General features: G+C 39.8%; 1 protein-coding gene and 1 pseudogene across 3 annotated transcripts; both read left to right on the plus strand.

The window, feature by feature from the left end:
• The first annotated feature begins 59,623 nt into the window (after positions 1-59,623).
• LOC140577460 (perforin-1-like) lies at positions 59,624-99,861 on the plus strand (annotated as a pseudogene).
• On the plus strand, positions 71,527-120,261 carry slco4a1 (solute carrier organic anion transporter family, member 4A1). Of its 3 annotated transcripts, none has more exons than XM_072697213.1 (14): positions 71,527-71,689; positions 92,459-92,586; positions 99,694-100,292; positions 102,164-102,539; positions 106,113-106,203; positions 108,595-108,716; positions 109,861-109,972; positions 110,910-111,064; positions 113,038-113,287; positions 115,200-115,362; positions 115,853-116,028; positions 116,145-116,209; positions 116,354-116,502; positions 117,365-120,261. In XM_072697213.1, exons 3-14 carry the CDS (start codon positions 99,879-99,881, stop codon positions 117,542-117,544), a joined length of 2,253 nt encoding a protein of 750 aa, XP_072553314.1. In that variant the 5' UTR covers positions 71,527-71,689; positions 92,459-92,586; positions 99,694-99,878; the 3' UTR covers positions 117,545-120,261. The 3 variants fall into 3 exon arrangements, with proteins under 3 accessions (XP_072553314.1, XP_072553312.1, XP_072553313.1); XM_072697212.1 differs by lacking the exons at positions 71,527-71,689; positions 92,459-92,586 and adding exons at positions 82,638-82,656; positions 82,776-82,863; XM_072697211.1 differs by lacking the exon at positions 92,459-92,586.
• The last annotated feature ends 21,975 nt before the right edge of the window (positions 120,262-142,236 follow it).

Here is a 142,236-nt window from a genome sequence, read left to right on the forward strand (position 1 = left end):
GTGAGTATTTGAAGTTACAGCAGTGAGAATAATGAACCAATTCTAGGCCTCCAAAAAGATCAGCAAAGTCAAAGGTCAAAGATCAAGCTTCTAACGTGACAGCAAATGTCAACCTGGGGTGGAGGCCTGATGTTCCACTCCTCCCGGGCCCACTGTTACTCACTATCCCCCTGTCAAACTGTCAGCCTGTCATTCAGCCTGCTTCAGCATCAGCGTCCCTTGTTAAAAGCTTAGGCTTACGGGCTCAGCTAATGTCTCCGCTGGGTGTGCAAAGATGAGACAGCAGTGCATAAATTAACAAGACCCTTGACGCCGTAAAGGTGGTTATTCAAAAGTGGTTGTGACACAGAGTTGATCTCTTACAAACACAAAGAAAGGACAACTCACACCTTTAACCTGTGGAGATGATATCTGTAAAAAAAGGGTTGTTGTAAGCTTGAAAAATCTTAAATATTATAAAACAAGATTTCATCAGTTTCAAACGAAAAAATGGACTTTGTGTGGCTTTGTAGTTTAACCAGTTAAACTGGTGCATTATTCAATTTTAAGACTTACTGTTCAGGAACTACTATGAATTATTCCATAACAGTTATGAATGATTTAGGAATCACTATGAATGATTCAGTAACTCATAAAAAATATTCATAAACTGATATAAATGATTCAGTAACTACTATGAATGATTCAGTTACGGCTATGAATCAGTAACTTCTATGAATGATTCAGTTACTGCTGTGTATGAATCAGTAACAGCTATGAATGATTCAGTAACTGTTAAGAATGATTCCGTTATGGCTATGAATCTGTAACTGCTATTCAGTTACAGTGCTATTCTGCTGATTCAGTTACTGCTATCAATAATTCAGTTACTGCTGTGTAAGAATCAGCAACTACTTACATTTATTCAGTAACCATTAACAATTATTCAGTATTGCAATGACTGATTCAGTAACTACTAAAACTATTCAGTAACTGCAATTCATTCACTATTATGAACAACTTGGTACATGCAATTAATTATTCAGTATCCATTAAAAATGATTCAGTAACAACTAAGAAATATACAGTAACTGCTAAAGTAAAGTTACTACTAAGATCTATTATAAACCAGTATTATAAATCAGTAACTACTAAGTCTTAGCTACTAATTACTCAAGTTTAGTCTGTAACTGCTATGGATGATTAAATAACTACTAATCATTTAGAGACTATTATGAATTATTCAGTAATTACTCGTTTATTCTGTAACTGCTACGGGTGATTAAGTGACTACAAATAAGTAGTAGTAGTTCCGGTCTCAGCCTTTTTCTACAGGCTGATCATCTTGGAGCACTATATGCTTTGGTTCATATTGAAATATTTTGGTTAAGCTGGACTTAAGGGCCACATATAGGACTTGTGTCCATGATCTGGAACAATCCAATCAACAGACAGCAACACACACACACACACACACACAGACAGACACAGACACAGACACAAGAAGGATCAATTTCTTGGTAATTTGTTTCAATCAATTAAAGAGACATCTGCTAGCATTTAACCACCATAACGACCAATCCCATATACTCCATGAGGGAGAGAGAGAGAGAGAGAGAGAAATGTATGGATAATTACAGAGAATCAAAGCATAGCGGAGTGTCACAGATGAACTTATTATTACTGACTATAATTTTTCTTTTAGCTGAGCTGAGGACATTGCAGCAGGCGAGAGAGAGCTGCCGCTTATTGACATCGTAACTTTTTACTGCTTATTTTCTTTCACCTGGTGTTTGCCGGACGCTTTTTACAGTCTGCATTCAGGGCTCGTCCAAGCCTAGCGTGAAGCATGCCTCTTTGCGGTGCCGCTCCTGTCGAGCTTATTCCGCAGAACCCTGCTACGAAACACGCATGCTTCCCCGACATTAGCATGTAGGATAATTAAAATTCACTGGAGCTGTAAACCAGGAGGAAGTAATTAAAAGAACAAGGGCACTCCAGTGGAGGCCTCCGCCTGTCAATGACAAGGAAAACGCTTCTCTCTCACCGTTCTAACAGCCAGCAGGATATGATGCTGCAGCCCTACACACTGCATCAGTGCTCCCCGAGTGCCTGAGACAGCCCAGCAGTAACAGGAAGGCTCATTACACATTTACAACAATGTTATAATGTAATTATTAAATGAACTCATAGTAGGTTTAAATAGTAGGGCAAAGGCTAAATGCCCCACTTTACTGTATGCATATGTGCATAAAGGCTCTATTTTTATGAATTGTTTAATTTTTGCTAGTGCTCAAGTTTAAAGGCTTCTCTCTTTGAAAATGTGTTAATGCATTAATAATTTAAGGAATGTTATTATCCAAGCTCAAAGGAGTACTTCTGTTTTTGTATTCCCATCTCTCATCTCATAATAATACATACATTTTCTTACATATACATTCATAGCAGAAACCAATGGACAGATGCTTTATAAGCATTAGCCCATATTTAGTTCAGACCTCGTGGCATGATTAGCGAAAGGCATTCTATCTCTAAGCACTCGAAACTCGAAAAGTATATACAGTCTCTAACTTATGTAAAATTCCTCCTCAACAAAAACACTGGGATGAAGATAGCTGTATTTCTTCAAAACATGGAACTAATCAAAAACTGATGGAAAGTAATTCATGACCCTTCCTCAGCATTTAAAGCAACATTATGTAGGAATTTTACCATAAAATAACAGCTTCACAATCATGTAAATGTGAATTACACAGTTATACTCCCCATCTGTTAGGGAAACATTCTCGAAAAATTCCATACTGCTGCTTTAAAGTCAGCAGCACTTGTTTACAGATCAGATCTGTTTTGCTTATAACATTTGTTATCATTTTTTATATTATGATAAGGGTCAGCAAACTGCCGGACTCTCAAAGCAAAACTCCCTTTCTGGTGTTTTTTCTTTTTGCGTTGTTCTTTTACCAAGCACATGGAAATGCCTCGGATTTACTGTCTGTAGTAATCGTCCATATGCTACAGATGCAGCGGGCAGAGATTAGCATGAAAAACACTGCAGTATTCCTTTAAAGGCTCATCTTTCCATACATGCAAGTGACAATTCCCTGCGCTCATCTAATGCTTGTATTCCCAGGCACCTGCAAAGGAAGCTTTGCAGTCGGACTAAATGCACATTCAGCTGGTTTTCCTTCAATGAAAGAAAAAAAAAACTCATTCCATAAGGTTATTATTGAAGCGGCGAGGGACGAGGTCCTTACAGTGGGAATAAAAGTGAAGAGCAGAATGGAAAACATCATGGATAGAATAAAGGATAACAAATAGCATGTCCACATGCATTTTGCTGACGTTTGTGAAAAGGGTACGCGGGTTACATTTGCGTGTTTCCATGGGCTAAACGAGTCAGCCTTGCAAAACCTCTTATAGCGTGTAGATGATGTGTGTACTTGTAGAGCACAGATATGAGTGGGTGTGTGTGCAGAAGTCTTTTGCTCTGTGTGCGTGGGGCAGGTGGCAAGGTGTGTATGTGGGGGCGGGGGGGTGATAATTGGGGGCAGCAGCTGTGTGATCTGATGTCAGAGAAACTGTACAGGTGTAATACACATGTGCACACACACTCACAGTGTTTTACGCAGAAATGTATTTTTCAGTAGTGCATAATCAGGCAGAGTCTAGTTAGCATTCCAGCACAGCCACATGGGGTTTAAGCCAAGAGCTGAGAGCATTAGAGAGAGAGAGACAGGGAGAGAGAAAGAGAGAGAGAGAGATGAGGTGATGAGAGGCAAAGAAGCAGGACAGAAGAAATGAAAGGAGCCAAGCGTGAGAGATAGAGTACAGGGCAATGGGAAAGGACATCATAGTGAGAGAGAGAGAGAGAGAGAGAGAGGGAGGGTGAAGCAGAGAGAATGAGAAAGCCAGAAGAAAGAAAGTGAGGAAGGGAAAAAAAGAGAAAGGCTTGAGCATACAAGGCTAGAGCAAAAAGGAACAGACAAGTATTAAAGACAGATATTTAATATCCGAACATGATGGGTCCATTCATCCTATACATACTATAGAGGGGGCTACACCACCCTCTATTGCACTGCTTATGGTAAAATGTCATTCATAAAAGCGACTTCGGTTCTAAAATCTTTAGAAAAAGACTTTACGGGACTTACAGAAGTTTAAATGGAAGTCAATGTAAAAATATTTTATTGCATGTCATTGTGAATCACTTCTTTTGGTCCATTCAGCATGCAAAAAACACTTGGCGTTTTCAAATTATGTGAAAAAATAAGAAAAAAGGACTGTCAAGAAATGTCAATCATTTCTCTGGCTGAAAAAACTGATAATAACGACTTACTTCCAAGTCCAAACTGCACTCTGAATGAGTTTGCTCTTAGTGTATGAAAACATAGTGTATCCAACAAGCTTTGTACATCTTTTATACAGCAATAAGAAAGGGCAGAACACAGAACAAAAAAAAAGTGACCTGTAGACTTCTATTCTGCCAGCGTAGTGTAGTGCAAATTTGGAAACCTTTTTCTTACACTGCACGTCTGAATCGTTCATCGGGTGTGGACAAAAGCCTGCGATTTATATGCTCACACTGTATGAAAGTAGATGGTATGATTGACATGCTGCGACGTGGGTGCTCACACTGCACATGAAGCGCTAGGCTGCCCCTAGGCAGAGTTTTGTCCACATACAAGCGCTGAATTCAGCAGCATATGGTGTCCTGTATATCAAAAACCTGTGTGCTAAAATTCCACAAAACAAAGGAGTTGTACATGGACAATGTTCATTTTACACTGTTTTACTCTGTTTTACTCTGCGTATTCTGTGATTCGCCTGTTCAGGAAAACAGGTCACGGCACTGAACAGTCGGCTCATGAGACTGCTCAACCTGTGAGAAGAATGGCCAAAATTTCTGACGGCAGAAATTGATCTGGTCTTATGACTGCTAACTCAGAGCTTGCTTGGGCAGTTAATAGGGCATGACCTCCCCTCTCCCACTGCACCAAATCATGATTTTATGCCCAGCTTAAGGGGCTTGCAGAAAGAGTTTAACCACCCTTAACCCTTTTAGCAGTGGAGCGCTAATAGTGCTGCTATACTATTCAAACACAATTTCATAACATTACTAATGTCTAATTACGTGACAACTTTTTCGAATTAAACTTTTCTGTAAAATCGCAATAATGCATGTGATATCAGTTAAAAGTTTAGCATCAACAGCTTGACCAATGTCTTGTCTCAGTAGGCTATGAGAAGGATAATTAACCACATGTAGCTCTTGTATTTAAACCTAGACTAGACTTCATAGTATAGGCCAGAATACATAATGCATAGAATGCAAGCACAAGCGCACAGCAAACCTGCATGATACAAATATGTCGCAATGACTGTAGAGTGTGGTGTAATGTCTGCAGTGCTGGAGGCCTCTGTAGTGAGTGAAGCTCCAGGGCGATCACTGCTGAGAGTAAAGTGCTCACACCAGCTGATCTCCACACCAACTGCTTAAGGAATAAAACATTAATGTGGTGGCCAAGACTGGACTGAATGAGAGAGAGACACAGAGAGAGAGAGAGAAACAGAGAGAGAGAGAGAGAGAGAGAGAGAGAGAGAGAGATGTATCTTGGGCAGTCACTTCAGTGCAGTATTTCTGACAGTCCTCTGAAGGAGAGAGAGGTGAGTCACATCCAAACGTGTTGTTTGCAGGGAAACAAGCAAGAGAAAGAAAAACGATGGGATAGAAAACTTGAAATGGTTAATGTTAAGGCTTATCGTGTGCAATGATGTCACTAAGTATAGTTGGATGTGTGTGCATGTGTGTGAGAAAGAGGCTACTGCATCTCTTGGTGTAGCGTTGTGGAAAAGGCAAGTTTTTTAGAAATACCAATACAGAGAAACCTGAAGAGGAATAAAGGTAAAAGAACATATCTGCAGGTGTAAATAGTATATTCTAATATACTACAGTATGGTATAGTACAGTAAAGTATTGTATCTTATAGTGGAATTTCTTTCAGAAATCCAATACAAGCGGAAGGAGGGAAATCTCCATATAAAAAATATATGATCACAGATATGTGTGGACGGGGCCTTCAATCAATATTTTAAACTAGTATAGTATAGTATGACAGTTTTTACTCTAATATACACTCTGAGCAGCCATATCATTAAAACCACTCGCCTAAAGTGAATAGCATTGATTATCTGGTTACAATGGGACCTATGCAGCAAAGTGTACAGTCGGTACTTGATGATCATGTGTTGGTAGCAGGAAAATGGTAAGGACCATATTGCGATTGCTAGACGACTAGGAGTGTAGTGTTCCCGCTATGCATTGGTCAATACTTGTAAGGTCAGATGACAGAACAGGTCAGAGGTGTTTTGGGTGGCACAAGAAGGATCTATACCATATTAGGCTGGTGGTTTTAAATGTTATGGCTGATTGGTGTATATATGTGTAGTACAGACAAGCCATCACTGCAGTATCTGCAGAATCACTCACATACACACACACACACACACACACACACACACACACACACACACACACACCATATTCCCTTCAGGGCTTAGGCCATTGTTTCAGAATGACACGCAGTTAAACACAGTTTGGTTGATACTGAGAGAGAGAGAGAGAGAGAGAGAGAGAGAGAGTCAGTCTGCTGGGGTTGTACAAAGTAGAGCTACAATAGAAAACGTGTCAGCCAGAGCTTTTTTCCGCTTCACTACCTCCTTTTCTCTTTCCCCCCCCCCCTTCACCTCACTGTCTCTCACTGCACTGGACTTCATGTGTGTATGTGAATGTGTGCCTCTATGCACTGTGGGTAATGAATATGTGATTTGAATAAATAAATAGTCAGGGTGAGGATACACTGTACAGTAGCTATACTTTTTTTTATTTTAGCATACGAGAGAGATAGAGAGTACGAGAGAGAGAACGAGAGAGATGGAGTAAAAGTACAGCAGAGTTTTGCAGCTGGAGACGTGCGTTCATGACATCATCCTTGACTCAGTTTGATGAATCATCCTGCTTCAGTTGAGAGAGTGTGAGACGAGCTGTCAGTGAGTTTGAGTTTCAGTCAAGCAGATACTGCACTGAACCCTTCATCTAAACTGCTGCTCTCAACCTGATCTCACTGCAAAATGTGAGATACTTCCACAGCGCTGGTACTATACAGTATACAGTACTCTACTGTACCACAATACAATATACTGTGCTATGGTATAGTATACTATCCTTATTGTCCTATATTAAGGAAACTATAATACACTTCATATTCAGTAAATACTACTCTTATTGTTCACTAATAACTATAACAGCTGTAATTTACTGATTATTACTATATTCTATACCACTGTTTCAATTAAAATTCTATAACTATTGTTCCATAACTACTACATACCAGCTATGATACTACACTATACTGCAATTAAGATACTATTGCACTATTATTAGTAAGATACTAAGATACCTATTATTACTATGTATACATCATACTACACTACTGTAATCTTCAGTCATTATTCAGGAACTACCAAACAGTATTCTGCATTCCTGAAACTACTGCTGTCTGAGACGTCTGACCTCCAGATTGTGTTCGAAGACATAAAAGCTAAAGTCGCTCCGTGACTTTCAACCAATGAAAGTGTGTGTATGTGTGTGTGTGTGTGCGTACATGTGTATGCAAGAGATCCACCGGTAACGTCTAGACAATTCAATTTTAACAGCCCACTGTTTTTGTTGGGTTTTTTTTTTCTACGGCTTGAAGGATTTTTACAGCACCTCGTTCCGTACACACGGCCCACCACAGTAAAAGTGAAGGGATAAAAAAAATATAATAAATAAATAAAAGAATAAAAGAACGCTGTCACAGCGGACGGAGGGAAGCAGCTCTCCCACAAACGCATTTCAGACCGCCACTGTGCGCAAGACCAGCGACGCAGTGTGGAGTAAAGCGCTTTTAAGCAAGGCCGCAATGAGCTGGGCGCAATGAGAGTGCTTTCCCGCACCGGGGCATGCGCGATATCTGCACAATCCAATTCCAGTACTTGCAGAGAGAGGAAAAAAGGAGGGGGGAGATGAATGAATAAATAAATAAATAAATAATCTAAATTGCTATTGATTTCCTTAAAGAGTGTTACCTTCAGATTAAAAGCTTAAGAAAATAAAACTGCTTTTGGGGATTAAATCATTCCGAAGCAAAATCAAAGATTGGCGAAACAGGGATGCCAATAATCAGGGAGTAACCCTCACAGGATAAAATGATGTTTAATTATGCAGCCTAGGCTCTTCCGATTAACTTCCTCAATAAAATGCCGGCCAGCAGGCACAGCGCGAAAAGTCTCAGAACGGGGAGAAAAAAAAAAAGAACAAAAAAGTATGTAAAACAAAACGAGACAAACCCAAGTCTTTTCTACCTTTTTTTTCTTTCCTGACAATCTATTTTTAGAGCTCTTTCTTCACTGTAAAGGAGAGACACATGGGTGCACATAAAGGCTTCTGTTACCGTAGCGCTTTGCCTGGATCAGCCGATCAGAGGCTGAAAGAGTGCTGAGTAAGGGCCGGGGCCAGCGCTCACGTCCGAATGCAGGGGGGAAGAGGGGAGGAGTGGAGCCAGCGCTGCAAACGCACTGCAGCACGCTTAGCACGCTCTCCCAAACGCCCTCAATTCCAGCATGGGCCGTCCCACAGCTTCAAGCCCCAGGATGTAGCACGGGGGGCCTGGTTTGCCTTGAAAGGGCCGTTAAACACCCTGAGTGTGAGATCTTGAGCGTAGGACAAATTTCCGTTAGGAAAACTGGAGCTCCGGGAGAATTCTTAGAGTTATATTTCTGTGACGTCACCTTCAAACCGTTTCCTCATGAACAAGTCAGAAATTGGAAGGAAAAGTCATGTGAATTGTCCTCGGACTCATAGTCCCCTTTCGGAAAGTCAACTTGGAGAGAGAGAGAAAGAAAAAAGGAGGACAAAGACAAAGCCATGCAGCATTTTACCACTTATATGCAATATGTGTCTTAACAGGAAGTTAAATATCCCAGATGTAGCCAGGTTTTCCTCGTAAAATTGTGTTTTGGAATCAAACCAGTTATAAAGATCCTTCTCTTTTGGAAGTTCAGCTCAGCAGCAGAATCATCTCTTTGTGTCTAATCACCTCGAGTCAAATGCATCAGAATTCAATTCGGTTACATACTGAAGTATCAGAACTTTACATTAGCTCAGAAAAGTGGAGAAAAGTGCAAACAGTAAGGAAAAGTGACATCTGCTACAATTTCTGTCAGGACTTAGTTTCATCTGAAAGGTATGAAGAACTTGTGGGAAGTCCTGTAATTCTTTGAACGTGTGAATATACTGTTGTAAGTTTCAGTTGAAGAAATTACCGTCAACATCTAATCAAATCAAATCAAATTTGTTTGTATAGTGCTTTTTACAACTGTGAAAAATCTAAGACCCCCAATGACCAAGCCAACAGCGACATGGTAGTGCATTCATGGCTACGACAAAACTAGGAAAATTCCAGCATCTGAGTAGGAATAATAAACTGTATGCCTGCCTAACTTCCCAATTAGAAAGTCGGAACTTCTCATGAGCTCAAACATGATCGAACAGCAAATTTCTGTATCATTTGTGGTGCTACTACTACGAATTAGCCTCGCCTAAATTCACGTTCAGATGAAATGACGCACTAACCGAACACACTACAAATGTAACCCACAGAAGCCAATCTGGCACTACCATACTGCAAGGTACGTAGTGTGCTCACGTGAATGTTTTGGATGGTGAACTGCCTCAGAAAATGCAGACTTCCTAGTTGTCATTAGCAGAGTGTAATTCCAACCCTTCACGACTTCTGAAGGGGTCGAAACTGTAAGAAAGAATACAGAGTGAATAAATACGGGGGGAGCTGATAGCAGGCACTTATTAATGTTTACGAGCAGGCCAGAAGTCAGCTTGATAAATAGCCGGGAGTGAATTATCCCAATTAGCTGGCTGGCTGACTGAAGGATGGCTTTGTGTTGCTGGACTTCCTGTTAGCCTGAAATGACCAGACTCCCGACAGGGGTCAGGCCTGCTAAATCGCTATTAGCTCAGACAGCAGGGCTAGCTAAGCAAGAGCTGTTATCAAGTTATCAGGGTGGCTCCTCACTGCAGAAGCGAGAGAGCTTCTCCTGATCTGTTCTTCTGGAGGTTTATCCTGGTGTGCTGTATGAATGTATCCTATCTTTACATATAGAGATCAATCATGACTGTCTATAATTTCCTTTTTTACATTATTTACATCAGGAAAACCTTTCAAATTACACTCTTAAAATATCTGTCATATGATGCTCCTGAAGAACCACATTTGGATTTCAATAGATGGTTCAAATATGGAAAGCCATATTTGTAAATGAGATATGTGAGTGTTTGAAGTAGACGTTCAGGCAGACCATTCTGTGGACATTCTGTGAAGGTCCTTTAAACTTTTTAAAGGTTCTTCACAAATATTTTGTAAGTGGTTGTTCATGGCATCATTTTTTTAAAGAGTGTGAATTAAGTTCATTCAAAGCTGATTTATACTCCACAACTGTAGAGGGAGCCCATGGTCAAAAATACTAATTCTACCATAATGCTGCTTTAAAACATATTTTTTACGTAATTTACGTTATAACTATGAAAAAAGTGCCACAATAGGAAGAATCAGTTTTGGGTTCCCTAAAAGGTTCCCTGTGCTAGGAAACAAATCTCTGAATATGAAGAACTTTTAAAAGATTCCCATAAGCTTCACACAATTTAGAGCATCAACACAAATTTAAGGGTCTTCTTCTTAAAACCTTTGCATTATGTAGGTACTCCTTTACAAAATTAGTTTTCTGAAGAACCACTGAAAAATTTTAGGGAACCAAAAGTCATTCTTCTATAGCATCACATCAAGAAGTGTTGTAGAACAATCACATTTTATCCCTTGCTTCAACTGAGGTCTTTGAAGATGCCTACAAAGCTTCTTGAGGTATCAAAAAGCTGTTCTTCTATGCCAGTGGTTCTCCAATGTGGCCTTTTACTCTTAACACACCAGCTCAACCTCAGGGAGGGTTTGTTTGTTAATGAGTTCATTAGTTCCATCAGTTGGGATAAGGAGAAACTCCAAATTGTGCAGACCACTGGTTGGAAGAACCCTTTAAACCCTTTAAAGAGTATGAACACCCCGAACACTTCAGGCTCCTTTATGCTCGACATTAAATATAGATAGGGATACAGATGAACCTTCTGTCCGTACTCTGTGTTAATTTCTTCCTTATTTCTGCACGTTTTCTGAAAGCTTATGGATACGGACGGAACAGAGCAGTGCCAATAGTTCAAGCCAAACATGAGCAATGTCATATGGACATGACGAGGAAGAAACTCTGGCTTTTTTGTAGTGAGTACATTATTGAAACCTCCTCCGTTGTAGCCATTGTTTGTTGTTGTGAAAGACCTTTGACTCTGAATTGTTCTCTAGTGGATGTATTGCTTAAGATCCAAGCCAGCGTAAAGAAGGCATAGAAGTATGCGGGCAGTGGTGGTTACTTTAGAACGTAATAGGAGTTTAAATGAGCCTTTAGGCCTTATCTCCTCTAGCGTTACTGTTTCAGAGATACGGTTCTCACTGAGGAGATGATATCTGGCTATGGCTCTAATGTAATCTGGCTCTAAATCATGAATGAATTGATCTGAAACCTGTGAATGAAGTTCTGCTTCTTCGTCTGAAATCTCAGTCAGTGCTGGTTAAGGATGGGTTGGGGTTGGAGGGTCAGTTCCATGGCGTCAGGGGTGCAGAGAAATGAGCCAGAGGCTAAAAACGGTGACGGGACATGGCTGACATGGTCGAGCAGGTGTCGCTCTTTACCATTCCCCTGAGTGTGTGAGTGAGTGTATGTGTGTGCGAGTGTGTGTAGAGAAGGGGGGGGGCGCAGAGAGGGGTGTCAGTCATAAGCACCCACTGAAGCGCACTGAGGAGAGAGTTGTCCAGATAAGGAGTGAGAGAGAGCGAGCGAGACGGGGAGACATGAGAGAATGGATATAAATAATGGAGAGAGAGAGAGAATAGATGAAGAGAAAGCAACTGAAGAGATAAGTAAAGCTCTGATGAGGAAGCAGGAACGTGTAAAATAACGAGCGCGGGCAGGAGAACAGTACCCATGCCTTTAAAAGCCAAATGACGTCCCTGAATAGTTTGCAGCCTGATCATGTAGTCATTCACAGGAAGCCATTCTCAGCTGTCTGCTCCCATTCACCACCTGAACATGCAGGCCTAGGACAAGCACACACATCCACAGGCTCGGCTACACTCACATACGCAGGCTTTTAGGGCTTCAGCTGTCCTGGAACCTGACTGACGAGATAAAGAACGGAATGAGACAGAGGGACACACTGGCTCAGAATAGACCAGAGCATGCCGTCTCTCTAATACCAGACAGAAGAGACACAGGCTAAACTTTCCCACACACACTGTCTTTCATAACAACAAAATGTAAAACCTCATATCTCTAAAAGGGCAACTTTACAGGAGCAGTGTAAGTGTCAGTGTAAAAGGTTTTCTATTGGAGCATTTTTATTGGTCGAATCATCATGAACCTTTGTAAAGAACAACTGCCAGATTCACATTATGTCAAAAAGTGAACATGGAGATACAGGCTGTTGTGGGACAGTAGCAATATGTAGTCCAAGTAGAGTGAAGTATATTAAAATTTTGAGAACAGCTAAAATTATAACTTTTGGGGCTCAGGATAGATGGCGCTCACTCCCCGTATCACTCTTGAAACAGTGTTTTACGGCACAGGTGTTTTTTGGCTGGGACGGCAGAGTTGGGGACCTGGTGCTTTCCTCCAAGAGTGCCGGATGCCCGGCGATATCACACTGGCACCAGTCTGATCAGAGGCAGTGGCTGGCTTTGTATGTATTGGAGGAGGTATATTAGGTCCTTACCCTCCTAGTGTCTACAAAAGGGTGGGTTAAGTGGCATCATCAAATTGGGAGTAAACAAATGTTGACAAAATATTACAGAAATTGGCTGAAATTGCTACTTTTTCACCATAATATTATAGTTAGTCATCCCATTGTAAAAGCTCATGACAAAATACATAAATAAATCTATTGATGTAAGAAATGATACTTTAGCTTTAATGGCCCATTCATCATAATTGACATACAATATAAAGGGCTTTTTAATTTTAGGTTTATTCCTTCTCATTTATCATATCTTCAAAATGGCAACTTTACAGGAGAAGGAAAAACACACTATAACTTTCAATGATTTAAATGAAATTTCAAGATTTTATTCCAGTCATATTCCAGTACTGATCCATTCAACATGAATTTTTGACACAATATAAAGAACAACTGCCAGCTCCAGATTTGGTCAAAAAGTGAAAAACTGCAAAATGGAAACTGCAAGATTTTTGAGCGACAGCAACAATTTATTTGACATTTTATTAAGTTTGGAGTGACTTTCAAACTGTGCAAAGGTACAAGCTAAATAAATGATACAAGTCTTACACAAGCAAGATGTTATACAGATTATGCAGTGGTGTAAAAGCTGATTGGACAAAAAGCAGGGGCTCATATAGGTGCTATATCCACAACAGATTGTGTTGCTCCTGCATCTGCAGTGAACTACATAGTACTACATAGTGTATTCCTTTTCACTAAAATAATCATTACAGAAATACATACATTTAATTCCATCCAGTGCGCAACCCTATGCCGATGTTGACTCCGCTCTTTACATACGGAGAGATGCAAGGAGGCCTCCAGGGTACGGTGGCTTTTTTAATGCGGCTGTTGGAGAGCAGGGTGTGATTCAGCGCTCTGTAATCACTCCTGCTCTCTGCAGTGCTTGGTCCCCTACATTGCACCACACCGGCACTCACTTATTAATGCCAAGTGCACACACACATCCTTCCTGTACCCTGATTAACTCACTGCGAGTTAACAAACGACTGCTTATATAGATGGCTTACTTCTATATAATAATCATCACGAGATGATCTGCTGGATTCCCAACTGCCACACAGCCCTGCAGAGAAAGACGTCAAGGCCAAGGACATCTGAGCTGCTACATGACTGACTAGAAGAACAGACTAAACTTATCAGTAATGTAGAAAAAGAGAAAAAAGTACATTTCATTTCCATCCTTCCTCAATGCTTCTTCTATAATCTCAGTGCTTCTATTTTGTAGACTTTATGAAGTCTCAGAAGTCGCAGTTAATGCTGGAGATAACAAAAGCGCTGTCATTTTATACAAATTATTGCTCTAAGCTTATTTAACCTTCTCAAACTGAAGGTGTCGTTGGTGATACATTCAGAGACTGATCTTTATCTATCTTATCTCCTTTAAATCTTCCACTCGAGGGGTGCAGTGTGTGCACGGTCAGGTCGGCCATAGCAAAATGTATCAGCATGTTGATATGAAAACAGTGTTTTACCCTGTTTTCTGGGACTGTATTAAAGAAGCACCAGGATTCCAATATTGAAATACGCTCTTTGTGATATGAACTGTGATCTAAAAAAAGAGACTGCATGCCCACCCAACATTAATTAATTATTTAATAAATAATCAAAGAAAATATAATACAATATATGCATATTATTTATTTATTTATTTATTTTTGGGTGTGCATGCAATCACACTTCACATCACAAACAAACAAAAAAATGAATTTTTGGCTTTATATTAAATGTAACAGCAGCATTTAGGCTTTAACATTAACATTTATTATTATTAATTGTTCTATATATAGTCTTGTTTTGCAGAGAGAGAGAACAGTACTTTTGGGGGGCATTTCTGGCCTTTAAAACAGACAGAAGAGTTCAAATCCAGGGTAAATGTAATGGAAAAATGCATGTAATTACATGTGAATAGCACAGCAGAGCAGCAGTAGTATCTCTTGCCCTCTCTAATTGTAATAGTGTACATTTAATACATGTAAGACTGTGACTCTTAAAATGCACAGAGTCACACTCTTTTGTCTGACGTGTGTAGCATGTGTCATGGAAGTACAATCTAGCAAGTCCGGAGACACTTGGCAGAAGGCCGCGTATGGACACACATGCTCGCGAAGGAGGAATCAGGGTTAGCCGTTTCGGAGGTGTCAGCGTTGTCTGTGAGCATACGTTCATTCCGTCCCCATTGCCGTGTTTATTTTTAAAAGCAGCAGTGAGCCGAGCCGCTGTAACGGGAGGAGGTCAGCAATGAGGTCACAGCCACTCAAGAATTTTAAGAGCGCTGGAAGACGCAGGGCTGTGTCTATGCGTGAGTGTGTGTGTGTGTGTTGTAGCACAGAGAGAAGCAACATAGGAAGCAAATTGCTACTGTTTTCAGTAAGGCTTGTATGCAGGGTAAGCTGACTTTGTAGGAGAAATAATAAAAAGCACGTTTTTATTTTCGTCAAAACCACTTATGATTTGAATGCCAACAGCAGCTGTAATTCATGTTTACATATTTAACCCTTAAATTAAATGGTTTTGGTTACTGTTTGAATCAGTTGTTCTTTACATTGGGTACAAAGTTCATGAGGAATAAAAAGCTACATTGACTTCCGCTGAAAATTAAGATTGCCTTCTTCTCTTGTAAAGTTGCAATTTTGGAGACCCAGGGTGGCGTTTGCATGGCGACACTATATGAAGTTATGAAATTACGGAATTGTATTAAAAGTAATATGCCTGAGGCTCCTCCTCCTCCTCCAATAGAACTTCCTAATAATTTCCATCGCTACCTTGTTATATGTTCACAACATAGTTTTCGCAACCCAGCACCACCCCACCACCCATCCCCTTCCTTTGACTCTGCTGTATCTTTCTACAACAAAGCAAAGCAGAAGCCAAACAAACTCCAGCCCAAAGTTCTATGAGTTTGCACTCTTCTCGCAAGCCCCTTTCAGACGTTTACGGTAAACCCAGAACTTCTGGACATTACCTGGAGGAGCTGTATGTGTTGAAGCAAATGTCCGAATCATTTGTACCGGACATTACCCATACTTCATTCTGTCAGCCCCTTTTTACAAAGTCCGGGTAATGTTCGAGTGAGCCCTTGCGTGAACAGAGCAGGTCATTTTCCAGAGAATACACAGTGTGTCATGCCGCACCTCATGCACATGCTACACAGGTGTCGACCTTCGCCTAAACCGAGCAGTGCATTTCCTGCATTGAGAACATGTCGAACATGGATGTCGGACATCCGGCTGTACACTAAATGTGTGAGCGGGCAACTGCGTTAAATGTCCGGACCTGATTGACCCATATTATTGCTAAAGACATGGTCCAAACTCGCAAAAGGGACAGTCCGGACTGGGAAGAGAATGGTGTTTTGGGATTTACCAGTGCTTATGTACTACATCAAACTCTTTTATTTAAAAAAATTATAAATCTGTCATATTGGCCCTTTAATTTAATGTTCGTTAATATAATAAAAACAATACAACTGAACTGTTGAACAAAAAAAATGGAAAAGCAACAAAGTGCAATGCTGCGTTGTACGCCGTATATGTGTGTGTGTGTGTGTGTGTGTGTGTGTGAGTACGGTAGTGGCACTGGGTCTGTACTGCATGCTATTTAGTAAATGCCTCACTTCCTCCACCTCAGTAGCTAATGCAGACAGCCAGAGCAGCTTTAAACTCGCCAAAAGACACTCTCTTTCTCTCTCTCTCTTTCACACACACACACACACACATACAGAGTCAGCAGGCAACTCAGGGAGAACAGTGACCGGCTTCCCTTACGGCGAAATGATTAGCTAATGCTAATTTAAAAGCGATTTGAGTGGGGGCCCTCAAGGGCAAAGCTAACATGTAGAGCTAAATAAAATGAGCTCAGCGCAGCGCTTGCAGCTCGCTTGTAAAAGCAAAGAAAAGCAGGCTGAGCAGAAAAAAGACAAAGGGAGGTGGGAAAAAAAAAGACAAAGATAAAAACGACAAGAGGAGCGAAGGGGGGGGGGGGGGGGCTAGCGGGAGGAGAGTCAGGGAGGTCAGGGGGAGTTAATTCTGCCAGTGTTGTTTCCTCTGGCTTCATTAGCAGTATTGACAGGCCTGTGATAAATTCATTGTTTTCTCAACTTCGTCTTCAGCTATGCTTTTTTTCAAAGGCCTTTCTGCTGGAAAATGTTCCCGTTGCTGAAAGGCTCGGAAGACACTCTCAAACTCATACTTTACAGCCTGCTCAGGTTCACTCACTCTCAGCTGAGTGGATCTTACAGGTGATCATAGAGAACCTATACCTTTTATCCCATCGCTCTCCTTGCTTCCACACATATTTGAGAACACACTTTAACAATGAGGACATAGGAGTTGATGAATTCCTGTTGAAGTCTTCCATATCTAAATGATTACATCACTATATCACAATTTCTCACCACTCATTCTCCATATTTGTCCTCCTTACTGACACTTTCTTCGTCTTCTGCCTTATTGTTAGTGTTTTTGTGGTGTAATCAGAATCTTATGAGCCCCTATGTCTGAACCAGCTTGACTGAAGAATATTTGATTATCATAGCTATTTATGATGCATGAAGGTGTAACACTGCCTAGGTAGGAATATAGGGGGTCCAGGAGAGCTGTTAGGCCTACCTTTGCCACAGTATGAGTCCAATCCAGCAGTGAAGTGTATATTCAAGAATTCAGTGCAAACTGATCAATGATCATATACCCTTTTACAAATAAGGAGACACATTCACTTCTGAATTTCGTGGTTAAATTTGACATGACTTTTGATCACAGATAGGAACAACTTGCTCGTCCAATCACAACTTGTGCAACTAGTGTAAAACCCTTACATCTTGCAGTGTTTTCTGCTGCCATTTTTTGTCCCTGCTGTGAGTCAGTGATAAAACTTCATGATGCTAAAAATCATGCTAGCTAGTTATGTAGCAACTAGCTAATTTAGGACAGTAGCATATAAATGAAGTGAGGGCATTAAAACGAACTGTTGTTTGATTGAATCCCGGGCCATTCTGCCTCGCCATCAGCAGCCGGAGCCTGAGAGGGCACAATTGGCCATGTTCTCATTGCTCCCATTGTGATGCTGGCCAGCACAGGCCTCTGTTGTATAATGTAGCAGAGCTGGGCATCTGCATTAGCGGCAGTTTAAAAAAAAGAGACAGTGGATGACTTCAGAAGTCCTAGTGAATGGGTGGGTTAATTGGCTAAGCTAAATTAGGGATAAAATTGGGTGAAAATGTATAAATATTTGAACATCAAAAACATAATAATTAGCAAGGACTCCCCTATTGTATGCTCCCACCCGTGCTAGGTGAGGGAAGGCTAGAGGCTGGTTACATGAAACCAGCCATCTACATCTTTTTGTACTACTGCTAATGCAGCATCACATGACTCAACACGCTGGGAGGAGAATCACAATGCACCACTCTATGGCTCTTACACCTACCACATACTACTACTGGTTACAGCACTGCTGCAAGCTACTACTGAAGTCTAACTGAAGTCAGAACTGCTCTAACACTAAACCTACAGCCTTTTGGTTAACCATCTGATCTTCTGTGTTGTTCTTCGCAGGTGGGCTGTAAAGAACCTCCCTGCTACTGCACCACCCATGCTAGAATGCTTTGCTAAAGCTGGTAAAATGGAACCAAATCAACTGTTCTATGGATTTGGTCCCCTTCAACCAGCTGTAGCTGTGCATTGATCACCTCAAAGGACAGTGACATGGACAGAGAAGCGCTGCGATCCTACCCTCTCGCACACACACACTAACACACATGTGAAGGTATCTCCGACAACCCGTCGATCGGACAGGATTTGGCTGTCCGGGGAGCGGGCCTGTATGGATTTGCTGATCCAGCCACAACAGCGGTCTGATACTTTTCAAGCCATTCTTTATGATGCCTAATAACATGATTAAACACTCTGCGGGTTATTAAAACCTGGGTGAGTATTACCCATGTCATGCCTTCTGCTATTTATGAGGTGTAATCTCTGATTATGTGTTCAAGCCAAATCACTGTCACCACGATATGGGGCGGCTGGGCTTTATGGGTGCCCATTGATTTCTTGTCTCTCCGGTGAAAGAGAGAGAGATGGGGAGGGATGAGCCGAGAGGGATGGAGGTAGGGCTGGACGTCAGGGATGTTGAATAAGTAAAGCAATCGTTCCTTTTCTCCTCTTCCCCCACCTCTCTTGTCGCAATCCTTAATGCATGCGTCTGATCAATAAAAGCTCATCCTGAGGTCCATAAAGTGCTGAAGTGGTTTTTGCTTTGAAGTGTGGGCTTCCTGATGGAAGAAGGTGGTAAAGAGTTGGGGGGGTTGGGAGGCGGGGAGGAAGGGAAGCAGGGAAGATGGACGGATGCATGGAAGACAGGCGCAGGGTAGATGACATGATGGAGCGGAAGAGCGGAGAGGAGAAGAAGCGAATGGAAGTGTCAGGGCTGGAACCAGATACTATAGAAGATGCTGATGCAGGTTAGCTTTAGGAAGTGAGTAGTAAATGTAGGCCATTGTGATCCAGATCACAAAGAGCAACGCTTTCACATCCACATGACGGCCCTTCTGCTGTTATGCTTCTGTTTTGTCAATTCTTCTTCTAGTACATGGCAGACTAACTGTGTGTATTTGGCAAAACAGCACCACCAGTAGACAGGAGCTCCTTGTGAGCTGTAAAATGTGTACAAATATCTTGGGGTATACTTTAGTCATCTATGTATGAATTGTATCTCACTGCCTGCTAGGCTTGTTTTGTTTATTGTTGTATTTATTGTGTTTTCATTTTGTTTTTTTTGTTTGATTTTACAGAATATGAAAATGCTACTCTTTAAATTGTGAGAACATTTGATGATTGAACTAATAAAATGATCCAAAATGAGCTGAAATTGAATTTGGTTGCATTCATTTCCATTTTTCCTTCCATGTCTTTCATTCTATGTCTTATTATGACTGCAGCAAATAAACTACTCAAGCAGTAATGCTATAAATACACTAAGACCTAAGAGATGCACGCCATTCAATGGTTAACCCATGCAGGCTTAGAGGTATCATTATCATTTTGCTAAATCACTTAAAATAAAGTCAAATATTATTACATAATTAATTACAATATGAATAGCATTTATATGTGAGTAACATTTAGTATCAGCTGGTTAGTCTGCGGTTTTCTTAATGTGACAAATAATTAAATATTTATATGGATATTTCTGCAAAACAAGACTGTATACACAAGCACATTACAATTATAATACAATATCTCTCCTCTTCTTACTAACTCAAATGCGGTGTCCATTGAAAATTCAAATTTGAGAAACATCAATTAATTCCTAGCTGTGCGTCCATTAATTTTACTGCTTGCACAGCTTCATGACACATACTCTTATGCCATTTCACAATGGGCTGGTGAGACGGTTGCATCAGGTGTTAGACTCAATCACAAAAGAATAGAAATAAAAATTAAACAAAAAATAACTGAAATGTCATGACTGAACAGTAAACTATTTAGAAATCTGAGGATGCACAGTAAATTTCATATGAACACATATATAGACAACCGGTTGGTTCCTGCTGTGAAACTGCTGGTAAATGTCCAAAGTATGTATCTTGAATTATTTTTGACTGATTCTGTTTTTAGTGTAAATAGGTCCAATTCGATCTGGGCCGATTCCAAATTGCGCACCCCTAACTTTTACTTAGAATGCAACTCCTAAAGACCCACAGCTAGGGTTGTTATAGTGTTGTGATTTCTCTGTAGGTCAGGGTGTAAATACAGTCATTTCAGCTTTTTCCCCACTACGATTTTTTTCAAAATATCAACTTAAATGACCATTTGACATTTACAAGATAAAAGTTGTTTTTTTGTTTATGGTGGGGGGTTTCTGAAATGAATCATATTATACATTAAGGGTCCAAAATATACATACAGCACACCTAATGTTCGGTTTAACATCCCTAAGCAAGTTTCACCTTGATCAGTTTTTGACAGAATTCTGGTTAGATATTTTGACCACTGTTCAATTAAATGTTGGTTTTCTGGTACGAACCCAAATTTAAAGCACAGTCCACATATTTGAGGTCAGGACCTTGCAATGGCCTTCTCAAAAGTGTTTGCCTGCTTTTCCTTTTGCAAACACACCTTTTATGTGTTTATGTGTCCTTTTCTGTTGTTTTTTGTTTTTATAAAAGTTTCCCTTTTTTTTCATAATTTGTTACTGCCAATGGACCCACCCATTTGTAACTACCCTTAGCATTACCAATGCTCCCAACACAAAGAGAGAAAGAACTTCAAATGTCTACTCAGATACCAGTGAAACCCGACACTGCATCTTTTTTCGAACCGCCACCAATGCAGCATTGTAGACCATGTAGCTGAGACACTCAAATTAAAGTGCCGGGTCCCCAGCTCCTCCGCAGCAGGTAACAGACACCTGTGCTGGCCAACATTGCTTGAGTGATGAGGGGAGATCCATCTACCATCTACCTGGAGAGAGAATAGCCAGGTTTTAAAAGGTTAACCCCATGCCACCTTCAAAACATCACACATTAGATGCAGGTTAAAACCCCTTAGACTCTGTAGCCAATACGTCTTCACTTTCATAACTACATTACTTTCTTAATAAACATCAGTTTTAAATGCCCTAAAATAGAACCCAGTGGGACACCACAAGATATGCTAAATCAAATGGTTACCAAAAAAAAAAATAAATAAATAAAATCACAATATTTTCTGCCTGATAATAATCCAGGGTTCAAAGGGTTAAACACTATTAAAAGACGACATCCTTTGCTATCCTTTGGTCTTTTACTAACCCCTTCTGTCAGCCTTTTGTCAGCAAGTGGTGTGGTGACGGTGACTGATGTTTCAATGTAGACAAGATGTCTTATCACCCGCCGTACCCTGTAGGTGCTCCATCAGCTGTGTGCTCAGCGCCTCTGGTTAGAGAGTGGAACAGCAGCACCGTTTTGTCAGGATAAAAGATTTCATGCACTTATTGGTCTTTCACTGCATGGCAAAAGATCCCATTATTAAATTATAGTGTCATAGAGATGAAAGGGAAGGTTATTCTTCTCACTTCTAACTTCATGCTCACAGACATGAGCTGATGTAAGTGTGGGCATCCTTTGCAGGAGTTGCTATCAATTAAACATGCACTGTCTGCAGGAATGCATCGGTTATTCCTATCACAACTACTCTCACACATACTTCTGCCTCTTTCTCGCTCTCTCTCTCTCACCTACACATATACATGGGCATGTGTACAGTATTCCTAGGGTCAGGGCCTTGACCTGAGCTGAAATAGCCCCTGACTACACAGCATCGCATTGTAAAAAATGCTCAGTCATTTGTTAGGAAGGCCTGTACACCACCTCAGTCATGCAATTATCTAATCTACCAATCACGTGGCAGTCGTGCAGTGTATAAAATCATGCAGCTATGGACATACATCAACCATCAGAATGTGATTGTTGGTTGTCAGTGGAGTAAATGGGTGCGTTTCCCAAAAGCATAGTTGCTAATTACGATTGCATAGCGGCTTGCATAGTTGGAACTATGGAGTCAACCATGTTGGTAACCTATGTAGTCTGAAACATCGTTAAGCATTAAGCGATTGGGGCAATGGATGCTTCCCAAAACCTTAGTTTCACCAAGCGCCAAATCTTTAAGTTGTGTAGTTCGAACTACAGCTGTAGACCTGTGTTAGAAGCTTAGTTCCTGGTGACCATGTAATCGATGATGAAACATGCAGTCAAAAGAAGATTTTTTTCTTTTTTTTTTTTTTTTTAATATATTTGGTTTATAGGCAGTAGTAATAAATATATATAAATATAAAATATATTAATAAAAATACATGTACATATATTTTTCCATATGGGTTTCTAGGCCTAGGAAAAATACATGTTACATCAAGTTTGTCTTCATTACGAACATATCAGAAAATGTGGGAAACACTGAAAAGAGAGACTCATCAGCATTGCAGTTTTGAACACAGGTCTGTGTATTCAAGAAAAACTGTTAATTGGCTTTGGCGTAGGCCCCGCCATCAGCCCAGGTCATGCAACATCGGACAAATGTTCTAAATCCACATTTTTTTCGGAGGCATTCTCTTCTGATTTTACTTCAAGCTTGCAGACTTTGAAAATGACTTTCTCTCCACTGACACTCCCCAGAGCACAGAGGCAATGACTCTTGTCCATGTTTTCTGTTTGTTGTACACTTTCCTTTTCTCGACAAATAACAGCAAACACAATTTTTCACTATGGACAGCTGTGTCTCTCTTTCTTTCCCACTCCCCTAAGTGTCTGCAGTCAAACAAAACAAATCGGACAAACAGACAACTATAAGACAGACGCAGACAGTCGTCCTTGCCTCAGACAGGCAGGCTGGTCCAAACGTCACTAGCAGGGCTTAAGTATTTGTTGGCATCGACAGATGTGTACTTGAATAGTCCATCACAAAAATATCCCGGATTATCCCAGATTCCCAGTGGACTGAGGCCCTGCCACTAGGAGCCAAGGATCGTTGGTTAGACTGCAAGCAAGACAGGGTGGCCAGACTGAACAGAGCCCATTTTCTTATTCAGCACTGGTGGTCAGGCACAATTACATTTACATTTATGGCATTTGGCTGACGCTCTTCTATAGAGCGACTTACATGGTTACTCGTATTACAGAGTTAGGCCAATGGAGTGTTCGGAGTCTTGCCCAAGGACTCTTATTGAGCGTAGTCACCCAGACCAGAAATCGAACCCCAGTCTCCAGCATGGTGTGGCAGCTAAGTGGCAGGTAGTGGTGTTATCTGTTGCGCCACACCAACCACAATAACACCCTGCTTCATTCTAAGGGATTGAGTTATGTTGATGAAATTAGAAAATGTACATGTAAAAATGTAAGATGACTGTATAAATGTAGCATATGGGTCCTTTAATTAAATGTTACCCAGTGTGAATGAAAAATGGCTTCTTTTATTCAGTTTTAAATGAATTGTTCCTTATGTTTTCTTTTTGTTTACATTATTCAGAATGCCTTTTTTTTAGTGTTTTAACATTCAGTGCCACTTCATTCCGCTGAAATCTCTGACTGTAGCTATATAGACATTAAGCTGTTCCTCTTATGCTGGACATTTGTAAATCAAGTCTGCTTTTCCCTGAGTCAGCTTTTTTCCAAAATATAGGTGAAGTTCTGCTGGAAGAGCTCAATGGAGAAGACATACTGCACACGTTTCACCTTAACCCCAGAATGCACACATGCACACACACACACACTCACACACACAGCACTGCAACTCAGCCATAATATAATATGATAAGGCTGTCCTTTGCTGAACATGGATTTATGCTGCAGGTGACATTGGGGAAAAAGGAAGCAGCGTGCCAAGCCACATAAAACAATAGCCGACATTTTAATATTGAGATTGAGAGAGAGAGAGGCAGGGTGCTATGGTGTCCTGTGGTGAGGGGGTGGGGGGGTCAAAAACACAGTCTACATGCCGACAGAGTGGAGAGTCTAGCGTCGCTACTCAATGTATTGACGTTCAGCCACATTTATCACCTATGGCCTGACATCGGCCAATAAGCTTGTGAGGATACACACCTACACACGCTGACCCACTTACACAGGCATTGGGCATTTGCACAAACAGTCTTTCACCTTTATTCTTATGTAACCAATTCCATTTACCCCCTTTAAATTCATGGCGTTTGGCAGATTATTATGGAGATGGGAGCCTGGTCTAGTGACACTTGAGATAACTAGCCAGTAGTGCTGCAAAGTTGGCTGCTGAGTGAACAGACTTGCCCGAAAGAACTTTGGTTGAACTTTGCTCCCGGTTGTCAAGCTGCGCTAAAACAGACTTAATCTATTTGATGTATTTGACTCAGAGGGAGAGAAGCTTAAATGAGCAGATCCATATTCTGGCAATTTGCCAAAGTGACTTATTTTTATTTTGTCATGTGTGTTCATCAAGAAGTATTCTGATATTTCGTTTTGTGCCATTTTGGCTGCCCGGTGCTGTTTGTTCTTGCTTTCGTGGCCAGGTCTACATCCTGCAGTTAAGGTCAATATAAGACACATCATAAATTTGGACTGGAAAAACTGATTATTATCAATAACAAGAATTATTAACATGAATACTGTCATATTTTGTTTGATCTTTTATTATTTTAATCTTGTGGGCTTTTTTGTGGGGGTGTCAACAGGGTGTGGTGCAGCCCCCCAGCCACCCAGCACCCCAGCATCCCTATTTCCAACAGTTATTGGCAGAGGTTCCCAAACATTTTCATGACAAGACCCACCTGTATGCACTTTCATGCAGAATACTACTGCCTTATAAAACCATAAAATTCCACCCATCATCTTTTCCACTTCTTTCTAGTCAGGATCTCGGTGGGTTTGGATCCCACCTGGATTCACAGGGTGCCAGTCCATCGCAGGGTGCCACACACAAGCATTCACTCACACCTGGGGGCAATTTAGCACAGCCAGTTTACCTACCATGTGCATGTTTGGGAGGTAGGAGAGAATATCTGTAGGAAACCTGCGTGGTCACAGGGTTTACACACCAAACTTCTCACAGACAGCGGCCAGACTGGGGATCGAACCCACAACCTCGAAACCATGGAGCTGTGCGACACGTGCAATACCTGTAGCGTCACCGCACCACCCAATCATACCTGACCACTATTATAAGCTATGTGGCTGGGTTTCCTTTTTATCACAAATTAATGATCGGTTGTTAAATGGTAGAGCATGCATCAGATAAAGTACTCTCTCTACTATTTAAAAGTATTAATACTATTAAGCTGTTGAGAAACTGAGCTGAGGTCAGTCAGCTGCTCTGTATCCAATCAGCCTTTCTATCAGCATTAGTTTCACTGGTGTGTTAGTAGAAAATAACCAGTCACTGCAGACACAGAGCATAATTTCTGACCTGATTCTAGTGGCAGGGAGTTCACGGCACACAGCAGAAGTACAAGGCATGCGCTTTGAATCACCGAATCGGGATGTCTGTACCCTGACGATTCAGTAGGAATACACAGAACATTACAGCCTAGAAGCTAATAGAAAGTATTTTCTGGACAGTAGAGACAGTTATACTTACAAAAACAGGATACCGTGTATCTTTCGTATGGCTCCATATGGCTGTTTGCACCAAATCAGGATGTCTACCCTGTACAGTTACACTCCTATCACGTGTCATTTTTACCTCTATATAAATAGCACATCTTGATGACAGAAATAGGCCTTTCTATTACCGTTCATTTTAGCATTTATTCATCCTCCCTTCTACTATTTTAACATGGATTATTGAGAGGCATGTACATAGGTTGATTGATAGGGGTGAAAGTGAACAAGTCTTCTCAATAGCAGGAGAGTCTTGACACTGGCCTGTCTTTGCCCCCCAACACTTTGAGTCTCTTATTCATTTAAATAGACGATATAGACAAAAGTATTGGGACACACCTCTTAAGCATTGAATTCAGGTGTTTTTAATTCAGTCCCATTGCCCAGGTATTGAGTCGCACAGTGCATAAAAATCGCCAACCTAATAAGTGCAGGGCTTCAAACCTGCTGTTGTAGATGCAAATAAGGGGGCAACTCCATAATATACCACTCCTACAACCTAGCAATGATACCAGCGCTTACAAGACAGACAACATGAATTATAATGAATTCTTATATAATCTTATATAATAATAAATTATAATATAAGTTCATAAAATTCTCTGGCTTTGAAAAAAATGTGGAAGATGATGCTATTAACTTCCAGCCTGATACTTCCATGTGAAACACTAAAACCAAGCAAAAGCTAAAAGCTGGAGATTTAACGCTACTCAGCCTGCCGCCTCGTGCCCACAACCGGCTCACACCAGTGCCAATATCTTACGTTGCAGCACTCCCTCGCATGTATTATTGCTTAATTTGATGCCTTTACATTGAGAATGGGATGTCATGAAAGCTTCTGTAGGTGTCCCAATACTTTTGTCAATATAGTGTACAAGACTGCGCAGTTAGAAATGCGATTCTGTCAGCATATTCAAGGATACGAAACAGACACATTGCAGCACTGCTTTTGCAGCCTGATATTCCAAGCCTGAAAAATTATTTGTAAACAGATCAAAATGAATTAGTGAAATCCAATGTCTTGTGGGTAATTATGGGTGATTAAGCCTATAAACGAAGGCAGTATTTGGTCTGATCCAATAAGGCTTTCCTCATTAACACTGGATTGATGGATTGGCAGCTCTAAGCTATTTGTAGAGAAGAGAACATACTGAGTTTTCTGATTTACATGAATACACACACTGCTGCATGTTAGACTGTTAGACCAGCGCAATAATAACAGGCCACATTTTTGGAAAGATTGGAAGCAGAAAATGGAATCTGATATTGGGCATTTTCAAATAAGGTGTGTGGCTGGTGAATTTGAAGAAACTACTAGGGCTGTCTACTTCGTTCAGAAATGCAGTTCAAATTTCCCCTTGTTCCTTTGTCTAGCTTTTTAATATATTCATCCCTGAAATTGCATGGTGTCATAATTCAGTTGTTCATACCAGTTTTTGGGTGGGAGGTCTAAAAAAAAACCTATATAGGCTCACTTTTGAAAATTATTTTTATTATATAGCTCTCACTGGCCCTCGGCCAGTGATATAACATCCCAGTGATATAACAACTCAGTGATATAACAATTCAGTGAAAGGAGTTAAGGAAAGACAGTCTCTAAGTAGCCCAGATGGCATAGTTGAGTAATGAGAGTTTGTTTCATGGAAGTTACATGATGGACGTGTTGTCTTTTAATTGAAAAGAAAATCAGCAAACCCAAAAAAGCTGTAAAACAGGTAGAGTCCAAGGGCCCAAAACTGTGACACAACAGTCTTGGCTTATTTTCTTTACATGGGTGGTTGGTGGCTGCTAGGCTGAAAGGTAACCCAGCTGGCTGGCTTTAATCTCTTCAGCTAGCACACCATTCTAACAGGCCATCAAGAGGACACAGCCAACACTATTCGGTAAGACTCAGAACTGATTATGAAAAATAAATATGATGATAAATGCATGATTTATAAAATATGATATGCAATGAGGTAAACCAGCCAATCAGCAGAGTTAATTTTGAGGGAAAACAAAAGGGTAGCAAATAAGCTTAAAAACTGCATCAGGGCATTTTTTTCAACCTAACCAAAGTTGCATAAGCTATTTAATATTTATACATTAAAAACTTGTTAAAATACTGAATGCAGACAAAAATAAGGGCACTATCAGTTATGTTCAAATGGCTGCCATGAAATGTATACCCTGGACACAGGCCTCCAGGGAGGGATTGGTCCTATTGTTATTGTATTGTATTGTATACTAAAGTTATTGAACCTAGGCTCAAAGTTAACGCAATTAATTCTTTCCACATGTGGACAAGAGTGAGTTTGTTTGTTTTTTAAATAAAGGGGAAAAAACACTACATAATTACTCTCACAATGCTCTGAGGTGATTAGACAAATCAATTAGCGTGGCTTGTAGTATGGAAAACATTCTCTCAAAAGGTTAAGAACACAAACTTAAGCTCAGGCTAAGCAGCTGACTCCTGCACAGCTAGCTCAGGCCTACTGGTTCTGACAGTATCTGGTGTTCAGATCCAAATAATTCATGTCGTATATCCTCAAAAGTGCGAGTTTAATAAAGGCCACGATTTTATACCAGATTGAATGAGCCTGCAATCATATCTAGTCAGCCCAAACCCGTTGATGAAATCACCCCCAATCGAATGAATGACAATAGATGACCATGGCTGAAAATAAATAAATAAATAAATAAATAAAGAGTCAAAGTCAACCGATGTGCTATGGAGAATGTGCTGAATGAGCTCTTTGGATAACGGTCAAGTTTTTTAGCCACCAGCACAGAGAAGGTTATTATACAATAAGATTAAATTAGGCCTTTCTCGAATCGGCATTTCACCATGGCAACTTCATAACTCAGCCCAGAAAACAATCAGTAACGGAGGCGACGGTTTCAGAATATATTTTCTAATCTTCATACAATTCTGCGGAAAGATTACAGCAATATTGCCACAGATGGAAGAGTCAATGGCAATGATACGTTATTGAACTGATGTGTCAGCACCTCCATTTCCATTTCTCTTAGTAAATGTAAGAGGTTTTCACTGTCCATTTTTTTCCCTATGGAAATTGTGCTTGTGCATGCCTTCGTTGAGTACACACAGATGGACAAGAACACACACTCACAACAACCATGGCAAAGGTACAGTATGTTGACAAAGGCAGGTCATAGCTCAGTTTGGTGGCTGTCATTTAACTCACCAATGCCAGTAAACACACATACACTCACACTAGGGAACAGAGCCACCACCCCAGTGTCTTGGGAGCAATTGTGGGTTATGTGCCTTGCTGAAGGCACTTCAGTCATGAATGTTGAGGAAGCTGTTTCTTTACTCCCCCATCTCCGCTTCCTGTCGGTCTAGGGGATTAAACCGGCATCCTGGGCTCAGAGTGGCTCAGTGGTCAATGGACAATTGGCCATGCTCTCTGCCCTCACAACTTTTAATCCTTCCAATACTTTTAGGATGAGTTGGGGAGTTGGGGGATGAGGTGGGCTGGTGATCAGGACAGTCTCATACAGACTCACAGGATCTAGTCTGGGTCTTGCTTTTCTGTAGAATTAATACATGTGCTGACGCCATTGCTAAAATAATTATTATTTTATTTTATTCTACATATTCTACAGTTTTAAATTTCAAAAAACAAAAAAGGAGAGAAAATTAACTGTTGCTCTTTTAATTCATTTAATAATAACTAAATAACACCAATGCACAGACACATGCATCACAGCCAGCAGCTTACAGTCCTCATCCTTTTCCCAAGAAACAAGGAGGAGGCGGTACGTGTGTCTGAAACCGTGTGAAACACCGGAGTAAACAGCAGGCCAGGCTTGCATTTGCCTCGGTTTTAATCACTGTCGTTAATGCTTCCTTTAACTTGCTGGTTATATTACTGTAATTAACCTCACTTAGAATGTGGCCCTGCATGGTTGTGAGGGTAATTTATTAGGCTGGGTGTGAGTGTGCTGTGGTAACGGAGTGTTAATTGGAGTCCATATGAATTAATTAGGCGTTGGCTTAAAGTAAAAATTAACAAGGAGATGGAGGGGATGCAGCTTGAGTGTCAGCATCAACGTGCCGGCCATACCAAGGCCCTCACAATGCCCATCTTTCTCATATTAAAAAAAGGTAACATAATAAATTGTGTGGTAATCATTATGGTAATATTGGGATTTGCTAGATCAATACAGAGGCTTAAAATATGCCAATGAGCTCTCTAACAAAAACACTGATCCTGATACTCAAACATTTATAATAAAGTCCCATGTTTGTGATAAAGATGTGAGAGTGTGAAGAACTGCAATTGGCTTGTGTTTAGTAGTGTCTAAGCCTAGAGGTATCTTTGATTCTTTGGTATCATTTTATTGTTAGTCTATTCAAACTAGCTGAAGTTATAGCGAAGAGTAAATAGCGAAGCACTTTTGTTAGTCACTCTGGATAAGAGCATCTGCTAAATGGTAAAGAACCATTAAATCAAGTGAAAGTTCTTTAGACGTTTAATCTTCCTGTTGTGTTCATTTAATGTTTACTAGTTTTGTGTTCACAGACAAAAATGGCCGCTCCATTCTAGTGGATTGAAAATCCATAATACTACATATAGTATCACATAATGTTGTCTTTACTCAACTTAAGCTCTTGTGAACTATTTGCTATGTATGTCCTGTAGGCCTCACTGACCTGAGAACATTCTACTATTTTTTTTTTTGAACAATATTTGATATGAAACCTATAGTATTTTTAGTAGTGGCACAAAATAACATTGTGTATTACTGGTCAAATATAGTGGCTCACAGTCTAATGCGCTATCAAGACCCCACAGTGTTTGAATCCTGAGCCACACCACTTTGCCATCAGCAACCGGAGTCCAAAATAGCACAATTGGACGTGTTCTCTCCCCTCATTACTCATAGAGTGTTGTCTCAGAGTGTGTCGGCTGCCTGGCGATGCCACATTAGCCACAGACAAGAATACACAATAACAAACTACAAATGGAGAAGAAAATGCTATTTGTTGTTCTTAAGAAGCTGGAGAAGGAACTGCAGGCTGTGCCGTGAGCAAGTGGAACCTTCCAGCCTAGATTAATCTCTATCCACACCAACACAACCACACAAACGTGCTGTTCACATGCATGTGAGGGTGTGTGGGAAAGGAAGGGTGTCCATCAGATCTCTGATAATGTACATAAATAAAAATCACTAATGATGACAAAATTAAATTGACACTTAAATCATTAAATAATTAAATATTGTGGGGTTTAGAAGCCTGGTGTGGATAAAGCCATGAAAGTTTGTGTGAATCAGATTAAATACAATTTAAATTTAATTAAAATAAATGTATTAAAAAAAATAATTAAAATATGCTATTTTTTTTTTTTTTCTGAGAGCTGACTGCAACACAATAAAAGGGATCATATAAAGCACCTTTATTTTTAACAGCATGGATGGGATGAGCTGGAGTAGCTCTAATCACCCAAATATAGTACTTGACTTCACTAATGCTCTTGAGGCTGAATGCAATCCCCACAGCAATGTTCCAACATCTAGGGTAACGTCTTTACAGAAGAGTACAGTTTTATTTCGAGGATTTCTGGCGGAAACCACTGGATCAGCAGATGTTCACAAACCTGTGGACATATTTTAATACATACTGGATTAAATATCAGGATTACGTCTAATAAAGTCTAAGAGAAAGTGGCTATGCCAGGAGGCTGGCATGACACATGGGAAGTGTTATATATAGGATGTCCCTGTGCCCTCTGTTAGAGACGGCCTTGAACTCCCAGCGGAGAGACTCGGATAATGAGCGTCAGCTATATCAGAGAGTACAGTACAGTATTCAGCCATTCACACTCCTACATACACACTTACTGAGCTGTGTAACACATGACATTACCATGCAATCCTCCTCCTGCTGCTCTTCCTTCCTGCACATGGATTACTCCTTATCCTGCTAACAAAATGAATACACTTTCTTTGTTAGAACCAACCGTCTGCTGCGTTCAACAGTACAATAGACACAACTGAGATTGAGAACAGTGTCTGGCAGAGTGCCATGTAAAATTCATTATAATTCCCTATTCATATCATATACCATTCAAATCATGATTTATTACACTTTCTGAGACTGGTTTGAAAATAAAATATGGTGGGAATTTTAACCTGTGAGGCTCACACTTGACCGCTAGTTCCATTTTAATTTATTATGCCTGCCAAAGAGCCTGAGTTTCCCCCCAGTCTCATCCTCAGACTCATCCTCGGACTCTCCACAGAAGTACACTGGTGATCTGACATCGATTGCACGATGAGCTGGCCAAAACTAGCTTTGGCAGTTCCATTCCATTGTCTGTCTGCATGTCTGTGTGTACTCACGTCTATGTGCCAGCTATACACATCTTTACCAGAATATTCTCCACAAGAGGGCACTATTGGTACTAGAGGAGTACACGTGTTTACGTCACAGTTTGGTGCATGGAGAATACAGTACCCGGTTATGCGCCAACAGGCTACATATGGTAATTTCACAAGCGAGTGTTCCACTCAGAAATCGTAAGCAGTGAAGCTGCGTTCCATTCAAACTGGGATGTCAGATTTCGATTTCCATGTAGGAGATTTCCACTGGAACGCCTCCACCAATTGTATTTCCTTCTCAGAAAGTCAGGAAAGCCTCACCAACCCAGAGTTCAACCATCCACGATGGTCGCACCATACATTAACAGTAATAAAAGCAGTAGTATAACACAGTTTATTAGCACTTCTATCTGTTTGTATCTCATTAAATCAGTCATACACACAGTACTGTCCAACGTCTGTCGACATGTTTTCATGGTGTTAGGATGCACAAAACTCTTTACTGCATAAAAACTCAATACTGCATAATGCACAATTAACTGGCATCCCTAATAATGCTAACCTGTGACGTAAAAAGTGCATATTGTGGTTAGATTAGCCATAAAACACTGGTAAAAGATTGTCAAAACAGTCGTGGTAAACTCGACATGGTAAAGTTTTCAGCTAACTGGGTTTTTTGGAAAAGTTTACAATGTGTACAAATGCAGTCAACTCTGCTTTGATGTCACTCCTGGCTCCGGCAGTACACTTCCGGGGTAAATGGAATGCAGCATAAGACCTTGGATTTGCATAGCATTGTGTGAACTGTAGTGCTTTGGGAGTACTGCTATGGTAACTGTTATGTAGTTTTGTTTGTCCCAACCCCTGAAGTGATGAAAATCTTTATTTTTTATCTCTCACTGTTCTAATCTTTAGATTTGAAATGACTTAAAATAAACAAGTATTTCACTGAAACTCTGGCTTTTAACTTCTTATTTCAACTCACTGGACATGCTAACTGATTGGAAACACATTGACCATGCCAACGTTTACACTTTACTGCCTAATGATCACCCTGCAGGCTGTATTAACTACCTCAGAGGGACGCTACAGGGCACTAAATGGAACAAACTGTAACTTGCATGACTGTCTGCTCAGATGGAATGAATAGAAACCTGGCTTAACCATATAGTTTTGGTTTGTTCCCCCCCTCCCGGTAATTTGTACTTCAATACCGTTTGGTGCTTTGCATCAGTGACACTGTGTGTTCTTGTTTAAACAGTTGCTCACTCTGTGTTGTGATGGCAATTACTTTTATTTTAGAAAAACCTTTGTGAATTTCACAGCATCACATCTTTAAAAGTTATTCAAAATGTTTCTTTAAAGCATTGAATAGCTTTAAAAACATTTGCAAGGAAGTTCTGGTCTGCTCAGAATGAACTTTTTTCAGCATGTGTGCAGCTCCAGCTCTAAAATCTGATCGTTACAAAGCTTTGGCTCAACCTCATCTCCGGAAGGGTAATCAGCAAGTTCTACATGCAGACAAGATACATTTGTTGCATGTTTTGCATTTTTTGAAATCATTGTTTCTTGTTGTTTATTTCATTACAATGTCATAAATGCCATGTTTTGAATTTGATGGAAGAATTGGCTATATACTGAGCTAATGGGTCAAGACGGTTAAATTACCAGAAGCAAGACAGCAAGACAGAGCTGCTGTACATTCCTGGAACTGCTGGACTTCACAATGATCTTGCTGGTCTCCCTTTGCGCACCATCCAGAATGCAGCGACACGGGTCGTCTTCAACGTCTCCAAGTTTAGCCATGTCACTCCACTGCTTCGTTCACTTCACTGGCTTCCTGTAGCTGCTGCCCACATCAGATTCAAAACCCTGCCACTGGCCTACAAAGCCAAGAATGGACCAGCCCCTCCATACTGGAAACAATGGTCAAAAGCCGATCAGGACCAAGAACTCTTCGAGCTTCAAGTATGGCTCAGACTATCCCTCCATTGCTTAAGATCCATGGAAGACAAGCATCCGGGCTTTTTTCTGTCCTGGCTCCGAAGTGATGGAACGAACTTCCCCTGGATGTCCAAATGACGAGTTGCTCGCTGTCTTTAAACGCCGACTAAAGACCCAAGGGTACTTCCAAGAGTAAGTGTAGTGTTGAGTATTGTGGTCTCCTCACTGGCTTTTGTATTTACTAGTATCTGAGCTTAGAGCTTTTGGATCCTAGCCTATACAAACTAGCTAAGGATATTTTCTGAGTAAACAGTGAAGCATGTTTGTAAGTCGCTCTGAATAAGAGTGTCTGCTAAATGCCTTAAATGTAAGTGTAAATGAGTACGGCTGAAAATGTTTTTAGTGACAAACTCAAACATAACAGTCTTGGCTCATTTACACCCCCAAATTGCACATAAACCCAGCCCACTAGCGTACAGCAACACTAAGTAAAATGGCATAGAATTACAAATAATCACCAAAAAAATGTGTTTTTGTTAAAGCTAAGTTGTGCGATGGTACATGGCTTCTATGTAAGCTATTGCAGTGACGTAAACCAGCCTTTTCATGTCTGAACAAGCAAAGATGCTACTTACAGACTCTCCACTGCTTTATGCTTTAACACTATTCGAAAGCAGTCTGTGCTTCAGCTGCACTTTAAGCAATCATAAAGCTCCATCACAGAGATCAGAGTGTCTCTCTCTCCCTCTCTCACATTTACACACACTTACACACACATAGCACCTACAGACTCCTGAAAGAGCAAAGCGCCACACCACGTCCTTCAGCTGACCGCCGCCGACATACAGCCTCCCCTGAGACCCAGGAGGACAGAGAGAGAGAGAGAGAGAGAGAGAGAGAGAGAGAGAGAGAGAGAGAGAGAGACTAAGACCCCGTTTACACCAGGTCACATCATGTGACTAGTATCTGTCCTGTTAAGATTTCAGCCACATGCATTTATACTTGGTAGTCAGTAGGACTGCCTCCTGCCTCCAGTTAGAATGTGGGACAGAATATGCAAATTCGGTCATTGCACAGCAATTATTACTGGTGGTTTTGGTTGTACTGGGAGGAGTTACGTTCGCCTAATGTGCCTTGGAGAGACAGATGCGTTTACACTATAACATGGGAGAGAGAGAACTAGTTAAAGGACTGAACAGACTAGCAGCCCGACAGAGAGAGAGAGAGAGAGAGAGAGAGAGAGAGAGAGAGAGAGAGAGAGAGAGAGAGAGAGAGAGAGATTGAGAGAGAGAGATAGAGTAACTGACTAAAAGACAAGAGAAACAGAAGAAAGCAGGATGGAAAAATGAGGATGGTAAAGGAGGGAGGAGGCGGAGCTACAGGGTGAACTCTGCAGCATCAAGCCCACTGCACCATCCCCAGCCTGACTGAGATAGAGAGAGGGGACAGAGTAATAGATGGGGAGAAAATGAAGCAGGAAGAGCAAGGAGGCTGAGAGTGTGTAGGAATCCCCTGCAGAGATGCACACACACCTCCGCAGCATGAGCCTGCAGCGATTGACAGCTGGCAGATATCAGCCTTACGCTGCCACAAACCAATATAAACCCATCCACTGCTATTCACTCTGAGCAGCCCAGCCTGGTACAGGCAGCAGGACAGGCACTTCTGTACTGTGGTAAAATCAGCAGCTTCTTATGACTTTCAGCCTTCTGAAGAGCAGCAGAGCTACCAGCAAGTGAAAAGTGACTCTGTCATTTATGGAGGGGGGGGGGGGGGGGGGGGGGGCAGGGCACAAGCAAAATCACTCTTAATCACGCTTAATACTAAGTATGTCCCCCTCCTGCCACCACAACAGATCTGACCATTCAAGACACACAAGACCTCTGTGGGATCTGTGGGACCTGGCACCAAGATGTTTGCAGCGGATCCTATTGTGAGGTGGGGCCTTAGGTGCCCCTTTGCTGGTGTGCTGTGTGTCCTTTCTTAAACCACATTTGGTAGGTACTGACCACTGCATACTAGAATACCCTTACAAGACCTGCCTGCTTTGTGGAGATGTTCTGTCTAACACTCATGATATGGCTCTTAGTGAGAAGTGACTCAGATTCTTATGCGTGTCCATTTTACCTGCTTTTAACACATCGCCTATATGAACTGGTTGTTCACTTACTGCCTAATATACCCACCCCTGGGTGTGTGTATATATATATATATATATATATATATATATATATATATATATATATATATATACACACACACATATATACACACACACACACACACACACACACACACTGTATATAATCATGTTCATTACCATCATCAGATGACTAGCAGCCCCTAGCAGTCACAGCTTAGTAGCTCAGTTGTTGAATAATATTTCAATTAAATAGAAATAAAATCAAATAAAAATAAATTAAATATTTATTTATATTTAAATAAATATATATATTTATAATTAAATATTTTTTTAAATAATAAATAAATGGTTTTGAATTCAAGGAGATATGCACCGCTTTAATTGTTTACTTTGAGAGGCTTTATTGTAAGTGTGTAGAAGCTGCCAGGTCAGCTCTGAAACTGATAAAATGCTTGTTTTTAAAAATACCCTGATTTTATAGTTAGGTTTTATAGTTTGGGATGGAAATTAAAGTGTTAACATGAAATGGCTAATGGAAATTAGCCTAGTCAGCATCCTCTCCTGGTATCTAGGTAGATTCAGCCAAGAGAGCTTTCCCGTTGGTTAGACATCCAAAAGCTGGATGGAAAGCCTAACATAATTCGAAAGTGACTCGAATGCCTTCTGGAAGTCCTAGATATGTCACTGGCTGTGAATACAAGCATTAGTCTAACCAGCTTTCAGTCAGTTGTTAGGACTAGAAAGCAGCTACAGCAGCTCTATGCCAGAACCCTTTACTGTTAAATTGCTACATAAAACGTACTGTTCTGTATACAGTGAGTTAATAACAATTAATATAACAGGCTTTAAATAAAACATTTTTTTGTTTGTTTGTTTCATCTAGAACACCTACAAAATGTTAGTGTGTACCACCATTAGCTTAGCACTAACATATTAAAAATCATAGCTGGAGCAGAACAAAAATCAGCATGGTCATATTTTATCATACTAATCTCAAAATTATAATTTGTTATAAATAATTCATAAAGCCTGAGTAATAATAACAACAACAACAATAATAATAATAAGTTTATGTGACTCTATAATCAGTCATTTTATTTGAATAGTCCAAAAAAATGGATGATATGTAGATGCTCACTAAATATCTCCTACATTCAGCCTGGCCTAATGTTATTGAGAAAAATGGAAAAAGTGGAACCAGGAATATATTTGTATGTATGTATATGTGTGGGTGGGAGTAGTGGCACAGTGGTCAGAGTACTGGGTTACTGATGACAGGGTTGTGGGTTTGATACCTGGGTTCTTTAAGCTGCAACTGTTGGGCCACTGAGGAAGACCCTTAACTCTCTCTTCTCTTTGGGCACCATAGCAAAGACTACCCAATGCTCTGAGCAAGTGTGCTCAGAAGTGTGTAGGTCAAAGGTGGAGAACCAATTCCATCTGTCAATGAAGAATGCTGGTTGTTTTGTCTTTGAGTAATAAGCTTAAACAAAACAATGGCAACAACTAACAAAGAAATAAAGAAAATTTACATATATAAAAGTAAACAGAAGGACCACGCTCCAAACTCCTCCTCCTACCGGCCCTCAAGCCACTTATATAAACCTGCTTCTCAGTTTTACTCCCTCCACCCCGTCTCCTCCCTTTCTTCCATCACTCACCACACCAACATGGGTGTTATGAGGAAAAATGATGAGGTTCAACATGAGTGCAGGGCAGAATTCCAACTTTAGAGTGGATTAAGAGATCACATGACATCAGCATTATCCAATATATCTCTGTTCAAATCAAACAAACATTTTAAATAAATATCTAAATAAATATCTAAAATCAAATAACCAACTACTGCCTGACCATTTCAGAATTTATACAATGTGTAATTAATACGGTTCGAACCTCATACATGTGCACAAATTACTGACGCAACCTTAACCTAAACCTTAACCTAAACTGAATCCAATGCCTTTCCTAACCCTGAACTTACACTTAGGTGAATGTAAAACTTTCAGTTTCAGTCCATAACAGAGAAAGGCAGCATGAATGTAGCTGTAGTGACAGAGGCCGATTCCCAATCTGCGGTCTTGTCAGTGCTTGAGTTCCTGTGGACTTGTGAAACGTCACCAGTTGCCGACCAAGTGCTGCTCCATTCAAAAATTCCCATCTGGCCAAGTACAGTCTAAACGCCCGGATGTGTTCTTGCTCCGCCCATGTTATCGAGGATGCACCAGGATGTGCTTTGTGTGCATCAAGCACCACGCTGCTGTTCCAATTGCAGAATTACTGTGCAGCGTCCTCCCGTCCTCTGGAGTTTGCTCTTGCGAGTTGAACTTGCTAAGTCAGTACTACCAACTACACCAGTCCCGACTTGCCGTACTTTGTATTGAGAACCCCCCCACAGTGTTTTATTCTCAGTTCTTCTTCTAGTGCACCGCTGACAGGTTGGGTGTATTTGGCAAAACAGCGGCAGCAGTGGATGGGAGCTGTAGTGTCAAATAAATAGCATTCTAAAGTATTATTTTTGTCCAAATGTCTGCACTTTGAGTTCTCTATGTAGGACGTTTATGAGATCCTGCTGAACATTGGCCTTTATTTGACAGTCAATAGCACAGTCTTGCAAAAGCCTGTAACAAGTAGAGTGCTGCAAAACTGTAGCCCTTCAGTCCCCTTTGAGTCGTTGGAGAACATTGTGTAAATCTGATATTGCAGTAGAGCTGGAGCAGCACGCGACTACCCGAGTGCTAAGGGTTAGCGTGTTCAGATCCACAGCACAGTGTGTTCAGCACCCCATACACTATCCCGATTGTTATGTAAATGTTGAATGTCCTTCGGGGAGCGTCTCGTTCACGGATAAGCAAACTTAATATTCTCAATCACAGCCACACACACGGCCTGCATCCTGCAATATGCTTGCTGTGGAACGCTGGATCAGCAGCCATTCTCACTCTTAATCTTGCTTTTAATCTCTCTCTCCCGCTCTCTCTCTCTTTCTCGAAGAGAGAGTAACCAAGCGCTAAATTCCACCGTCCCTCTCCTCCCAAGCCTGCCTGTCCTTTGCCTCAGTCCTCCTTCACACACCAACTGCTTTTAGCCACTGCGAGTACGCAACACCCCCCCCCCCCCTCAAGTACAACTCAAGTCATTTATCTGAAGAAGCATACGGCCTACAGTCTACACTGTACACTCTGGAACACACAGGGTATGTGTGTGTGTGTGTGTTCATTATTAGGTCAAAAAAGGTACCTTGTAAGCAAATATTTCAGACAAAAAAAATTATTACAAAGGATAAGTTTTAGAAGTTTCAAAAGGTCAAAACCACTTCATGTTTTCTAAAACTGTGGTCATGGTTGAGGTTAATTTTAAGGTTAGACCTATTACACCAGACTAAATATGTTTTCACCTTGCTACTCCAATGTAGTCCAAAAGGAAATCAGCCCATAAATAGTTATATATATACACACACACACACACACACACACACACACACACACACACACACACACACACACACACACACACACCATCTCTGTCGTATAGAAACTAGGATCTCTGAAATTGTGATTTCACAGGAGAAGGAAAACCTGCTCTTAGTCCTGATGTACATCAGGGCTCTTAAATTCTGCTCCTGGAAGGCCTCTGGTACAGTTTGACGATTTCCCTGAGCTAACACTGCCGGTGCAAGTCAGCATTAAATTACCAAGTTTAGTAGGCGCGTCTATTCAGCTTGCAGGGACGTCACCAGCCCTTCAGAACCACAACAGAAAAACACCTTGTTATCCACCTGTGAACTGAGAATCCAGGGCATCAAAGGACTATATTTTCCGCTTGGATTTGGTGAGCACCACCAAAAATTGGTGTCTCAAGAAAAGACCAGGGAATAACTAAACTCTGATAAAGACAATTATCAGAGGTAGAAGAACTCAACTGTAAGGGGAGATTGGCAGGTTTTGCAGCAGGAGGAGCCCCTTAATAGAGAAAATCTAGTGTATGTGAGCTGGTCCCATTGATGTTTAAAGGAGGTAGGTAAGAGTGTAATACTCTGGCTTTAATTTTAATTTTGGCTATTTTGTGCAGCAAAAATGATTAATGAAATAAATTGAGCTTACCATTTCAGATCCAGTTCACGGATGGAAAATGTAATATGTGGCGTTCTCAGCTCTAATATCATACAAATGTGATTAACTGTAGCATAATGGTTGAGGCAGGCTGTGTAGAGGGACTTTATTAGGGCTACAGAAATACTCCTTGTCAGGACAAATGCAGAGGTCAGGAAACAAGCAGGAGGGTATAACACAGGCAAATCCACAATCCAGGTAACAGAACTAAACAGAGGGTCAAAATCAGAATGACCAACAAAGTACCACAACCACATCAAGGATCTGTAGCATTACAGTGACTCCAAACAGAGGAGCTTAAGAGGAGTCCTGATCAGTCCCATCATGAACAGCACCTGTGTGCAGGAGATGAGCTTCAGGTGAAGGGTGGAGCTTAGCACATTGGAGCACATGACCTGTGCATGAGCTCCCCACAGAGGCCAGCAGAGGGAGACATTACATTAACACTGACAGTCTGCTTCTGCATTTGTTATGGTTGTAACGTATGTAGTAATGTAGTATGTTTCTTTGTCCCGTTTGGCTCTGCAAAAGGGAAATCAAAGCCATTTTATTAGCAAAACTGTAAAAAAAATGATCTGAAATGTTGCCACCCATCTGAAATCAAGAACCCCTCCGCTCCATTTTTACTGTGTCTTCTGTTTCCAGTTATTTACTGGTTGTAAGAGACTGGTAGGGAAAGATACCAGAAAACTGGTGAGATGTTCATCTCTGTCAATGTTGTCCATTCAGATTTAAAAACATGCTTCTCAATCTACTGAAATTCCCAGCCTTTGCACCTCACTTGACTAAGCAATGTAACGCTATTGACCTGCTGGAACTGACAATAAACTCTGACAGTTCACTAGTTGCAGATGTTTGTAAGTACATGTAATATAACACTGCAGATTAAACGTCGTAGTTTTACCAGACTGTTAAGTTAAGTAAAACCCCTGCTTTAGCTTCTGACCATGCAACCTGGAAAACAACCTGGAATTGATATATCTTGCTCCTGGGCCCCCCCTGTAGTGATTGGTGCTTGCAAGTTTAAAAACTTCTGTTTAAAAGCTGTGCTGATTAATATGTCGCATATATTATTAATGTACACTGACCTGTATGGGGTGTTTGTGCAGTCCAACCTACATCTTTCCCATTGGCTCCTGGCTCCGCCTATTTGCATGCTGGGCATGTCTTTCAGTCACTGACACTCTCCGTCAACGTGTTGTGATGTCACCAGGGCTACCTCCTTTTAGGTAGATGATTATTTTGTATAATGGTTGACGGCCTAGCCTCAGTGTTGTAGACTGTAAGAGCAAGTTACTGGTTTGAATGAAGTTGTGATAGCTGTTTGCTATAGCTTTTCTGGACAAGCTGAAAGATACAAAACCACCTATTAAAGTGAAAGAAGTATGTGGACTAAGGCAGTAGTTTTACACAAATATGACTCAGAATATGCAGTTCTACACAGTTAGACATATAAGTATAGTGCAGTTTTGCAGTGTGGCAATGGCCTAGATGTTATTCTCCCTATTACAGGTCAGTGAGGCACCATTGCTTTGCTGTTATTATTATTATAAAGTAAAAATGCTACATTTTGTTGTTTTAACGCCATAGATAGTGACAGTAGGACAACTTCAGGATGACAACATAAAGGTGCGACTGATTCAGCGCATATGATGTTACACTGGATCAGTAGGTGCAACACTGAAATATGCTCACAAAACCTCGCTAGCTGATCTGTGCACAGACTTTACTATAACAGACAGCGACCCCCTCAAGAGACTGGTGTAAGTCTTACCTGATAGGGTTGGCACTGTTATGTGTGCATGTGTAAATAACTAATAAAATTAGAACAGAAATCATTCATTCATTCACCGCTTTCTTGCTGGCCAGGGTCGCAGTGGGTCAGGAGCCTACCTGGAATCATTGGGCGCAAGAGAGGAATTGCCCCTGGACAGGGCGCCAGGATCGAAGGATACCACACACACCTAGGGGCAATTTAGCATGGCCAATTGACCTACCATGTGTGTTTTTGTAGGACGTGGGAGGAAAGCAGAGTACACATTGGAAACCCACACGGACACAGGGAGAACACACCACACCAAACCAGGACTGAACCCACAACCCCAGGCCCCTGGAGCAATACCTGCAGCATTCCTGAATAGGAACCCATATGTGATTAAGTTTTGTGACAAATGTGTGTGTGTGTGTGTGTGTGTAATTATATAGGGGTAATGCTGAAAGAATTGTATTCAGAGAACAGAAAGCCTGTTTACACATCATGCGTTTTGTAAAATACATCCCCAGTGTGACCAGATGAGATCTGATTTTACTTGTCCGCGAACACAAACCTAATTTCTGCTTTACTTCCTGTAAACAAGAGTTTCTCATCAAGGTGGTCCAGCCCCAGGGGACCATGAACAGCTCAGAGGAACGGTGGTGGTTCCACAATGGTCTAACAGTAGATGGTTCCCACATTCCCGTAACAGCTCTTTCAGAAAATGTGAAGGACTATTTAGACTGCAAAGGAGAGAGAGAGATCCTCAGTAATTATTACTTGTATTAATGTTGTTTTCGGCTTGCCTGACTGTATCCGATCACAGAAACGCATTCAGTTTTCACTTGTATTAAATCTAGACGAGAAGCGCCTCTGACCACCACCAGTGTGGTTTGAGTGATCCGATTGTAATCCGATCACAATGTGTCCTGGGGGTGTCCAGTGACTGATTTTTAGATTTTTAGGGCTGTGTAGACAGTGACTCGAATCAGATTTGAGTCACTTTAATATGTGGTCCTGGATCGGATAGATCGGATTCATGGGTATGCAACATAACGTATCAGTGGGCGCATGCATGGCGTTTCAGATACAGGTCAAGATAGCCAAATCCGATCTAAGCAAAAAATCTGAATTGCTTAACAAGGTTTGAAATGTGAACATATACCCTTGTGGTCAAGTGAAACTCAAACGTGATCATCCAAAACCACTGGTTAATGCCAGGTGTAAACAGCCTCTGAAAGTCTAAACAGCAAATCAGAGAAGAGTATGAAGACATGGAGGAGCTCCTGCTCTGCTGCATCGGTGTGAAGGAGTGTTGGAGCAGTTGAGCTATTCTTAGTGTCTCAGTCACCTCTCTGATACTGCAAGCGCAGAATGTTTTCACTGACGCATCAAACAGAGAGAAGGGTGTGTGTGTGTGTGTGAGAGAGAGAGAGAGAGAGATGAGTAAAGAGCAAAAGAGAGACAGAGGGGAAAGCACAGGGAGTTGTTAGAGTGGCGTTTCAGACAGGAGCACTTGTTGGATGTCTCTCTGCGGAGGTTCATGCAGTAACAAACGAGGCGACAGTAGGAAAGCAGACAGAGAGAAAGAGAGGGAGAGGTGAAAAGGAGAAAGTAGGTGGAGATGTGTTATGTAAGGAAAAGTTTAATCAGAAAAGCTGACATTGCTAACAATAACCAGAAACAACCAATTAGCCACCATTTAGCATTATGAAAATTACAAGAATATTGGTGGCTACTGGCTTCCATTCACTCATCATCTCTCTCTCTCTCTCTCTCTCTGTGTGTGTGTACTAGCCAGCAGAGGCATTATCCTCTGAATGCATTCAGCTGTCTAGTGATGTTGTGTTAGCAGCAGCTTAAAAAGATGCAACCATTGGCTTTAGTGACTTCTTGGAAGCCTCCTTTTTTCCAGCACTGGTAGCTGTGTTAGAGGGAGTTCTGGTTAGTGAGTGGGAATTGGACATTACTGCATTTTGGAGGAGGGGGAAAAAAGCTTGATGTAATATTAAACATTGTTCATTTTTCCACATATGGCCCATACATAAAAACTAAGCTTTATTATTTAGTCTAATTAGTACTGTACTTAACCTGTGCTAAAACCAACAGACCGATAAACAGGGCATTGCAGTAATCAATACAGGAGCTGATAAAGGCATGAACAACAGCAGGGAAGGCAGGCAACAGTGTGGAGGTCAGAAAATGCTTATGTTAATTATATATGACATATAAGCTAATTTTTAATGTTTTTCCCCACTTAATCACCCCTTTTTCTTACCCATCCATACTCTCTATACTCTGTTACCTTCCCAAACTACCATGGTCCGGACCTCTATGTCTTAATAGATTGAATGTGATTTAATCAAGTAGGACATGCTCCTGGATTAACATCCCTAGGTTATTCTTGCAGCAACATTCTTTTGAACCCATCAATGCCATGCGATGTCGTCAGTTATGGTGACCTAACAAAAATGCACACTTCACAAACACCTTGAAGGTTTATGCTGATCAGGACATACCTCGTACACAAGGCCCGCTAACCTTAAATGCATGAAGTGGCACTGGGTCAGCAATGCTCTGGGAGGGACAATCCAAAGACTGCGAAGTTGAAAAGTTGCTACAGCTTCTGAAAGTGAAACTGCGCCTGTAGATGATAAATAGAAAGAACAAGAGAGTTTGCACTTCAGGAGCTCTGCGATACAATCACACACACACACACACACACACACACACACACACACACACACACACAAACACACACACACACACACACACACACATACATTTAGCAAGGACATTAAAAGAAGGACAGAGGAAGCAGGCGGTGATGTCAGAGCTGCTTATAGTAGAGAAACATACGTACACATACCCATACACCCGTCCCATCAGTACACCAAAACATCAGTCAAACACTGCTTAAATCTAGGGAAAGGAGGCAACTGGCAGCACTCACACCTCTACACCTGCACACTAACTTAGCTCGCTCTCTCTCTCACACACCACACACACACACACACACACACACACACAATTCTCTCCATTGAAATGTACAATCATTAAAAAAATGAGGACACCCCATGGAAACCTTTTTTATCATATTTCAGTTAACGTTCTAAAAGCTAAACATGTCTTTTTTAATAAATATCTTTTATATAATAAATATGTATTATATAATAATGTAATTAATTTTTAAAAAGCAGTTCTTGTGAGGAACAAAGTTAGGAACCCCCCCCCCCTCCCATTTTTAACTTATTTAAATACCTAATCTTACAATCAGTTGCAGTACATCAGCAGAACATTAGAGTCTTATTTAAACCTCAGACATCTACTCCAGTGCAGGGCTGGTCAGCACTGGACGATACATCAGATGTCAGGTACACGGCGCTTATCTCCAGGCGCGTTGGTTGCACACTTGTCACAGGAAGTATGTGTTGGTCTTCACTCTTCCAGTGTCAGGAGCATAGCATGTGATAGGGGGAGGACCTGTGTGGATTGAGTAATCGGCAAACCAAACTGGGGAGAAATGCAACTTTAAACCTCAGACATTTGATTTGGTTTGCTCTTGATTTCTGAAGCGAGTAGAATCACCACAGTGAGATCTAAAGAGCTCTCTGAGGCCTTCAGAAAGAAGGCTGTGCATGCATATGAATCTGGGAAGGGATTTAAAAAGATCTCAGAACACTTAGAAATCAGCCGTTCCACAGTCCGCTAAATCATTTAGCGGAGAACATTTAAAACAACTGCCAACATGGCCAGGTCAGGCAAGGTCAGACCACAAGATGCGCAACAAAATCTCCAACAGTCCTAAAATGTCACGGTACAGGTAGCTCTTGCCACAGTTGATGTCAAAGTACAGCATCTCTCATCGGAAAAAGACGCCACAAGTTTCAGTTTGCATGGGAGTCAAGATTCATTTGTCCAAAGCACATCGTTCAAGAAGTCCTGGTCTTTGCCTAGGCATCTTCTGGCTAACATTAGTGGTGCCTAAAAGCTACATGCCTCTTTTGATCGCACCATGGTGATCTTCACCACTAACTTATTGTAAATCCCGCCCACAAAGAACACTGATAGGTCTACTGAGCAAAAAGAAAGACCAATGATTCCCACTCGCTCACTTCCAGAAACTGAGTGAGCGAGCGAGTGGGCATAATCGGTCTCTCTTTTTGCTCAGTAGACCTATCAGTGTTCTCTGTGGGAGGGATTTACAGATTTGCAGTTTCGTGGCAGAGTGTTCAACACAGACAGTTCTGTCCCTGATGTGCGGAATCCCGCTTTACGGGATGTTGAAAGTAATTTCGCAGGCACTGGGGGGCCAATACGTGGGACAATCTCGCGAGAAATTGCGAGAAAGGTCGGAAGTCTGTATTACAGAGAGCTGGTCTCTTTCACGCAGGTAAATTAGTGTTAGAGAGTGCAAATTTTCCCAGGAGACGAGAGGCAACAGTTAGCTGTTGGATAGCAATCATCAGTCTGCCTTAGCTGGTGCTAGCTCACGCTCACCAACTTGGTTAATAAATTATACTGTCCATCCCCAACTGCAGGCTTCATACTAAACTGTGTAGACTCTCTATGAACTTGTTGCCATATGGAGACTTTGAAGTGGTTGTCTATGTGTGTGTATATATATATATATATATATATATATATATATATATATATATATATGCACTATATTTTTCTAATGGTGTGTTGTCTTTTATTGTTCCTTGAAGCTAATTGCTCAGTGTTGCTTATCATTTTAAATGGAGCATTTGTTTTAGTGAGAACACCCATCACAGTTTGTGACCCAGTCGTTAATGGCTGCAGCATTTAGTGCATGCTCATAGATTACGATAATGAGGCTTACTCAGAAAGAAAAAAAACAACTTTCTCACATTTTTCATTTTTTATTTTCATTCTTGTGCATGGCAGCTATATGAACTTGATTGACATCCCAATCTAAAACTGTGTTCATTAATATGGAATTCGCCTCCTCTCTGACACTTTATCAGCCTCCACTTATTTGGAGCGTCTGTGGGAAGTTCTGAAGCCAGTTCAGTCAAAAGAGCATTTTTAGGTCAGGCACTGATGTTCAGATCGTGGCTCCATGCAGACCAATAGAGTTCCTCCACACCTTCTAAACAAGTCTTCTAACCATGCCTTTATGGTCCTCAATTTGCTGGAAAGGTAAGGGCTTTCTTCATACCATCACAGCAAAAGTTGGAGGCATTTAATTGTGTAACATGTTGCTGTATGCTGCAGCATTAACATCATCCCTTACTGCAACTAAGGGACTGAGTTCAAACCCTGAGAATCAGCCCCAAACCATTGTTCATCCTCCATCAAACTTAACTGCTGAAGCTGTTGAAAGTCTGGTAGGCAATATTCTCTGGATATCCACCAAACCTAAGCTCTATTCAAAACTGTCCCATACATGCAAAAATCCAGACCACTGTAAAGAGCACTATTGTAAAGAACAGAATTTTGGACACCAAGCTATGTGCAACAGCAGACTGCATCACATCCTCAGAGAAGCTGTGCTGAATTACAATGAATTAAATAGCAATATTCTTATTAGGAATTTAGGGGATATGTTGTCCATGGTTTATGAAATACAACACAAATGTTAATTTCCTCATTGTAGTAAATCCAGAGAAACTGATAATGTAGGTGTTTTTTTTCTGGAGCTGTATATATATATATATATATATATATATATATATATATATATATATATATATATATATATATATATATATATATATATATATATACACAGTATGCAGTGTTTTACGGCTATGCTGGAGCTTCTATTGGGTCCCACCTAGCCAGGGTCTCAGTACCACAGTGCTCAGTGCCCACCTGGAGGCTTCTTTAGTGCGTGGTGATAAAACGCACCTCTTTTGGAACCGTGGTCTTTTCTGCCATCTAGTGTCTGTTTGTTTGAGATGACTTTCAAGGGTACTGTGTAGTTCTTTCAAACGATAAATCACTTATCATGTGAAGGAGATGTTTACAGACAGGCATTTTGGGAGCTTTTGGGAATATGTGGGAAAATGGAAAAAAAAAACCTAGAGGAAAGCAGCTGGCCAATTTTAGACTTATAGACATTATTTAAGTTATAGAGTACATTATGATGACAAGTGATGTAGAAATAGCTCCAGATAGAGGAGGAAAGGTTTTCAGGACCTATAGTTTATGAGTAAGTGCTTCAGAGGGAATTTATTCCATATTATATTCATACTACATTTAGTACGAGATAACAGTCTTATTTGCCAACAATATTCAATTTGGCAGCACATGTATTTATACGGTTTGGATTATATTTGTATAAGAATGTGTTTATTGAACTGGTGTGGTGTGTGAGGCAGAAGTTGCTCTGACTTTCTTTTTATCCATCAATTTGACAAACAGGGACACTCTAATTCTGTCAAGCTATTCTTACACATTTTCGTTTCATTTATTACATTTTTAATAATTAATAAACAAAACATGCTCATATATTAGGTATTTATATTAAAGGCATGGAAAGAAAGACACTGAACATGTGGTCACCACACAAAGCACATGAAAGGTTTGAAATGTTTGAAATGGTGCTGTAAAAGCGGCCTGCTGAAGCCTAGCCTGAACTCAAACCGCCCTCCACATGGAACTGGTTGGTTGCTTGTGCGTAATCATACACATCAAGGGAGTTTGCTGCAGAGCGACTGTCATTAGATTTTACGTCTTTGAAGTTGGGGGAACATCAAAGTTGATAAGACTCCATGAACATGGAATTTCCTGATCCTGCAAACAGGAAATCCCCCTCAATGCACTCCTTATGCACCAGTCTGTGTGTCTGATAGCAACAGTGGTGACCTGCACTTATTTCCTGCACACTCGCCACCCACTGGACATTAGATTGCCCTCAGTGTTCAAAATCATTCAATTCAGAAGGCCTTTCCATTTTTCTTTTTTTTATCTGTGATATATAAGTCTCTAAGAGCCTCTAACATGCGTTTTTGGTGATCAGATCACAATTTCACTTGTCTGCAAGAAAAGCCAGGTGATGGATTGCGATCGAATTATGATCAGATCACTTAAACCACATTCTACGGTGGTCAGACACAGATCGCTTCCACATTGAATACAAGTGTAAACTAAATGCAGATTCTTTAAAATCTTGCAGATTTTAAATGTATATATATACACATTTTAATAGAGAGAATGAAATGTTGCAACTGTCCCCATATAAATTGCAAATGTATTAAATTCTAATAAATGTATTATTGATAATCATTATTCACATTGCGTTGATAAAGTGGAAAAAGCAAAATAGCCTTGTTAACCTATTGCTATAACTGGAATTTATCATAAGCATAAGTAACATTCTTACAAAAAACACAAAGATAGATTTTTATTACTTATTTAATTATGATTTTTAGGACTGCACCAATGTGGGAATTCTGAGATATGGCACAATATCACACACGTATATATCTGCTGATGCTGATGTTGAAGCCGATATATACATTTATAACTTACAGAGAGACTAGACACAACAGTATGTGACATTTATTTCCCTTACATTTTGTTCTTTAACCAACTGTATGTAAACAATAACATGAAAGGTATCTCTTCAGAAACCTGGTTTCTCATTTTTTTGGTTTTACATTTATTTAGCTAACTGGTCCTTACATCGACATTGTGTCTGTTGAAGTTGAAGTTTCTTGACAGGCTGGTAGCTTGAAGGCGTCGTATCGAAAGACTTGGTTGTCCTTCCTTCATGAATCCCATTACCTGTCACAACCAGCCAAGGAACATTCATTCCAGGTTTCGAGGAAATTGCATTTATAATGAACAGCAAGCAGGAATGCCAGTTGACAAACCTGAGAAATAGAACATTAATGGAAATACATGGAAAATTAGAAATTTTAAATAAATGTCATTTATCCTCCCAATTTCTCATACTCCTCTCCAACAGTGTTCCTTCTTCTAGATCTTACTCAAACATAGCTGTCACATATTTGCACATGCAGCTACACATTTTATAACATTTTTCTTTTTTACCTCTTTAGTGCAGAGCCAACAAAATAAGTCCGCAGCTGTCTTTGGATAATCTGCCTGGAGCTTTTCCTGGAGGTCGGAAAAAAAAACCCTCCTGGAAGTCCAACAGCCTGTCCTGATCTCCTCTCCTGGACCTAATCTCTCTATATTTTTAATGAAATGGTAGAGTGTTGTGTGGCTAATATCAAACTCTTTTGCAACAGACCAAACTGTTCTGCACTCTTTCTCCACTGCCTCTGCAGCTAAGCTGAGAATGCTTAGAGGGACACCCCTATGTGTTTTTCTCAGAACATAAAAATTGTAAAATATTGCAGCCAAGTCTGATTTTTTCAAAGAGTATGTTATTGATATACAGGTAGGAACATCTGACTACTGAAATGTATTCATTATGAAGCCAATAAAACTATACTGTATTGCTTTTTATTTATATTTTGTCTAATTCTTATTATTACTGTCATGAGGTGACATGACAGTTGCAACACAATGTGGGGACAGCCATTCTAAAGCTCCATACAAACAGTTTAGACACTATGAGATGATCAAAACTGGCGGCAATCTTGCAGAAAGAAGGATGGGCCAACTGAGCATGTGCAACTGTCCCCACTATATATGTAATTTTTATGTTCCGTCATGAACATTTACACTGCCCGCTGCATCCGCAAAGCAACCAGCATTGTGGATGACTCCACCCACCCTTCACACAGACTGTTCTCCCTCCTGCCATCAGGAAGAAGGTACTGCAGCATCCGGTCCAACACGACCAGACTCTGCAATAGCTTCTTCCCCCAAGCCACTGTCTGTGTTGCACCATGGTCCTGGAGGAACGTTGTTTCGTTTCACTGTGTACTCTGTATGTAGTTGAAATGACAATAAAACCTACTTCACTTGACTAATGAGTGTATAATTAGTCCACTGCAATGTGAAGTAACAGCATTACTTCAAATTGTATATTAACAGGCCTAAAAGCCATTTGGCATAATGTGGGTTCTTTTGGGCTCTCCAACTGGCTAAATAGAGAGCCTGTCTAGGACTAGCTTCATTAAAACAGCCCTTTTAGCTGAAGATCTATTATAGGTTCATTTTCTCAATGCAAGTTCTCAAAAATAGCTTAGGTGCAGTTGACTAACGGACCAATCTTAAGTCTTATTTTCTCAGTCTTCAAAACACCAATGGTGGAATTTTAAGAGCTTTTACTTGGGTCAGACGAGGCCTGGACTACATTGTGTTAGCCTAGCTAAATCTTTACCGATTTGACAACAGCAGCACTCTCCATCAGACAAAACAGGCAAACACCACTCACACACACACCACATTCATTTCAATCTGGAACAGTCATCTACTTTAGGGCATAACGCCACAGCTATTCTGTAGTGCTCCACAGCACAACAACATTAGCATTACAATAACCCAGTGCTAATGATGCTGAGAACATATTCTCCCAATCAACACGCACACACACCGTTGAATAGGCTGTTGAACTTCCTGAGTGTAAGCTTATACTGTGTGCATACAGACTGTAAGTGCATCAAATCAATAAAATGACCTGATTAATCCTCCATTTTAACAACTCTTTCTCTGTGTCTCTTACTGTGTGCTCTTTGTTCTCAGAGTAGATGGCCTTGCCTCTGCTGGTGCAGCACTGATGGCTGCTTGTATTTCATATTTGCAACACAGCGGGCTAACGTGCTGGACATGGTGTATACAAACATCCCTGACAAACATATGGCTTCTCTGACCAAGTCTCTGTCTCTGCTGATGTCCAGGTGCTGTCTCTGCTTTTTAGGACCATTTTAAGCACTCTGATTGGGAGATGTTCAGAGAAGCAACAACTTCTGGTGATTCCATCAACCTGGAGGAGTATACAGAGACTGGCTACATCAGCAAGTGCATTGCCGATGTTACTTGCTCTAAGGCCATCACAACTCACCCCAACCAGAAACCATGGATGACTGCAGAGGTGCGCATGCTGCTGAGAACTCGTGACAAGGCCAGAAGATAAGGCAGGCCTCAGAACAGCCAGAGCCAAGCTCTACCGGGCCATCAGAGAAGCAAAGCAAACCTACACAAAGAAAATTCATAAGCATTTCCAAGACACTGCAATATACTAAATAATAAGACCAGAAGAGTCAGTAAATGTTTTTTTTTTATTTTAAATATACAATTTAATTTTAAGTACATGCAATTAGATTAGCCAAATCTAATCTAATTATGACATTGTAACTGTTTATTTTATCTAAAAGACTCAAGCCAGACACAGAGAGATGAACACTCGCAAAGATGGCTCCAATGCTAGTAGTTTATTAACACCAGATAATACAGGGGGGCAAAATAAGGCAAAAGCAGCAGCAACTAAAGGGCATCAATGTGAACACAATACAAACTTGACAAACAAGAGGGCGAAAACAAAACACACCTGAGACTGGGGGTTACTAGGCAAACACACCAGCTACTAGGCAAGAACGGCTAGGCCGACCAAACCTGGAACTGCTGCGTGAGCGTGGGTCGCCCAGCAGGAACGAGAGTCATGGGTATATCTTGGCTGAGAGCGAGTGAGCCTCGCTGAGTCCTTGAATGGCCGGGTGGCCTGCTAGCGAACGAGGAAGTCGAGCCAAAGCTGGACTAAACACATCGTGAGCAGTATATGGGAACCTCTCAGGCTACCTCAAGCTTCCAAACATGCAATTCTCGGCATGGAACTAAGCATCGAGGCTCCTTAAGTATCCCCCGTCCCAGGTGAATCTCATGAACACAATCAACATGAACCGAGACAGTGAATCAAACATGAACACAAACGAGAAGGAAGTCCTTATTTGAGCCTGTGGGCGGCGGCTCGGAATCGCCCCGGGAGAGGGCGTGATACCCGGGAGAGGGCGTGAATCCTTTACAGCGTGTTTTAGAAGTTTTAATGACTGTATACAAACAAGTATACAGTAGTAGTACATTAGACAAACACAAGCTACCTAGAGCTTCTAATTCTTGTGGATTTCATCAAGCTTCTGTTCCTTCTTTTGGTGTTTTTTGAGGACTAGCTATTCAGTTTACCCGTGTAAATTAAAGTCTACCTCCCTGCATGTTTCATCTCCAACCCAGATGTGACACTTCATTCACTTAATCAAACAGTTCTGAATGCATTTATTAGATGAACCAGGTGGTCAATTCGGGTTGGAGCCATGTCTGCCGGTGCACAGAGGCAAGTGGAATTTCTTCTTTTAAGTTTTAAATTTTTTAAGAAATTCAGATAAGTACAATTACATAATAAATGATACACTGCCACTATTAATATCACCACTGTTATCTGTTGAATCTGGTTTGGTCATTTTTATCAATAATGTTTAAATAGTTCTGACCAGAGGAGGATGGGTCCTCCTTGTAAGTCTTGGTTCCTCCCAATGTTTGTTCCTCCAGCTCTGAGGGAGTTTTTCCTTGCCACTGTCGCCTTTGGCTTGCTCACTGGGGGTCTTGGATCCTTCATGTCTTCATGTCGTTATTTGTTTTATTGTCTCTGCCTTTTACTAATTAATAATTATATAAAGCTGCTTTGTGACGACAACAGTTGTAAAAAGTGCTATACAAATAAATCTGACTTGACTCGACTTGACTTGACATGATAGATACAAATGAAGGTTCTTTGGCTTATAATGACAGCAGAACCCTTTGATGCTGTACCACCATTTTTGAAATTAAAGAACCATTTACTGTATGTCTGTTTAATCATTCTGAAAGACATCTAAACATTCATGTGATTCTTGGAATTACTGTAGGTTCTATATTATACCACTGCCTTTATTAAAGAATTTGAGGAACCCTTTTCTGAGGGTTTGGTACAACTGATAAATAAACTTGCCTTCATATGGTAATGTTGCAGAACTAAAATATATATAAATATATTTAGGAGTAGGTGCATGACAATTTGTATTTTTACTCATCAGTTTGGAAGATCATACTATCATTTAAAAGAGAATTGCAACGATTTGGGGTTTTTTGTTGTTTGTTTTTTTTTTTTACAATTTCTGCCTTAATCTTTGAGACATTCAGAGTGGTTTGGTATAAAGGGTTAGGTGTTGATTAGAAACTTCCTTGATTTTAGAAAAATACTCATATTTCTTTATGATGATGGTGAGAGAAACCAGAGATCACATTTATCTTATGAAAATGTAGCAATTTTATTTATTTAAAAAATAAAAATAAACTGTGAACCTACACATGCATCAATTGTTTGGTTGTTACAGATGGCAAAGCAATGTTTAGTGTATCAAGCAACATATTTACAAAAACACTCAGAATGAGAGTTTAGTAATGCAGACATTTAAAGAAATTATTGGAATTCCCCTTTAAGTAAAGGATACATTTGCTTTGCAATATTTTGAAAGGAACGTGACAAGCCCATCCAATGAGTGACTGTGTTCTGCTTTTATGTCTTTATTGCAGGACTGCTTTGAAAGTCATGTTATCTCACAACACGTACAGGAGACAGAATAGGGTTTAAACAGATATGGTAATAACTGTGACAAAAGCTAGTTACTAATTACTTTGCATTTATGCATTTAACACTGTGTGTTCCAGTGCTGCTGTGAACACACAGTGAGTCCGAACAGACTCTTCTGGCTGCATGTGCCTTAAAGGTTGTTGCGCAAAGTCTGTAACTGTGAATCTGCATGAATTTCCCTCAGAAAGTAAACAGGTCAGTTTATCGACTGTACAGGTTTAAAGCCATTAAATCCATTCACTTTACTTCAATATCATGATCAACACAATCAGAGGGAGATGTTCACTAAGGACTCAACCTTTTTACTTATAAAGCCAATTTGGGGATTATTGGAGGACTAGACAGGGATTAAGCCTAGTTCTGGACTTCACAGCAACGTTTCCATTAAAAAAAAATAGTCCATGTGCCTAATCCCTGTCTGAGAAACCTGGCCATAGTGCATAATTATTAAAGGCACCAATTCTAGCATTATAGTCTACTATAGTACAGTCTATACATTTACCTATAAATTAAATAATTTACTTAATTCAAATGTGGCCACATTTATCAAATGAATAATGTATTTTGCATAGGAGGCAAAATTTAAAGGCAAATTTAGTACAGGGGAATTGGCTATACTAAATTGCCTATACTAAATTGCCTAGGTGTGACTGTGTGAGCCTTGTTGATGGGGCATTCTTGCCTTGTGCCCAGTATTTTCAGGTAGACTTCCGACCCATTGTGATCCTGGAACAGGAAAAAGTGGATAGAAAAATGCAATAAATAAATATTGCATCAATAAACATTTTTATTAGAGTTAGTAGATATACTTTCAATTATTTATATTTGATATATTTAATTACATTGATTATATATATATATATATATATATATATATATATATATATATATATAGAGAGAGAGAGAGAGAGAGAGAGATAAATATATTAGATATATATTTGCAATTAAACATTTGACTTTGACTATAATATTGTGTTAAAAACAATATTATACTGATTATAAAATCCGACTGACAGATTTTCCCAGCTTTTGTATAATACTCATACATGCATATAACCTCAACAATCTACTAACATTAATACCACATGGTGTTTAATAATACCACCATGTTTAATATTAATTATATGTAAACCACAGTGCCTTCACAAAGACCCACACAAACACCAAGGCTCGTCCAGAAACTTTTGCTACTCCTCTTCTCCTCCTCCTTTCCTACTGCTCCTCTCCTACCCCAGAAGAAGGTGGAGGAATAGAGGAGACGAGAAGAGCAGGAGGAATAGAGAGAAGGAACAGTAATTGGGGGAATGAGACAGCTGATCCCTATGGTCCATGATGGATGGATGTGATGCTGACTACTGATGAACTGAGCCAATCATAACACTCGCTTTCAGCACACCCCTAGTACTGCCCAGCCAATCACAGCTGTTGCATAGCAGCACATATACAACAATTCTGTCCATTTAACTGTGTTAACTGTGAATTAAACTCCTGCTCATTACAGAGACACAGCGAACAGTATAATCTAAATATAATATAATATGAAAATATAATAATAATGTTAGAAATAGGGTAATTTTTACTGAACACACAGTACTTCAAGATGCATTGGCTTAATTATCTGTAAAACTTTAATTTTACTTGTACAGAGTACATTGTTGGATTACACATCTGCTCTGCACAGTTGTTCTCCAAACATTTGGCTGCACCCAGAAACAACACAGTACAGACACAGTACAGGCAAAAATAAATGTACATATCTGGGAACATGGATTCAGAACAATACAATAAATACAGCATACATTAGACACAGTAAACAGACAATACAGCACTCACTACTGAATGTGCATGGTGGGAATAAAGTGAAGTCTGACAACTTGGGGGAAGAAGCTGTTGCAGAGTTTCGCAGTGACGGCTTGAATGCTCCGGTTCCTTCTGCCAAACGGCAGCAGTGAGAAGAGTCTGAGTGAGGGGCTTTAGAAATGCATAAACAATGCTTAATGGATTAATCCCTTAACACTGCAAGGCTTATTTAGTAACTACAGGGACTTCTGTACAAACTACTGGGGCTTAATATACAATAACATCAACAACCTTCAAAGCATGGTTGGTCACGTGTAGCCAGAAGAGTAAGTTTAGACTTTAGCCACAGCTTCATTATAGCATTTAACCTAAAGAGCAAGAGATTGTTATTTCAAGTAATTAGTAACTAGCTTTTGTCGTAGTTATTACCATATCTGTCTAAACACCTTTCTGTGTCTTGTATATTTTGAGATATAGCGACTTTCAAAGCCCTGCAATAAATGCATAAAAGCAGAACACAGTTACTTGTTTGATGGGCCTGTCAAGTTTCTTTCAAAAATACGAACAGCAAATGTATTATTTCCGTGAAAGAGGGATTCCAGACCAAATGTCTGATTTCTGCAAATTTAGGTTGAAATATTTGTTGAGAAATGTGCAATTATGATAAATGGACAGAATTGTTTGTTGTTGTGATGAGTGACAAATGTCTAAAGCATGGCATGTCTTTAAAAGCTGTCTTATAGAAGCAATTCTATTACATGAAATGGTTATGAACATGGTTGCTGTCATGCAAAAACCTTTCCAAAATGGTATTTTTACAGGTGAAGGAAAAAACTTTCCTAACCTTCCATGGTTTTTTTTTGTTTCAAAGTCATTTTGGAGCATTTTGATTTGATTCATCATGAAATTGTAAAACAATGTGAAGAACAACTGCCAGATTTATTATGTCAAAAATTTGTGAACAATGTGAAAAATCTAGTGAGATTCACCGTTTGCATGATAGAATACCTGAAACATTTTTTTTCAAGGCAGGATTTAGAAAAGAATAAAAAAAGAATAAGTTAAGTTGAGAAATAAAAATAAATATAATTATGAATAAATAAATACAATTGCTACATTTGCATAGTCAGTTCCATTACAATGAACCCAATGTGTCAAAGACTTATGATTGATTTATGCAGCAATTGTGGAAAAATTGGTTGGAATTCTTCTTTAAAGATAATCTCAAGCTCCCAAACTGACCTACTCTTAACAAATGTATTACAAAAAAGGATTGTAAAGTTCTGCAAGATTATCTTCTGTAGGCCAGTTTGTTTGAGGTTTACTACAACCTTAAAAAGTGTGTTCAAGACAAGTTTCTTTAATTAAGGCTGTGTTTCAATATAGAATAACAACGATTTTTTTTTTTAAATGAACGCTTAAATGGCCTGTTGGAAGGTCAAACAGGCATACAGTAAATATTTTAAAACATTTAAAAAATGATATAGCATCAAATGATTGATGAAATTATTGTTGTTATGAGTCAAATAACCCCTCCTTGGTACAATTCATGAATATAGTGTAGTTTTGTATCTACAGTATAATTTGAATTGTTCATCTGAATTGCTCATATTATATATCAGTTTCTCCTTACTACAATAAGGAAACCCATCAAGGAAATCCATTAAATATGGTGAACCTGAAAAAAAAACATACTGTACTTACCTAAGTGTAATTGCATTTCAGTGCCAAGAAGATGTGCCAGAGAAGAAGTGATTTACAGTATTTAAAGCGGCTGTAGTGAGGGGTTGGAAGCTGCTGAAAGAAAAGCAGTACTGAAGGAAACCCACTGGTGAATTTTCTTCTACATCTATTAAAATATTTCACTAACATGTTATAACACAAATATCTGTAGAGATTATTACATTATAAACACTGTTTATCAGAAGATAGCTGTGTTTAAAGATTTCAACATTCAAAGAGATTAAGGTTTTTTTTTTACATTTGAAAAATGACTTTTATTATGCATTAAATTGTAAATTAATCAACAAATGGATGGATAAAATGTGTTTTATTCAAATGTGTAATAATAATAACAGTAATCATAATAATAACAGTAATCATATTAATAATAATAATAAAAATGTTATTAATAATAATAATCATAACAATAACAATAATAATAATATCCTAGCTTCCCAGCTGTAACATAGACACACTAAAGAGTAAAAAGAGTAAAAGTCACTTGGGAAAATGTACAATACAAAACAGTAAAAACAAAAAAAAAGAATGACTGTTTTTTTTAATGTTTTTTAATGTACTAATTTTAAGAAGTTAGTAAAACTGTAAAAATACAATAATAATAATAATAATAATAATAATTCTTGTTTTTCTGATATTCAATTAACTCGATCAGGCAGCCCTGTTATTTACACATTTTAAATCTTTGTAATAAAGTACTGAATTTTAGATTTTAGATTTTAGATAGAAATTAAATTATTAATTAAGAGCTTCAAAGTGTTGCAACTGTCTAAGAATCCATCCAGTCATTAAGAACCTTGGCAATACCACAGCTGTCCACAACTGGCCCAGCCAAATGACAGAAGTTTCTTTTAGCACTGTTTGATGAGTCCTGGCTAGTCTGATGTATGTTAGTCTATTAAAACTAAAATGCAAAATGCAGAAGATAATGATAAAGCAAAGATATTTATATTTGGCATTGTAGTTTTTGCGCTTGATGAAAGTCTTGGCCAAGTGTTTCTTTACAAGATAAACCAAGCATTTCCCGTTTTAAACTAAAGAAGCACACATCAAATCTTAACTCTTGAACAATTGACTGAATCTCTTTATGAAATAAATTGTGTAATTTAAAGTGACTCATACTTGTAAGTTTAGCTAACTTTTAACAGGCTATACATTCAATTTGGTGCATTACCTTTCATGTAAGCTGTTTGTTTGTTTATTTGTTTGTTTTTTTAGACAGATTGGTCTAGACGTGAATGACTAAGAAAAATAATGCCTCCAAAACAGTTAGACCAGAAACTCTGGCACTTTGGTGCCCTGGTGCCTGTCCTCTCTCAAGGTTCTTTGAGCTGTAGGACCGGCAGCCAGCAGGAGTGCCTAAGTGCTCCTTTTGTCCCTGGTCACAACTTGGTTGGTGAGGGCTTTGATGTGGTCTCACTGCATAGTAAGGGAGTGTATGTCAGTGACATGCAGACCTTTCTGACACCTACTAACTCCTGCACCTTATGTGAGAACCTGTTCATGGGCAGTGAGCTTCAGAAACGTCCACTGTCTGTGCTGGACCGGCGCGCCATCAATAGATGCAACTTTTGTATTTCTAGTGCTTATCCTCTGACAGTTCTCTTCTGGAGAGCTCTACCTCAGTCATTGAGAATGACTGGAAGGTGTGCTTGAACCTGGGTGGAGTGGTCAACTTGCAGCTAGAAGGCAGCAAGTCTGAAGAGTAAGACCTACTTCTCCTCCCAGGTTGATTTTAATGTCTTGAATACTTTTCCTGAAGACATATGCTTAAAAGTTGTAAAGAATATATGTGTAGAACAAGTAGTGGAATAAATGTCTGCTTGCCTCTGTGCACCAGCAGACATGGCTCCAACCCTAATCGACCACCTCGTTCTTCTAATAAATGCATTCAGAAGTGTTTGAATGAAAGTCAGTGAGGTCTTACATCGGGGTTGGAGGTGAAACATGCAGGAAGGTAGACTTTCCAGAAGGGGACCATCAGGGGCCCATGAACCGATATTACACTGTGCCACACAATTCAGTTCTGCCAAAGGTCTGCCAAAATACTCAATTACCACCCCCCATACGGTGCCCCTGGTGACCGCTGCCATAGATAGTGTAACAATTTGAAAACCTAACCCAGGAGCCATATGCCATTGGCCAAGGTTTTACGCCAAGTTAATCTAATTCCTGGGATTTTCTGCAAAAAACACAAGCTAATGAAACAACCAGAGACTAGTGGAAAAGTCAGATTCATTGATACTGTTGTTTTGCTCTTTTTTCAGTTCTAAACTACCAAGCTTCCCCCCTCTCAATCCTGAGTTCCACCAGCATCTGATCTCCCCGCCAAAAAACAGCACAGCAGCAATACCGCTGCTTTACTGACATCTACAGGACCCACTACATCTGCCAAGTTCACCTCGATGGGAAGAGAGACTTCAATTTGTACATGCTTGGCAACCCTCAACAAGGTCTCTGCCAGTCAGGTGAAGGACTATTTGAACGTTGGTCTAAAGGTGGGGCTTGGGCTAAATGATGCCTCCATTCTAGGAGCTAACTGTAAGAAACTCTTGTCAAACCAAGACAGTGTGACGAGTTACAGTGAAGGACTTATGAACCATGTGACCAAGGTTTCACTTATTATTCTGTCTTCCCTCTGCACAAACTCATACATCAGAGAAAACGGACAACCAAAGAAGTCACCTCCACAGTGCAGTGGGAATCAACCCAACCTTTCCTTAAACTGCTGTCCTTTCAATGTCCAGAGAGAGCGGCTGTCCGTGACCGTGATAAGAGCTTGGGGCCTCAAAGGCGATCCTGTGGGCAAAACCGAGGGGTACGTCAAACTGTGGTATGAAGGAAACTTCAGACAGATGCACTGGATCAGATCAAACAACCACACGTGGAACATTAAATATGACCTTAGAGAGGTATACACCGGTAGCCGCCTTAAAGGTATGGGACAAAGATGCCCACTATGACGACCACCTGGGAGGTCTGGGCCTTCCTGTAATGTCTTCTGGCCTAAACCATAGAAATTCCTGTTGTTTATTTTCAGAAAATAATTACATAAATAGATTAGCAGCGTATCAGAGTTTAGCATTCACTATGTACATACTGTAAAAACAATCTCCCCCGTGCTAATATCAGTGAAACCTGTATTACACTAGAAGTCTATCTTACAGTCGCAATCATATTTTAGAGGCTTTGCTACTCCTGTAAACGTCAACCTCTAGAAGCACTAACTGTCAGGTGAAGATAATCTGGTGAACTGAATAGCTAGTCCTCAAAAAACACCATAGGAAGGAACAAAAGCTTGATGACATCCACAAGAATTAGAAGCTCTAGGTAACGTGTTTGTCTAATCTACTACTACTGTATACATGTTTGTAAACAGATATTTAGATCTGTCTATTTTATTACGGTTTCAAACCTCTAAAACATGCTGTAAAGGATTCTTGTTCTTCTACTTATCAGTCATTGAATCATTGAAATGTTGAGTCTGATTGAGTCTTTTAGATCAAATAAACAGTTACAATGTTGTAATTAAATTAGATTTGACTTATCAGATTGTATATTTAAAATAAAAAAAACACAGTGACTCTTCTGGTCTTATTATTGAGTTCTCTGCTCTCCTACTGTACTCATACTCTCCTACAACCTAATATAATAATAATATTATATTTATATATATACATTTACCATCTATTCTTTATTCCATACTAACATCAACACTCACACTGAAAAGAGTGTGTAGTTAGAGAGGTATGGTTGTATACTAAATGGGAATTGGGCAAGATCTCATCCAGTGTTAGACTAATGCAGTGCTGAACATTCCTCAACAACTTGAGGTCAAATTGCACCAATATTTCTGCATAATTTAGAGGTGGAGATGTAAGCATGGTGATGTCGAGTTTGGTGTGATGCTTTATTGTAGTGTAAGGTAGAAAATAGGAACAAAGAATTGCAATGTTCACAAAGCCATGTTCACAATTGTATTTACTATCCAAAACCAGCAGTAAACTAACCATGTCTTCTTTAGTTTTTATATGTAAGATAATAACAGTAAAATATGGCTAAATCTAAAATTGAGTTTTCCCTGCAAGTAAAGCTCCACTGTGAACAGTTCCAAAATCATACTATATAAAACACTGAAAGCATGAGGCAGCAAATTGCTCACATTTTGTATAACAGCCTCCTGTAAGAGACCTTTTAAGGGTCATTAAACTCCTCAAGTTTTGTTGGACATTTCTGACTGCACATTTCTCTAGAAAAGTCTAGGGCCCTCAAGCTTCAAGTACGTCTCGGCTTGACCCACCATCCTCTTCAAACGCAGACTGAAGACCCATCTCTTCCAAGAGTACTTGGGAGAAGTGTATTATATGTATTATGTAGTATTATGGAGTATTATGTTCTCCATACTGGCTTTTGTATTTAGTAGTATCTAATCTTAGATGTATCTTTTGGATTCTAGCCTATACAAACTAGCTAAGGGTATTTTCTGAGTGAACAGTGCAGCACTTTTTTAAGTCACTCTGGATAAGAGTGTCTGCTAAAAAGTAGATGTAGCCTTAAAAGTAAATGTACATTTAAATACTGTGCTATTTTGGAAAATTAGTTTGGACTGTGGATTTTTATGTGGGACACCATCATGGGTTTTTAGAACTGGATATTTTTATCAGATTTTTTTTATATTTTGGTCAGATGATCATCATCATCCATGTCTTTTTAGGAAAAGTGATTGTGTAGCTGCTACTGAAGGCGCCTGGATTTTGTCCAATACCCAGAGTGACGTCACTATGATGTAGTATTTTGACTTGACTTCTTGTTCTGTATCCTCGGGTTTCTGAATAACACCCTAACACCCAACTGCTTAAGATGAGTCCTAATCAACCCAATGACCAGCACCTGTGTGCTGGAGCTGAGCCTCAGGTGAAGGGCAAAGCTTAGCTTAGCTATGACCTGTGCATGAGCTTCCCCCTCCCAGCAGAGGGAGACATTACATCTTTCACATCAAACTAAGTTCAATGACTGTCTTTACATCTTAACTATTTCAAGTACGTTGGGGGGGTTTCTATGAGCCATGTCAGCATTTACACCAACTTTGTCTGTCAACCACGTGCAACCAAGTGCTTGTGCCTTGTTTTACACATTTACATCATTTAAACTATACTATAGTTGGTCTGTACACTGTGTAAATAATTCTGGATGAATGGACCAATAGAAATGCTCTAAATCACGTAGAATAAACCCTTATTTTACCTTGACTTCCATTCATAGTTAAGCACATTTTTGCCTTCTTCTGAAAAATCACTATTTTGGAGATACAAGTTTTTCATTGGACAGAAAAGATATATATTTCAGGTGCCAGAAAAGCTACAACAGGTCCAATAGCGCACTCTACTGGTTAGGTAAGTGAAGTACAAATATGCATGAACAGATCCATTTCAGAATCAAAAACAAGACTGTAAATTACTGAGTGCCCTAGATCATTACAGTAGATACACTCTAACTGCATGGTTCTCAAATACATAACCAGTGTCAGGGTTAACGAGGTAAATAAATAAATATTTTGTAATCACATTACAGTTACTGACTCAAATACTGCATTACTTGCACTATTAACATTTTCTATATGACCCAAAGCATAAACCAGTTCCCCAGCTGTATTCTGCGTAATTTGTGCATCTGTTGACCACAAAACTTGTCAAGTGACTGCGAATGTGACTAACGCAGCCCGGACGCAGTTTGGCTACAATGGCAGCGGATAAGAGTGGATGTTTCTACAAATGGAGATATTCTCATCAGTCAAAAGCACCTTTCAACTGCTGCAAACTCAACAAGCACTATCATAGCATTTAATCTGAGTGCATGCTAAAACAGAACTTGTGGCAAAAGGCCCCTGTGCTGAAGGAGAGAGCACCCCAGTGTCACCCAAACAAGCTAATTCAGGGAGAACTAAAAAGACGTACAGCTTGTCTAGTCCCTATAGTGAAGTATTGGCAATAGAGTAGGATTCTCTGGATCAGATAAATATGAACCTATTGGCACCATGCCTAATGCCAAGTGTGGGCTAAAGGGGTATAAAGCCCCCCAGCACTGAACTGTGGAGCAGTGGAACTGTGTCCTCTGGAATGATGGTTGGTTGGCTTCATCTAATACTTTTGGGATGAATTGGGGAGCTGAGGATGAGGTGAGGTGGTAATCATCCAACATCCTGACCTCACTATTTCTCTTGTCATTAGATGCAATCAAAATTCTCACAGCAGTGCTCCTAAAATCTAGCCGAAAGCCTTCCCTGGACAGTAGAGACTACAACAAACGCAGGATACACTCCTTGTTAATACGTTTTAAAGAGTTTGGAGGCATTAAGTGTTGGGATATTTCTGGAATTCCCACCTAATTATTCTAGAAAGCTACATCTTAGCTGGTTCTAAAGACCACATTTTTTTATTACTTAATTTTATATGATAAAATCACCACATTTATGCACATTTCTTGGAGCCAGATTAAGCCTAAGGCTAGAGAATAGATGATTTTTAATGGTAAATCACCATTAGCATCGTCATTTAGCTCAGGACAAAGCTCAATATTTATTCAGGTCATGAGTACTGCATGCCCGAACTTTGCAGACACCTGCTAAGCCAATGTTTCTGCTTAAGTCAAGGGTATTAATATGGAGGATGTCCTCGCCTAGCTGTAGCTTTGCAGCTTCTGCTCTTATGATTTGATTGCATTCAATCACAAGAGCATTTAGTGAGGATCACAAACAACACTCCGGCTCATAGTGTTGGATGGAGAACACAGATCTACTGCTCCACAGCCCAATACCGGGGATAATACCCTTTAACATTGGGTAGGGTGACCTCTGGCCTCTCATTTCTTTGACCATGCTGTCAAAAGAAGTCAAGGAGTTTGGCATTTATTTGCCAAAAAAATATGAATAAATACGCTACACTGTTTTATCATTGCAATCTGCTGCACTTTACCACACAGCTGCACCTGACTGCAGCAAGCTCTGAAGAGCAGGATATCGTCTGAGAACAGCAGAGCTCACTTCCTGAGGAAGGCTGCATCTCAGACAGAGGCGCGAGACAATTTAGGCCTACTGTGAAAATGAACCACCAACGCAGCAGCAGCAGCAGCAGCAGTCCTGTCTGAATTCAGAGAAAAGAAGTTAAGCAATACACAGTTTCGTATATCCTGAATAGTACGGCTTCTACAATACATACAGTTATTCTACAGAAATATGATTAGGATAGATTTGAAACTCTCATGACCACTATAGTAAAATGGTCCAATCATTTATTAGAGCAGTCGAACATCCAAAAACGCAGGTGTAAATACACAGTCAGGTCCATGAGTATTTGGACAGTGACTCAATTAAGATGTGATTGAAGATGTGATTCCAGATCTGGCTTTATTTGATTCCAGTCTCAGTTTCAGTCTAATCTGGCCTTTTTTGTGTGTAGGTATTAGCAGTGGTCTTGAAGAACTCTCTGTAATTACTTTCATGGAGGCATCTTTTGATTGTAGACTTTGACAATGACATGCCTACCTCCTCGAGTGTTCTTCACTTGACTAGACATTGTGAAGGATTTTATTTTTTTTTCACAGTTTTGATGCTAAAATGGATAAGTGGTCAGCGGCAGAGAATCATTTCAAGGATAATGGAACAGTAATATCACTACCGCAAGTTAAACGGTGCTTTTTTTAGTCAGCTTCAGAATTTTCAGATACATGAATCTCAAAAACAATTCAATCTTGATTTACAAATGAATAAAATAAATAAATAAATAAATAATTGATTCTATTTTCACTTAAGCTGCGTTCCAAAGCCCAGAATCCAAAGTGAAGGACCCTTCACACACCACCCAGAAATGCAGCCTACATTCAGAGCAATTTGGAGGACGCAACTGATGTTTCCAATCTTCTGGTGGACTATAAAGATGGAATTTAACAGCCTGGTGACAAAACTACACGACGCAAAGTCTTGACCCGTGATCCGCAAATACACCAAATAATTTGTATGTTTTACACCAACATGATTTTCACATGCTCACAAAAACCCTTAATTCTACGTACTTCTTGCTATTGTGCTATTGTGACACCCCACAGGCGCTACAGTGATACATATTCTGCAGAATCACACATATTGGATGAAATTAAGACTGATCAAATGCGCCACACTTACAGAGTTTCCTGTCCAACTGCCTTAATGAACCAGAAGAACATGATGCCATCCAACACTGGAGACAGAGACAGTTGGAGGAAACAGAGGAACACGACTAGCCTACATGTTCCCTGGTTCCATTATTCATTGCACTGGCCAACGAAAAGATAAGATAAGATAAGATAAGATAAGATAAGATAGTCCTTTATTAGTCCTGCAGTGGGGAAATTCACAGTGTTACAGCAGAAAGGGATAGCAAGACACTCAGTTACAAAAATTTAGATAAATAATTTACACTATATACATAATATAAATAAGAATTAAAAAAGCAATAAACAATATTATTTACAGCAAAAGACTCTTAATTGCACATGGGGGGGGGGGGGGGGGTATTGCACATAGTATTCCCTGAACATGAACATGTGTGTGTAGTTAAGTGTGTGTGTATGTGGTCCGCTGGGAGCAGTGCTGGTTGTGCAGTCTGACGGCAGCAGGAAGGAAGGACCTGCGATACCGCTCCTTCACACACTTGGGGTGAAGCAGCCTGTCGCTAAACGAGCTGCCCAGTGCTGCCAGAGTCTCATGCATGGGGTGGGAGCTGTTCTCCAGCATGGATGCCAGCTTGGTTGTCATCCTCCTGTCTCCCACCACCTGCACTAACCTACAGTAACCTACAGTACTTACAGTACTTACAGTAAACCTACAGTACTTACAGGTCCAGCTTATTCAGTTACGTATCAAACAACTAAAAAGTGAAACTTTAAGTACATTATTTATGCATGTTATTTTTACTGCAACTTGACCATGCATGACAACATCTAAAATGTTCCATAGTCTATTCATTTTTTTAAAAAATGTATCTATTTTTTAATTTATTTTACTGAAAACCTAGAACAGGCCGAATACAAACTTAAATCACTAATTTTTTCTTATCAGTTTAGTCAGTTATGGAGGTTTGTTTGTTAATGGGTTAAAATGGAAGCACTTAGAATATCAAGACTGCACAGTTGCAAAGTTTCTAAAAAGCAATAGGTAGATGCTAGCCAGCATTGTGAATCTCAGTGAAGAAGTGGATGTGATATGTGTAAAACTGTGAATACTTTTCTAAAATGAACATATAACACAAACTTATTAGACATCATCACTGTACTGAGCTCCCAAAAGGATATGAGAGGTGAAACTTATATAGGCTTTTCTATAATGGATTAAATAATAATAATAATAATAATAATAATAATAATAATAATAATAATAATGATAATAATAATAAATAACTCCTGATCAAAATATCTCCAGATAATTACAAAAAAAAACAAAAAAAACAAGAACAAAAAAAATTTCCCAGGCAATAATAGGAAAAACCTAAGCCCACTCTGGCCAGACTGGCCTGTAGATGGCACCAACGGCAATCACTAATTAGCTCCCTAAACCCGCTGTCCCTTGTTCATGGGTCCTACAAGTATATTCAGTGACTTGCACTATTCTAGCACTATTCTAAAGGAAATTGAGTGCTTGTCAACCGACACCTCGGATATATTTGTGTAATCCTCTTTTTGGGATGTGAAAAATGCATCCAGTCAGGATTTCGCATTGATTTCACGGGTTCTGTGTGTGGATGTACACAGGTCTGTTTAAGACCTGCCTTCTCACCGCCACTATTGGTCTACATGTACCTGCATCTACATGCAGCCATTAGGTCTCGCCTTCTCACCGCCACTATTGGTCAGAATGCTTCCCACCACAGCCGATTGGCCACAGCCTAAAGTACCTGAACAAAATTCCGGTTTGACTTTATCTTATTCTTTTATTTTATTTATGTACGTGTTCATATTTATATTTGCATGGAAATATAAAAACAATGTAAAAGGATAGTAAAAGTAAAATGTGAATTTTAAAATGTTTTTTTCTTCTGAGACACTCAAGTTGATAGGAGATTTGATTTTTGTGCAGTTATGTATATGGTCCTAGTAAATTAATTTCTATATCAGTATGGTATCTGCATATTTATATGCATTTATGTTGGGTACAATGATTTGCATAAATAAATAAAAGATTAAACAAAACTGTTTTAAATTAAACGACTCTTACTCTATAAGGACAAAAGTATTGAGACACCTGATATAATGTTTCTTTTAAAATCCAAGGTGTTAAAAAAAACTTATATAGAAAAACTTATATATAAAACTTATATATATAAAAAAATTTATAAAGGTTTTTTAATGACACTTTTCAGTTGTTGCTGTTACAATTTTTTGTTGTTACAAACATAATTAAGGCAAAAAACTCATTTACGTGATCAAATATATCCAAATTAATATATTTACTACTTGTTGGTACCATGTTAGTTGTTCAGCATGATCAATATGACCACTTGTTGTCCAGTATGTCTCATCACACAAACTCTGATTTGCCCATAAAATAATCCCCAATGGCCAATATTTGTATGTATTAATTATTTGTTATCATTCTGTTGGATATTCTATTATGGTTACTTGGATGAATTATACTGCAGATTCATGCATAAAAATTATTAAAAGTATACTGTATTTGTATGCAGTGAAATTTCTAAAGAACTGTGTACTGGTAGCCATAATTTTGACATTGGCAACACTGAAAATATTTTATTTCATTTTAAGATGTTATGTGTTTGACTAACAAATAAAGGTAGGTATGCACTGTTACTAATGCTGCATTGTTGGCTGAACTTTGCTATGATGATTAGTATGACCACACTCGACCAGCATGACTACGGTGGTAGATCAGCAGGACTAGTATGACCACACTTGACCAAGCTAGATCACCAGCACGACCAGCATAACCTTACAGAGCAACCAGCGTGATCATACTTGTTTAAACACCATGATCAGTCCAACCATGCTGGTCTAGTATAGCAGCCTGACGACCAGCTTGGTCAACCTAGTTATACTGATAGACCAGATGATCCATCATACCCCAACTGGTTCATTACTAAATACTGTATACGAAACACCTAAAGGTGTGAGGCCCTTTGAATAGTTAGCAAAGAACCTTGACTAGCTATTAAAGAAGGATTATCTGAAGCTACTAGAGCAGACTTGTCCAGCTATAATTGTAAACTGTAAACTTCATCTTGTTTAGAATGGAAACTGGCAGTCCAATCGACCCTTTGCAAATATGGCATGGATTCAGTGGGAATTTAAGGAAAGGACAAATGAAGATATAATTATAATTCTTAGTGCTGGTGCAAAAAAGTGTGCCTCTCACTCTGCCCTGACTGACTTTTACATCTTATTTTAAAGGTGAAAACTGAGAAGTGGACTAAAGTGGTCTCGTTTTTTCTGTGTGCAGTGTGAGGTTCACACGTCTGCTCGAGCTGCAGCACTCGCTAAGTTAGCTAACTTACTGGCAGACAGTGGTTAGACTGAGCCACCCCTCTTCATAACCACCCTGTCCACATTCTTTGGACTGTTTAATGGACAGGTTTAATAATTGCTGTGGGTTTACATGTGATACAGTCAGAGCCTGTTAAAGCTACATCAAAATAGCTTATGTTGTACTGATCGAATGGGTTCGCTGGAGCGCACCCCCCCGTGAAGAGCAGTGCACCTGCATTTACACTAAAGACAGGAATGTGACATGTTGAAGGTAAGGAGGGCTACATTACAAGACAAGACAACCATATTCATCATTAGTGACACAGATGGAATTTGGCCTTTAACCCATCCGTGCAGTGAACACACACACAAACACACTAATGATCAAACACACAAGATGACGGTAAGCGCACATGCCCGGAGCGGTGGGCAGCCATTGCCACTGCCCCTGGTAGCAGAGAGGTATCAAACCCACAACCCTGTCAGCAATAGCCCGGTGCTCTAATTGCTGAGCCACCACTGCCCACTGCCCACACATCAATTTAACAGTGCCATTTTCCTCAAATCACAGTTGAGCAGCTATTCAGTTGATATACCATTTAATTCATTGATATACCATTTAATTCATACATTACGTATGTAATGTATGTAAGGGTACTGCAGTTTTCAGAGGCTTTCAGGGGATATTAAGGGTTAATTAGGGGATCTTGAAAAAGAACAAAAGTTTGGACACCCTACGTGGTCAGAACTTGGTAAAAAAAAAAAACCTTGGCAAGTTCCACAGCTTGTACTTTAAGTAGCGCTCAGTTATTGCTTTTTGCCCAATCTTCCTTATAAATTCTTGTAGTTCTCTGAGATCTTAAATAACTCATAACAATGCTGTGTTTAAGCAGATAGTGTAGGGTTAGATTACATTTCATTTTATTGTGATTGAGATAGAACAAAAGTGTATGAGGTACAGGGCTATATTATGAAATATTATAAATAGCTGCTGGAAATCTTATGATAGGTCAACTTCTACAACTGTAAGCAAATAGTTCTTCTGGAATAAATTGGTAAAAAAAAAAAACCCACCAAATTAGAAGTGCAGATTACTTAGAGTAAACATATATGGGCTGGGTTCAAGGACATTGTGGAGTAAGAGCAGAATATTTATGAGAATAATAAATGTTCCTTAAATGTAGATCAATGTTATCTTATAATTATTTTGTAATAATGTCGTTGGTATAATAATAACAAAATACCATTATTACATTATTATTATATTATCTATAATAATAATAATAATACTGATATATGGGCTGGGTTCAAGGACATCGTCGAGTAAGAGCAGAATATTTATGAGAATAATAAATGTAACTTAATAAAGTCTTTGGTATAATTATAAAAAATAATAATATTATTATTATATTATATAAAGTAATAATAATAATAATAATAATAATAATAATAATAGATCATTCTGCTATTAATCATCCCGTTCACGGTTGCGCGCTCACGTGACCATCGCCCACTCACCTCTTGCTGTAACTGTTAGTGCTCGGCGTCTCCCGCCCAACTCAAACAAACCAGTCAAAAGACACCTATTGGTTCAAAAGGATAGTGCCATGGGGGGGCGGCTTCCTATTGGATGATTTGTGAGAGATGAGCACCTTAAGCCGCTCGAGTCATCAGCAGCAGAGTGCGGGATGAGAGAGAGAGAGAGAGAGAGAGAGAGAGAGACGTGTGTGCGAGTGTGACTGACAGACCCAGTTCTCTGAGGACGACTCCGTGACTGCAGAGCAGTTTGGTCCGGTGCTGGTGTGAAGAAATGTGAGTACCGCGCGTCGCTGTTGGCGTTAGCGGGCAGTGGTCCATGGTGTGGTGCGGCAGAGCAGCACATGGCAGCATCCCTGCAAATACAGGCGAACGACACGCCTGCCCGGTGCTGCAGACGCGCCTTCGCTCCTGCTTGCTAATGAAACTGCTAGCTAACGTTATCGCTATTAACGCCGTGCTTGTATGGCGTTAACCAGCTAGTGCTAGCTAAGCTCCCTTACAGGACATGGGTGTTAAAACGCAGCGGGGGAGGGCTAATTCAGAAATGCGTGATTCATAAATTCATAGCAGACCTGTTACTGTACTGTGCAGCAGAGGCCACGGCTGACCACGGCTCAGTCCGCTAGTCTCACGCCATTCTCTTCATGAAAACAACGGCTCGCCAGTCTAAGGACTATTGAGAAAGCCTAGCTATAATGGTGCTGGGAGCATGCATTCTCTAGGTAGGCTGCACATGAGGTTATCAAGTTATTAGCTAGTGCCTTTGCTGGGCGTGTCGCATTTCGAGTGGGCTACGAGATGTGCACCTGCTTCTGAGTGAGATGACTCCTAAATACAGTAGCCCTCTGTGTTCATACGGAGGCACAGTAAGCACAGTAGCCAAGTGTGCCAGTGAATGTGCCCGTGTCCCCTCCCTCTTCAGCTTCCCTCCGAGCAGCTGTTGTTGAGGTGTGTTGTGTGAGAGAAGCAGGAGGGAAACGCTGAAGGTTTTGCATCGCAGTGCTGCTCTTATGTAAAGGTTGGCAGTCCACGTTTAGCTACTACCTCCAAATGAGATTAGGTTGTAGCCAAAGGCCTAGTGGACAGCTGCATCCCCCAGAGCAACATGCAGGTGGATGCTGTAGACTCCCAGATGGATTTCTTTAGTTGGTGAACTGGGGTGTACAATAGAGTCTTTATGATTATTAGAAATGCACAGTGATGTTAGAATCATATCGGTATTAGAAGATAACGGCATCATAAAAACATCAGCAACTTTCTTACTTCTCCTGTAAAGTTGCCGTTTTGGAGATACAAGGTTGTAACAGTGTAACAGCAAAAAAAAAAACAAGATGTGCTCAAGAAGATCTGAACGTTTAGACTGCACTGGGCTACTGTGCTAACCCGTAAACGCCTTTTACCCCCAACACTGCAAGGCTTATTGCACACTGAGACGTATTACTCAGTAACTACAGGGACTTCTGTACACACTGGTGGGACTGTTCTGTGGTAATGGACACTAAAGGTCCATACTTCAATTCCTCATCACTGGCATGAGCTGCATCCCATTTTCATAGCAGTTACCTAATCATTTATAGTACTTTCTAAGTAGTACAGTAGAAAAGGAAGGGTCCGTCTTACTTCATTTGTAACTCTACTGAAATAAGCATGACTCTGTAAAGCTGATCCAGGTAGATTTAGTCTTAATAACTCACCAGTGAAATGAAATCTCAATACTTGCACTTTTTATTACAGCAAACAGTTGCACGACTGTTTGCATTACAGTTCATAGGAAATTGGCCCCCTTCCTTGGCCCTTTTGCCTCTTTGAGATTAAAGCTTTGTATGTTGGCTCATTGTTAGTTATTTATAATTCAGGTAGGTTTTGCACTCTGTGAACTCGCGTTTAACCCCTCCAACCTCTCCTCTGTCCCCAGTGGCAGATCAACAGGACAAATCACATGAAATATTCATTTCTTGGCTTTGGCACACAGGAAGACACCGTGTATCTTGGCTACAGGGTTAATTCGGCCAGGAACCCTCTGCCTTATTCTCATTCCAGACCTTCATGGTCAGCTGTGTCTGAAACCAGGTTTTAAAGCTGTTTTAAAACAAGCTTTTTGTTTACTAATAAAAACACCCCATTCTGTTTTTCCTTCCAGTTTCTGATGTAGCGTTTTCTGTTGAGATTGACCCGATTCAAATCAATAACAATACGCCATCTCTTTCATGGAGCTGGTATTGTCTGCCACAAGTGTCTGGTGGGTAAAGCAAATCTATCAGCCAAAAGCTGATATACTGGCCTGGTGGTAATTTGCCACCCTGACTAGCACTGTAAGGCTAAGATAAGCAGGCATTTCATATTTGTGAATGCTTAGTGGATATTTGACTTAATGCTACAGAAGGCATGGTTAACATTCACCTAATAGCCTACCATACAAAACAACCACAGGTCTTTCAGAATGCGGTGCTGCTTTCTAACAAAATATCTTAGTGACCATTGTTTATTGAAATCTGCATCACAAGACCTTTAAGCAAACATTGGTTACACACTTCAAAGCATTGGTTCGAGTAATTATGCATTGTGTTCATTGAAGTTAGAGAATAATAAGTGTTGCGCTGTTATACGGTTGGAATCTTAAGGGGTTACAGGAATGGTTCACTGAAAAATTACACTTCCACAATTTCCCCCAATACTAAATCTAGTAGATAGGCCAGGACATTCTTGGCGTGCAAAGATTGCTTAAGAGCTATGAAACGTAATTTTTTAGCTACATCCTAGGATTTAGCTAGGATTTGTATTGCTACATATTGTGATCAAAATACAACTTTTGTTAGTAATAATAATAATAATGTGATTAGATTGAGTTTTAGCAAGAACCTGATGATACAATACATAACAATATACAGGGGTTAGGATTCAGTATATTGTGATGCTGTAAGCTAGACGAAGTATTGATATATAGATTTTTTAATATCAAGTTTTAGGAAATCTGTCATTGTATAAAAACACACCATCATATGCATAAAATTTGAAAAATGAAAATAAAAAAGGTTTACTATTATTGCAGTCAGAACAATGAGTGGGATCCGAAGACAGATCTGAGTACAACACTGGCCTCTAAACGCAACACAAAATGAACCACTCACTGTCTGGCACCAATTTTTGCATGTGAACTGTTTATTACTACTACTGTGGGGCTCAGAGTGGTCCAGCGGAATAAGGCGCTGTCACTATGACAGTGGAGTACTAGTCTGAATCCCGGTCACACTGCTAACCATCGGCAGCTGGAGCCCCGAGAGAGCACAGTTGGCCTTGCTCTCTCCAGGGTGGGTAGATGGCACTTTCTCCCCACATCACTCCAGTGCTGTTGGCCGATTCATCAGAGCTGGGTATACAGGTTTTTCTCCAAGTGCGTTGGTTACCTGATGACGTATGATCAGTGGCAGTTTGCTGCTGGCTGCGCCTGTGTCGGAGGAGGCCTGTGTAGGTCTTTACCCTACCGGTGTCGGGGGCATTGCATGTGATGGGGGAAAGTATGGGGTGGGTAATTTCCGATCCCAATTGTGGAGATAATGGGTACAAAACTTGGAAAACTAAAACAAAAAATTGAAAATGTTTGATCAAATGTGATGTGGTATTGTGATATGGAATATGGTTGGCATAATATGGTTTTGACCAAAATGTATATATTTATTTATTTTATGAATGCCTAGATGCATCAAAACACTGACTGACTGACTGATTCTCACTTGTAACTGTGATTGGACAAGATGCTCACAGCTAAGGTTGATTTTCACAGTATCGCAAATTTCCCACCTCTTGTTCTTGTTCTTCTTCTTTTTTTTATTATTATTATTATTATTATTATTATTATTATTATTATACATTGACCCTTGAAGGAATGAAAGTATTTTTTTTGGTTGAACAAATGCTTTACTGCACTTTGACTCTCATTTGAAAATGAATTAAAACTGCATTTGAGATTAAGCTCTATTATGTTTCTATTATGGATTAATCAACTGATTCTTTTCTCCATTAATTGGTTGATTGGTTTTCAAAAGTATGAAAATAGTCAGATATAGCTGTGTTCTTTGTTCGGTTAAATTTTTTTCAGTACTGATATTAAGCAAATAATAACCATCAATTTAATACCATGGTATACCTTATGGTATACTGCTGCATCCATATTCCAAATTTTTATTTGAAACAGGGCTTTCCACAATATGCTACGATACACTTTGCAGCCAAAGACTACTTAAAGTGTATTTGACATGGGGCTGTTGGACGGTAGGACGGAAACAGAAATGGCATGGTAATAGTTACTGTAGGACAAACAAGAGAATCGAAGAGAGGAGTGGGGCTTTTACTGTTGGGTGAATGAGAGGATAGGAGAGGAGGCCATTACGGTTAGAGGCAAAAATAAAGGACGGGCGAGGTGGCATTACTGTAGGATTAGAGAAGGAGATGCTCAAAAAAATAATAATGTCAATTATCCACAATAAGCTAATCATGAGTACAACTCAGTTCAAGCAGGATTATATCCCATTGCTGATATATTTGAGTATCTGTAGTTCATGTTCAGTGCAAAGAGATGCAGAATTGCAAAGGAAAACTTGTTCAGTGGCACATTACTGGAGATTGCTCAGCGGTTCCTTCACATCCTCCACAACTGCAAGTATTGCACTATAGTCAATCTCTTGATGACCTCTCTTCTGGATCTGTGAGTTCCATTCACAGATTTAGAAGGTGCTTGTATACTTCATTCAACAAACTACAGAACAGATAGGATCTATAAGGTTTAGGATAGTTCTGAAAAGCTTTCAGTAAATCTCACACAGCTTTATCTTACAATGACATTTTGACCAGTACAACACTTTCAGGAGAAACCTTTATAATAAGATAATTTACTGAACACAAACTAACCAGCAGCAATAGCAGTTACATGTGTCTCATCCCTGCCTTAACTAGATTGTCCCAGAAATAATTGTGATAAATGATGACCATTTAATGGTCATTATCAATGACCATTTAATGCTACTAATATAATGATAATATAATGCATTTACACCCATTTAACCTTTTAAAAAGCCTATGGCCTGTCAGCAGCCTGACTGTTACAAACTTCTGTTAACAGAGAATAACCCCACCAGTTTGTGCAGAAGTCCCTGTAGTTAGTGAGTAATACAGTGTTAAGGGGTCAAAGAGCACTGAACTGTTAATCGTTAAGAATAATCAGATGTTGGAATTGGAATATGAAAATGTTTAAATATCCTAAATAAATTATAATTCACATTAAATGGTTCTCCTCAAAGCTTTGACTGAAAAAACACATAAGCTTGTAGTCTCTAAACGGTAAGGGCATCCGTAAATAGGCTGAATAGAGCCTTCAGTGGCGCCTTTTTTTTCATAAAATCATCTATACATGTAAGGTCATGTGTCTCTACACCCTCAAAGTGAAGCTGCAGTTTGCTTTTAAAGTAGGGAAGTGGGCCGATACCGGTCTGATCTTTGTGCTTGTAGAAATATTACAGCCAGACAGTTTAGATAAGATGTGCTGCTAATAAATACTGAAGTAAAATCTCTTCATTTTATGTAGCAGTTTCTATAATGAGACATTCTGGACTGATTTATTTAGTTTAGTGGAGACTTTGAAATGTCTGTTTTATAGTGTGTTTAATATCTTATAATCCAGTCTGACTCTCCTCCCTGACAAATCAGCTCCCAGCTCCTTTAAAACACTGAAGTCACGTCACTAACTTGTGAGTGCTCTGGACTGATATCTGTTGTTTGTGGACTACTGATGTGAAATAACTGGTTTATAGTGGGTGAATGTGCTATTGTCTATTTCTATAGCATTCTGTATTAGCATTAGCCTCCACTCGGTTCTGAATGTGCTCTTTAGTGCTGGTTTAAAAACAAAGAAAGGTGTGTGGATCTCCTGCCGGTGTAACTGAGTGTTTCAGTTTTATCAAGTTTTCACGTTCCAATGTAAAATAGTTCCACATTGCAGACTCGAGCTAAACTCTTTTATTTACCTTCTGAGGTGATACCTATTTATTTATTATCTATTAATATGTGCCTGTATTGGCTATCCTTAGTTTAAAGCATCAACTCACTCAAGCAGTATCAGTTTTAATTTTACGGATGTCCACTTACATAAGATACACCACCCCACTGAATGGATGCAAAGGTCCCACACTGCTCATGCTTTGAGAAGACAACAGAAAGATGCATTGAAGTAAATCTGTAAAAGAAGAAAAATAAAGGGAGCCTAAAAGGCATTAACAATTACTAAATAAGAGAAATTACCAAAGAGAGAGAGTTTCAAACCCAGTTTTTCTCAAATTTACAATGTCAAACCAGTATTTTCTTAAATGTGTTCTTGAAGTCCTAACCTAAAGTCTATGTCAGATTCATGGTGTGTTGGCAGAATTGTTACAGCTATGCTTTTCTATTGAGGAATCCCATTGTCCCAATGGTGAATGTCAGAATCTGTGGAACTGTGTGAGTGTTTTTGTTTTTTGTAGACAACTGAAGCCCAATCCCTGGATCCCCCCAAACAGGAACTAGTGCTGACGTCGCACTCTTGGCGCATGCATGCTGGAAATAAGTTGTTGAAACGATATTTTATATAAACGATGTTCAAGTCAAATTTAGTGAAACTTATATAGTTATAATGATCAGCCAGTTCACTCAGCATAATGATGCTAGTTCATCTGACTAAATCACAGAAACACTTACAGTGCACCTTAATGATGCCTCTCCTGCTGCATCAGCCTTTCTGAATCTGCAGAAGCCGGAAGAATCTCCTGGTTTCTGTTTGTCCCTTGAGCCACTTATTGACCGACTTCGAGCTTCCGTGTCTGAAGGGCGGGGCACATATGTAAAGACCACTCTATCTCAGTTCGACGTGGGAGTGTTGGAAATCCTGTCAGTTCTCAAGCATAGTTGGGGCTGTATCCATCACTGTACTAATAGGTTATAGCTATACATTTATGTATTTGTATGATGTGGATATACAAGGATATATGAATATACAAGCTTGCCTTCAATTTGTGGTTTGCGCTCTCTTTGTCTCCATCCCCTTTTTCTCTCTCTCTCTATCTTCATCCTTTCCTTCTATCTTCTTTTCCGTATCTCTCCCCTACTGGTTGGAGGGTAGGGTAGTGACTCAGCTTTACTGCGAGAAAAAGCAAGGCTGGCTGTGCGCCTCTCTGGAGGCTGAACCATTTTCCCTGCAACCTCATCAGCAACTGTCTATTGTGCATTAGTCATTCCTTTTTCTGCTACTGCTGTCTATTTCTGTCACATTTCTGTGTCATGCCAGGCTGACTACAAATGCTATTTTAGTGGGAGTAGCCGATAAAAGAACCAGTAGGGTAAGGGATTCCTGTAATGGGCACCAAGGGATGCCCAGGTTTCAGAGGTAGGTAGTGCCTCTGCTTGTGTCTTGGCTTTTCCTCTGATCATGGCTCAGTCCAGTGGTTTTGGTGCCTGTAGTTGAATAGAAATTGAGCAAGAAAAGTATGATTTCTTTTTTTTTTTTGGTAAATTATGATATTTTAAAATTAAAGATGGATTGCATTTATTAAATAAATTAACTCTGCCCCTCCTGCAGTTGACTATAGGCCATGTGCTTGTTTACTTTATGGACTCAGGCATTAAATATGGAATTGTGTGCTAGTAGCCATTTAATGTAATAACTGCACATGAGGTTGTTTTCAACAAAGCCTTATAGCTGAGAGCACAAAGTCAAGTGAATAGTCGTTTTTGATTCTTTTCAGGCACATTTAACAGACTGGCCCATCCAGGTTTGCTTGCTCTCCCTTTTGACTAAACTCAGCGTGTCGCTAACTCGCAGTTTTGGGGTGGGTTGTTTTTTTCCAACCTGTTTTTATAGCATATCACATCACCAATCAGTGAGCCTCCACAGCACCCCCACCCTGTGGTTCTCTTAAATGCACATATGGGAATGAGCCTTTTTGGCCATGAACTAGATAGACGTTAATGTACTGTCCTTATTTTGCGATACCATCAACATTTTAAAATACTACGGTATATGGTATTTCCGTTACACTGCCCAAACCTAGTACCGCTCCATGGTTTTGCCCCTTAGTTTATTCCGAGTCCTTTACTAGTGAATTTCTGCCAACATCGATAATGTGATATCATTTCTAATGGCTGTAACATGATTTCAGCACCCCTTTACCAAAAATACTGGACTAGTTTTGGCAACTTGAATGCCTTAAATTAAATTGTAGGCATCATTTGTTGTCATTTTAGTCTCATCTGTGAGCTCTCCAGTGCTCTGTACAACCTGACCCAGACGTTGTTGATTTTATTTAGTTGCAGGAATTCATGTTGGAGATGAGCTGCATGTAATTCTATTAGTAACAGTCACATTATAATGATCTGTGTTGACCCCAGGCTTAGTGAGCTGAATGGGTGCTTCTCTGGGTCATTCATTCCACTCGGCTTCACCTGCTCTACAGCAAGCCTGCCAGCGCCTGCCAGACGGGACACGCCCCTTGGAGAAGTAGGGCACTGGGTTTGCTCTGGAACACACGTGAGTGTGTGTTTGCACATTAGGCTAAGCGGACATAGTGAGAAGGGCTCAGTTTTAGTTTTCATTCAGTCACCCAAGTGTGAAATTCTTGTTTGGGTTAATATCCGGTGCAGGTAAGAATTCTTATAGCATATGCTAATATCAATTAGCATACGCACACTGTGCCACAAAACAACAGTATTCTTTTGAGGGGCCATTTTCCAGTGCTGTTACACATAGTATTTGTGCTGTAAGCATTATTATTATGTTCTTTCACAAAACCATTCGTCTGTAGTCATAAATAGTCAAATCAGTCACCTTACTTACATAATTACTTGCATAATAGAAAGATAACTGGTTTTCTGACTTCTGATTGGGCAGTCGCTTGAAAGTATGGATATTATCCAAAATTAATCAATAAATCAACCTTTATTTAAAAACAATTAATTTAGGGTGACCCTTATTTACAGTGTAGTTGACTTAATACATAAAATATGGATAAAGAAATTAAGATAATGAAAGAAATATTATTATAAAACATTATGTATGCATAAATATAAATAAATAATGTCAGTTGTTTAATAAATAAATAGTGTTTAATAAATGATACAAATTACAAACATAACACAACACTAGTGAAATAGCAAAAATAAGTAGCATAGGTAACATAAGTAAAATATGTAACATAATTCAAAAATAAGATAATAAAGATAAGTCAGAGAAATGAAATAACATTGCAAAAACACATGACAAGTCAAATTGCAAAAATAAGATGATGCATGTTGACATCACCAACCAACCGACTATTAAATTAGCTGCCAAATAATTTGGTCATCGGTAAGTTGTTGTCCCCCCCATCACCCACCCCTACTGTGTTTTTCAAAAGTTTGTATTTAAACCAGTTAAGTAAAGTAAATCATTGCACAATAGATTGTTGAAAATTGTTGAACCGATTTTTGGATTAGACTTTTTTTCGTAACATCCCTAACTGAAGACATTGCTGTATACTGCATTGTTGTATTTTCATTTATTTTTTCAACCCCATTTGTTTTTTCAACCCCATTGGGCAGTGGTGGCTCAGCGGTTAGAGCGTCGGGCTATCGATAACAGGGTTGTGGGTTTGATTCCCGGGCTTTGCAAGCTGCCACTCTTGGGACCCTCTCTGCTCCCCGGGCGCTGGAGTTGGCTGCCCACCGCTCTGGGTGTGTGTGTACTCACTGCCCCTAGTTCACTAGTGTGTGTGTGTTCACTACCACAGATGGGTTAAATGTGGAGGACACATTTCGCTGTACAGTGACAAATACGTGCACCTTACCATCTTACAGTCTCATGTCATTCACATTCATGCGAATGATTGTGGTGAGATATTATAACAGTTCATTGCAATTAACTCAAATAGTTTGAACTCAGAATGATTTGTATTGACTGACAATCCCGTTTACCTGTTGAATTCGCTAATGGTAAGTTTTTATGATCATGTAGAAGAGCGTGACATTCCTTTTTGTTTTATTTTTTATTAAAAACAACAATTGTTGATGCTGAAGCTGATGAAGCTATGACACCTTATCAAGGCGAGTTTATTAATGGTATGCATTGATGTCACGTTGATGAACACTCAACACTCCATTGATGAACACTCCACCTTTAGTCAGATTGAGTGGCAAAACATTCAGATTCAGTGGCATTTTTGAGTGGAAATGGCCAAACCGGGAATGAAACGATTATGAAACAGGAGTGAATAGATTATAGTTAAAGGCTGCTGGACTCCACAGCAATCCATCAAGATTACTTAACAACCAATGGTCCATGGACATGCATGTATAGCTAGGAACGCCCATTTAGTGGAGAAAGCCTAATGTCTGAGTGTGAGAAAAAGTCGAGTGAAAGGTCTTAGGAGTGTTTTCGACGGTTTTCAGGCACACTCAGTAAGGGATTGCTAGCTTTGTCTCTTATTTGAACTCCGCTAAATTTGCAACCACAGTGGGATTGGTTTTTCCCCACCTGAGTCACCCACGTTTCAGTGCTTCGATTTTAGTCGTTTCTGCAAATTGCACCAATCCATCAGTCTCTCTTCTCTTCTGTAAAAAGAGGGCTCTGGATTCTTGTTGATTATAGCTGTTTGTACAGTCAGTAGCACAACAGCTTTTTCTAGTTTTTGTGTCAGCGTCATTCACACTGACCGCTAACACTGCCACTTAGCCCATCTCTTTGGCCGCCTTCTGTGACGTCACGTTCATACCTTCTATAAAGACTTAAAGTACATCTGAGGCATATTGGAGCCCCTTGTCCTTGTACCTTGTGAAAAGACTTTTTTTTCACCCATTTTCTTCCCAATTTGAACTGCCCCAATTACCCAACCCCTACATACTCCAAAGTGAGAGCACCTTAGTTTCACTAAGAGCACTCAGGGGCCTAGTGAAAAGATTTTTGAATGAATAAAATACGCTGTATCATCATCATTCTGTTCTAGTGCGAATGCAAGCACGTGCTCACAGCTTCACACAGCAGGAAGTAAAAGCCACTGTCCACTCTATCAGTCCTGTGGTTCCACAGAATGCTGCTGCTCACCTGCCTCACTTACCTGGGTGGAGCCAGGAGGTGCTGCACAGCTAAACAAATGAAGTCAGCTCGAGTATCAGTTTGGCATGGTTATAATTACGGGTTGTGTGCTTCCTTGTAAACACAGTGGAGAAGGGCATCAACCAGTAATAAGGTACTGAACTGGTACTGCCCTATTTTTTAATTCAGGCCAAGGCTGACGCTTTCTACAGTTGCCTGTAACACTTTCACTTTGAGATTGCTTAGTTATGACCAGTGTCTTTTGTCCGAAAGATACTTGGAAGGATTGTTGGAGGAAACTGCTGTTAGTTTTGAAGAAATCAACAGACCCTCGGTAGAGCTGTTACTCTTAGACCTGAAGGTATGTTCCTACACTGATTACTGCTGAGTGGAATAAGATATTGCTTGGTTCTGTGCTGCAGGATTAAAGACGGTACTGGTCAAAAGAAGTGAAGATGGTGACTCTTCGTCAGTCCAGCAAATATTTAGGATCAATAATACAGGGAATTAGGAACTATTTTGAATACATGTACAGTAAGCCTACTAAATACCATCATAACCTAACCCTAACTGAGTTGCTAACTGCATTTCAGTTTGTAATCGGAGTCATTTCAGTTGGACTGGAGAAAATCTTTGCATCTAGCAAGTAGTGGGAACTGCAGAACTGCTTTTTAACCCCTTAATGCAGCAAGGCTTATTACACACTAAGTTCTGTTACTCAGTACATGTACAGTAAACCTACTAAATACTATCATAACCTAACCCTAACTGAGTTGCTAACTGCATTTCAGTTTGCAGTCACTCTTAACCCTTAGTCACAGGTATTACCACCAATAACAAAGCATTGAAAAAAAGGTGTAGTTTTTTAAAAGTGTTGTTAAAAGTTAAAAGTGCAGATTGTAAACTTTATTGTAATCAATAAAACGTTTCTTAAGAACGAAAGCAGATATTTTATTGTAGTTTGAGTTATGTGATCATAGTTTGTACTTTGTTTCATTGCTTGATCAAAACAAACTAAAAAAAAAAACCCTGACAAAATCAATCCTATTAGTACAGAATATAAATTACATACCTATAGTAAGTAATTTATAATTATAAATATTATAATAATTAAGAATGTAACAATACAACAGTTAGCTTGTTCCTGGTGTATTAGCTTGTTGCTAGAGCATTAGATGCGTGTTAATACAAGGCATATTATTTTTAGAAACTCCTTATTTTTTGCTGTACTTACCAGACATCTGGTCTAGATACAATTGATTCAGTAATACATTGCAATATTAATTGCATAACTAAGAAATATCACAATAATGTTTTCTTTTTTTTTTTTTTTAAATCGTGCAGCCCTGAGTCTAGTTTTTTCATGGCACCTTCATCAGTGGTCACGGTAGTTTATTAATAATCTGGCTAATAGCTCAGGAAGAATAGAACATGCCCATGCCATATACACCTCAGTCGGAATAGACTAGTCGTATTTTATTGAGCGAGGTGGCTAATCCTTTACATAATCCCTTAAATAGAACAATAACTGCCATGTAAACACCTGTATCTGATTACGTTCCCAATCGGAATGTTTAAGTATGTGCATTTGGGGCTCTTACGGTATGTTTTGCGGGGGAGATAAAATCTTTCAAGGCGCATAAAAGCATGAATGACTGACATGTCATACAAAAATGTTAAATCCTAAAGCTATGAACCCCTTCAGTACAACTCTCTCCCACCAGTCTTCACCGCACACTGTCATCCAGAGGTGTCGTTGTGTCCAGCTCATGTGCCTCGGAAAAGTACAGGTCATGACATCTTCCTCTCGCCCCTTCGTTTGCCCTGAGTCCACCATTATTTTAAAGCAGTTAAAAAAACTCCCACCTACTGAAAACTCCGGTAACATACTTTTAAATCAGCGTTTCTAAACACGGATATCGCCCGATGCCTATATATTAAAAAATGGCAAATATCGGCCGACCGATATATCGGTCGACCTCTAGTAACACGTACACTAAGTGGTACTCTACAGAGTTTTTTATGATTTATGATTGTTGAGTAGAATATACTTATAAACACATTAGTCTATGCCTGTAATCGGAGTCATTTCAGTCGGACTGCAGAAAATCTTTGCATGTAGCAAGTAATGAGAACTGCAGAACTGCTTTTTAACCCCTTAATGCACCAAAGCTTATTGCACACTAAATTGTATTACTCCGTAACTACAGGGTCTTCTGTACAAACTGGTGGGGGGATATTCTTTGGTAGTAGAAGTTTATAATAACACTTTCGGCCCCTCGGCCGGCCATGGGCTTTTTAAAGGGTTAATCTGAATAAGAAGATGTGTATTAATTGGCACTAGAAGTGTGGGGTATCAAAACCAGTAAGCAGTAATACATAAGACCTTATGCAAATAGAGCGTAATTGATATTCAATATTTTCATGCATAGTTGAGACTAAAGACGACCTGCGGAACACACTGTTCCCGTACTCAACATAGAAGCAGCAGAGCTACTGCAAGATTGCACTCGAGACATAATTGAACATGAATGTGTGTAATTTAACACATATTTCCATTAAGTTAGATAGCACTGAGGCAGTGTATGGACTATGGTACTTAAACATATAGGTAACTACAGTTAATGGTGCCAATTTTATATGGCAACAAATCGCCTGGCTAATTCTTCAGTGAAGGTGGTAATGCTGTTAAAGGACTCGAAAGTGTGTAGCAAATATGTTTGTGCTCAGCATAAGGAAGCATTTGGGAATTGATGGAATGCGTCCATAATAAAGCCTGTTCTTCCTCTTGCCTGAGGAACTTAAGAATAATTAACCCTAATAAAAGTGAAGGGACAAAAGCAAACAAGAAGAAAGAGAGCGAGAGAAGGAGGAGCGAGTCATGTAAAACTGATGACTGTATTACAGTTCAGCAGAAATCGCATTAGCTTCAGTGCTTCACTACTGTATTCTTCAAACAGTCATGTTGTTCAGTAGTAAAAGAACCACTGCGTTAGAGCAAGGAAATGGGAGCAGGTTTCTATTAGACAGACCGAAACTTTATTAGATAATATTATTTAGATTGTCAATAATATGTTCTTTTTTGTGCTGAGGACAAAAAAATCCCTAAGGTCAACAGCAGCAAACTTTTGATCCTTTTCATTTATGAAAAAAAATCCATATCATCTCACTTGAAGTGAATTTACAGGAAAAATTGCATGATCACAACTCCCCACTCCCCCTTTAAGGTGAAATTAAGCAGGGTGAAATCTAAGTCTGGATAACTGTGCAGAAATACAGCATTTGCATCTCCAGAAACTGAATATTAACTTTCCACCAAAATTGGAATTCTTGGCTAATGTCGATATTTTTAATTATGCTGCCACATAACCATTTCTAAAATGTACAGTAGGTACTACCTGAATCCTTTAGTAGATACACTGATTGGATGAAAGTATTGGGACACCTGCTCATTCATTGTTTATTATATAATAAGTCAATGGTATAAAAAATTACTTTAACTTGCTTTTGTTGGAGTAACTGTTTCTACCGTCCATGGAAGGCTTTCTTCCAGGTTCTGGAGCACTGCTGAGAGATTTTTAACTGCATTCAGTGACAAGAGCATTAGTGAGGCCACAAAGTTGGATGATCACCACTCCACCTCATCCCCAACTCTCCAGCTAATCCCAGACGTATTGGATGGATCGCTACCATTCCAGCGCAATGCTGGGGGACTTTATACCCCTTTAGCCCACATCTGGCATTAGGCATGGTGCCAACAGGTTCATGTTTATTTGTTCCAGAGAGTCCTGTTCTGTTGGCAGTACTTTTCTTCAGTAAGTCTCTACAGTCTTTGATGGTTTGATGGCAATCAATTTAGGTGCAAATATCTGCCAATACAGATAGCCTTATTACTTCATTGTGCATCAGTGTAAATACTTACCCGACATTTATCAGTGGATTTTATATACTTATATCCTTTGTGTCACACTCAGTGTTACATAGAAGCATGGGTGGGAAATGATCTGGTGTTTTTAGAGGTGTCTTCTCAAGGAGGCATTTGTGGTCACTAGTGGGTAGCATCTAACTGCTGAAGATTGTGGGCAACTGCAATCATCAGGATGTCTCATGCAGATATGCAGCTTGATTAAAAACTACACCCTCTTGGCATATCATTCTCAAACTGTTACTCTAACAGTTTGTTAACTAAAAAAACACGTTCAACTGATATTTAACTGTTCAACTGTGATTCCTAAGGAACTTATGAGGTCATTGAAGTGCCTATAGCTTTCCTTTACTACCTACTTTTTCTTTAACACTGTTGAATTCCTGTGAATCTTTAGGCCTTCTTTAAAAATTCTAAGGGTTCTCCACGGATTAGTTATGATTTAAACCTAGAAGACAGTATGGCTCAGCACACCTAAGCGGACCCTCTAACACCACCTCCGTTACCCCCAACGCCCTCTCCCCCACTTGATGAAAATAGATGCTGTTATGGCTGAACTTCCTTCCTAGAAGTCCTGGGTGAAAGTGTCTGGCCGTCTGGCTTCCTGCTCTCTGTTGTACATGCCCTCCACTTGTTAGCACCCAGCCGTGCTTCAAAGAGGACAAAAGAAGCAAGACTCCAAAGCAAACACTGGGACTATTCTCACACACGGACATTGCTTACTGATCCAGGCTTCCCTCCGTTTGATCTGCTTTGAATTTGGAAAAGAAACGGCTTGCAGAACACAATAACAAATAATAGAGGGTTTTGAAGGCTAAAAACAGGCACGGAATTATTTATTCCTTTGTGACCTGTCGTTCCAGAGCAACAGTCGGAAAAATGGTCCGATCGCTATATACTCCGCCCCTGCTTATGAAGCGATGGTCATGCCACCTAATTAATATTCATGACTGGCAGGATCTTTGTTAGCTCTTTTCTTAAAGCATATCAAAGATTGCAAGTGTATGATCATAATTGTAATACCTCACTTATAAAAATAAAGGTGCTACAAAGGTTCTTTGAGCGAGGTCATATAAGAATCATTTTTGGTTCCCTGAAGAACCATCTTTGTAAAGCGTGAAGCACCTTTAAATTGGTTGAAAAACCCTTTACCTCAAATCAAGCCTTTAAAAGGTTCTTCACACTCTCCTCACAAACATGGTTCTTTATAGAACCACAAGGTTCCTTCTTCTAAGGCTCAAAGTCGATATTACTCAAATCACACTTACTTTCCATTTCAGTACTGTTTTAACATGCCCTTATACTTCACCCTATACTTCATGACTGAAAAACACTGAACACCTGTATTAAACAATCAGCTAGTCTTTTATAACATATTTCTGGAGAAGTTCAAGTGCAACATGCACTGTATGTCCAAATGTTTGTAGACACCCCTTTCAACCACCAAAGCATTCAACCACGTTAAGTTGCGCCCATTGCTGGCACACACAGCTTGTTGAGTCCCTGTTAATAAGTACTAGAATAGAGTAAGATTCTCTGGAGGGTAAATAAAAGGGTATAAAACCTCCCAGCATTGATCTCTGGAACAGTGGAACTGTCTTCTCTGGAATGATGTTGCTCATCCAATGCTTTTTTGGGACTTGGGGATGGGGGGGAGTTGTGGATGAGGTGGGATGGTGAGCATCCAACATCCTGACCTCACTAACGCTCTTGTCGTCGAATGCATTAAAATTCTCACAGCAGTGCTCCAAAATCTCATAAAAACAACTAAAGCAGGATAATACCCTGGGTTTTAGTGTGTCATTTATTTGTCCATATATAAACTTATTTTGTGAATAATAGCTTTGTCTGGTGGAAGCTTAAGGTTTTGCATGAGAACAATGTGGCATTGGCCTGCTTTTACACTGGTACTAGCTATGTAGGCTTTATCTGAAAGTGTACTGTGTCGTTTCTTGGCAAGTTCTGAAATCCTATTCTCCACTTCATTAGTCACTACATAGTTCCAAAGTACCTCTGAAGGCAATGTCAGCACAAGAACCGTGGGTCAGGAGCTTCATGAAATGAGTTTCCATGGCGGGGCAACTGCACACAACCTTGAGATCGTTAATACATCCAAGCATCGGCTAGAGTGGTGAACATCAAGCTGCCACTAGACTCTGGAGTGATGGATCATGCTTCACTATCTGGCAGTCTGATGGACTAATCTAGGTTTGGTTGATGCCAAGGGAACGGTACCTACCGTACTTCATAGTTTTAACAGGAATATTTGGTGGAGGAGGGATAATGGTGTAGGGCTGATTTAAAGAGTTGTGTGTAAGAGTGGTTTTTAGTTCCAGTGAAGGGCGATGTTGGTGCTACGGCATATCGTCACATTTTAGACAACAATATCATTGCTGTCAAACAAAAAACTTCTATCTCCACAATGTCAACTTTACAGGATAAGTAAGAAACCTTAACTTTCAGTGGAAGCCAATGTAAAGTTTTCATTTCAAATTTATTCAGAGCATTTCTACTCATCTATTCATTATGGAATTTTACCACAATGTGATTCACATTGTGGCAAAATGTGAAAATGACAAAAATGGAGATACAAGATTTTTGCATGAAAGTGATGATAGGCTTCCATTTCCTGTTCCAGCATGACTCTACCCCTGTGCATAAAGGAGTAAAGGCCAAGGATGGTTTGACTTAAAGGTAAAAAAGGTGCACGTATTCGTCACTGTACAGTGTGGACTGTACAGCGAAATGTGTCCTCCGCATTTAACCCATCTGGTAGTGAACACACACTCACACACACACACGTGTTAGGGGCAGTGAGTACACACACACACCCAGAGCGGTGGGCAGCCAACTCCAGCGCCCGGGGAGCAGAGAGGGTAAAGGGCCTTGCTCAAGGGCCCAACAGTGGCAGCTTGCCGAGCCCGGGAATCGAACCCACAACCCTGTTATTGATATCCCGGCGCTCTAACCGCTGAGCCACCACTGCCCCTTGTGTGATGTGGAGGAACGCCATCCTACATAGAGCAGACTTTTCATTCAACATCAGTGCCAGCGACCTCACAAATGCTGGCTTGACCAAACGGTCACCCTTCCCACAGAAGGGTGGGAAGGTGTCCACCTGATTGTGCCTGTAAGGTGTCCATATGTGTGATGGGAGGGAGTCCTCCAATGGTAAAACCGCCAATATCAACTGGTATCAGTGGGCCGATATATTGGCTGTTTCTTTCTCCCGGTTCACATTCTTGTGCTGATGCTGTTATTCATAATGCATGTGTTGAATGGACTGTAACTGAATCAATTACAGTTCACAGCATGTGACCCAGTTTCTCTAGTCCTACAGGCATGTGGTTCAGGAGTTGTTGACACCACATCCCATTTGAATAGAGAAGCATGGGTCTCTAGGTGTTGAACGGCCGACTGTATTGGTATTGGTATTGGTACCTCACATTTAGTGCTTGGATGAGAAGCAAAAACAAAGAAAAGAGCCAGATTGAATTCACTTGGATGAAATATGTATGGTATTGTGCAAAGGTTTAGGCATCTGTGCCTAAAAAGCTGCTTATCTGTGTTTATTTGCTGTTTTTGCTGAATATTAGAATTAATTAATACTACACAGCATTAATACAGTACCATGATTTTAAGTTTGTCACTGTGTTCATTAAAACATCTCCAAAGCTCAGCAGACATGATACTGAGCCACTATTGCTGGGTGATTGACGACAGGGTTGTGAGTTCAATACCCGAGTTCGCCAAATTGCCACTGTTGGGCCCTTAAGCCTCTCCACTTTCCAGGTGCCACAGCAATGGCTGCCCACCGCTCTGAGGCATGTGTGCTCACTATATTACCATGCGTGTGTGTGTGGTTTAAGTGCATGGATGGGTTAAAGGCAGAGGCTAAATTCTAAATAAAGAAATGGTGAATGTGGTTGTCTTTGCCTCCTCAGTGGATTGTAGTATTATTAATAGTTATCAGCAAACGACTGGATTGGCAAGTAAATGCATAATTATGTGAAATCACGTGTGCTGGTGTTGGCCCCGGACGTCAATTTCAAGTCGGACAGATGTCGAGTTATAGTTGAAAATGAAAATCGTGTTGACGTCACAACCCTGTGTTGCACAGACCTTGAGTTATGCATGCAAATCAAAGTCACATATACATTAAAAACTACATCAAGCTCCAACATTAGACAGACATTGAATTAGAGCTGGGCAATATGACAATATTTGATCATATTGTGATACATTTTGTTATCGTGGTACACAATATGTTTTTATGAGTGTATCGTGGATATCGTCAGCGCTTATAGAGCGCTGTTTATCTGCTTGTTTTATTGCAAAGTGTGTAATCAGTCTTATTTAATTCAATGAAGTGCAGCACATTTTGAGTAAAAGAGAGTATTTGAAAGCATTTTTTATGAAAAAGTTTACGCTGTTGCATTTTGTCTACATGTCGAAATATTGTGATAAATATTGTATATCATAAGAAATGTCTTGGTCTTCAATTTGTCCATATCACCCAGCTCTAATTTTTGTTACTTAACACCCTTAAAACCAACAACATGGCAATTTCTAACAACGTTAGAATTTCACGCTGTGGACGTTGAAATGATGAAGTTTAGCAGATGTTGGGTTTTGATCTCCATACCTCACAACTAAATGTCTGTATTTTACGCCAATATATCGTTGAAACGTGAAACGTTGAATTTTCAACTTCACAAGCAACAAAATGTCAACGTCAGCTGTCGCCATTATTCTGTGTCATAATTGACGCTGGCATTAGACATTGTCCTGACATAGAATTTTGCTCACCCAACATCACAGCCTACATTCAACCAGATCGGTTCAACAGTCGAACAACTTTAGTGGCCAGCTGGATTTGTACTAATGGGATCTGATGTTTTTACAAGCAAAAACATTAGCTCCTAAGTGGTTCTAAATAATTTACTTAGTTGCTTAAACTTCTGCACAGTACTGTGTATTTATAAATGTCTGCGTACGTTTGGACATATAGTGTATTTATATAGAAATATGTATACAATTATAAATATACACCATGTCCCAATGTTTGTAGGCACCCCTTCTAATTCAAGTATCAGCTGCTTTAAGCTGCTCCCATTGTTCACACAGATGTGCGAATGCACACAAACAGCTTGCCTAGTCCCTGTAGAGACGTATTGCCGATATTAAACCTGCAGATCAACGAGCAGATCAACAGGATATTATTGGCATCGTGCGTGATGCCAGGCTTGGGCTAGAGGGGTAGAAATCCCCCCAGCATTGAACTGTGGAGCAGTAGAAACGTTGTTTCTGGAATGATGGTGCTCCATTCAATACTTTTGGGATGATTTGGGGGAGTTAAGGGTTGAGGTTGGATGATGATCATTGAATATTCTGACCTCACCACACTCGCTGAATGCAATCAAATCCTCACAGCAATATTTCTAAATCTAGTAGAAATCTGTTCTTTCATTTCCTTAATGCAACAAAAGCAGGATACACAGTTTTTTTTAATACCCTTGATTTCGGAAGAAACAATGAATGAGCAGGTGTCCCAATACTTTTGTCCATATAGTGTATATTACATCAACATGATTTTATCCTTAGGTTTATTATATATACATATATGAATATGTGTGTGTGTGTGTGTGTGTATGTGTGTGTATATAAAGTAATAACACAGGGCTTATTTGACAGAAAGCATATGTCTTTAGCTTGGTACCAAAAGAGACTTTCACTTGAAGGAATTTTGAGAGAGGGGCCATTGATCCTGCGCTTCCTCCTCGCCACAGGCAAAAACAACACAAGAGGCAGCCCCTTTATCTCTCTCTCTCTCTCTCACACACACACACACACACACACACACACACACACACACACGTCTAATAACCAGATGGAAGTATACGATGAGGCAGGTGAGCAGCAGTGTGTGCATGCGTGTGTTTGTGAGAGAGAGAGTGACAGGGTGTGTGAGGGATGTGAACAGACACGCGTTAGTATTAACGAGTTAGATTAATTGGCTGCCGTTCAGCAGGATTTCCGAGATGGAAGACAGATTGAACTAGTGCTGCCTCAGCGCTGGGCTCAAAGGAGCTTTAAGGAGTGACCCAAGCTCACACACACTCTCACTCTCTCTGTGTGTATTACCTCTTGTGAAGAAAGGTAAGGGAAAACAGATGAATTCTATTTAGTGATGTCTTACAAAACAACTTTATTCATTTAAAAATGTGTTTAATGTGTTTATATTGTTATTGATTTAGTATTTGTATGTAATTTCTGCTTATATTTTATGATGTAATGTGCTTTAGAAGATGAAAAAATAGCAGTAAATGTTTTAAAACTCTACCAACAAGTAATGCTTTCCTTTTTCTTGATTCAAATGTTTACAATTATTTCCACAAGTTTAGAAAATGACATCAGCATGGTTTTGCCTTGTTTTACATACATTTGGCAGTAATTGAGTTAAGATAATATTTTTTATTCATGTGGAAGTAATAAATACACTTCAGTTAAGTTCATTCAGCTGTCAACGAGTTGGCGCCACAAACAGGTAAAAAATCAGTGATATAGCATGGCATTTTCAAATTGCACTAATGCTGGATGCCTCAGAATATTAATAGAGCGCAGTAATAGATTGGTTTTGGAAATGTGCCTGAATTTTTTCGGATGCAGATAAGACTAGTCCAGCCTGTCCTCATTTCTGCTTTTATTGAAAATCACGGGTCAGAACGATCTCAGTAGACCTTAATTCATCTGGGCAGGAGAGAAGGACTCATATGATTGGTAAAATATAAAAGCTCAGACTGTTGCATGTAGACTTTTGTAGACTTTTGGTCAAATATAAAAGCTTCGACTGTTGCATGTACACTATTGTAGACTATTGGTAAAATCTAAAAGTTTAGGCTGTTGCCTGTAGACTATTGTAGACTATTGATCAAATTTAAAAGCTTAGACTGCTGCATGTTGAATATTGTAGACTATTGGTAAAATAAAAGCTCAGACTGTTGCATGTAGACTTTTAGACTATTGGTAAAATATAAAAGCTTAGACTGTTGCATGTAAACTATTGTAGACTATTGGTAAAATATAAAAGCTTAGACTGTTGCATGTAAACTATTGTAGACTATTGGTAAAATATAAAAGCTTAGACTGTTGCATGTAAACTATTGTAGACTATTGGTAAAATATAAAAGCTTAGACTGTTGCATGTAGACCATTGGTCAAATTTAAAAGCTTAGACTGATGCATGTAGAATATTGTAGACCATTGGTAAAATATAAAAGCTTAGACTGTTGCATGTAGAATATTGTAGACCATTGGTAAAATATAAAAGCTTAGACTGTTGCATTTAGACTATTTTAAAGAAGTCTTGCTGTGACTTGCACAGACAACAAAGCATTCTGCACCGCTCACGTGGTACAGATAAGCTGAATATGCCACAGATTCAGAGCACGCTTATGCTGTTTCTTCACACTTTGTGTTGCCTGGCTGGAGGGCAGAGTTGGCCAGCACTCTCTCTGAACCATACACTGTTACTAATGGTGGGCATGGCAACTGGCTATCGAGGAGCCAACTTTGACCAGATCACTTTGTTCTCAGTGCACAAAGGCTTGAAGAAAATCTGGGTTAATTAAAGTTCCAAAACTCCAAAATAATCAGTGGTTAGATAGACTGTAAAAATGGTTTCTAAGTTATAAAAGACCAGTGAGTGACAAGTTAGTGTTAATTCATGTAGGTGTGGCAGTAATTAAATAAGTTCTATTGTACACTGACATCTGTTGCACTGTTCATTTCAAAAGCTGAGTACAGTCCTTTTTTTTTAAACATGCAGTTGATCAATGTACTGTATGGTAATGGTATCCACAATATATACAGTGAGGAAAATAAGTATTTGAACACCCTGCGACTTTGCAAGTTCTCCCACTTAGAAATTATGGAGGGGTCTGAAATTTTCATCTTATGTGCATGTCCACTGTGAGAGAATCCGGAAATCACAATGTATGATTTTTTAATAATTTATTTGTGTGTTACTGCTGCAAATATGTATTTGAACACCTGCCAATCAGCAAAAAATCTGGTCTAGTCCGCCTCTAAAAAGTCCACCTCCACTCCACTTGTTATTCTAAATTAGAAGCACCTGTTTGAGGTTGTTAGCTGCATGCAGACACCTGTCCACCCCACACAATCAGTATGACTCCGACTACTAATTGCCAAGCAGCTTGGTAAAAAAAAAAAAACTGTTGGAGCAATTATTAGAAAATGGAAGAAGCTAAACATGACTGTCAATCTCCCTTGGACTGGGGCTCCATGCAAGATCTCACCTCGTGGCGTATCAGCGATCCTAAGAAAGGTGAGAAATCAGCCCAGAACTACACGGAAGGAGCTGTTCAATGACCTGAAGAGAGCTGGCACCACTGTTTCCAAAGTTACTGTGCACCAATGCACTAAGATGTCATAGTTTAAAGTCATGCATGGCACGGAAGGTTCCCCTGCTTAAATCAGCACACGCCCAGGCCCGTCTTAAGTTTGCCCATGACCATTTGGATGATCCAGAGGAGTCATGGGAGAAAGTTCTGTGGTCAGATGAGACCAAAATAGAACTTTTTGGTCTTAATTCCACTCGCCGTGTTTGGAGGACGAAGAATGATGAGTAACATCCCAAAAAAACCATCCCTACTGTGAAGCATGGGGGTGGAAGCATCATGCTTTGGGGGTGTTTTTCTGCACATGGGACAGGACAACTGCACTGTATTAAGGAGAGGATGACCGGGGCCATGTATTGCGTGATTTTGGGGAACAACCTCCTTCCCTCAGTTAGAGCACTGAAGATGGGTCGTGGCTGGGTCTTCCAACATGACAATGACCCAAAGCACACAGCCAGGATAACCATGGAGTGGCTCTGTAAGAAGCATATCAAGGTTCTCCCCTTCATGATTTCTAAGTGGGAGAACTTGCAAAGTCGCAGGGTGTTCAAATACTTATTTTCCTCAGTGTATATTCAGAACAACACATGTCATTTATCACTATAACAATAAATATATAATATTTTCCAACCCAACTAACAAGCATTTTAACAGGTTTAATTTAACTCAGAGATTTATCAAAAGCAAATTTGAATTTTAGCAATATTATACAGAAGTTCAACTGCTTCCTGTTCTACTTTTTACAGTAAACTGCATTGGATTAAAAAACCCTTTGGGCTGTTACTCAGACCCAGATTAATCTTAAATGTAGACTAAAAAGGGTTATACATCAAGTAAAACTTCAAAAATGCTTCAGATGAGCTATTGTTACTACTTTTTACAGTGTAAAGCCCTATGGGATCACACGTTTTACAGTGTAAAGCCCTATGGGATACTACTTTTTACAGCGTAAAGTCCTATGGGATCATACTTTTTACAGCGTAAAGCCCTATGGGATCATAGTTTATACAGTGTAAAGCCCTTTGGGATCATACTTTTTACAGCGTAAAGCCCTTTAGGATCATAATTTTTACAGCATAAAGCCCTATGGGATCATACTTTTTACAGTGTAAAGCCCTATGGGATCGTGTGTTTTACAGTTTAGAGCCCTATAGGATAATATGTTTTACAGTGTAAACTTAGACGGGGTTAGTTTTACATGGGGAGGTGGAGTAATGTAATTTAACACAGAACATCAGTCAAATTCATGACCATTTCACACAGGATAAGAAATCAAATAAATCATAAATGATTTCTAAATGAGATGAGAGTGGCTACTCCTTCAAAATAATCTTATAACTCGCTTTAGTAATAATGGATTTTTAAATCAAGTCTTCTGAATTTGACTGTGGTTAGCCAAAGATTAGGATGAACCGAGGCATCTGTGCAACAGGCGATGATGAAATGAAATGCCTCCTTGAGTGTCCAGATACTTTAGAAAAGCTTTCCACATACTATGAAGTAATTTTGTGGGAACGTGCAGTCTGTGAAAATTACTAGGCCCGTTCTCCTGATCCAGTTACAATCTAGTCCTAGACTATACTAGATTAATCTATGTCCATGACATTGGACCTGCAGCTCAGTTTACCAAACAGGGATTATGTCTAGTCCTAGACTACACAGCATTCTGAATGGATTAATTAGCATTAAAACAGAAGCAGAAGCCCTGTTGAAAATAGCATACTACTGTTTGTGAGTAGAAAAAATGATTTTATTGTGCTTTGATTTTGATAATAACTCCTGTTCTGCTGAAAGAAAAAACATTCTTTATATATTTGCCATTTTTTTATCATTCCTTGACCTCAAACAAATGGAAAATTTGTGGCATTGCACACTCACTGCGTGACAATAGTCAGTGGAATATAAACGTATATCACTGCATGACTCTGAGTGTACTGTTACTAAATCGTGGACTGTAATATTACTCATTTTTAAGTAACCATTTTTTTAGTTCAGTAGCATATTGCGTAACAACTTCCTTCTAGCTTTGAGGTCGTTCCCGGAAGGTTTTTTCTATGAACTCATTCTGAAAATGACTGCAGCTATTACTTTAAATAGCAGGGTGTGTTTGCGTGAGAAACTGTTGAATCACACTCATTAGCCATTGACACTTCTCATTAATTCTCAAATCAGCCCTCCCTTTGAACTTTGCTCTGCCGAGTTGATATGGTGGCTCCATGCCTGTGACCTTCTCCTTAGCCTGAGTACAGACCTATTTTACTCCCACTTCCCGTCTGCCCTTCATTTGCATTGTTTGTTCTACTGAACCCTAATATTGTTAAGTCAAGGTCGTATTAAAATGCCCTTCCTCGCTTCTCATTTGCATAGCGGTTTAGTCCACCTAGAGTTACTGTTGTGAATTCTAAGAGCTAGTTAAATGATGTTGTTCTGCTTTTGCATAACATTCCATTGAAGTCAAGGGTTAAAGAGGTTATATCATGCCACAATGTATTTTAAATTCTCTATAGACAGATTCAGGTCTGCATCTTTGTATAGATATAAGTTTTGATGCAATGTCAAGAAAAAAATAATGACAAATATTGAATAAATATGAGTTAAATATTTAGATTTTTACAACAACATAACTAAACCTAGTAAAAAAGTCTCTTTTTCTACTTAAAATGCTAAAAGGTGTTGGTTACACACTCACTATCTACAACTGTGCGAGACGTAAATATGCATGATGAAATACCCATCAGCAGAAAATTGCTAAAAGCATCAACATTGTAAAATATGGACATTTTTTAAGTATTAATCACATTAAAACAAAGTGTTAATTGTACTCCAGAACATGAAGAGGTAAAAACTATAAATATAAATATAATATGCTCATGTCTCATTTTGATACATTTTTGATGTATGCCTACATTTTATGTTACATTGATATATACATTGATATGCTGTATATATGGAATTTCATATTGGATAGTTGGATAGTAAGATATTAAATGCACTATAAAACAGACATTTTAAGAAAAATCGATCAGTCCAGAATGTCTCATTATAGAAACTGCTACTAAAAGTAGTAACTGGATTATTTATACAAACACAAAGATTGGATTGAATCGGACACTCAGCATTAAGAGACTGATGGAATCAGGGGATAACATAACCTATAAAAATAGCATGGTAAACATCAAGGTGCTGCAGATCATCTATTTTCTAGTTTGAGTGCCCGCACGACTGGGCAGCCATGCTGTTTGCAGTTGGCAAGAGAAAAGTTGTGGTTAGTTCAGGGCGGCTGCTCTGAGACTGCTGCTGGCACGCAGAACTAATCCACGCTCTGGGGCCTGTTCCCTTGGTCTGGCAAGCATGGCAGAGGCAGAAGTACCTGATGGGACCTACATAACAGGCCAGAAGGATAGAAGCAAGCAGTGATTTTGTTTTACGTAACATGCTCATGCTCACTAGTTTAAGGGAATAGTTTTAAGGGAATAGTAAGGAATTAAAGCTTACACTCTACTATTTAGCATCATGCAAACTGCATGCCTAAACCATAGCACACCCCACTCAGACTGAGATGTTTAAGTAATCTCAAGTAGACTAGTTTCTGACACTGCATGAAAAACTGTTGTCTGTGTGTCAAACGTGTCACACAGCTAAAACAGCTATATACAGTAGCAGCCATCTGGTATCCTACCTTTTTTCCTTGTTTATTTAATTTAAACTTTTAACTCTAGCTTTAACCTTTTTTTTTTTCTCTAAAATATATATTTTTTTATTTTAGTAATGCATTCTTAGAAACCTGATCTATGGGAAAAGGCTTTATATTCTCTCTGGATAACGAGAAAATATCAGTATTAGCAGATATAAGGCTAATGTTTTCATTTGGCCAATACTTCAAAGCATTATTTGGTGACCGGTTTGCTGTAGGTCATGCTGGATTACTGTGCTAAACTATCTGTATTTGATTCATGGACATTGCACAGTATAGTTATTTGAGGTGATATTACTGGTATTAAGAAAAACATTCAGTAAACAACAGTTTAGCAGCACAAAGAGTAATACATTACTTGACAGAACTAACCGATATGGATGGTGTGAGGGCTTGTCTTAACGCAAGGCACTTTCTCCTGAGGTGGACGATGCGCCAGTAGGATTATAAGAGAAATATATTCTGAAACCATCTAAAATCTAGCTAACATCAGATCACTTAGAATAAATAACATCTAGTAAACATCAGCTAAGGTTGTTAACAAGTAGATAACATCAGCTGGAATAGATAGCACCTAGTTAACATCAGCTTGGATAGTTAACATCTAGCTAACATCACCTAAAATAAATAACATCTAGTAAACATCAGCTAAGGTTGTTAACAAGTAAATAACATCAGCTGGAATAGATAGCACCTAGTTAACGTCAGCTTGGATAGTTAACATCTAGCTAACATCACCTAAAATAAATAACATCTAGTAAACATCAGCTAGGGTTGTTAACATGTAGATAACATCAGCTGGAATAGATAGCACCTAGTTAATGTTGGCTGGAATAGTTAACATCTAGCTAACATCACCTAGAATAAATAACATCTAGTTATAAAACACAAGACAAAAACATTTCCTGTGATGTAACAGGATGCCGAAATAATAGCATCTCAAACGGTTAACCAAGTACTTGTATTTACTGAGTATTTATGGCCATTATGCCTGGTGTTTAGAAGTGGGAAGCAGAACACTGTACTCATCTATTGTGCCTCGACTATGTTACATTGGCCATGAGGTAACACAGATGAGCAATCAAACGTCAACAGATGCATGTGGGTGTGTTCTCCTTTTTTTGTAATTTAGAGTCTTCGTTTCTGTTTCAGAATGACATCTCACTGCTTCCAGAGCACTTGGACACCTTCTCAGGACTTAGCATAGTATGGATATCTGAAGCGCAGTTCCTTTGGGCAGAGACCACCTCTGTGGAACTGCTAGATCCAGCAAACAACAGCAGCGGCGTTCAGGTGACCCTCTCCTCTACTCAGCTCTGACAGCCCCTATCGGGGCCATGCCCCATCTGTTGAACAATGACACTTCCTTCAGCTCCAAGCAGGAGCTCCTGGACCTGCAGGATGGCCCTCTGGCTCCCAGCGTGGACACACCCAGCCCAGTTGGGTCACAGGGCGATACGCCCATCTGCTCCATCCCAAGCAGTCCAGCCAGAGACGCTCCGATCAAGACTGCCAAAAAGGGGGCCGATCCCTTAGAGCCGCCGGTAAGGGTGAAGTTTGTGCCCTCGGACTCTGAGAACCTGTGCGGATGGGGGGCACTAACTCCCAGCTTCATCCAGACCTTCAACACCCCCCGCTGGGTGCTCTTTTTCCTCTGCATAGCGTCCTTCCTCCAGGGCATGATCATCAACGGCTTCATTAACACGGTCATCACCTCCATTGAGAGACGCTTCGACCTGCGCAGCTACCAGGTCTGTCTTTTTAGTCCAAGGGCCAGAAATTATACTAATGTGTCGAGTGGGTTAACAAGTTCATGACGGGTTTTGATTTGTTTGGAGGTTAGACTCAGTAGAAAAAACATTGCTTCCCAGCATTCTCAGCACTTTCTGTTTTTCTGTTAATTCATCTTAAGTTTTGTATTTTATTAGGAATGGACTAATAAATGAATTCTGGGCAGATATCAAATATTTTTCATGTTTATATCTGCCAGTGATAACAAATAGACAAATTGGGACAATGTACTGAACCTGGATTAGAATTACAAATAAATATAATCTTCATACTTCCATAAATGTTTTTAAAAAAGGTCAGATAAAAAAATAAAGTAAAATTAAAATAAAAATAGGTCGTACTCAGGACGTTTGTGCAATGTTGATGTTGTCCACCAGTATGTGTTTGATTCCGCAGTTACGTGCATACCTACATTGCGCAAGCCCCACCTCAAAAACGTCCCATAAATACCACATCTACCCTGTTCACATGTCTTTGATAAGTTTTCGCAACCCCCCCCAAAGTTCTCTGAAACCCACACACACACAGCTTGTCTGGTCCCTGTAGAGAAGTATTCGCAATAGAATAGGACTCTCTGGAGCATATAAACATGAACCTGTTGGCACCATGCCTAATACTAGGTGTGGGCTAGAGGGGTATGAAGCCCCCAGCATTGAGCAGTGGAGTAGTGGAACTGAGTTCTCTGGAATGATGGTGGTGCTCCATCCAATACTTTTGTGATAAGTTGAGATGAGGTGGGATCCTGACTTTGCTAACACTCTTTCTAGTAGAAAGCCGTCCCTGGAGCAAGATAAACTATGAATGAGCAGGTGTCCCAATACCTTTGACATTAGAGTGTACATTGTGGCATTTTGCTCTACATCAATTTAAAATGTTCCACTGTCATGGGAAGGCTTTTTACTAGTTTCCGAAGCATTGTTGGGAGAATTTGTTTGCATTCAGCAACAGGAGCGTTGAAAAGGTCAGGATGTTGGATAATCACCAGCCCACCTCATCCCCAAGCACCCAATTCTTCCCAAAAGTATTGAATAGAGCAGCATAATTCCAGAGAACACAGTTCAACCGCTCAATGCTGGGGGGTCTACATCCCTCTAGCCCACATCTGGCATTAGGCATGGTGCCAACAGGTTAATGTTTATCTGCTCCAGACAGTCCTATTCTATTAACAGTATGTCTCTACAGGGACTAGACAAGCTGTGTGTGTGCATTTGCTCATCTTTGTCAGCAATGAGTGCAACTAAAAGAAGCTGAATGCATTCATTAGAAGCGGTATCCACAAATATTTGGGCATATATTGTCAGAAGTCAGTCTACAATGAATGTGGACAGTTAGCAGAGTTAGCTAGCTAGGTATTGTCAGTGTTACAATCGTCCCCTATTGGCGTAGGATGGGTTTTGCTTTCTTAATTCAGATATAACAGAGTTTAATGTCAGTCTTCAGGGTTCAAAATATTATTTGCACAATGAATCATTAGTAAAAGCATGTAGTAATTGCTAATTGTTTTGCGATAAGATTTATTGGCCATATCGCCCAGCCCTAAATTACACAGTTAAGATTATAGTATCTACAGATATCTGGGAAGATTTCTGGGAAGAATTAAGAGCGTGATTCAGCTCAAAAACAACCGATGAATGTACACTGTGAGAAGTAGAAGATCCTCCAGGAACTTTGAAACTGTGAAGGAATCTCTTAAGGTTTCTTCTAAAATTAAGAACCTACCAAAGGTTCCTCAAGGATCTTCTACTATTACAGTGTATAGTCCACTAAGCCAGCCCATAGTGCCTTTACTTTTAGGTACATCTAATATTTTATTTTGTTGTTGTTTCCGCAGGCTGGACTCATCGCCAGCTCCTATGACATCGCAGCCTGTTTGTGCCTGGCGTTCGTGAGCTACTTCGGCGGCACGGGCCATAAGCCTCGCTGGCTGGGCTGGGGAGTGCTGATCATGGCTATGGGCTCGCTGGTATTTGCACTACCACACTTCACTACACCACCCTATCAGGTGAAAATACAGGAGCATACAGGACTGTGCTCATCCAATCACACGGCTGCGTGTGGGGACAGTGAAGGGAATGGCCTCTCTGTGTATCGCTTTGTCTTCATGCTGGGGCAGTTCCTACATGGTGTCGGGGCCACGCCTCTCTACACTCTTGGCGTCACGTACCTGGACGAGAACGTCAAGTCCAGCTACGCACCGGTCTACATAGGTGAGTAGGTCCAGCGGTGAAGATAAACACTTCACGGTACATTCGTATGTTGTCCCTCAAAAGTTTGGGGACCTTTTGCTTTTCAGATGGTGTGAATAATTAAATGACTAAATACATGTTGGTGTGCAGGAGCTATTAAAATGTTAATACCAGTGAAAGAAAACGTCTGTTAGCTGATGTAGCAGAGCTGGCAGTTAGCGTTTTCCTCCAAGCTTGTTTAGCTGTCCAATGATTAGTGTGTTAGTGGTGACTAGAAAAAAAGATGCAGTGCCTGGCTTCATGTGCTTTGGGGGAATTATCTGCTACTTGGTTGCATAATGTTATTGGGACATTCCCTATTGTTGTGACACGAAGGAGGACATTTTAACAAACATGAAGCTGAGCATATATAGAAATATTATTTATTCATATGAGAAATGTCTCGATAAGTTCAGGTCAACTGACAGCTCTTCGGTTTCCACATCACTCAAGGGTACGTCTTCAGTACCTTTAGAAAGGTACTATAAGCTTTCCGCACACAAAAATGATTAAGGTGGTAGTAACTTCAGGCTCCTGCAGATGGCGCTGCACGAGGACGGTTGGGCTATAAATACCTGCAGGGTATGTGATGGGGTTCCAGTGGTGCAGTGTCTTATTTAATGTGTTGAAAAAGGCTCACACCAGCAATGGAAGGAATCCCAGTCTACAGGAAATTCTCGTCATTCTTGACCAGACGTGAGCAAAGTCCTCTTATGTGCCACTCTGCTGCATCTGTTCATGGTATGCAGCTCCCTGCAGAATGTTCTTTTGGAAATTGGTTCTGAAGGACCTGTGATGACTTTAAGATGCAATTCTTACCTGAAAGTAAAGCGATTTTTTTTTACAAGCCGTGAAACCAAAAGTTAAAACCGTCAGTTTTAACTTTCAACCACAATTCTGATAAGAATTTCTTGTAGTCTCAGATTTCTGCCATATGACTCTACACTTTGATATATCTGCTAATTCAGCTACTTCACACTACTGTGCCTTTGGCCTATTCAAATGCAATCATTCCTTTTTGCCAATCATTAACATCGTCTTTGCAACCATTTTTTCATACTTTTCTTAATCTGTGAATTGCGTCACACACTCTGTATTCATCCTTGTGTATCCAACTGCAGGAGCCTGAAGTTACTACCACCTTAAACACGCAAGGTGACCTAATTTTTTTTGTCTAGGGAGCTTATAATTTGCATTGATTTGATCCACCTTGTCTTGACTTCAACGTTTTTTTTTTCTGTTTAAAAACTTTCTGTTCAAACTACCAGTTATGAAAAGTTTAACGTAGGAGGATGTAACTTGATTTAATAGATCTTTCTATTTAAGCATAAGAAATAGTGTCTAAAAAATACAAAAAACAAAAACTATTTTCAGTTTAAATAAAAGACTCAAAAAATGTAAACGTCTGAAACAATATAGGTGTTTTATAATTTATAAATTCTCAGTCTGAAGCTGTAGCCACAGTATGTTAGCCCCAAACCAATACACTGGTCATACACAAGAGAACATGCTAGTCACAACACAATATGTTATATATATGTTATATTGTTACATCTAATATGTATAAAACATATGTAGTGTACCATTACTATGCATTTGCATACATCAGCATTACCTTTCGGGTAATTCTCATTTATGTGAATCTAGGGCTGGGTGATATGGTAAAAATACTGTATCACGATATTTAATATAATATTATATTTTAATATAATACAATATTTATCACGATACAGCTCTATGTGAATCATACAATTTTTGTTCAAAGTCTTTTATTGTGGAAACCAGGGGGATCTGCTGCCAGTAGAGAATTTTCCAGGAGAATCCCTTGTCTCCTCCAAACTTACCAAAACTTGCCACATTCTTTGAGCTTTCAGGTTGTTTTTATTTTCTTGTCTGGAACTGATGGAACTGATGTCAACTGGTGACATGTTGATTGATGGACTGCTACGACAGTTACTGTTAAGCATCTTCAAATTACGTTACATGTGGCAATCACCGGGGCCCAAGCACTATAAGTTAGGGCTGAACAATTAATTGAAAATGAATCAAAACTGTCATTTAGAATCTCTAATTGAAGTAATCTTGCCTACAGAGATTCCCACAGTGTGTGTTCATGTACTGTCCCCTTAAAAGCATACTAGTGCATGTGCAATCACATGACTCCGCCCACTCCCGTCTGCGACACGAAAGCAACGTGGAGGAAAACTCACTGGGCCATCTGAGCAACTCAGGCAGCTTACGTAATCGCTCATTAATCAATTAATGGAGGTAAAATCTTCATTTAATTGTGAACCTGATTTGAGGTCATATCACCCAGCATTACTATGAGCCGTTATGTGAGCTGCTACAGTACAAATGATGGGCAGTGTTTTACACTGGCCTTATTTATTACACACGAAGGTATGTGGTCATGAAGTGAATGTGCTGACGCTGCTGAACAAATTCCACATCAGTTACCTCTTATTTTAGCCTCTAGTGCTCATGAATTTCCATGTTTTTATTTAAAGTACCCAGTGCACAACTACGTGGGCAGGCCTTAGTCATATGTAAAAATGTAATTCTCATAGATCACATTATTTAAAATCTTGTAGAGGTTATTGTAGGTCAACATAGACCCCCTTACAGCCCTTACAGCGTTTTTCTCTGTGTGCCTAGCTTAAAAGGACCTCCCAGACTGCTACCAGAGGAGCTGTTTTTCAGAGAGTCTGTAATGATGATGATAATAGGCCAGATAGGTTAGATATCTTAGCATCTGTCTTCTGACAAGCCTAAATGTGGTCGCGCCTGACTCACTCCGTTTTTCCTTTGCTCAAAACGATAAGCTGTGCGGACAGAGTGAAAAAAACGTATGCAGCGTTTCTTAACAGGATGTGCTCAGTTGTGACCTGTGACTAAGTATGTTTCTTCTAATTGCAAGATTACAAAAAAATGTGACATACAGATTAGAGATATGCAAACACAGAGGCCTCGTGGCCTCATGGCCTTGAGTAACATTGCTACTTTTGTGTGTGTATTTGTGTGTTATGTAATGGTTCAAAATCCCCCTTATGCTCCAGTACCTGGAATTAAAGGAAACCCGTAGTAATGTATGTTGTGTGCAGGTTTTAAATGACATTAGAAAGACACTTTGGCTATGGATAGTGTAGCAGAGCCCTGTATGTGGCCCTCTCAGGCACTAATGTACCCATCTGCCCATTTGCTGAGCTTTATTGGTTTTAGCGTCCAGCTCAAACATCAATAAAGCGTCCTTCAATTGTGCTGCTTCCAGGTCTTCCCACAATTTCAAAGACCGTCGAAGACAATCGCGACCCCGGTCAGCCCTCTCTCCCAGACAGAGTCGTCTGTGAAAGCGGCCTGGTTCTCGCCCGCCACGCTATCGATCAAAAACAAAACAACACACATGCGGGTGAACTGTAAGAAGCTGAACAATGGAGGGTTTTTGGTTTTGTTTTGTTTTGTTTTTTTCCAGGACTCAGGGGGGCAGCAGGGCGAGCAGCGGAAAGCCTTACCCTCACAGACTAGCATGCTAAACTAAATTGCCTCCCCCTTTCCCAGGTATCTTCTACACGGCGGCCATTGTGGGCCCAGCAGCCGGATACCTACTGGGTGGCTTCTTCCTCAACATGTACACAGAAATCGGCCAAGCGTGAGTCCCTCAATATGCATCCTTCGGGGGGGGGGCAAACTCATTTGAAGGAAGGGGCCACATTACATACAGTCCAGTGTCAAGGGGGTCAAAACAACACTCTGTCCACTTATTTAATAATTCATATCAAAATTTTAGCTTGATAATAAAGAATTACATGTAGTTAGCATATTTTAGCTAGATATTTTGGAAGACAACCGGGCCACTGACTGACGGACTTACACAAACTACACAAGCCTCCGTCTGAGCTGTAATAAAATACCACGTCGCAATAAATCTATTCATGTAGGTGTTTGTTTTGACCCTGCAGGTCTAACTGTACTCCTGCAGCAGAACATCCGGTCTGAAGAACACCTATTTTAGTGAAGTGGCAGTAAGAATACTGTGACTTGAAATTAGTACATTCCACAAGTGCATAAATTCACAGTATGTCCAAATGTTAGTGGACACCCCTTCTAATGAATGCATTCAGCTACTTTAAGTTGCATTTATTGCTGCATATTCATTTTCCAGGAAGTATTTTCTTTGATTCTTTGTTGATGGAAAGGGTTGAGTTTGGGTGGTGTAGGGCAGTGTGTGACTGTAGGTGTAGTATGGTGGGAGATATAGGCTGCTGGTAGACTTCACTGTTGAGCCTTCCGGAGGTCACGTGGGCTTAATTCAGCAAACCAATGACTAAGGGAGGTGCCTACCTGTCCGACCCCTGTGAAGAACTTGCGATGTAGCGGGCGAATGAGTGAAGGGAAGGTTATGCATAACCTTAACTGGTAGGTGTAGGATCACGCCAGTTCCAGCGAAAGTGTTGCTGATCAGATCATAAACGGCCACAGCGATCCTCTCATGTTCCTGTATTACTTCACTTCAAAGAGCTGAATGTTTAACGACAGGAAGAGTTGCTATTTAGATCATAAACGGCATAGATAGGAAGGTGCCTACCTGCTAGAGCTTGAGATGTAGTGAGTGCGGCAGTTGTTAGATGCCGTGTTTTGTCATTGCCATGTAGTAGTATTTCATGTCCACCTGCTTAAGACAGAAAGACGTCAATGGAAAATAAATAAAAAAACAAAACTGGAGTAAACACACGGTCAAATGTCAGAGAGAAGATGAAACTCCTAACAGCAGTACAAGAGCTGGTAGACCACCAAAGCTGCCCCCTTCAGGTATACAGCACTTGAAACCTGCAGTGGGAGGAGAGGAAAAAAGCTAGCTCTACTCTCACTTCAGTTCTGAAGACACCCACAGGTGTCTCTTTTCTGTCAATCCTTTCACTGTGAGAAGATGATCAAGAAGGTCTTACAGCCGAGTGGTCCAGCGAACTAAGGTGCCGCCACTGTGATCAGAGGATCGCTGGTTTGAATCCCATTCATGCTCCCATTCATGCTGTTGGGGGGCCCTGAGAGAGCATAATTGGCCTTGCTCTCTCTAAGGTGGGGAGATGGCACTTTCTCCCGACTGGCGTCTGCTAGCCGGTGCGTCAGAGCCAGGGATGCAGCACTTTGGTTGCCTGGTGACGTTGCAAAGAGGTGTTGTTGGCTGGGCACGTGTCAGAGGGGGAGTGTGTGTTGGTGCATTGCGTGTAATAGGGGAGGGGAGAGACTACGGAAATAAATTAATTTAAAAAGAACAGAATAAAGGAAACAGCCAAAGAAATCACAAATCTCAAAAACTACTAAAGCTGCTGGTGCTCAGAACAATTGACTGCCCACCCCAAAGTCCAGACCTGAAAGTCATTGAATGTGTTTGGAATTATGGATTGTGAGAAGCAGAAAATGCACTTTGTTTTGAGACTGAAAGAAAATGAGTTGCGAGTAAAAAGCGAGTATTTTAAAAAGAATGAAGCTGTAAACAGTCCACACATGAAATACTGAAATAAATCTGCTAGATTTAGTTCTTCTGTGTAATGTTCTGTTAAATGTTTTCTTACATTAAAAAATGAACTTTAGCTGAATGGCTGGTTAGACTGGAAATAAAGCCGAAGACTCGGACCCAGACTTTTTCACACTACTGTAAATGAAGTCTTAAGATTGATGCCTTAAGAGTTGCTGGAAATAGTGGCTGGAAAATCAGATGCTTATGACCTACCTATAGGTCATATAGGTCAATAGTTGAATGACACTTTGTCCTCCACAGCATTGTCCCTCAAGCTACCATGAAGTCAATCAATTTGAACTCAATTTTTTTTGCATTGAGATCAAAGGAAAAATTCAAACAATCGTTTCAATTATGTTTTCGGTTTCCACTGTACTCTCCATCGGTCTCGAAGTTCTATTAAAAATACAATACTTCAGTTGTCTGATGGATCCTTTTCCCCTCAAACACTTGTTTTTGCTCTCCCTTTATTGACTCAGTTGCATGAAAACTCTCTGTCCCTGTCCCTCCCCATTTATCCAGAACTGAGTTGACTCCAGAGAATCCACTGTGGGTGGGAGCATGGTGGATTGGTTTCTTGGCAGGAGGGGCTGCAGCTCTCGTCATTGCTCTGCCCATTCTGGGCTATCCCCGCCAGCTGCCAGGTACAATTCATCTGTCTGTGTATCACAAAAAACATTAACAGTGAGAACTACAATATATCAACATACACTAGTTTATTCAGGTTAATGCAATGCCCGCCAAATATTATAGGACGACAAGCCTTTTTTTGCAGTGACATACCATATCATAATGAAATGGCAAGTTAGAATTGGTGGTGATAGGAACCAAACATCTGAAGCGTTTAATGACTCAAAAATGTATATAGTTAGTTATTATACAGAATGATTACCAATACATTACTTGCCTGAAACGTTTTATGGTAGTTATGTAGTGGATAAGGCCTGGGGGGTTGAATCCCGAGCCATGCCCCTTTGCCAACCTCGGCGGCTTCACATGTATCGGAGGAGAAGCATTAAGTTATTGCGTTCCTAGTGTCGGGAGCATTGCTAGTGCTAGGGGCACTACAATATATATATATATATATATGCGCAGAATCACTGCTGGTGGTTTAGGATAGTAAAAATATAGCTATATTTGCATTGCAGACATTCCGAGCTCTGGTTCCTGTCACCACCACTGTAAAGAAATTAGTCTAGCCTAAGTTTCCAAACCACTCTGAATAGCTCTAAAGATTTTATAACTCTAAAGAAATACTATAAAATAATATAAAAAACCTGAATATTTTGCATATAAATATTTGTAAACATATCTGAGACAGTGCTACTTTAATAGCATTAAGCCCCACACATTTCTCATGGTTGCAAGAAAACTACCCTGTTATTATGGGGGCACAGCATTTGTTACCGGATGGCATAAATAACATGCAGTCTGGAGAAAAGAAATAACAGGAAAAATGAGAAAAATGATCATGGAAAAACAGAATAAATTAAATGATAATATAATAATAATACATGAATTTCTTAATTAGTGAATACAAGGCATTTCAGTTACCTGTTACTGGTATTCTGAGTAATCATATCAAGTACTTTCCTGGTCAGCATTCCTTCTCAGTTCCTCAGCTTGCATGCTATAAAAAAATCTCAGTGCATCCAACAATAAAGCCAGCACCAAGGTTATTTTTTTTTGTATATATATTATGTGAACATACATGCAATGTAATAAAAAGGCTCTCCTGATTGGCAGACACTCAGTTTATCATTCTTATGCACATCTACATGCACATAGGTTCTCAGCGCTACGTGGCCATGCGTGTGTCCGAGGCTCACCAGCTGAAGGACGGCAGTCAAGTAACCGCCGCAGACCCCCAGTTTGGCAAGACTGTGAAGGACATGCCCAGGTAAGAACACCCTGTCCTCGCTTCAAGAGTGAAAGTTTAATCAAGGCACAAGTGAAAGGAAAACAGATCCAGGACGAGGGGGAAAGAGATGGGAGATGAAGAGCCACGCGGTGTGAGTGAATAGAATCCGATGGAAGCTGAATTGGGAATTACATGATTCAGATGGGGGAGGAAGAAAACCAATAGGACAGCAGAGGATCATACCGCACACAGAGGGCAGATGGGGAAGCACAATGAGGCCATTTAGAAACAAGCTTGTTTAGTCATGCTCAGAGAGACTTCTTGGCAAAGTGTGTGGGACTAAGTTTCTCTCCTCTGTGGCTGTAATGGCACACCGCTGAATCGCTGTCCTTTCATGCCTTTGCTTTAGTCACTTACTTGTTGTTGCGTTAAAACATCCGTGGAGGGCACAGTCTAGGTCAAAGTTGATTGGTTCACAAACAGAATGATTGCTATGGATTGGTCGAGACGGTCAGTGCGGCCTTAATAACTGGTTGTTCCAATGATGTCATAAACACCGTCTGGATAAAGTTAAGGTTTTAATAGGCTCAAAGCTTTAATTAAGTGTGTCCCACGGAGCAGCCACCGAGTTTCCGTGGTAACAGGGATTACTGAGGGGGAAAAAAATCAAAGCAGCGGCTTTTAAGTCAGGTTATGTAACAGCCCGTGTGAATGGACTGCTATTATGCAACTTTCTCTGCCACAGGAGTAAAAATGTTGTCGCTGGCACGAAAAAAATATATGTATGTATCTCCAAAATGCCTTGTTAACCTTCAATGGAAGTAAAAAAAGATTTCATTTCAAAGCGTTTTGGAGGATTTCTATTGGTCTGTTTATCAGGAATCACATTATGTCAACATTATTTTTTTTAGGACAGTGACACTATAAAAGTCTGTTAATTACATTTGTGCTGTCTTGCTCATTTCTGTCTCTTTAGGTCAGTGCTGCTATTGTTGAAGAACCCTACATTTATTTTTCTGTGTCTGGCTGGTGCTACAGAGGCTACTCTCATAGCTGGGATGTCCACGTTCGGGCCGAAGTTTCTGGAGTCTCAGTTCAGTCTGAGTGCATCAGAGGCAGCCACCTGGTTTGGTAAGACATCTCCACTCTTCTGTCATTTTTTCAGTCAGTGATGTGAGTGATGCAATTATACACCACCAAATCCAGTGCCAATACTTCACAGGTGATAATCACATAGTTGTCATCCCATCCTGTTTTACGCATATAAAAAAATCTTATTCGTTCAGATCAAATCAAATTTTTCATCTGGCGGTATAAGACTGGGATCTGCAGCTGTTAATGCGGCATCAGTTCTGATAGAGCGGGGCACAGTGTAACCCTTTCTGGGTTTTTTTGCTTATTTAGGTCAAACACTTAAGAAATCATTTTTAAGCAATCACATCCCAAATAAATAGTAATACCAAATAGTGAGCCCACATTCATCTATATCCAGCTTATCTATTAGCATTGCTACTGCAGTGTTAGCATCACTATTGCACTGGCTGCCAGCCTCGCCCAGCAATGGGTAATGCTCATGAGGTTCTGGGCCCTTCACATCTAAGAACTAGTAAATATGTGGACTACATTCTAAGACTCTGAGGACAAGGCCTTAGTCATTTACCAGGCAGGGTCACATGAAATAAAAATCCTTACAATCTCTATAAGGTAATGTCAGTTAAACAGAAACATAAAATGCAAAATAGGTGAGTGCATAAATATTCACCCCCTTTAAGGTGACTGACCTACTTCAGCAGAGGTCCAGGCAGTTATTGCTAACATTTTAGTCACCAGTCAATGAATGAAATGGAGATCACCTGAATGCTGTGAATGATGTGATTGTTGTATAAAGATACCTGTCACTGATTACACCAGCCACTGTTTAATCAGTATTCCTGGATACAAATGCACCATGAAGACAAACAACACGTCGTGCAACTCAGAGAAAAGCTGATTGCACTGTATAAGTCACTGTTCCTTATACAGTAAAACATCCCCTGATGTTCAGTTAAATCCAACATTAAAAAATGAAAGGTATATCGAATATGTCTAAATCTACCTAGAGCTAGCCGTCCTCACAAACTGAGTGACAGTGCGAGAAGATGATTAGTGAGGAAGGCCACCAAGACACCTATGTCTACTCCAAAGGAGTTAAAAGCGTCAGCACCTGAGATGGGAGAGACTGTGGCATATGACAGTTGTTGCCCATGTTCTTCTCCAGCTCTTCAAAGCTTTTTGGGAGAGCGGCAAAGAGAATTACATCTGGACTGCAGTTTACCCAAAGCCATGTGAAAAACTCAGAGGGCAACTGGAAGAAGGTTCTTTGGTGGAGCTTTTTGGCCATCAGACACCAACACACCATCCCTACTATAAAGCATTAACAGTCAAACTGTAGTCAGCCCTTATGTTAATGTAGATCATAAATAAGTTCTGACTAATAAAACCACTTGTTGGCGGTTCAGTTATACAGATCTGTGCTGAAGATGACAGTAAGCACATTGGCTGATGATGAAGACAAAGTGAGAGCATCTAAGCTTAAACAGTATGGGGGAATGATGGATTACCTGCACATCTTTGATACAAATAAAAACTTAAATATGTTTCCAGCACAAATCTATTATGAACAATTACTCAGTAACGTTGTCTTTATTATAATCATACCTCTACTTATATGTCTGTATATTGTGTATTGTGTATCCATCAGTGAATATTCTGTTAGTAGAAATAGCTGGCAGTCACGGCACAACAGCACTCGTTTTGCTTGTGTCACATTTGGTTTCAATCTCTTGCCATGTTCGCAGGAAACCTTGCTATTCATGAGCAGTCAGCTCAAGGCCTCAAACCATGCAGCATTGTGCTGAGTAATCTACTGAATATTAACGTCACACCCACACACACACATACTCCTCGGAGCATTGGAAGTTTGGAGAATTCAAGCAAAAAGAATATTATGTTACTCCTTATACTGACAAACAGGATGTGCACTCATCTCCACTGATACACATGTAGCATGTCCCAAACAATAATACCAGCCACTTTCTCCCTCTTCCTTCTGCTTCCTTTTCAAGGTTACATGGTGGTACCCGCTGGTGGGGGTGGCACCTTCCTAGGTGGCTACATTGTGAAGAAGCTGAACCTGCGCTGCCGAGGTATCATTCGCTTCTGCATGCTGTGTGCCGTGGTCAGCCTGCTGGCCATCTTCATCTTCCTCCTGCACTGCCCCAATGTGCCCATGGCTGGAGTGACCACCCCTTACCACAACAGTTCCCTGCACAGCCACTACAGCAGCCCCTTCTATCTGCAGCCTTACAACAACAGGTGACACAACACAGCGACAGTGACAATAGATTAAGGACTGGCGGATAGTATTGACCGATATTGAACATCTTAGTCAGTACAACCTTGTTGCTGACACGCAGGTCTTGTTTTTTCATTTTCATTTTCATTTTCCTTTTCATTTTTGGACATCTGACAATCTAATTTTATTATATGTTTGATTTGATCAGTTTTCAGATTCTATTTTTAGTTAAAGTCCAAGAAGGTTGACCTTCTAGATGCCTGTGATATATGATACATGTTTCAATATACTGTAACAATTGTTTATACAATCATTCCACCTTCAGCCTCTACCAGGCCTTCTAATAGCACGATAGACCTTTTAGGCCACCAAATTGCTATGATAAAAACTCAGCAAAACCTTCGGCTGTTTGACCTTATTAGTAGTTTGTGTAATGCTGATTATATCCACTGGGTGGCAATGTCGTAATAAGATACCATTGGCTGGAAGCTGGAAAAAAACAAATGCGTATTGGCGTGATGCAGCACTTCAGACATTTACTTCAAGCTACTTCAAAAGTTGTCGTAAGAACAAAAATGATAAACTTTCATATATCAATTATATTTTCTTATTTGGCACAGTTAAATATAGTAAGTAGGTTACTGACTACTGATCAATTGACTGACTTTGGCCTATATGCTGGGCAGTCAGAAATGTATGAGAGAGAGTAGACAAAGACAACGGGCAATAAAGTCAAACTTCAAATACAGCTGAATAACGCTTTAAGCGTTTGTGCATGTCATTACATCTAACCAGCTTTCGTTCTGTAAAGGGACCTTGCTGCCCACAGATTCTACAAAAAAAGAATCTTAGATAGATTCTAAGATTCCCCCCCAACACACACACACACACACACACACACACACAGACAGAGTGCTCGGTCAATATGAAAATGAGAAAAAATAGAAATATCTATAAAAGTAGAAAAAGATAAACAAAGGTAAACATTCCAACCAGATACGGAATAAAAATACATATGGAAGGAAAAGTACAGAAAATGACAGAGAGAGAGAGAGAGTGAGAGTGAGAGAGTTGGGATGTCCACAAGAAAGCATGGCCTGAGGCTTCTGCATTGAAGAATCATAAAGATGAATAAAACCAGGCAGCAGGACTGCGCTAAGCGTTGTATAGACTCAGACATACACATGAAAACACACAGCATGCTTTTTTAGTCTCACATCGGACACATTTGGCCCGTGTGTTAAATAGACAAAACACAACCGTGCATGTGGCTAAAAAACAGTATTCATGAGTGCATTTCTTTCCCTCGTGTTTATGCATTCAGCTACTTTAAGTTGTGCTCATTGCTGACACAGATGTGCAAATGCGCACACACGGCTTGTCTAGTCCCGGTAGAGAAGTATTGCCAATAGAATAGGACTCTCTTGAGCAAATAAACATGAGCCTACAGACACCATGACTGTTTTCTCTGGATTGATGGATAGTGCTCCATCCAGTAATTTTGGGATGAGGTAGCGAGTTGTGAATAAGAATCAAATCCTCACAGCAATGCTTCAAAATTCAGAAAACCTTTCCTGGACAGTAACTCCAACAAAAGCAGGATAAACCAAGTTTAATACGCTTGATTTGGGAAGTAACAGTGAATAAGCAGGTGTCCAAATACTTTTGTCCATATTGTGTATCAGAAGTGTGGCCGATTACATAGTAAGGAATATAACGGTTAAGCAACTTGCTATGTGCTGGTTTTGCATGAATTTTCCTCTGAATTTTCGTGTAAGGGTCTCAGACTGATATTGAGCGATGTCCTGTAGCAGAAGCTACAGGCAAAGCTTTGCTTGCACTTGTGTGTGTATCTGGCCCATACAGTGCAACACAAGGAGAGTCGAAAATAACCCCCTTTCTTCTTTTTCCCTTTCTCTCTTTGTCTCTCAGTTCTTTTGCAGGTGGGAACCTGACGGTGGGCTGTAATGCAAACTGTCAATGTGTGAAGGAGCAGTACAACCCCGTGTGCGGAGCTGATGGGCTAATGTACTACTCCCCCTGCCACGCTGGCTGCAGCACCATCAACCGCACACTCAGCCGTGGTGGCAGACAGGTACTGCATACACTCCACACAATTATCTCCAATCTTATAATTGTGGGCAGTTGTGCCTCAGTTCTTAGAGCAGTGGGTTGTAAATTACATGGTTGTGAGTATTATACCCAGGCCCACCAAGCTTCCTCCCTTAAGCAAGCCCCTTAACCCCCTTTGCTCCTGGGGCAGGAGCCTGCCTCATGGCTGACCCTGTGCTCTGACCCCGGCCTTCTAAACGTATGCAAAGAGAACTTGAACATTGTACTGTACATAGTGACAGTAAAGGCTCATTATTATTATTATTATTTTAATCTGGACATAGGCCTCCTGATGATCAGCCAGTCCAAATAGTTCTGGAGAGGGAAGTGTGTAACAGCTTAGGAAATTATCAGTACATCTGGAATAATTGGATCATCATGAGTTTTCAGGATCATAACTGATTTAAATCTTGGTAAGATCTATACATCCAACATTTAATAATGTGTGTGTGTGTGTGTTTGTTTGTGTTTAGGTGTTTACAGACTGTAGTTGTGTGTTCGGGAACATGTCTCGGGGCGAGGCAGGAATAGCTGTAGCAGGAAAGTGTAGCTCTTCCTGTAACCACATGCCGGCCTTTCTCACCTTCCTCTTCATTGTCATCTCCTTCACCTTCCTGTGCAGCATCCCTGCTCTTACAGCCACACTCAGGTAGGTACTACCCCCCTATACGTACAGTGTACTGCCCCCCTATACGTACAGTGTTTTTCAAGTGGCATCAGCCTCCAGCACTGCTAAGACTGAAACTCTCTGACTCAATCTTCCAGGTGTGTTCCTGACAGCCAGCGGTCTTTTGGGCTTGGCATTCAATGGATCGTAGTGCGAACGCTGGGTATGTTAAAATCTCTTGTTTTTATAGCCGTGTCCAATGGTCTACTGTTTTTTCTTCCTGTTTCCCTGTATAAATGAATCTAAAAAATTTGGAACTTTTAACTAACCCTTGAACTGGTCTGCAATACCCTCTCACGTCCTGCAGGTGGCATCCCAGGTCCAATTGCGTTCGGCTCAGTGATCGACATCTCTTGCCTGCTGTGGCAGGAGCAATGTGGGGAACATGGGTCCTGTTACCTCTACCAGAACTCCGCCATGAGCCAATACACACTCACCGCTGGCATCATCTACAAGGTATAGCAAAATACACTGAAGTAAAACAGATACTTACAGGTACTATAAAAATGAGACATAGTAGTTAAAAATTCAGTAATTTCACACATGTGCAGAAGAGAAAATTCCAATAGTTTATGTGAAGGTATGGAAATTGCTACAAATGTATTGGCAGATGTTTAGTTGAATCCGATCAATCAATACAGCAGTCTATGATATGACTGCACTGATTTGAAATTAAATGGAAAATATCTAATGTCTGGCATGAAAGTGCGAGAGTGCAAGGGGTGCGATATATTAATCAGCACGTAAGCAGTCAGTTCTTGAACTTGATGTGTTAAAAGCTGTAAAAATGAAAGTATCTGAGACACTTTGACTAGAGGCAGATTGTGACTGCTAGTCAACTGAGCCAGAGCATCCCCAAAACACCAGGCGATTCTAATGGGGTGTTATCAGAGCACAGTGGTCAGTAACTACCAAATATTCTCCAAGGAGGAACAACCAGTGAACCGGCAACAGGGTCATGGGCTCTTAAGGCTCATTGATGCAATCCATGGAGACCCCACCTCACAACCTACAGGACTTAAAGGATCTGAGTCCATGCCTTGAATGGTCAGATCTGTTGGAGGAGCCTGTCTTATTGAAACCTCAGACAGATCCTAAGCGCTATCTAAAGCCTTCAGAAAGAAGGGATTAGAAATCAGCCATGTGAAAAATGATTGTGTTTTTGACAGCAACAGTTTTCTCCTTGCACTCCTTTCCGTCTCCCTTAATGGTGACAGAAGCTATCTGTAGGTCCCATTATGGCATTTTAGGATTGCTGGGGACTCCTTTAAGCCTCTTGTGCTCTGCTCTTGGGCTGAACTCTCTCTCTCTGTCGCAGGTATTAGGCACTGTATTCTTCCTGCTGGCGAGTGTGTTATACCAGCCTCCTCCGGAGTCTCCTCAGAGCAGCTGTGAGAGCACAGATCAGGGGGCAGGAGACAGTGGAGGGGACACCGGAGACTTCCCTATTAAAGAACTCCCTCCTGAGATCATAGCCAACGTGCACGCCAGGTTGTGACCTTCGGCTCCAAACACAACCACATGAGCGAGTGCACCTTTTTTTCACTTCCCCTCCACCTGTGTGAGTGTGTGTGAATATGTGTGTAGTCCATCAGCTTCGTCACAACCTCTGATACAACAAACCATGCACTGTGTTTCATCTTCCACTGCGGTCGCACACCATTTGGGTCCAGCACGCCAGCTTTGCACATGCGTGCACACCTGCTATGTGGCAGCCTTAAGTTCCTCACTCCGCTGCTACCTGGCTTACACGTCCATGTCTGGAGGTGGGTCATCTAACGCCAGAAGTCAACGGTCTCAGTGGGGTTATTGTCATTGGCAGGGAATGTGCTGGTGTTCGCCATGATACTGCAAACATACGTTGACAACTAAAAGGGTAGGTTTGACTGTCCTCAAAGCGCTGCGGATGCACACTGGGAGATGTGAAAGCAAAGACATAGATGTTACAGGAGAAGTGCACTAAACGTTAATGCTTAAATGTACCTGATGCCATACGAGAGCTCATTATGAATTCAAGCTGCAGTCAGTACCTTCTTTTGAACCCCCATAAGGACCTCTGCAAAAAAAAAGTCTGACAGCTTTTAAGTGAGCACTAGAAACCTCATATACTCAGACACCACATACTAGCATCTCTCCCATTCATACATTTCCCATGCACATGTGAAGGGTTCCCATGGTAATGCCAAAGTTTCCCATGCATATGGACACACGTTAAGGTTTCCCATAGTAACATGAAAGTTTGCCATGCACATGTGAAAGATTCTTACACACATGAACAGCTTGGCTTGTTAATGCTTCCTATAGTAATGTGAAAGTTTTCCATGGTAACAGTAAAGTTTTCCATGCACATGTGAAAGTTTCTCATGCACTTGTGAAAGTTTGCAATGCACAAGCAAAAGTTTCCTGTAGTAATGTAAAAAGTTTCCCATGGTAACTGAAGTTTTCCATGCACATGGACAGTTTGCTGTGTAAACACAAAGGTTTCCAATGCAGATATGCAGTAATGGTGCCCATGATAATGTAAAAGTTTCCCTTTACACACATGAAAATGTTACATACCTGCGTTAACATTTCCTATAGTAACATTGAAACCTAGAAATATAAAGATTGCCATGCACACACAAACTTTTCCTACGTGTACGTTAATGCTCCCATAATTTGAACATTTCCCATGCACATGTGAAAGTTTCCAATGTGTGCTGTAATAGTTCCTATAGTGATCTGAAAGTTGTTCATAGTAACAGGACAGTTTGCCATGCACTTGCTAAAGCTTCCCATGCACATGGACAGTTTGCCATGCACACGCAAAAGGTTTCTCATGCACTTATGAAAGCTTGCTATGCACAAGTGAAAGTTTCCGTAGTAATGTGAAAGTTTCCCATGGCAATACTAAAGTTGTCCATGCACATGTGAAAGTTTCTCCCTCACAGACAGTTTGCTGTGCACACAGTTTCCCAAGCAGAAGCATATTTACTCTTGCACATGCAACGCTTTTCTGTGTGATATTGTTCCCATGCCCATGTGAAAGCTTACCCTAGGAAATGTGAACATTTTTCATGGTCAGGTAGAGTTTCTCACGCACACACTCAAAAGTTCCCTATACAAGTGCACGTTTCTCATGAAGGGTTCTCATGCACATGCGTCAGTTTGGCATGCGTCAGTGTGGTGCTCAGCTAAAAAGCTTCAGGTTGGAAATTTTTTGCAAAGGTCTTCTTAGGGCTGCAGTACATTTTTAAAGCAGGTCACTTAAGTTAATTTTCAGACAGCCTGGATTACCGTAGACACATTGTTTTCAGACATTTGTCATAGTGAATGCAGTGCCGTTTCTAAGTGCAAACGGATGTTAGAATTCCTGCTATTATCTCTACAGGAATTTTGGCGTTAAATGTTATGTAGCTCTAAAACTTACTGATTGTAGTTTTAAAGACACAAAAGCTAGCAAAGCCTATCAATTCTCCAGATAGCATAATCAGAGTTTTAAAAGCTAGATTATTATTTATTATCTATTTACACATTCAAAGAATTCTCTTATACTTATTTAAAAGCACTTATTGTTCACATCATACATATTAATACAGCACTAATTCTATGTAAATGATTGGAAAATCATTAAACAGATGCAGATACAGTAAGCAAATTGCCACTCCAGCACACAAAAGGATTTTTAATTTTTTTTTGTGCTGCAAGACAAAGCTACCAGTGATAGGCAGTGCCTTACTAGAATACATCACAAGTTGAACTCACAAGCAAACTAAAATCACATGATCATGTAGTGATCCTGCTCAGCTTTCAGTCTTGTTACCCCACACCTTCTAATTGCACTTTAAACCAAACTCACTTCTTCACAGATGAGCATATATATCAACTATATAGGCTACTGTATCAAAGTATATAAGCCATTGGGTCAGTTTAGCGTTTAGTTTTATGCCACTCGACTTTATTCAGTAAAATATAAATGGCTTACTTCTCATTAAAACTACAAAAAAACATACTAAGACATACAAACTAAGACATGTACAATTACTGTATTTTGATGTTATACTTTTTAAACAGATTTCCAGTTGTGCCAAAATACTGTACCTCAGGATTGTGCAGAATGGCTTTATGGGTTTGATTTATGCTGAGAGCTATTTTGAAGAATAAAACAAAAGTAACAAACAAACAAACAAAAAAAAGACCATGAAATTATTCCACAATATTCCACAAAAGCAATTTTCCCAGGCCACATGGACCTGACCATGTGGGTTCTCCACATGTTCAGGTCCATGTGGCCTGGGAAAACTGCTTTTGTGTAGTGTCAGGTGTATTATGAGAGGTGTGGAACAGCTACTGTCCCACTGAGTAAGGCTGATTTGTCCGTAATTATTTCCATAAAGTGTCTTATCATCATACTTTCACAGTTTCTAATTTGAGTGTTGTTGAGCTACTTGAAGCAGTGTTCTGTTTCACAAACCCGATCCGTATGAATCTCGAAACCAAAATGCATCTAAAGAATGCCACTTTACATTGAGGTTTTAGGATTTGTTTGGTGTGTTGTTATGGTTTTATTTATTTTTCAATTTATACCAACCTGGATGCTTCAAGGTTTTGTGTACTGTTTCTGTTGTTCATTTGCACCTTTCTAATGCATTTCTGCTGAAGTAACTTGATATTCAGAGAACTATGCTTTTGAAAAATGTAAAAGCTTGAGTTGCCTCCTTGCTGGGCTTATTCCCCCATCAAATGAATGCACTTAGAAATGTTTTTGGAGGATTTGCACAACGTCATTAAAAATGTGGCATCATCTGTGAGAGGTGGCAGTAGATTTTAGAGACTGTTTATTTTGTGCTGTTTAGAACGTCTATGGATTTTTGTTGGTTGTTTTTTTCCCCCTAATAACTGCAAGAATCAAGGCCTGTCTGGTCATCGTGTTATTCCCCATAAACATTTGTAAGTGTGATAAACAATGTAACTCTTTGTAATTGATGTTTGTTGTTTATTCAAAGTGATGTCATACCATCACATTTCTTGCCACTTAAAACAAGAGGGGGTGGGTGGGTAAGGGGGGAGGGTTACATTTCTGGTTTGGTACTTTTGTTTGGTATCTCTTTTATGATGCAGAAGTTTCGATAAATGTTTTTTTAAGAAGCAACAGCTGAATCCAAAAACCTGAGTCTGAGTCTCTTTTTTTTTTTAGGAAAACTATTGACGAACTATTGAGACCTTTGCTGTGTTTACCTTTATTTATTAAGAAAAATCATCAAGCATTACATATCTTTATGTCATTAAACATCAACTTGGACCAAAGCATGTTACTGCCACCACCATGCTTAACAGTTCAGATGAAGTTTGTATGGACTCCAGATATCTCATCTAACCCAAAACATTTCATATTAAATTTAACTGTCCTGAGAACATTCTTCCAAAACACTTCAGGCTTATATACATAGTCTTTAGGAAACTGGGCAGATGGGAAGCAGACCTTGTTTCGGATAGTAGTTTCTTTCTCTTTGCTATTCTGCTATGTTCCCTTTAGAGTATATCCACTTTGGAGTGATTTTTGCTTGACCACTCCTTGGGAGAATAACAGTAGAGCTTAATTTCCACTATTTGTATATTTTAGCTGCCTTAGAGTGGATTGGGGGAGGATGAACACTTCAGAAAAGGTTCTGTAACCCTTTCCAGTCTGGTGTGCTAGTGTCTGGTGACAATGTATTGCTCTCCATTGTTGCTTATGACTATTTTCTGTTTTACTGGAACATAAATATGAGGTGACATGGACAAAATCCATGGGTCAAAACCAAAGAGCCGATACAAGGTTGTGGACCTTCAGAGATTAGAAAATGATAATGAAAAAATAAATATTAAAATAAAATGACCATAATGGACAGAGTGATTAAAAAGATTGCTACAGTTGAAACCAGAAATTGAAAGTTTGAACATACTGTCCAAATGGAGTCCAAGGATCACAGTGTCAGAGCTACAGTTTTGCTCAATCTTGGTGTTTTCATGGGGTTTTCAAAATCAATAGAATGCCAATGGAACTACAAATAAAATTGTGTGATGTGATCAGATAACAAAAATTGTATTTTCATGTACGCCACCATCCTCTACAGTCTACAGGCAAATATCCTAGAAAAATTAAATACTTGGAAATTATCTTGCATGGAGGAGTGGTCCACGATCCCCTTTCACAAGTGTTCTCCAACCTTATTGCAAGCAGCTGTCCATTACAGAAAACAGAAATGTTGGAGGCTCAGGCTTTGTTCCAAAACACAGTGCAGTGAAATACCTTTTTTATGAGAGGTGACAGTAAATTTGTTAGTTGACTCTTGAGCATCTGAGACACTTGGAGGTAAAACTAACACCAACATTAGAAAAGACAAATAATCAAGTGTATCTTCCAAATACCAATACCAACTCATGCAGTGGCCTAAAGAAGGTTGGAACCACTGGCCCAATTTTAGATGGGGCTTATTACGTAAGCTAATTTTAGAAGGATGTGGGATAGTTCATAATTATACTAATCGTAATTATGTGTTTTTGTTATGAAGGTGATTGTTGTATACTAAAATCTTTACAGTGACATGTAGATTAGGCAAAGACTTTTAGTGACAGACAATGACATACTATTAAGCAATAAAACAGCATATCTATACTAAATATGTATCAGGAAATACCTGATGTTATTAATCCTGATAATAATTAATTGTTTATTTTGTGTTCTGCTATTGACATGAAAGCATATAAAGAAAACAGTAGGCCTAATTCTTGTGCACCTAGTTTTACATACATATTGCTCAAATCCATACATACACAATGTTCAAACTTCTTCCCAGTCCCTTCTCCCCCAGTCAGAGATAAAAAGTTTCAAACAATTTTTGCTTAAAGCTTTTGTATTATATTTTGGACTCCCTGTTTATTTTTTTTATGTAAAGGTGCAATAAAAGGTGCAATAGTCAAGATACCTCCCATTCATGCTGAATAATACACTCAATTTTGAAAAAGCACTTCCAATATGACTTCCAACTCATTGTGACAGTGGATTCTTGGCAGGACAGCATGTTAATTCCCCCCACACTGAAAGCCGTTTACTGGCTTCCTCTGTGTTTTTCTAGCCGAGATACAGACAAGATATCGGTGGAGTAAAAGGGCTTTGGAGAGTTGTTGAGGAGTGTAGTTTTTCACACGGGATTTTTTAAACCACTTAATTTCACAACACCTCAAAACACAGAATGTCATTGGGGTGGCCAAACTTCTGCATATATATACCCACCTCCTGACAAGTAACAGCATGTGTGTCTTTAGGGCCCTACAGGAAATCCCAATTCCTGTTCAAATTTTCAGCCCAGTTGAGCCGGCTAATCAGCGGTACAGGCCTTTACTGGCTGCTTTCAGCACACTGCCAGCTGGAATGGAGCAAAACTGCAGCCTGAAAGAGGAGCCAGGACGAATAGAGGAAGGCCTGTTATATGTCAGTACGCATGCTCACTTTTTGTTCTCATATTGGATCTGATAACCAATCCCCCTGATAACATAAGCCCACAGCAGAGGAAAAGGAACTGTGAAAGAATTGTGTGGTTAGCTTTTATATGATCTGAACCACCTTTTCAGCTCAACAATGCCAGCATTGCCTATTTATAAGCAGCATTATTATGGGACTTTCTTTTTGCTCAAGGGTTCCCCCTACAGTTGCAGAGTTTAACACCACTGCAAATTGAGTTTCGAGCTCCCCCTTTTCCACAGCTCTACACATGCATTTGTTGACAAGCTGAGAGCCACAACACCAGCAAATGAAGAGGTCTTGTGCAGCTCTACCAAAGTTACATAGCACAGTGGCTGTGTTCCAGGCCTAGGCGTACCATCAAAATCAAGCTGCTATTTTATGGTAAAATTGCCTACTCTTAGGAGTCTTGCCCAATGACTCTTATTGGTGTAGCACAGCACAGTCACCCAGACCAGGAATCGAACCCCAGCCTCCCACATGGTGTGACACTTCATTGGCAGGTAGTGATGTTATCTGTTGCGCCAAACCAAACACACTGCTCATGTATAACCACATGAGTATGCTGTTAAAGCTATGGAGATGCATTATTGTGTATCTACATGATTCAAATCTAAAATTGATAAAACGTATGTGTATCCTTACTACTGTCACGTCTGTAGCGATGAATAAATCACCAGTAATTACACTGGACTGCCTGGACTGTAAATGTGTAACTGCACAGTTATTAGAGACCATTAAACGAATAGATCAGATCAGTATACGTCAGTGTGGCCCAACATCCAACAACACTGTAAACAGACAGAAAGATAAGAAACACTGAATGGCAAGGTTCCAAGGACTGCAGCTGAGGGAATGCGGTTTCCATGGAAACAGCAGATGCTGAGCACCGAGGGCCATGATTTGTAGAAAGGCATGATACACACAGACAAACACACACATCAAAGAGAATCAAACAAGAGCTGAATGAACTCCACCCACAATCATCTGACATGTATCTGTAAATTGGCACAATGCTGTAGGCGTCTGGACACTTGTATGTTGAGACCTCTCTAGTATGATTATATATTAAGATTATATATTATGAACATCAGCACTGAGTGGTAGTACAGTCTTATCTGGTAGCCCAGTGGCTGTCAATCATTTCTAGGCAGTTCTAACCAAAGGTTAGTCTTGCTTTTTGAAGGTTTCTTCCTCCAGCGTTGAGGGAGTTTTTCCTGCCACTGTCGCTTTTGGCTTGCTCAGCGGGGGGCTTAGGTTTTTATGTTGTGTTGATCTCTTGTCCTCTTATGGAATCTTGATTCTGTAAAGCTGCTTTATGACAACGGCAGTTGTAAAAAGTGCTTTAAATACAGATTAAATACAGGTGACAAAATCAGGGGATTTCCAGTGGATCCCACACCCCGATTTATTGAAGATCATTAACAAACTGATCTGAAAGGAATGACTGCTCCCTCATAAAACCACCCAAGGCAGTTCCTTACATTCCGAGATCCATTACTTTCCTTTTTCTAAGATATGTACAAAAGGACGGGGTCACATGAAAGCACATGAATCCCTCTGTCTACTCATGTTTCTACTTATTTTTAACTGCTAAGGTAAGATTCTGTTTCACATCGCCCATGTGCCATAGATTTAGTTCTGAAAAATGAATATTCATATTTTTTGACAGGATTTACTGCAAACGATATGTACAAATCATATCAAATCAAAGAATGAATATCATTATTTTGTTAAATATTACTATTAATATTATATTTTTGACAAAGCCCCGCTGGTGAAAATCTTTTTTACAGAAGATAAGTTGTGTCTACAAATAACGAGATCTTAAGCCACGACTTAGTATGGATTGGGAACAAGATCTTGTCTTACTAAGTCAAAGCCATTACTTAATAATCTCATTCCCATGTCTTACTAGCCTTTTTTTTTTACTTTTCGCATTTATTTTGTTGTTAAATTTGGAAAACATACATCTACCATCCAAGTCTCAAGTAATTACAGATTACTTCTGCAAGTTATACTTCAGGTCACTGAATTCCAGAGATCTAAGGAGAAAAACATCTTATTTGTGTTTCTAGTACCCATCCGAAAAATGTTATGTTGTTGAATTAGTACATGTAAAAAACTAAATGGGAACCAGAGCTTTTAGTTGGAAAATCCAGAAAAAATGATGTAGGCCTCACTTGGTGACAATGAAACTGATTCAAAGCCTAAAAATAAAGAGTGTTTACTTAGATGTTTTTGTGCTGCTGAAGGGTGACCTGTTTTTACCTAATTGAAAAGTGAACCCAATACATGATGTTCCTTTAGAGCAGAGCAGCCTGAAGAAAGTGTCTGCAACAACAACAACAACAACAAAAACACCTAGATAGAGAAGCACATCTGCCAATTTTTTGTATGTATAAAATCCGTTGGGCTTGAATATTCATGCAGGTTAAGACTTTTCTACTTAATGCAGTAAAAACAGGTAATTATGGAAGTAATCACTTTTGGGTTTTTAACCACAAAAAGACATCATATGCCAGCAACACACTGGTCATCAACTAATAGTGTTTTGTTAACCCAAATTAAAAAAATATATGGTAACTAATTTTAGAGTCTTGACCCAACTTGGTTGTACTGTTTAAATCAGAAATTCTCCTAACTCACATTTTCCCCTGCCTTTTAGTTGAACAATACACCTCAAGTTGAGCCTCAGAATCATTAGTAAATGCAGCAGAAATATATTTTTAATAAGAGATTTGTGCTGTAAAAAATAAAAATACATAAAATGCATGAAGCAAAAGATAAAAACTAAAAATATAGAAAAAAATAAACTATAAAAAGGGAAAGAAAGAGGAGTCTGCACATTATTAAGGTAGGAGTACAAGGTAGATAGAAAAATTTATACAAAATTTAAAAAATTGAACACTGTAGTTATATGAATATAGAAATCTACATTTTCAAATGGAAATAAGGGCAAGGCTACCCATATATGATAAAAAAGCCTTTCACCAAGAGTGAATCTTATCATTCCAACCCTGCAATGCATACCTGATTTTCTCTAGTGTAAGATATTGTATCATATCTCTTACTCTTACTCTCAAACAGATCAGAAATACTGCCCTTCCAGGTTTCCAGAATTATGCGGGACCTATATGAACCCCTGTAATATAAGAAACAGCCCCCAAATGGAAGTCCAACAAAAAGAAATAGAAGGACAAAGCCAAAATAAATCGAATATTTTTTTTTAAATTTGTTTACTTTTTCTGCAGATCAGGACTCCTCCTATTCCTGTTCTCAGACTCTTCATCGTGGAGGGCTGTGGTGTTGTTAGGATTTAAATGGATGATTTCCTGTCTCCAGACAAACAGGCAGTTAAATATCTGTACCAGGGAGGAATGGAGAGGTACATTTACTCAGAACTGGGCTGTTATGTAGTGTAATTTTACAGCTCATCTAGAGTGAGGACATCATCATTTCAAATCCCAGCAAGGTCTCAGTGCTATATTGCCAAAACCTTTCACCCTGGGGACAGCATGTGATAAGGAAAGTTGGACCTGCAGATTAGAATAGAGCTGGAGTTCTCTAGAAAAATGAGTTAGGACCAAAGAACTTAGGACTAAAACTTAATAAGTTTATTAATATAAAAGTTAATTATTAACTCAGACAAATATTACACACAACAGAGAGAACAATAATAATGACTAGCTCTGATATAAAATGATTTAGTTTGCATGATCTGCAAATTTTAATATGTTAACCAATTTTCTAATGCTAATTAATCATCTTACCAAGTTCCTCCCATTGATTACTCTCAGCATCGCTACTTTTGAGCTCAGAGAGTAGATTACACTTTATGCTGAAATACAGATTGAATCTCATAATTAACTCTATACTCCTACCCCTACCTCATCCCTCTGTCTCTCTCTCTCCCTCCCTCTCTCTCACACACACCCACACACATACAACACACACTTTTAGCTCTAAACTTAATTCAGCTAATAATAATAATAATTATAATTATAATAATAATAATAATAATAATAAAGCTTCTGTATCCGAGATGAAATATTGAGATATATTGAGATGTATTAAAACCCAGATTCCTCTAGTCATTTTAATAGGAATTAGTCATTTATTTGTTCTCCTGCTTAAAAATTCAAGGGTGTCCTAGCTAGCATTTTAACTTGTGAATAATCAGAATGAATAAAAAATTGTTGAATAATTTCCTCTATTAACTAAGTTAAGCTGAGTTAACTAAAACACCCTGTAATCAGTTACATTATCTTTTTTAATAATGCAGATTTAAACATTGTGAGAACTTCAAGAGAAGTTGTTCAGTTCAATACTACTCATGTGTTTATCTAAGATGGCTGGAGAAAAATAAAGAAATGAGGTAGAAATACTCTGGTCTGGTCTGGTCAGGTCTTCTTACACTTCTTACCACCAGAGGTCACTACTATACTTCGGTTTTCAAGCCCACCTTCCCAGACAGTGAGCATGTATCTGGCCATTGGCTTGATAAGGTCAGCACCTCACTGACTGTTTGTCACTGCTGGTCTACCCATGAACCACCCAGATCATTCTGATCCATACACATATACATAGCAAGTTTCTCAAAAGACTTTTACATTAGAAAATGAATTTTTAGAAATGATGTGAATAACAGAAAAAAAATTTAATGAACTAAATAAAGGATAACAAAAATATGCAATGTAGGGAAAATAAGAAAATTGGACTGCTGGTGGAAAACAAGTGATATATATATTAGTTATATTCTGTACAATATTCTGTGATTAATTCTGATTAAGCAAGTTAAAATGCTAGTTGAATTATTGGGCGGGGGAACAAATCGATGTGTGGTATGCCTAATAAACTGACTGAAGGAATCTCTTGAGAACTTTAGCCTCAAACACGATGAAGCTTGGACAAAGAAGCTTTAATAAAGAAAATGCTACAACAACTTTTTTAGAGATAAATGGATAAACGGATGATCAGTCGTTGGGCTGGATTAAGTGAGCTAAGGGAGGTGCAGCTGTGTGTGTGTGGGGGGGGGGTTGGGGGATGGGTAAGATAATTAGAGTTAATTATGAGATTTAATCCATATTTCAGCATAAATAAAATACAATCTACTCTCTGAGCTCAACAGTAGCAAGGCTGTGTTTACATCCCTAAAGAAAACCGCTAATACGCCTCTAGGCTCTGTAAACAGAGTGACCTACGGGAGGAAGTTAAGGCCAAACTTGGTAAGATGATTAATTTGCGTTAACACAATAAATTTCACCCCTCATGTTTAACTAATGTAACGTATTGGGAGGGGGCTGGTGGTTGTGGTGGGGGTAGTAAGGTGTTGCTACCTCCCTGAAAGGAGTTCTTGCAAACCTAATAGCAAGAGGATTGTGGACCACTGTTGGCCCACTAACCGCAAAGCTGGCGGCCCACTTGCAAGCTGCTCAGCGTTTTCTGGGTAGTCCATCATTGGTTGATCTACAAGCTTAAAATAATACAGGAAGAGGACAAAACCCTGCACCTAATGACTGGGGTTATACATAGGGCCCAAAGTCTTATAGTCTTTTGCCCACCATAGGCAGTACAGGCTGAGGTAAGTGTCTTTTTTTATATGGCTTGTTTTTTAGCTCTGCACTGATGCGCTCACTGATGTCTCCCTCGATTGCTCCAAAAAGGTTTGCAAACGAGCCTGAAATACACGATACCCTGGAAATCTGGACATTGTTGATTATGATTTGTGGTCATCGGGAGCCTCTATCAACATGAGAGAGAATCCTGCGAGTCAGAGGATGAGTGGGATGTCTGAACTTGCTTTATTTTGCTCTCCACAGTTGGATGGTAGAGAAAAGGCAATAATAATAATTTAGACCCAGTTAAGACCATTTAGAACAAGCCAACTATGTTCTGTTTTATTTAGATCTGGCTGACTGCCAGAGGTGGTGTAATAATCTGCGAGCACCTGCACCCAGGTCAAGATTTTTATAGCCGTTGTCATGCTGGCACTTAGCACTATCCCTTGGATTCTGAAGTAGTAGCACAAGCTGGGTACTGAGTGTTTTTTTCCTTTGACTGACTGACCTGTACTGTGCTGTGCCCAAATAGCTGTTCGGGGCTAAAACACTCATAAAACCTATATATATATATATATATATATATATATATATATATATATATATATATATATATATAATGTGTTTCATGACGAAACAATGAATTTGGCACTAAATGGGCTGTATCTGGTACCTCTTGAGACCCTGTGTCCTCATATGGGGACATTACATTTCTGCTTCTCTGCAGCATGGTACTTACTTTTTTAAAACTTTGACCCTTTGACCTCATTTGAGGACAAGCTAGTATGACCTTCACGAAGCAAACACTTGCAGGGGTTCTGTTTTAAAAGTTGATGTGTAAGAGCTGTGCTGGATTTTGTGACTGTATGTTGTCTTTTTATGCCAGGACCAGATTACACAATGCTAATAGAGGTGAGCTAGCCTTAGCTAAGTACATTGGCTTTGTAGTTGTGGTGCAAACTAAAGAACAAAACTGTCCCATAATTATTACAAGAAGCCGTGAGCTTCCTGGCCCTGGTTTAACATCACGACAAATGGGAAACGAAACTGTTACCTGTCATTTGGTCCTGCAGTGGAAAAGAGGTCCTTGTTTTATGGCCTATGTGTTAACTATTGTGTTTTCCTGTGATTACAGTGGGGCAATGCAACACTGCACTCTGACATCCCCAAGAAATGAGGTCTACTGCAACCCTTGGACATGATAAAAAACAAACTGTCTACCTGTTAGAGCATTTACACAACATAAGAAAACAACATCGTTCACCACTTTCAGTGTGACAAAGAATACTGAGAAGAATGTGCCTTTGGAAAGTTTGTTTCCATGACTACTGATGGAGCCACATCAATGGCAGGATGTGATGCAGGTTTTATTGCTCATTGCAAAGCTGACTGTGACTGTTTCCAAAGTCAGCAAACTACCATTGGTCCCATCAACTGTCTGATTGCACCAAGGAGCTGGGACCATATCATAACAGCTGTCATTAAGAAGAATTTTATTTGAGCAAAACAAGCCAAACAACGCAGAATCTTCAAGATATTACTGCAAGAGATTTCTTGAGAGTCGATGGATCTGTAGAGGAAGCTTTCTGCAAATGATATCTCTCCCTGTTAATGGAAATCTAGGAATCCATGCAGTCAAGAGCAGAGGGATGCCTCTCTGCTCTCTGACATGTCATAGAGACTTGATTAGACAATTCTTAGACCTTAAAACCTAACTGCCTAAAACTAGATATAAGCACTGCTAATGCACTCAAAGCATTTAGGGCCCAGCATGAGCCTCAGGTACTGTAGATGTAGAAACACTTTCAAGTAACATTATGTAGCTTTAACTTTGACTGTTCATAAGGGAGAGCTCAAAGCTGGATTTGTTTTTACGACTGTGGTGTAAAACTGAATTACACTCCCAAGCCCTTCCCTGTTGGGCTTGAACTACTATTCACTGTGCCACCACAGCTGTGAGAGGTGGCAGTATAAACACTGATCATAAGCAACACAGAAAATGGCGGGAAAGCAAACAAAGGAAAACCAGCAGTGATGTTAACTCAAACTAAAGACAGCAACTCAAATGCTTTTCTCTTCTTGCTTCAGCTTTTCGCTGTTACCAACTTAAACTTTTCTCTTTTCTGTTCACAACTGTTCACTTTTCTCTTTTCTGTTTGCAACATAAACCCACTGTTACCATTCACCCCTCTACAGAGGTGCAGCGGGGAAGGGTGTTTGGCTGGGTGTATTTATACCGTGCCACACAGGTGGGTCTGGTCAGCGTTGATTACCGCTGGAAATTCTGGGGCTTGGAGTTCTTTGCTCCAACCCCACCAGCTTTCCTACTTTGCTGGCCAGGCCCCCTGCTGGCGTTACATGCTGCCTGCTCACAAGGACCCTAAAAAAACAATTCTCACACAATACTGCTTTCTTGCCCAAGCAGAAACGTCACTATTTCTGCATTATAATCAGTATGTCTTCTCAGTACACACACATACATAGGCCACTGCTTCATTATAGCTAATTAGTTTGAAGACAAATGTATCTGAATGATTGCCTGATAGCATTCTTCCTATTTCTTTCTTGATAAAATTACTGAATCTTGTCTTTACTGAATTCTTGTCTTTTTCTTTTGTTTCAGAAACTACAGAATCCATGCCAAATACATTCAGAATCCATGTTCTCAATGGTGACTATTTAACTAAATTGCTGGGGGTGGGACAACAGAGTCAAATTCTGCAGCAAAACCAACCAGAATGTCCATTTCGGGGAGGGGCGGGACTACTCCCAAACAGTAGAGAGAACTGCTCTAGCTCATTAATCAGGTTTCTTAAACATTCCTCCATATTGTGCTACCTTACTAAGAAAGGACCTAATGTTCTCCAGAAAAAAAGTTAGCTAGCACAGGTTTATAGGTTTATGTGGACCTGCAGGGCTAAAACAAACACTGGACCCTGACGACATTTAACAGGTTTACTGGGATCTGTTTTTGTATTACAGCTCTGACAAAGACTGTGTGTAGAGCTGAGAGTCAGTGTTAGTCAGTCAGTGGCCCAGTTGTCTTATCAGTCAGAGAAAGTGGTCATTTGTCAGTCAGTTTCACTAGCAGCACACTATAGCCAAAATGTGCTAATGATGCTATTCTCCATTAGCTAATCTAAGAACATGCTATATAAAATTATAGCTGTCTTTGTATACAAAGGGTTCTTTTAATGCTGCCATAGAATCACTGCTTTTGGTTCTATAAAGAAGCTGTGAAAAAACATTTGAACAGTTTAAACATTTAAACTGGTAAAGAACCTTGACATTGACTTCTTTAAATCTTTTAAAAATTTCCTCACATGCATCTCTTTTACAAAAACGGTTCTTTATGGAACCAAAATGGATTATTCTAAGGATGTTTAGGAGTGGGTATAATACAGAAGATTTGTTTCAGGAGGACCTGAGCTAGTTCGGTGTGTTTGGCATGACCTTCTAAGCTAAGACTTTCATTTGAATTTGAATTTTTGACTTTAAAAAGACAAGTGATCCTAAAGTAATCACTTACTTTAATACAGTAATCCTTCAAATTATGCTACAACTACATTTCCAACAGGTAATCAGTAATCTTTAACAGAATACATTTGTAAAGTAACTCTCTCAACCCTAGCCTTCAAGTACTGAATCTATCTGATGTGTGTGCACATTAATAGATGTGACACATCATTACACCACATTTCAACCACGGAATACCCAGAAAAATGCACTTTCCACTTACATTTTGCAGTTCATTTCAAATGATGTGACAGTTTTTTTACAGTGCTGAATTAACTTCTTGAAGTACTCAGGTTTTATGAGCTGTCTGGCTTAAAAATAATTGGGCACTGTCCAATTATTATAAGACCGATAAGCCTCTAGGGATGTGAACTGCATTCTGAATAAACCCAAAGGACACCAACTATGATTTTACATGTTAAAATATTTTGGATGTGATTTTATAATTTGTTCTGCCTGCAACTCAGTATATATAGCTTTAGTAGCTATATATACACTGTATATACACTCTGACACAGCTGACTAGTGTATGGATCCACATGGCTATCAGATCAGGCAGAATCGAGAAAGAGGATGTTAATTTAACTTCAGTAGGCCTAACTTAAACATTGATTACTGAGCTCCACAATGAAGCCACAATGAAGCCACATTCCAACGGTGGTTGGTGTGGCGCAACAGATAACACCACTACCTGCCAGTGAGCTACCATACCATGTGGGAGACTGGGGTTTGATTCCCGGTCTGGGTGACTACGCTGCGCTACACCAATAAGAGTCCTTGGGCAAGACTCCTAACACTACATTGGCCCACCTCTGTAATACGAGTACCCTGTAAGTTGCTCTGGATAAGAGCGTCAGCTAAATACCATAAATGTAAATAAATGTAAATTTCTACACAAATTGGCCCAGACAAACCAAAGAACCTGTCCTGTTTGGGAGGCAGACAAGGATGAGGAGGACATCAGTGCAGGATAACGGTTTTTGAACGTTTTTTTTTCCAGATTTAAACCAAAGGCAGGAAGTAACTAAAGCAAACCCTGAACTAAACCAAAACAAGCAAGAGACACTAAATGGACTCGAGACCAAACAAGAAGTCAGTTAGAAACACAATAACTGACCAGAACCACAGGGAACAAAGGTACTACATAAACACTGAGACAAACGAGGAACACCTGAGAAGAGTTAACACAGAGGCAGGGCTACAATGCAGAGCACCCAGGAGACAAATAACAAGGTGGGACAAAGGTGGAGACTAGGAAGGAGGCAAGGACAACACGAACAGAGGCACCTGTTACAGAATGTACTCTTGAAAATGTCACCCTCTCACTTACCAGCAGATTTTCTGAAATTAGATTTTTTTTTAAATCACACTTTCTTATAGTATTGCAATATATTAAATTTTGTTCTGTTTTGTTATATGTATTGTATAGCATTTACATTTAAGGCATTTAGCAGACGCTCTTATCCAGAGCCACTTACACTGTTTACTCAAAAAATATCCTTAGCTAGTTTGTATAGACTAGGATCCATAATATACCTCTAAACTTTGATACTACTGAATACAAAAGCCAGTACAGAGACCACAATACTCAACATACACTTTGCCCAAGTAAGTTTGAAGACAGCGAGTGACTCTGCTGTTCAGGCGCCCAGGGGAAGTTCTAATCTACTTCCTGATGTACTTTCTGTACATCAGTCTGTTCACACTCCTAAACACATCTTCATTTTCTCCTTTCTTTTCTCTCCCCTATGTGCTAAAGTGAGCCCTGCTGTCTGATTGCTGCTGATGCAAGTCCATTTGTGGTCGGCTGCCCTTGCCTACCCATTGGATCCTGTTACACTATACCTCCCTCCACCCCCACCCCCAACCAATAACATTTCCCTGCGCTCCTCCTAACCTTGTGTGTTTTTCCCTCCTTTCTGTTTTCTTTCTCTCTCTTTCACATGTATTGAGATTCCCGGTTCCAACTGTTCCATCCCGGTACTGCCTGACCTGGCTCTCCACTACCCTCCTGCCCGCTGTCCTGCATGATTATGCTTGTGACTGTTTACCTGCATGGACTTTATGATCTCACTCACGGTATCTTGTATCTTATATGGCTTGACGCCACATTAACCATTTTTTATTGTTGTTTTTATTTCTGTTTTACTTTTTATTATGATCGTTATTATCTGCTGTCGACCTATAGAGGATGGGTTCCCCTTTTGAGTCTTGGTTCCTGTCAAGATTTTTTCCTCTTGACCCAAGGGAGTTTTTCCTTGCCACTAGCTTGCTCTAAAGAGGCTTGGACCTGGATCTCTGTAAAGCTGCTTTGTGACAGCATTCGATGTAAAAAGCGCTATATAAATACATTTTGATTGATTTGATTGATTCATTGTTTCCACCACTTTGGTGCCAGGACATCATCAGGTCCTCCCAATATACAGCATTAGTCCTTACTAGTGGGTTGGAATTGGTAATAGGGGATATACAGGGCATAAAAATAGTGTAATATTATAAACATGGCTCTTCAAACCATATAAGCAAATTACAGTGTTACTTTACTTTACCCATTAAAGCCCAGGTCTATTTCTGGTTACATTTACATTTACATTTAAGGCATTTAGCAGATGCTCTTATCCAGAGGGACTTACAAAAGTGCTTTGCTATTCACCCAAGAAAAACCTCAGCTAGTTTGAATAGACTAATAATTCAAAGATACCTCTAAGTTTAGACACTACTTATCACAAGTCAGGAAGGTGATCACTCTACTATTCGCCCAAGTATTCTTGGAAGAGGTGGGTCTTCAGTCTGCGTTTGAAGACAGCGAGCGACTCTGCCGTTTGGACACCCAGGGGAAGCTTGTTCCACTTCTTTGGTGCCAGGACAGAAAAAAGCCTGGACACTTGTCTTCTGTGGACTTTAAGGGATGGCGAATCTTGGCTCCTAAGCAATTCACACTTTTAGCTGACCTGAAACTACACCTGAATCAGCACCTGAATCAACTAATGAGCACCAAGCTTCTATGTCAACCCTAAGACCTTAAGAGTATTAGCAGAATCTAGTTAAAAGTATATTTAAAAACTAGCCTACCTTACAAGCTAAAGATAAAACCCAAGTAAAAAAAGCAAGCACAGCCCTAAACAGATACAGACAGTGGTAGTGTGTTAAACCCCAACATACAAGACTGTGTTTTCTGAAACCAGGATTTTTCTTAAATGGCTGAAGATGCATCACATTGGACATTCCCTCTCTCAGGTCAAGATGATCTTAACACTACAGTATATTTGGGATACTGGGTCCACAAAAATGAAAGCCTCTGAAAGAACTGACAGCAACACAGTCAAGTAAGATAACAGTCAAGACATCTTAACCCATCCCACTGGGACAGGAGTGCAAAACGAGGCCCCAGAGACACTAATCTCTCTGCGATTGAAGGATCTTTTTAAGCAGTGCGGTAGTAGTCCACCTATTAATGCCTCATTTTAGCTCTTCAGTGTCTGACAGAACCTGAGATGAGATTAAAGCCATTATTAAAGACATAGTGGTAATGAGCTCCATGAGAAAAAATTTGGGCAATCCACTGAGCTGAACATTACCATTAACATTAACACTCGTTCTTATTGGAGGGATGTCTTATTCTCCCTTGATTAAATAAATCTACGTAATCAGTTGAATTCAACAGAGCCGTCTGGGAGAGGACTGGAAGAAGAATAGTTTTTGTTGAGTAAATCAGCTTCTTTTTATTCACAGCCTCTTCATCAATCTGTTTCTTATCTTCCATTCATTCTCTCGCTCGCTCGCTCTGCTGATGGTCCAATTTCTTTTTTCCCTCTACATTCTCTACGCCTCTACCCCACACACCCCCACTCCATATTTCCCAAATTCATCTGTTTTATCAATTTGCCTCTGTGAAAATTGTAGGTCAGGCCTTGTGTTTCAGACGGACGCAATTATCCTGTTCTCTGCAGACTCAAAAAGAGCCGGGGGGCAAGGCCGGTCTTTAAAACACAGGCTCACACGCCAGCCTCTTAATTACACGAGTGGCCAAAGCACAGGGACAGAGTGCCAGTCACATGAGTGCAGTTTTCCCATAGCGCAGAGCCAATGTCATGTGATAGTACATACAGTGGTTGAACACCATGGTGTTAGCGGACAGAGCGCTATGGGTCTGTGAACCATCATTCCGGTTGCACAGTAAGAAAGGTGCTAATTGATGATGGGGTCGTGCAATGGCAATGAAATAAAATGGAGCTGCAGACTATAAGGGCAGTTGGGGGTCTAGACCACTGGTTTGTTGTATTATTTAAAGCAGTATTATGTGAGAACTGGTGATTTCTTGCTCCAGGGCTCCCCCTACAGACGGGAAAGGAAACGCATTAAAATATGAGTTTAGCAAATGCTGCATCATGCAGTTCTCGCAAACATTGTCCTGGATTGTAGCCAAGACTGCTAGAGCCCAGACTGAGTCAAGACCAAGCCCAGGACACATTGAGTCACTGTCTACTGTCAAGCGAGAATGAGAAGCTGCCGTTCAAGAAAAAAGTGTCTATTCCAAAAATTGCACCTTCAAGCTTGTCTAGGTTTGAATATGGCAAATATGTTTTTTTTTGGCCACAGTGACACACCAGGACATGTTTGCAGGAGTACAGGTATTCAACCCCCAAAACACTGTACCAACTGTTAACCCTTGCTCATGACTTTTATCTCACACTAAGGATCACTTTCTGGCTGAATTGTTCCTAAGTTATAACAGTGGGAGGAAAAAAGCCAGGAAGCACCTGTGATTCTAAAGAGTTTAAGAGGTGGTATCGTCATGCTCTGGGCTGTTTTGCACAAATTGGATAGAATGATGAAAAAGAAGGGCTGCCTTGGAATTCTTCTGCATAGCCTGAGGACAGTTGAAACGTAGAGGTGTGGAGTTGGGTTCTTCAACAGGACAATGACCCTAAACACACACCAACAGTGGTTGTTGAATGGATAAATAAGGCTAAAGTTAAGCTTTTGGAAAACTTTTTTCAACTTTTTTGGCTGTAAGTCAAAATCATGTTTATTAGCATTCATTAGAATTATTGGTGGTGTTGTATACTTGTATTTTCGTGTCTGTGCAGGAGCTCCTACTTCTACCAGAAGACTCTGGAGACATGAGGGCAGTAAATTGTAAATTTAATCTTCAGAAATAACGAGATGGGAACAATGTTGGCAAGTTAAAACTTGATTGTATTTGGTGTAAGCCCCGTCATCAGCGCAGGTCATGCAACATCTGGAACATCGAGAGGTTGGGAGTGGAGCCTTCCCCCGGGCAGCCATCGGGACCAAACTGGTGGCGGTGGCGGTGGGGAAGAAGAAGGGTGAGACGTGGTGGAACTTCTGAAAGCTGCAAAAAAAAAACTGTGTAATTAGAGGTCTTTTAACACAGGTGGAAGCTGTTGATTGGCTGAAGAACACTGCATTAGAGCCTCCTGGTAGAACTTTCAAGTTCCCCCAAGTCCCCAAGTACTGTGTCTCAGTACACAGATTTACAGCTTTAGGGAGAGGCAGCACATATGTATTCTTTAAGTAGGTGATCAAGCTTTATGACTTTTGAAATTTGCGCAGTTACAACAGAATGTCTCAGTCTGACCCGAAAGCTTCTGGCCCTTTATCCTCTAGGCTATCTGCATCTCCAGAAAGTCTACATTCCTGGTAAATGTAGGTACCATCAGATCATAGTACATTTTCACACATCTTAACTAATGCAATATTCAACAGTGGAATCATCATTAAGTGTCAAACTGCTACAACAATTTCTTTTAATGAAAGAATCGGGTCATTTACGGAACTCCAAAAGTGGTTTATTTATAACTGCTTTCCATGATTTTTTGGCTTGGCTTGTCCTTTTCCTTCTCTGAACAACTTAAAATCTGCACAAATCGAAAGTCCTCATTAAATGAAATTCTTTCGAAATCTATTTGTCCCATTCACCACCACTGTGAACAATTTTCTAGAACTGAGCATCTCAAATCAAACCACTGAATCCATCTTCATGCAGGAACAGATGTTGGACCTTTCCTTTTAGTAATATAGGGACCTGAATGTGTCCTATTCTGAGTGTCATTTTTAAAGACTTGCAGATTAAGCTGCATTATGTCTTAAAATAAGTATCATTGTATTGTTGCACGGATGTGCAAATGTGCACACAGACACACAGCTTGTTTAGTCCTTGTTTAGTGTAGATAAGTATAGCCGATAGAATAGGACTTTCTGAAGCAGATAAATATGAACCTCTTGGCACCATGCCTAATACCAGGTGTGGAGGAGTGAAACTGTGTTCTCTGGAATTATGCTCCTCCATCCAATACTTCTGGGAGGAGTTGGGGAGTTGGGGCGGATGAAATGCGGTGGTGATCAACCAACATCCTGACCTCTCTAATACTCTTGTCTCTGAATGCAAACAAATCCTCAAAGCAATGCTCCAAAATCTAGTAGAAAGCCTTTCCTGGAGAGTAGAGAGAGCTTTTTAATACCATTGACTTCAAAAGAAACAATGGATAAGCAGGTGTCCCAATACTTTTGTCCAGTGTATGTAATATTTCTGAGTTTGTTGGAACTTTGACCAGTTTAGGTTATTCCACTGGTAATTATTGCTATTACTTATTGACATAATGCAGCTAGTCTAAACAGAATAGGACACGGTTTCCTATATTAGGAAAGGAAAGGTCCACCAATTTTTTTAATTCTTCCTTCATGAAGTAACATTACTTATCAGTGGAATAACGTAAACAGGTAAAAAGTCTATTGAAAAAAAAATTTTTTTCAGTCTCATAAATTCATTACATACACTGGACAAATGTATTGGGACACCTGTTAATTAATTGCTTCTTCTGAAATCAAGGAGTAACTGTCTTAACTGTTCAGGGAAGGCTTGGATGATCACCACCCTACCTCATCCCCACTCATCCCAAAAGTATTGCATGGAGCACCATCATTTCAGAGAACACAGCTCAGTGCTGGGGGGCTTTATACCCTTCTAGCCCATGCTTGGCATTAGACATGGCGCCAATAGGTTCATGTTTATCTGCTCCAGAGAGTCGTACTCGGTGAAGCCTTCCTTTTTGTACTAAAGCTGGTTTAAAATGTAAGAAAAATTATAAATTAGACTTTGGAATACACTTTCTGCTCTCTGATGATTTATTTACACAGCTCACAACACACACACAGCTAGCATAACACAAAGGCCATGCACCTATGTCACTGCATGCAATCAACCTTCCACACACTTCAGGAATGATCGAATGATGTTTGCTGGTGGCACTAATTAATCGCACCCTAAGGGAATTAGGCAGGAGAGCGTGCGTAAAGAGCGAGTGCGCTACACTTCATTCCCTCATTCCATTCGTTACCTTTTGATCTGTGCTCAATGGCTCTCCTGGGCGCTTTACTGCAACATAGATTAGGTTAGCATTACAATGATAGCGAGGTTCATTAGCAATCCTCACAGGCTAGTGAATTTACTTTTTAATGCATGTGTGCTCTATACTGACACAATGCACAGCATATTAATGATGGTAATCCCAGCGAGCAGTAAATAAAACAGAATCAGGGAGCAGACACAATCCTGAGGTTTGCTCTGAAATCTAAAGAACACCAAGCTTCATTAGCCTTAATAAATCACATCATCTCTGGGACAGCATGCGCTATTTCAGACATTCAGTCATTTTTCATATTACACAGCAGGTCCTATAAATGCCATAAAATACAGAAACCGCAATAATCTTACAAACAGTCCAAATACACTATATGTCCAAAGGTTTATGGACACCTGCATTCAGCTACTTGCACCCATTGCTGACACAGATGTGCAAATGTGCACACAGACACACAGCTTGTTTAGTATAGAGAAGTATAGCCGATAGAATAGGACTCTCTGGAGCAGATAAACATGAACCTCTTGGCACCATGCCTAATACCAAGTGTTCTCTGGAATTATGCTCGACCATCCAATACTTCTGGGAGGAGTATTAAAGTGACGACACTAGTCACTTTAAACACACTCTGCTGCTACCTTCTCCATTTACTTCTCTCTGTATTTTATTTTCATTTTTACATATATTTTTATATATTTATGTATATTTTATTTATTTAAGTACTGCTTCTGGGTAAAACTGGGTCCTTGGGTACCACAATTTCGTTCCACCCCATGTACCACATGTGATGCGAATGACAATAAAGTCTCCTTGAATCCTTGAATCCTTGAATCCTTGAGTTGGGGAGCTGCGGGGAATGAAATAGGGTGGTGATCATACAACATCCTGACCTCTCTAATACTCTTTTCTCTGAATGCAAAGAAATCCTCAAAGCAATGCTCCAAAATCTAGTAGAAAGCCTTTCCTGGAGAGTAGAGAGAGCTTTTTTAATACCCTTGACTTCAGAAGAAACAATGGATAAGCAGGTGTCTCAATACTTTTGTCCAGTGTATGTAATATTTCTGAGATTGTTGGAAGCATGTTACTAAAAGTATTTACCAACTTTGACCAGTTTAGGTTATTCCACTGGTAAGTAATATTACTTATTGACATAATGCAGCTAGTCTAAATAGAATAGGACACGGTTCCCTATATTAGGAAAGGAAAGGTCCACCAATTTTTAAAATTCTTCCTTCATGAAGATGAAAGTGGTTTGATGTGAGATGTTTAGTTCTAGAGTGTTGTTCAGAGTGGTGGTGATGGGACCAGATTTCTGAAGGATTTAATGTGACCTATTTAATGTGAGCTGTTACATGAAATGTCATGCCTGAGACGTAGGTTTGAGGTATGGTTTTGCCTATTATTATTATTTTCTAAAAAGTCAATGTTAAGATGAACGCAGTATTTTTGTATCACAAAGTAAAAAAAATGTATCAGTATGAACATTACATATACAGAAAATTCATGTAGATCATTGGTGGTTCTTTTACAGTGGTGGTGATAAGAACCAGAAGTTGCAAGGTTGCAGTGCATTTAGTATATTTCAGTAAGCTTCTCTACGACACACCAATTCACATTAAACCACTGAGAATTAATTTTTTGTTTGTTTTTAATTGAAATGTTACATTAAAAATAGACATTTCACTGTGTTTTACAGTTTGTTTTACTGTATTTGTTTAGTTTTACACCTTTAATTTAATTTAAGTTAATTAAAAGTTGACCTTTTACTGTTTGTTTTACAGTAAAGTCTTTTTCACCTTTAATGCAAATGTTAAGTTAAAAAATGACCTTTTGCTGTGTTTTACTGTTTGTATTACTGTAATTTGTTTAGTTTTACATCTTTCATTTGAATTTGAAGTTTATTGTTTGTTTTACTGAAAAGTTTTTAATTTTCACCTTTAATTCAAATGTTAAGTCAGAAATTGACCTTTTACTTTATTTTACAGTGTTTGTTTTACTGTAAAGTTTTTAGTTTTACACATTTAATTAAAATGTGAATTAAAAAATACCTTTTGCTACATTTGACTATGTTAGTTGTACTGTAGAGTTTGTACTTTTACACCTATCAAATATAAAGTTTAAAATGGACCTTTTACTGTATTTTACCGTATTTTAAAATGTTTTCTGGGTGTTGATCCCATCACTGTGTATGAATGAGTGGAGAAAAAATAACATTAACCAAGAATTTCATGTTTCATCTGCCCTT

Source organism: Salminus brasiliensis, chromosome 14, assembly GCF_030463535.1.
Source record: "Salminus brasiliensis chromosome 14, fSalBra1.hap2, whole genome shotgun sequence".
Classification (NCBI taxonomy): domain Eukaryota; kingdom Metazoa; phylum Chordata; class Actinopteri; order Characiformes; family Bryconidae; genus Salminus; species Salminus brasiliensis.

Excerpts from the sequence above, each read along its gene's own strand:
- slco4a1 (XM_072697213.1), top strand. The coding sequence starts at position 99,879 with ATGCCCCATCTGTTGAACAATGACACTTCCTTCAGCTCCAAGCAGGAG. Across the intron at positions 102,540-106,112 it reads CTACGCACCGGTCTACATAG|GTATCTTCTACACGGCGGCC; the intron begins GTGAGTAGGTCC and ends CCCCTTTCCCAG. Across the intron at positions 106,204-108,594 it reads TACACAGAAATCGGCCAAGC|AACTGAGTTGACTCCAGAGA; the intron begins GTGAGTCCCTCA and ends CCATTTATCCAG.